Raw genomic sequence first — 144179 nt, 5'->3', positions numbered from 1 at the left:
CGCCGGGGCGCGCGGGGCTGCGAGCTGAGGCTCTGAGGCTCGGGCTTCGGTCGGAGCGCAGGGAGAGGACTGGGGTTGGCGGCTTGAACATAGCCTGAAGGGGTTAGTGCACCACGGCTAGCCGGGAGGGAGTCCGGGGAAAAGTCTGCACGTGCCAAAGAGGCAAGAGACTTTTTCTTCCCTCTTTGTTTCCTGGTGCGTGAGGAGAGGGGTTTAAGAACGCTGCTTGAGGGAACTCCAGAGACGGGAGCGAGACGCGGCTAAAAGTGCGGACCCCAGAGACGGGCGGGAGACGCTAAGGCTGCTGCTACCGCCACCGAGGGGCCTGTGTGCAAGCACAGGTCACTCTCCACACCCCTCTTCCAAGGAGCCTGTGCAGCCCGCCACTGCCAGGTTCCGGAATCCAGGGACAACTTCCCTGGGAGAACGCACAGCGCGCCTCAGGCTGGTGCAAAGTCACAGCGGCCTTTGCCGCCGCCAGGCCCACCCCGCACTCCGGGCCCCTCCCTCCCCGCAGGCCTGAGTGCGCCAGAGCCCCCGAATCAGCGGCTCTTTTAACCCCGTCCTGTCTGAGCAAAAAACAGACGCCCTCCAGCGACCTACACGCGGTGGCAGGGCCAAATCCAAAGCTGAACCCCTGGGAGCTGTGAGAACAAAGAAGAGAAAGGGAAATCTCTCCCAGCAGCCTCAGAAGCAGCGGATTAAAGCTCCACAATCAACTTGATATACCCTGCATCTGTGGAATACCTGAATAGACAACCAATCATCCCAAATTAAGGAAGTGGACTTTAGGAGCAAGATCTATGATTTTTTTTCCCTTTTCCTCTTTTTGTGAATGTATATGTGTACGCTTCTGTGTGAGATCTTGTCTGTATAGTCTTGCTTCCACCATTTGTCCTAGGGTTCTATCCGTCCATGGTTTTTTTAAAAAATTTTTTTCTTAATAATCAATTTTAATTTTAATAACGTTATTATACTTTACCTTCGTTCTTTCTTTCTTTCCTTCCTTCCTTCCTTCCCTCCTTTAGACAACGAATCATCCCAAATTGAGGAGGTGGTCTCTGACAGCAAGATTTATGATTTTTCCCCATTTACCTCTTTTAGTGAGGGTGTATGTGTATGCTTCTGTGTAAGATTTTGTCTGTATAGCTTTGCTTCCAAAATTTGTCCTAAGGTTCTATCTGTCCCTTTTTTTTTTCTAAATAAGAATTTTTTAATTCAATAACTTTATTATACTTTATTTTATTTTTACTGTATCTTCTTTCTTTCTGTCTTTTTTCCTTCTTTCCCTCCTTCCTTCCTTCCTCCCTCCCTCCCTCCTTTCTTTCCTTCTTGCCTTCTTTCCTTCTTTGATTCTTTCTTTCTTTCTTCCTTCCTTCCTTCCCTCCTTTCCTTCTTTCTTTCCTCATACTACTACTAATTCCCTCTACTTTTTCTCCCTTTTATTCTGAGCCATGTGGATGAAAAGCTCTTGGTGCTCCAGCCAGGAGTCAGGGCTCTGCCTCTGAGGTAGGAGAGCCAACTTCAGGACACTGGTCAGCAAGAGACCTCCCAGCTCCACATAATATCAAACGGCGAAAATCTCCCAGAGACCTCCATCTTAACACCAGCACCCAGCTTCACTCAACGACCAGCAAGCCACAGTGCTGGACAACCTATGCCAAACAACTAGCAAAACAGGAACACAACCCCACCCATTAGCAGAGAGGCTGCCTAAAATCATAATAAGGCCACAGACACCTCAAAACACACCACCAGACGTGAACCTACCCACTAGAGAGACAAGATCCAGCCTCATCCACCACAACACAGGCACTAGGCCCCTCCACCAGGAAGCCTACACAACCCACTGAACCAACCTTAGCCACTGGAGACAGACATCAAAAACAGCAGGAACTACGAACCTGCAGCCTGCAAAAAGGAGACCCCAAACACAGTAAGATAAGCAAAATGAGAAGACAGAAAAACACACAGCAGATAAAGGAGCAAGATAAAAATGCATCAGACCTAACAAATGAAGAGGAAATAGGCAGTCTACCTGAAAAAGAATTCAGAGTAATGATAGTAAGGATGATCCGAAATCTTGGAGATAGAATGAACAAAATGGTAGAATCAGTTAACAAGGACCTAGAAGAACTAAAGATGAAACAAGCAACGATGAACAACACAATAAATGAAATTAAAAGTACTCTAGATGGGATCAATAGCAGAATAACTGAGGCAGAAGAACGGATAAGTGACCTGGAAGATAAAATAGTGGATATAACTACTGCAGAGCAGAATAAAGAAAAAAGAATGAAAAGAACTGAGGACAGTCTCAGAGACCTCTGGGACAACATCAAACACACCAACATTCGAATTATAGGGGTTCCAGAAGAGGAAGAGAAAAAGAAAGGGACTGAGAAGATATTTGAAGAGATTATAGTTGAAAACTTCCCTAATATGGGAAAGGAGATAGTTAATCAAGTCCAGGAAGCACAGAGAGTCCCATACAGGATAAATACAAGGAGAAATACGCCAAGACACATATTAATCAAACTGTCAAAAATTAAATACAAAGAAAGCCCATTAAAAGCAGCAAGGGAAAAACAACAAATAACACATAAGGGAATCCCCATAAGGTTAACAGCTGATCTCTCAGCAGAAACCCTACAAGCCAGAAGGGAGTGGCAGGACATACTGAAAGTGATGAAGGAGAAAAACCTGCAGCCAAGACTACTCTACCCAGCAAGGATCTCATTCAGATTTGATGGAGAAATTAAAACCTTTACAGACAAGCAAAAGCTGAGAGAGTTCAGCACCACCAAACCAGCTTTACAACAAATGCTAAAGGATCTTCTCTAGGCAAGAAACACAAGAGAAGGAAAAGACCTATAATAACAAACCCAAAACAATTTAGAAAATGGGAATAGGAACATACCTATCGATAATTACCTTAAATGTAAATGGACTAAATGCTCCCACCAAAAGACACAGATTAGCTGAATGGATACAAAAACAAGACCCTTATATATGCTGTCTACAAGAGACCCACTTCAGACCTAGAGACACATACAGACTGAAAGTAAGGGGACAGAAAAAGATATTTCATGCAAATGGAAACCAAAAGAAAGCTGGAGTAGCAATGCTCATATCAGACAAAATAGACTTTAAAATAAGGACTATTAAAAGACACAAAGAAGGACACTACATAATGATCAAGGGATCGATCCAAGAAGAAGATATAACAATTGTAAATATTTATGCACCCAACATAGGAGCACCTCAATACATAAGGCAAATGCAAACAGCCATAAAAGGGGAAATCGACAGTAACACATTCATAGTAGGGGACTTAAACACTCCACTTTCACCCATGGACAGATCATCCAAAATGAAAATAAATAAGGAAACACAAGCTTTAAATGATACATTAAACAAGATGGACTTAATTGATATTTATAGGACACTCCATCCAAAAACAACAGAATACACATTTTTCTCAAGTGCTCATGGAACATTCTCCAGGATAGATCATATCTTGGGTCACAAATCAAGCCTTGGTAAATTTAAGAAAATTGAAATTGTATCAAGTATCTTTTCTGACCACAACGCCATGAGACTAGATCAATTACAGGAAAAGATCTGTAAAAAAACAAACACATGGAGGCTAAACAATACACTACTTAATAATGAAGTGATTACTGAAGAAATCAAAGAGGAAATCAAAAAATACCTAGAAACAAATGACAATGGAGACACAACGACCCAAAACTTGTGGGATGCAGCAAAAGCAGTTCTACGGGGGAAGTTTATAGCAATACAAGGCCACCTTAGAAGCAGAAAACATCTAGAATAAACAACCTAACCTTGCACCTCAAGCAATTAGAGAAAGAAGAACAAAAAAACCCCAAAGCTAGCAGAAGGAAAGAAATCATAAAAATCAGATCAGAAATAAATGAAAAAGAAATGAAGGAAACAATAGCAAAGATCAATAAAACTAAAAGCTGCTTCTTTGAGAAGATAAACAAAATAGATAAACCGCTAGCTAGACTCATCAAGAAAAAAAGGGAGAAGACTCAAATCAATAGAATTAGAAATGAAAAAGGAGAGGTAACAACTGACACTGCAGAAATAAAAGAGATCATGAGAGATTACTACAAGCAACTCTATGCCAATAAAATGGACAATCTGGAAGAAATGGACAAATTCTTAGAAATGCACCACCTGCCAAGACTGAATCAGGAAGAAATAGAAAATATGAACAGACCAATCACAAGCACTGAAATTGAGACTGTGATTAAAAATCTTCCAACAAAGAAAAGCCCAGGACCAGATGGCTTCACAGGCGAATTCTATCAAGCATTTAGAGAAGAGCTAACACCTATCCTTCTCAAACTCTTCCAAAATATAGCAGAGGGAGGAACACTCCCAAACTCCTTCTACGAGGCCACCATCACCTTGATACCAAAACCAGACAAGGATGTCACAAAGAAAGAAAACTACAGGCCAATATCACTGATGAACATAGATGCAAAAATCCTCAACAAAATACTAGCAAACAGAATCCAACAGCACATTAAAAGGATCATACACCATGATCAAGTGGGGTTTATTCCAGGAATGCAAGGATTCTTCAATATATGCAAATCTATCAATGTGATAAACCATATTAACAAATTGAAGGAGAAAAACCATATGATCATCTCAACAGATGCAGAGAAAGCTTTTGACAAAATTCAACACCAATTTATGATAAAAACCCTGCAGAAAGTAGGCATAGAGGGAACTTTCCTCAACATAATAAAGGCCATATATGACAAGCCCACAGCAAACATCATCCTCAATGGTGAAAAACTGAAAGCATTTCCACTAAGATCAGGAACAAGACAAGGCTGCCCACTCTCACCACTCTTATTCAACATACTTTTGGAAGTTTTAGCCACAGCAATCAGAGAAGAAAAGGAAATAAGAGGAATCCAAATTGGAAAAGAAGAAGTAAAGCTGTCACTGTTTGCAGATGACTTGATACTATACATAGAGAATCCTAAAGATGCTACCAGAAAACTACTAGAGCTAATCAATGAATTTGGTAAAGTGGCAGGATACAAAATTAATACACAGAAATCTCTGGCATTCCTATATACTAATGATGAAAAATCTGAAAGTGAAATCAAGAAAACACTCCCATTTACCACTGCAACAAAAAGAATAAAATATCTAGGAATAAACCTACCTAAGGAGACAAAAGACCTGTATGCAGAAAATTATAAGACACTAATGAAAGAAATGAAAGATGATACAAATAGATGGAGAGATATACCATGTTCTTGGATTGGAAGAATCAACATTGTGAAAATGACTCTACTACCCAAAGCAATCTATAGATTCAATGCAATCCCTATCAAACTACCACTGGCATTTTTCACAGAAGTAGAACAAAAAATTTTGCAATTTGTATGGAAACACAAAAGACCCCGAATAGCCAAAGCAATCTTGAGAACGAAAAAAGGAACTGGAGGAATCAGGCTCCCTGACTTCAGACTATACTACAAAGCTACAGTTATCAAGACGGTATGGTACTGGCACAAAAACAGAAAGATAGATCAATGGAACAGGATAGAAAGCCCAGAAATAAACCCATGCACATATGGACACCTTATCTTTGATAAAGGTGGCAGGAATGTACAGTGGAGAAAGGACAGCCTCTTCAATAAGTGGTGCTGGGAAAACTGGACAGGTACGTGTAAAAGTATGAGATTAGATCACTCCCTAACACCACACACAAAAATAAGCTCAAAATGGATTAAAGACCTAAATATAAGGCCAGACACTCTCAAACTCTTAGAGGAAAACATAGGCAGAACACTCTATGACATAAATCACAGCAAGATCCTTTCTGACCCACCTCCTAGAGTAATGGAAATAAAAACAAAAATAAACAAATGGGACCTAATGAAACTTCAAAGCTTTTGCACAGCAAAGGAAACCATAAACAAGACCAAAAGACAACCCTCAGAATGGGAGAAAATATTTGCAAATGAAGCAACCGACAAAGGATTAATCTCCAAAATTTACAAGCAGCTCATGCAGCTCAATGACAGAAAAACAAACAACCCAATCCAAAAATGGCCAGAAGACCTAAATAGACATTTCTCCAAAGAAGATATACAGACTGCCAACAAACACATGAAAGAATGCTCAACATCATTAATCATTAGAGAAATGCAAATCAAAACTACAATGAGATATCATCTCACACCAGTCAGAATGGCCATCATCAAAAAATCTAGAAACAATAAATGCTGGAGAGGGTGTGGAGAAAAGGGAACACTCTTGCACTGCTGGTGGGAATGTGAATTGGTTCAGCCACTATGGAGAACAGTATGGAGGTTCCTTAAAAAACTACAAATAGAACTACCATATGACCCAGCAATCCCACTACTGGACATATACCCTGAGAAAACTGAAATTCAAAAAGAGTCATGTACCAAAATGTTCATTGCAGCTCTATTTACAATAGCCCGGAGATGGAAACAACCTAAGTGCCCATCACCGGATGAATGGATAAAGAAGATGTGGCACATATATACAATGGAATATTACTCAGCCATAAAAAGAAACGAAATTGAGCTATTTGTAATGAGGTGGATAGACCTAGAGTCTGTCATACAGAGTGAAGTAAGTCAGAAAGAAAAAGACAAATACCGTATGCTAACACATATATATGGAATTTAAGAAAAAAAAATGTCATGAAGAACCTAGGGGTAAGGCAGGAATAAAGACGCAGACCTCCTAGAGAACGGACTTGAGGTTATGGGGAGGGGGAAGGGTGAGCTGTGACAGGGCAAGAGAGAGTCATGTACATATACACACTAACAAACGTAGTAAGGTAGATAGCTAGTGGGAAGCAGCCGCATGGCACAGGGATATTGGCTGTGTGCTTTGTGACAGCCTGGAGGGGTGGGATAGGGAGGGTGGGAGGGAGGGAGACGCAAGAGGGAAGAGATATGAGAACATATGTATATGTATAACTGTTTCGCTTTGTTGTGAAGCAGAAGCTAGCACACCATTGTAAAGCAAGTATACCCCAATAAAGATGTTAAAGAAAAAAAAAAAGATTGGTTTAAGAAAAAAACCACCACCTACACTATGAAGTCCATAAGAAACTCACTTCTTTTTTTTAAAAAATAAATTTATTTATTTATTAAAAAAAAAAAAAAAGGCAAAATAACTGCCATTAAACCATTCTGTTTTATTTGAGGTCTCAGACACTGTTTTTTCACCTCCATAGTGTGCTGTTAGTAATTTAAATAATTAAGCTTTGGAAGATTGGTATGTTAATTTAATTAAAACTTCTCTGCCAATTGTTCTTCTGTTTTTTTGCCATGTCTTATTGCCAGTAATTTCATAAACTGTGGAAGCCGTGAGGAAAGAGTTTGTAATCTGCAATGAATTTCTCTTTCTCTTGAAAATGAGAACGATTATAAAATTTTTTTAGCCATTTATCCAAGATGGCAATACACTACACCCAGGATTATAGGCCTGTAAGTTTGAAATCTTCCAGTGATTTAATGCTACTGTCCTCTTCCAGCTCCATGGTAACCTGATTATAGTGCCCTGAAGTAGTAAACATACTGCCTGGTATCTAAATACGTGCAGAACTTTTGCCAAAGTCACAGCATTTACTTACGAATTTCAGAGGTGTCGGTCAGGGGAGTGTCAGTGAAAGCCAAGGCTTTAACTTGAGTCTTGATACTGATCACCAAAAGAACTTGGTTGGAGACAATGTCTTTAAGCCACAGATTTTGCAAGTGAATTAGCAAATTAAAGGTGACAATATGAATTTTTTAAAAGTCTGAATAAATGCAAGTGTAGGCAGTAACCCAACCTAGGAATCAGAAGACCCAGAACTAGGCCGTGTTCTATACTTTGAAACTTTGGGGAGAAATATATTTACCTTCCAGAATTTATTTACAGAGATTTTGATTTAATATGAAATAAGAAAGCATAGGACCTACTATAAAATGCAAATATAGTTAGGTACTTTTTTTTTTTTTTTTGCGGTACACGGGCCTCTCACTGCTGTGGCCTCTCCAGTTGCGGAGCACAGGCTCTGGACTCGCAGGCTCAGCGGCCATGGCTCACGGGCCCAGCCGCTCCGCGGTATGTGGGATCCTCCCGGACCAGGGCACGAACCCGTGTCCCTTGCATCGGCAGGTGGACTCTCAACCACTGCGCCACCAGGGAAGCCCAGTTAGGTACTATTAACAGATGGGAAAAGCGGCTTAAAGAAATACAGTATTCAATACAAGTTAGTAATTGGGAGGATAAGGGTTTAATACCAGGCCATTGGATGTCATACATAAGCCACAAGCTTAACTTTTTAGACAACATTATATTTGCTCCAAACTGATAATTTGGGGGTCAAGTAGTAGAGGTAAAGAAAACTCAAAATGAATAAGTCATCTCAAATATTCCACTTTCTTCCTTTCCCAGAAGTGACCTAACTCTCTTTATCTCTTACTGGCCATTCACTCTGGTGCCCACTAGAGAGATCATGGGATCACTCCCTGCTCCATCCACAATAGTCAAAGCCATCTTAGCTATCTTTATTTACGCAAGGAAAAAAGAAGGTAACAGTGAATCTATGAAAAAAAAATCTTTGAAAACATGGGAAAAGAGGGTAAGCCCAAGCTAAGTGTTTTGTAATCATTTTAATTCTAAAGTTGGCTGATGAATTAAAATATTATGAATTATTTGACACGCTTACAGTGAAGAGACCTCTCCCTTGAATATGGGCAAACTGTGTGACTGCTTTCACCCATTGAATATGGAGGAAATGATGTAGTTCCATCTTCTGGGCCCAGACTGCTTTCACTTTCTGTCTCTTAACGACACACATCTTTAGAACCCAACTATCACGCAGTGGGAAGCCCAAGATACACTAAGAGCCATGCAGGAACAGTGCATTCTGCAACTCTAGCTGAGTTCACAACCAACAACCAGGAGTGGTTCTCAGCAATGTGAGTGAGACATCTTGGATATCCTGCCATGTTGGACTTAAAATGGCTCTGTTCCCAACTACTCTTCAACTGCATTCACAGTGAAAGGCATCAAGCAAGAACTGCCCAGCTGATCCTAGTCAACTCAGAGAAACATGATAGAAAATAATACACTTTTTGCTTTAAGCCATTACATTTTGTGCTGTCTCAAATAGCAAGAGACAACTGGAGCAGGTTATCATACACCCAGTTATCTATCCATCACAGCAAGTGTAATGCTTTATACCAGCTAAAATATACCTGCACCTGGCATGGCCCAACTCTGGCATCTGTTTAAAACTTGTTACCCAGGATCCTGTCATAACTTGACCCTCAATCAGTATCTTGATGTGCCTCAACTCTTTTGGATTTCTCTATGAAGAACTTCTGCAGGCAGTTCAAACTTAAGTAAATTTTACCTTCCTTCACCATGTCCATTTCTTCCTATATTACTCTCTCAGGTTAATGGAAATAGATCTTTAGAGGATATGTGACTCTGAAATTCTGTTACTTTTTGCTTGAAACGTTTTTGGAATCTGACCTCTTTCTATTCCCATATATTGATTAAAGCGTTTCATATCCAGAGTTTCTCTGTCCAATTTTCCACTTACCAATTTATCTTCTACATAGTTCCTTGGATTATTTTTCTGGAAGCAAAATGTAATAACGCCATTACTACACTTAGTTGATTCATTGTAGAAAACATTTTTTTCCCTCAGTCTGTAAGATGCCAGGTAAAAGATGCACTGGACAGATCTCTGAAGGTTCAGACTTCTGGATAGAGATTCAGAGAGCCAATACATGTTTTTACAGGAATAAAGCCACATTAAAAAAAATAGTAAGAAGAAGAAATCCTCAGGTAATATTAACAATGACAGATACTGTTCTAAACATCCTACATATTTTTACTCATTTAATCATCACAATATTTTTATTAGGTAGGTACTATTATTATCCCACAGAGGTTAAATAATTTGGACCTATTGCACACCTATATCCCTTTAGAATATGAATGGTTGATAAGCATTTGAAATCTCTAACAGTTTTCATAGATGTCATGAGATTTATGAAATACATGAAAAAAGCAAATCATATAGATTAGGAAATCTAGGTCTGCTTCAAAAACATCATAGTATATAGATGTCAAGTTGCTCCATCAAAGCATAAGAGTATACTGGACAGGACTTCAAAGTCATCTCCAGAGCTAGGAAAATTTTTGAAAGCATACATTTTCATAAAAGGAGGAATTTTATGGGAGCAGCTTCTGTAAAAATGAAATAAAAGGTATAGAAGGTGTGTCCTAGAATATAAACTCATGATACTGGTCAATTTTTATTAGCACTTCTCACCTTTTTTTCCCCTAAATGTGCATAGGTAAAAAGATACATATCAGAACCCAGAGTAAAGGATGTGGGTCACAATATCTCTTTATTCTGTTCCTCCTAATGTATGTTACATGTATTACACATGTATAGTAGAAGTCATAGAAATTTCATTTTTTTCTGAGATTTTTGACTCAACTCTGAAATTTGTGGACAATAGGAACTCTTGAAAAAGAGTAACCCAGAAGCTGACAGTGTCACTCACCCTCAAGCCTTGCTGAGAAATATACTAACTCCTTAACATCACTTCCTTCACCCCATCCTATCTATATAATCAGAAGAGACTGGATAATCCATATAATCAGAAGACTGGAATTCACTGATAAAGGGAAATCATTGGACTCTGTTGAATATGAATAATGAAAATAAGATTTTTCTTATACTTGAAAATTAAGATATAAGAAGGGTGATTTGATATAAAATGGCTGAAAAAATGATGAAGTGACATATAAAGACACTTCTATTTTAACAGAGTCCATATTTTTTAATATATTAGTATCAAATAGTATAGAGCAGTTTAGGAATAACAAACAATAGCACATGTGACAACCCAGTTCTCCACATATTTCTCAAGGTATATTTTCTTTTTAAATTTCTACTTTAGTTTGTTTGAGAATTAGCTCCGTAACTTTATATGATATAATACCACTACTTTTTTATTTTATAAGAGAGTATTGATCCCTACATGGAAGATGGAAATTCTAACTCACTTGGCATTTCTCCATTGCTGACCTCAAATATGTTTGAAAGTTATAATATTAATTTCCATTCTTGTATTTAATGGAAATATATCTTAAAATTAATGTTTTTTTGTCTAAGTTACCTTTGCATAGAGTTATTTAGTTCTAAAAAAAAATCAGCCTGACCCAGAATCAAATTACTTTCCATTGCCTACAAGCTATAGATTTCAACAATTTTAGCTGATCCTTTTGGCATGTTTCCCCCCATCTCTAAATTGCATGCTTATCTTGCTACTCTTTTTTGTATGTTTTAATCACTAATTACATTAATCTGTGAAATACATGAGTTTATTCTACCTTTTCCATTTCTCTGATTTTTCATCTTCCAAGCCTCTCAAAGCTGATATATTGTAAATTTTGTTAGGTCACTATTCAGTCATTATAATGTTATTACCACATGAATATGTCCAGCAATGCTTCATTCTTTCATTTAACAATATTCAGTAAGTGCCTGTTATGTGCTAGACAATCTTCTAAGCATTTAAGATACATTGGTGAGTGAAAATAGATTAAAATGCTTCACCTTATGGAGTTTACATTAAAGAGAAGAATATAAACAATAAACACAATAAGTAAATTTAAGAGAGTATTGGAAGGTGATAAATTCTATGGCCAAAGTAAAAAGTGGAGCAGAAAAAAGGGTATCTGGAATTGCCTGTAGGAAATGTAGGATACAAAGTAAATAGGGAGCCAGGCAGTGAAAGTGACACTTGAGCAAAGAAGTGAATGAAATAAAAGGATCAGCCATGCAAATACATTGGTCAAATCATTCTAGGCAGAGAAAATGGTGAGCGTTAAGGCCCCTTTGGCTGGAACACGTCTAGATTAAATCCAGGGATTTAGCTAACAGGTTAGTAGTGTATGTGGTCTGGGAGAAAATAAAAGGCTAGATCATGAAAGGCCTTGTGAACTATTGTCCAAACTTTGGTTTTATCTATGAGGGGAATGAGAAACCATTGCAATATTGTGAGCAGGTAAATGCTCATTCTTAAAAAAAAAAAAAAAATCAACGTGGCTGCTCTGTTGAAAATGGGATGCTGGGCAGCAGGTGAAGGAGTGGAAAGAACAGTGATAAGATCACAGCAAATAAAAAATGATGGTAGAACAGACTCAGAGATAGCAGCTGAGATGGTGAGAGGTGCTCAGATCTAGATGCATTTTAAATGTGAGCAAACGGGATTTTCTAAGTGATTGGACATTAAAAAAAAAATGAGGATTCAAGCATGACATCACAGTTTTTGTCATGAACACTTGGAAAGTTGGAGTTGTCATAAAATGAGAGGCATGGCCTCAGGAGGAGCAGACTGAGGTGAAAATGAAAAATAGGAATTCATCTTTACATATGTTGAGTTGAGATGCTGGACAGATAAACTTGCAAGCTGAGGCTGAGACAAAGGCCAGTATTACCAGTGTAATCATGGAACTTAGAATATAGATTAAATGCATGAGACTGGAAGAGAACACCAAGGAAATGAAAATAGAAAGAAAAGTTCTGAGTATTAAGCCCTGGGACACTTCAACATTAAAAACAAAATGGAGAAAGAAGGAAGAATCAGCATAGATTACAAACCTACAGCTAACATCATACTCAATGGTGAAAAGCTGAAAGCATTTCCTCTAAGACCAGGAACAAGACAAGGATGTCCATTCTCACCACTTTTATTCAACATAGTTTTGGAACTCCTAGCCACAATAATCAGAGAAGAAAAACAAATAAAAGGAGTTCAAATTTGAAAAAAACAAGTAAAACTGTCACTGTTTGCAGATGACATGATACTATACATAGAAAATCCTAAAGATGCTACCAGAAAACTGCTAGAGCTCATCAGTGAATTCAGTAAAGTTGCAGGATACAAAATTAGCACACAGAAATCTGTTGCACTTCTATACACTAACAACAAAAGATCAGAAAGAGAAATTAAAGAAACAATCCCATTTACCATTGCATCAAAAGGAATAAAATACCTAGAATAAACCTACCTAAGGAGACAAAAGACCTGTACTCCAAAAACTATAAGATGCTGATGAAAGAAATCGAAGATGAAACAAACAGATGGAAAGATATACCATGTTCTTGGATTGGAAAAATCAATAGTGTCAAAATGATTATCCTACCCAAGGCAATCTGCAGATTCAGTGCAATCCCTATCAAATTACCAATGGCATTTTTCACAGAACTAGAACAAAGAATATTAAAAATTTGTATGGAGACACAAAAGACCCTGAGTAGCCAAAGCAATCTTGAGAAAGAAAAACAGAGCTTGAGGAATCAGGCTCCCTGACTTTAGACAATATTACACAGTTACAGTCATGAAAACAGTATGGTACTGGCACAAAAAGAGAAATATAGATCAATGGAACAGGATAGAAAGTCCAGAAATAAACCCATGCACCTATGGTCAGTTAATCTATGACAAAAGAGGCAAGACTATACAATGGAGGAAAGACAGTCTCTTTAATAAATAGTGCTGGGAAAACTGGACAGCTACATGTAAAAAAATGAATTTAGAACATTCTTTAACACCATACACAAAAGTAAACTCGAAATGGATTAAAGATCCAAATGTAAGACCAGATACTATAAAACTCTTAGAGAGAAACATAGGCAGAACGCTCCTTGACATAAGTTGCAGCAATATCTTTTTCTATCTGTCTCCTACAGTAATAGAAATAAAAACAAAAATAAACAAATGGGGCCTAATTAGACTCAAAAGCTTTTGCACATCAAAGGAAACCATAAACAAAATGAAAAGACAACCCACAGAATGGGAGAAAATATTTGCAAATGATGTGACTGACAAGGGATTAATCTCCAAAATGTACAAGCAGCTCATGCTGCTCAATATCAAAAAAACAAACAACCAAGGCAAAAAATGGGCAGAAGACATAAATAGACATTTCTGCAAAGAAGACATACAGATGGCCAAGAGGCACATGAAAAGATGTTCAACATCGCTAAATATTAAAGAAACGCAAAACAAAACTACAAGATATCACCACACACCAGTCAGAATGGCCATCTTCAAAAAGTCTGTAAACAATAAATGCTGGAGATGGTGTAGAGAAAAGGGAGCCCTCCTACACTGTTGGTGTTAATGTAAATTAGTACAGCCACTATGGAGAACAGTATGTAGCTTCCTTAAGAAACTAAAAACAGCTACCATATGGTCCAGCAATCCCACTCCTGGTCATATATCCAGAGAATAACATGGTTTGAAAGGATACGTGCACCTCAATGTTTATTGCAGCACTGATTACAATAGCCAAGACATGGAAGCACCCTAAATGTTCATCAACAGAGGAATGGAAAAAGAAGATGTGGTACATATATACAATGGAATATTACTCAGCAATTAAAAACAATGTAATAATGCCATTTGCAGCAACATGGATGGACCTGGAGATTATCATACTAAAGTGAAGTAAATCAGACAGAGAAAGGCAAATATCATATGATATGGCTTATATGGGGAATCTAAAAAAAAAGATACAAATGAACTTATTTGCAAAGCAGAAACAGACTCACAGACTTGGAGAACGAACTTAAGGTTACCGGGGGGAAGGGTGAGGGGTACAAAGATTGGGAGTTTGGGATTAACATGTACACACTACTATAGTTAAAATAGATAACCAACAAGGACTTGTACAGCACAGGGAACTCTGGTCAATATTTTGTAATAACCTAAATGGGAAAAGAATTTGAAAAATAATAGATACAAGTATATGTATGACTGAATCATTTTGCTGTACACCTGAAACTAATACAACATTGTTAATCAACTATGCACCAATATAAAATAAAAATTTTAAAAAAAGAAAAGAAAAAGAGACTAAGAATGAGTTTCCAGAGAATAAGAAAAACTCAAGGAGTGTGAGCTGTCTTGGAAGCAGAAGAGGGACATGTATGGATGAAGAGAGTGATAAACTATCAAATTATGTTCCTAGTTTTCTGAAATTTTATGTTGATATGCTTTGCCGTAGGTCTTCATTGATTCATTTGTTGGCACTCTAGGCCTGTCAATCTTCCTTTCTTTGGCTCTGCGAACTCCTCTCAATGTTCTCTCTTCTAAAACTTCTTTTATTTCTGTGTATACTTTGCAGATGGATTGTTTGATTTTTTTTGTTTTTGTCACTTTCTAATAATTTCCATTTCATGTTTTCTTTCTATTTTATTAGAGATTTCTTGTTCTTTTATTTAATGTCTCAAATTATTTTTTGTCCTCTGAATATTGCTTTTAATGGCATCCACTTGATTAATTAATGCTGTAACTTTTTTTTAATGCCCAGAAGCTGGCCATTTTATCTTCCTGAACAGTTTCTGATCTTTACCAGCTGTTTTTTTTATATCCTTTTTTGTTTATTGCAGTCTCAATCTATTACAATAGAGGCTTTTTGGTTTCATTGTTTGTTTTTTAAAGCAAAGTTCTAGTGATCCTTGGTTGTTTTCTTATCTTTAAAAGCAGGGTTATAAAAACATTGTTTGAAAATTCTGCACTTACAGATGGGGCTTCTTTTCTGTGGTCATTATTGAGGTATCACCTAGCTGAGCCATTTCAGTAGGGAATTTCTATGTCAGAACTTTTAGTCATTCTTTGAGCTAGTAAGGTTTTCTAGCTTGGAAGAATATATGCCTGGCTAAGTGCTCTCAAAAGTTGTACAACTGTAGCAGGAAAAGACATTAGTGGGTCCCAACATTTATAATATTGGTATGTAAACTTTCCTTTAAACAACCATACCTGTTATCTGTCAGTCCAGGGCCTTTAATTACCCTCTTCAGAGAATAATGCTTAGTTTCTGCTATACAAAAGTGGAATCATCCCCAGGTTGCATGGAATGAGGCAAGTGAAACATGGGCATAATTTCCTTTTAGATATACTGTCAATCAATCTTCCTGTTTTCATATCAAGTTCACCCCCACTTACATGTTTGTTACAGCCAATTCCAGAAACTTATGGGAGTTCAAACCCACAAATCAGATTGCTCCTCGGCACACTATACAGTTTCCAGAACATTGTTCCTGATTTTTCCTCCCATTTCCTTTTTAATTTAGTCCTTAAAACTTACTCAATTGGTATATTAGGAAGGTTTTGTGAGTTTGTGTAGGTTAAGTGCTGTCTGACATGATGTCTCCTGTAACATTTGAAACTTTAAGATGATACGATATTTGTGTATTTCCTTTCATTTTTGCCTTATCATCCATGTTACTCAAATTAGCAACATTCTTAACTTTACACTAACACTTATATCCTGTACTGAAATTATAATACTTACCACTTTTCTAAGTTTCCTAAAAATACTAGAAAACCATAAACCTGATTTAATCAGATTTATAGTAACTTTGTCATGTCCTATTGTTTTCTTTCTTTCTTTCCCTATGAGTATTTTAAAATTAGCTCCAGAATATTCGAAGAGAACGTTTTTAGAATCACCAAAAAGTGGATTTACTTTTCTTACATTCAACTAATTTCTTAAAACCATTCTAAATTATAATGCAGTGATTTATGTTCATTTTTTATTTGGTTGATTGTTTTTGTTATTTATGGAGGTTTATTTGCCCTCTCTGCTAATGGAAATATGAATAGTATGCCTTTTACACATTCTCATGTTTATAACAGTTTCATCATTATACCTATTGCATAGAATCCTTTTTATTTCTGGAGATATCCACCTGTGAGACATGTCATGTGGAACCAAAATGCCTATCTTCCCCTTATCCTTTTCATAATTAAGTATGCATTTCTTTGAACAGAATTCCTTGGTCTGTTTATATTGTACAGACATTTTTGTTCTACTTTTGGAATTTCACATCATTTTTTCTAACCCTGGCGGTCTTTCTTCCCTGACTGTTAATCTAATATTTCTGTGATCCTATTAAGTACTGTAAGGTAAAAGAAAACCCGTAGAGTTTATTCAATTTTACTAACAGTAACTCATGTACCCTTAGCTTCTTCAAAAGGCTAAAGGGACAGAGATTAGACAATAGCTACTTTCCAGAAATAATCACGTGATCTGACATTTATTGCTAGGACAGCTAATATAGTCTAGTTCCTTATGTTGGGAATAATTCAGTATTTATGTGGCCTTCATATCTTCACAATGATCTTCAATCATTAATAAAACATTTCCCATGACATTCCTGTCAGAGAGGTCAGTATAACTATCAGTAACAAGAACCTCTTAATAACAAAATAGTAAAAGAGTTACCATATCCTCTTTGTTTCTTGGTGTTAATTTTTAAGCATGTAAAATTTGAGCATTTATTAAATCCATTGACAATATTGCATTAGATTCATAAATTTTCAGTAAGGATGAGTTACTTTAAGTGATATTGTCAAAAGCTTAAGAAGTTATAATTCCCCTTTCAAAAGCAGGCTGCATTCAATAAAGTCTGCTAATAAACATATAATAAATCTACTCTCAACTAAGGACTATTTGTTTAATTCAGAGAGGAGAGAATTCTAGAATATCTAGTGTTAGCAATGCCTTGCCCAGAATTGAATAATGTAACAGATTGATTAGCGGTTAAAATCATATTTGAGAAAGACTGTTGTTTTTCAAGTCAGTTTAATGAAAACCTAAGTCAGCATTTTGCAAATAGATATTGAAAAATAGTAGGCAGTATACCCAGATGTTGATGAACTAAGACATCTGGCAAACATTATGTTCTTGTGCTCAGTTACCACACAATAAAATTGCTACAAAATTTTATTTTTATCTTGGCTTCATAAGAAGACTTTGGAAGCACACCCTCTATTTTTATTCTCCAAAGCTATCTGGACCTGATTTTTTTGTTTGTTCTCTTTTTATTTAATGCAGGGTAATCAATAATAACATTTATTTCTAAGTAGAAATATAGATATTCAGAAATATTTTTTCTTTCTTGGCAGCTTTTTTTTGGTGACAAATTTGTTCATTTCATCCCATATGTCAATTGTCTTCCCAAAAAGTGATATTAACATATTATTTTCTAATATTTGTATTTTTACAGGTAACTCCACTTTTTCATTCCTAATATTTTTAATTTGTGTTTTCTATTTTGTCTGTGATCAGTCTTTCTTGGGTGTAGTTACTGTAGCAATTCTTTCAAGTAAACAAATTTTGGCTTTAAAATTTTTTCTATACCAAGAGTTGGCTTTTCTTTTCCTATAAATGGTTAGATAATGTTTGGGGCTTCGTTGACCATACAGTCTTTATTGCAACTACTCAAATCTGCCATTTTAGCATGAAAACCATCATAAAACACATAAATGAGTAAGCATGGCTGTGTTCCAATAAAACTTTGTTAAGAAAAAAAACTTCATTGTTGTCATGAGTTCAGTAAACATTTGATAACAGAAATACCAGTGCTTCTTTGAAACATCTCTGTGCACTGTGTCACATCATCTACCTGAATTTTAGAAGTAAAAACTGGCAGGACTTGGCTTAGAGGATGATTCCAAAGTTTCTGACAATGAAAATCAGAACCTATAACTTTCTTTCTTAAAAATCTCCAATCACTGCTTGCTTCTCATTTTTAATTAGAGTAAACCTACTGGCTCACTATGGTCTTTAAAACTCTACATGATCTAATTTCTTTGGACCTTGAGTCAGTCTCCCTCAATAACCACTTTCTAACCACACTGACATGCTCTTTATGCCTTGATACAGCCAGTTTATAGTTACTTGGCTCCTTTTGTCCTTCTGACTGACCCGCTCTTCCTTCATGTCTCTGTTTATCTGGCTTGGGTGTAATGTAAAGGCTAGGACCACTGGTCTACCACCAGACTATTCTCATATCTCACAAATTTGACACCTAGAGGTCATTTGTAACATTCCCCTTTCTCCACTTGGCATTTTTAATTTAACTTTATTTTTTTGGTAATAATCATGGGATGAAATAAATAATGATAGTGGCCAGAAAACAAATGTAGGCAGTGAATACTTTCTTTACTGAACTTCATATCTATAATCATGTACTAAATTAGAATTTAAAATAAATAATAATTTCAATATAAAAAAGAAAATAAGAAATGGATTAATGTTCTTTAGTTACAAATATGCAGTTCCTGAAAAAAGAAGAAGAAAAAAAATGAAGACAGCAGCCATGCTCATGGAACCCATGGAAGCCAGCATCATGACCAATTACCTGTTGACTGAAACACCAAGCCTGCCTGCTTGCCCACAGATCCCTTAGCAGCTGGTCCACCCATGGTCCCTGCCACCTGGCCCACCAGAATCTCTGGCCTGGGCTGACTGTGAAGGGCTTTCCCTTTCAAGGCCAATCTGCAAAGACCAGAATTGGTGACTATTTCTTCAAATGTGCAAGCATCAATAAAAGGATACAAAGATCGATAGAATTAGGAAAGCATGATTCTACCAAAAGAGCAAATTACATAAAGCACCAAAGAAATATTATTGAACTGCCTGAAAAACAAAAAACAAAAAACGAACAATTCTCTTAAAGAAGTTCAGTCATCCATTAGATAAAAAACTAAATGATATCAGGAAAATAATACATAAACAAATGAAAAGTTCAACAAAGATATAGAAACCATAAAAAAAAAAGAACCAAACAAATTCTGGAACTGAAGAATAAAGTGTCTGACATAAAAAATTCAACAGAAGGCTTCAAGAGCAGACTTGTCAACCAGAAGAAAGAATCAGTGAAGTTGATGCCAGATCATTTAAAATTATCCAGTTAGAGGAAGAAAAAGAAAAAAGAATTAAAAAAATAAGGAAGACAGTCTATGGAACTTATGGAACATGATCAAGTGAACCAATATATTCATCAGATGAATTCCAGGAGAAGAGAAAGAGAAAGGGGCAGAAGAGTTATTTAAAGTAATATTGGCTGAAATTTTCCCAAATCTGTGGTGAGCAACCAGCTTCATGAAGCCCAAAGAACAAAAACTGAGGGAACTGGTCACTAGACTTGACTTAAAAGAAATGCTAAAGGGACTTTTTCAAATTGAAACAAAAGAAAGATAAACAGCAACAAGAAAGCATTTGAAAGCTCCCTATTAAAGTAAATATATAGTCAAATTCAGAATACTCTAACATTGTAATGGTGGTGAGTAAATCCCTCTTATCCCTAGTATAAAAGTTAAAAGACAAAAGTATTAAGAATACCTATAATCCAAAAATTTGTTAATGAATATACAGTATAAAAAGAAGTAAATTTTGACATCAATAATAAAGTGGGGGAGGAGTAAAATTGTTGACTTTTTGCATGTGATTATAGTTGTTACCAGCTTTATTTTAACTATTTATATAACTATAAGAAGTTTTATTCAGACTTCATGGTAACCACAAAGAAAAAACCTACAGTAGATACAAAAAAAAAATCAAAATATATTATTACCAAAAAGAATCACAAAGGAAGACAGTAAGAGATGAACAACAGAACTACAAATCAGACAGAAAACAACAAAATGACAATAGTAAGTCCTTTCAATTATCTGTCAATAATTACTTCAAACATAAGAGGATTAAACTCAAACAAAAGATAAAGAGTGGCTTAAAGTACTAAAAATAAATAAGATCCAACTGTATACTGTTTATCAGAAACTCAATTTAGATTTAATGACACAAATGGGCAGAAAATAAATAGATGGAAAAAAGATATTCCATGTAAATGGTAATCAAAACAGAGTAGCAATGACTGTAATAATATAAGACAAAATAAACTTTAAATTTAAAACTCTCACCAAGAGACAAAGAAGGTCATCACATAATGATAAATGTCAAATCGACAAGAAGATAAAAAACATATATACATATATATATGTATATATATAGTTGACCCTTGAACAACATGAGTTTGAACTGTGTGGGTCCACTTATATGCATATTTTTTTCAATAAATATAGTACTTGCATTTTTATTTTTACATATCTTTAAGTGTGTGGGAACAGTTTGTGATTGATAAAAGATCACAATATGCAGAATCAAAAGAAATTAGAATTTGAGTCCTGATTATATCCAAACTGCTTCAACTTCCTGGCCTTGGGTCAGTCATTTATCAACCTTTGCTTTTGAGGCAGAGATAGCAGTATGCAGATTTTCAACTGTGTGGGGGGTTAGTGCCCTTAACCCCACATTGCTCAAAGGTCAATTGCACATCCAATATCAGAGCCCCTAAATATAGAAAGCAAATATTGAAAGATCTGAATTGAGAAATACACAGTAATACACCAATAGTAGACTTCAGTACCCCACTTTCAATAATAGATCATCCAGAGAGAAAAGTCAATAAGGAAACAGCAGGCTTGAACAATACTATAGACCAAATTTACCTAATAGATGTACACAGAATATTTCATTCAACAACAGCAGAATACGCATTCTTCTCAAGAGCACACAAAACATTCTCCAGGATAAATCACATACTAGGTCACAAAACAAGTCTTAACAAATTTAACAAGATTGAAAACATTTCACGTATCTTTTTCCAACCACAATGGAATGAAACTAGAAATCAAACTGGAGGAAACAGAAAAATACAAAAATACATGAAAATTAAACAGTATACTCATGAATAACCATTGGATCAAAGAAGAAATCAAAACAAATAAATCTTGAGACAAATGAAAATACAATGTATCAAAACTTATGGGATACAGCAAAAGCAGCGCTAAAAGGGATTGTTTATAGTAATAAACACATACATTTAAAAAAGACTAATTTCAAATAAACAATTTAACTGCACCTCAACATGTAAAGAAACTAGAAAAAGAAAAATCTAAGGTCAAAGTTGGCAAAAGGGAGGAAATATTTAAAAATAGAGAAGAAATAAAGGAAATAGAAAATAGAAAAACAATAGAAAAAAACTGCTAAAACTGAGTTGAACTTTTGAAAACATAAAAATAATTAATAGAAACTTAGCTAGACTAACCACATGAAAAAAAAAAGACTCAAATAAATAAAATCAGAAATGAGGGCTTCCCTGGTGGCACAGTGGTTGAGAGTCTGCCTGCCAATGCAGGGGACACGGGTTCGTGCCCCGGTCTGGGAAGATCCCACATGCCGCGGAGCGGCTAGGCCCGTGAGCCATGGCCACTGAGCCTGCACGTCTGGAGCCTGTGCTCCGCAACGGGAGAGGCCACAGAAGTGAGAGGCCCGTGTACCGCAAAAAAAAAAAAAAAAAAAAAAAAAAAATCAGAAATGAAAGAGGAGACATTACAACAGATGTCACAGAAATTTTAAAAAGATCAAGGCAAATTATTATAAATAATTATATGCCAACACATAGGATGACCTACCAAAGACTGAATCCAGCAGAAATAAAAAGTTTAAAAAGACCAACAGCAACATAGGAGATGGAATTAGTAATCAAAAACTTCCCAACAAAGAAAAGCCCAGGATAAGATGACTTCCCAGGTGAATTCTACCAAACATTGAAAGAAGAGTTAATACGAATTCTTCTTAAACTCTTCCAAAATATAGAAAAGCAAACACTTCCAAACTCATTCTGTGAGGCCAATATCACCCTGATACTAATGCATACCACAAGAAGACAAAACTATAGACCAATATCCCTGATATACATGTGGGCAAAAATTTTCAAATGAATACTAGCAAACGGAATTCAACACCACTAAACATACAGGATCATACACTATAACCAAGTGGGATTTATCCCTAGGGTGCAAAGATGATTCAATTTACACAAAACAGTCAATGTGATATGCCACGTTAACAGAATGAGGGGTAAAAATCAGATAATCATCTTGATAGATACAGAAAAGACATTTGAAAAAATTCAACACACTTTTATGATAAAAAAATTTCTCAGCAAATTAGGTATAGAAGGAACTTATCTCAACAAAATAAAGGTCATTTATAATAAGCTTACAGCTAAATTATACTCAATGGTGAGAAACCGAAGGCTTTTCCTTTAAGATCTAGAACCATAGAATTATACCCACTCTCACCACTTCTATTCAACATAGTACTAGAATAACTAACCAGAGCAATTAGATGAGAAAAAGAAATAAAAATATCCAAATTGGAAAGAAGTAAAATTATTTGTTTGCACGTGGCATGATCTTATATATAGAAAACCCTAAAGAATTCCACCAAAAAATACTGCTAGAATAAACAAATTCAGTAAAGTTGTATTATACAAAATCAATATAGAAAATCCAATTGCATTTCTATACACTAAGAGCAAAATATCTGATGAAAGAAATTCAAGTAGACACTAATAAATGGAAAGTTATTCTCTGTGCATGCATTGGAATTACCATCTAATATAGGAATCTTACTTTTTGTTATATATCCAAAGGAACTGAAACCAGGATTTTGAAGAGATATATGAACTCCCTTGATCATTTCATCATTATTCACAATAGCCAAGATATGGAAACAATCTAAGTGCCTATATGTGGATGAATGTATAAAGAAAAGAGAGTATGTACATATGATAGAATATTAATCAGCTTTAACAAAGAAGGAAATCCTGTCATTCACAACAATGTGGATAATCTTGGAGGACATTATGCTGAATGAAATAAGCCAGAAACAGAAGGACAAGTACTACTTTATACTACTTAGATTTGGAATCTAAAATAGTCAACTCAGAAGCAGAGAGTAGAATAATTGTTCCCAGGAGCTACAGGTGGGGGTGAATGGGGAAGCATTAGTTAAAGGATACAAAGTTTCAATTATATGAATAAGTACTAGAGATCCACTGCACACTATAGCGCCTATAGTTAACAATACATATTATACACTTCAAAATTTCTCAGAGGGTAAATCTTATGTTAAATGTTCTTACCAAAGAACAATGACAGTAATAATAAAGAGATCATGAGGAAACTTTTGGAGATAATGGTTTGTCTAGGTCACATATTGTGGTTATGGTTCTACAGATGAATATTTATCTCTAAACTCATCAAGTTGTATTCATGGAATATGAACAGCTTTCATATATATAAATGAAACCTTACTAATGTGGTTTAAACAAATATAAAGAAGTGTTTCCAAAAGAATAACCTCCACAAAGCTCAGAGAATGATTTGCACATATACTGACAGCTTTAGTGCAAATCAAGTTGTTTCTTCATCTTTATGAACACTGAGCTATTATCCTTTCATTGAAAACTACTGCTTAAGCACACTAAAATATCAGACTATAGGGTGTGGGGACAGGAACTGCAACTGACTGAAACCAAGTGGAACAGTTTCAAATTATTATGTACTGGCTCTGAAAACAAAGGTCTATGGCTGAAAGTGGTAATGTGTGGGAGAGGCTTATAACTGCGGATTCTCTAAATCAGTTTTCATGTAAATTATAATATTTATTAAGGAATAAGTAAAATGTATAAATATAACCTGCCTGTATATTACTAAAATCAACATTACTGACAACAATCATTTAGAAATTAGGACAGCAAAAGGTTTTTGCAGGTGATAGTATTTTATCACTGACAATAATCTGTTTAGATTTATCAGTAGTGCTGATAACAAAAAGTAGACTAGTGTTATTTGGTTTTATTATTGTTTTTACATGCAGACAATGCATCCCCTTCATTTCTGCACCCAGAGCAGTAGTACTCCCATTATAGGACCTTTGCCCCATTACCTTGCCTTTATTATGCCACTGAGTAGAAGGGTGACTCAAATCCAGGCCCTATCATTTACAACAGTATGACTGTAGGAGAGATATTACTTAACTTTCTGTAAGTGGGGAACTTTTTTCTCATATGATTAGTGTGAGAACTAAGTTAATACATACATACACATATATATGAATATAAATATTCATTTGAGTATTTATATACTTGAGAAGATATGTCTATTCACACATGAATATTTATATACAAATATGCCATCTGTTGTCTGTGGTATACACACACACACACACACACACACACACACACAGATAATTTGGATTATTTTACCAAACCATACATTGTAATTCTAATTCATAATCATTCTCATACTGATATCTTGTTTTATTTAATTATTTTTTTCTATATGAAATTATATAATTACAATATTATGTCTATACCATTATGATATATTAATCATTATATCACATATATAATTATTTTCTCTTGCTCTTTATAGCATATGCACATGAAATCAATCCTTAGCAGTCCTTATCTATCTTTTTACTGTTTAGAATGATGTTTGACAAATAGCACAAAAGTACAAACTCAAATATTTCTTGAATTAAACAGTGCACATATATATGTAGAGAGAGAGAGACAAAGAGATAGCAAGAGAGAGACAGAGAATGATACAATTATATAAACACCTGGGCCAATAGCTATGCCATTTGTTGGTTAGCATTAGAAGAGGGCCAGGTTTTAGGGAAGAGTGAGAGTTTTGTTTTGAACCTGGTTTAAGTATTACTAAGGACAGGATTAAGAAGATATCAGTGATAGAGGGATAAAACTAGACATGAGTGCTGACACATTATTTAAAGAGAAAGAAATTTTAAGGAAATAAGACATCAACTGTGCAACAAGATGATGAGAATTCTAGTTAGAAAACTTTCCATTTGGTTTAGCAACATGGAGATATTAGCAACAGTAGTGATGATGGATTTGTAAGGGTGGAAGCCAGTTGAGAAAGGGTAAAAGAGTAACTGATAGATTAGGAAGTAGAAGTTGTTTGTAGAAAACATTTTCGAGAATACTAATAGAGAGCCAATCAATATGGCCATGGCTGGAGAAAGATTTTTTATAATGATGCTTTTAATAAAAAAGAGCTACACTGGTCAGTAAGGTAGAAACTGTTCACAGTGCCTATTGAGAACTGGAAAAATTGAGATGTGCCATAAATGTAAAACACATACCAGATTTTGCAGACTTGGTAAGAAGAAAATAAAGTAGATTGTTTCTTACACATATCTTCAGTGCATATCAAGGTGATAATATTTTTAATATGTTGAATTAAATAAAATATATTATGAAAATTAGTTTTTCATGTTTGTTTTTACTTTTTAATTTAGTTATATATGTGGCTTGCATGATATCTCTATTGGACAGGGCTGATGTATAATATATTTGAACGCCTAACTCAGTTGAAGGAGAAAGAAGAAAGGAAGAGGAAAATATTCTCTCAAATTCTCAAGACAAAGAGAAGATGAGATTGTGAACAAGGTAGACTGGATTTGAACTTCTTTTTTTTTTTTTTTGCGGTACGCGGGCCTCTCACTGTTGTGGCCTCTCCCGTTGCGGAGCACAGGCTCCGGACGTGCAGGCTCAGCAGCCATGGCTCACGGGCCCAGCCACTCCGCGACATGTGGGATCTCCCCGGACCGGGGCACGAACCTGTGTCCCCTGCATCGGCAGGCGGACTCTCAACCACTGCACCACCAGGGAAGCCCTGGATTTGATCTTTGAGAGAAGGTAGGGAATGCATATAGATACAGGAAGGCTTCTTGAATTATTGGGGGAAATTCAAAGGTTTATGTATGCTTTCTGTGTGTGATATTTGTGCCAGTGTTTCAGTAGATTGCTTTAATGTGGTTTGGATCCAAGATGCAAGCTGTAGTGGACTTATACTAGGGTGGCCCCTCATGATTCCCATGCCTTAGTATTCACGCCTTTTATAATTTCCTTTAGGTGTGGGTGGGATCTGTGACTTGCTTCTAGCTAACAGAGTATGATGACAAAGTTGAGATTTTGCCAATGTAATTAAGATCGCCAATAAATTCTATTAGAATTAATCAGATGAACACCCTTAAAAGAAGCGCTGGGACCTCCTTGAGGTGAGATATTGCCCTTGCTGGCTTGATGAAGTAGGCTGTCATGCGGAGGATGCCCACTTGCCAAAGAACTGTGGATGGCCTCTAGGAACGTTAAGCATCTTCTAAGACTTAAGAGTGGCCTCCAGCCTAGGACTAGCAGAAAGCCAATGCCCTCAGTTACACAGTCACAAGAAAACGACTCTTACCAACGTGAATGATCTTGGAAGTGGATTCTTCCCTAGTTGAGCCTCCAGATGAGGATGTTATCTGGCTAATAACCTGATGGTAACCTTTTGAAACCCTGAACAGAGTAGCCAGGGAAGCCATGTTTGGACTCCTGACCCACAAATACTGAGAGATAATAAATGCAGATTGTTTAAAATCACCAGGTTGGTGCTCATGTGTAACACAGCAACAGAAAAATAATAAAAAGGCTTCTTCAATTAAACAGTTTGAATGGTGCGCATCAGAGTTCTATAGACCTGAGTTCTAGTCTGAGATGTAGTGTTTAAATATTTTTTAATCTATGCACTTCCCTGTTTTAGATCACTTTCTTCTTCTGCAAAACAAAAACAAAACATTCTGGCCTAAATTAAATCTTTATGATTATCTCCAAATCCAACATTCTATTATTGTTCAATTGGTAAATATTCAGAGAATAATTCTCAATGGTCATTTTCTACAACTTTCAGAGCCATATTAAAACTTCGCACTTAAACTTTTCTGCAACTTTATACCATCCCAAAACAGTGTGCACCAAAAGAATAAATATATAATTAATATGATAAAAATGTCATACAAATCCATTATTTAATTTGTATTTGGAAGTTTGCCAACAATGACTTCTGAAGATCTTTTTGGAAAGAAAAATCTACTGGTGTTTTATATTAATCTTAGATTTTTAAGTGCTTAAAAGCTTGAGTTTTCTTTAAAGTAAATAATACCTAACCATGAAAATGGAATATTATAGTAGGCATACAACAACATTTTCAATACAAGAAACAACTATTTGTGCCTCTCTAAAATTACCCAGCCAAACCTGTGTCACCTGGTAAAAATAAAAAACTGCTTCTCAGTCCTAGAAGTTGAGTCTGATTATGAAGAGACTCAGCTACTTTCTTCCCTTCTTATAAATGTGTCAAATTACAGATGAGCTTACATTTTAATAGCAAACTTATGGGAGGGTCTTAGAGTAAAATGTACACACACACTTCATAAAAGCAACTGGCAATTTTGAAAATGAATGATGGTAAATAATAAACTCAAGATAGCAAGTATCTTGTAGGGTGGTACCGAGCCCTATATTTATTCCTGTCAGAGTTAATATTTCCATTGATGATCTATAAAAATAAGTAAAGCATCCCACTAACCATATTTTCACGTGAAATTACATTGAAGGAACACGTGGAGGGAAGAGAAACAGTGCAAAACAAATAAACTGTGACAAGATCATAGCAAACCCCTCTAGTTGTTGACAGTGTAAAACTTCAATCTAAGAGTTCTTCACACAAATCAGAGTAGAAATGAATGCCAGTGGGGTCAGCGATGATTTCATTATTTGGAGCTGAAATACGGAAAGGCATGTGAGAAAGAAATATTGGAATGTGTCAAAAGATGATTCATTATTGTACAAAAATTTAACACAAATATATTCAGGAAGAAATAGAAAGGAAACACAACAGTATGTTTTCTAACTTGAAAATGAACTGTAAAATTTGAAACAGTAGATCTGCAGAAATTAAATGGCCTAACATATGAATTTGTTTGGGTGGGAAAAAGAACCATGAGGCCTGAATTAGTCACAAAATCACTCCTTATGTCATCTGTTATATATAAACTAAAATAACAACATCATTTTTACATTGTGAATGAGGAACTGTTTCTGATAAGTGTAAAGCACATTTGGCACAAAGTTGGGTTCTTCTGGAAATAGGGTCTTTCTTGTGTTTATTCCTATACTTGAAAGCAAACATTGTACTTTCTTTTTCTTTGGGAAGTTAATATTTGTGATACATAGTTTCTTCTATCCTTCCCAGATATTTATAAAATAAAATTATACAACAGCATTTGCCCTCTTTCCAACAACATTACTCTATGAAACAATAACTTTTCAGGTACCGTTCATGAATGAATGGTTGCCTTCAGGAATTAGAAAAAGAGATACTTGGAATGAGGTGAACTCCATATTTTCCCAGCTATGCTTCCTAGGGTAAGTAGCTAAATTTCTCTGAACTTCTGTTTCCACAACAAGAAAATGGAAACTCAAATAAGTTAATTTTATCTGCAAAAGTACTGAATGCATATAAATGATATGTATATAAAATGTTATGGCAACTACATTTCATCCTATCCAGGCAAAAAATACATAAAGTGCTAGCCATCAATGGCTGGGCTGACAATTACTATCTCTATATCCAATGCATTTCCTTTTTTCATAAGCTGCTTCCATCTGCCTTCTATTGATTGTGTGAGCAAGTTGATTGTTTCCTCATACTCTCCCCTGCTCTTCCTCCATGCATCTAAAAGTTGTAGAACAACATGAGAGCCAAGAAAGCAGTTATAGAATTTCCCCCTTGAGCAAAGGTTTTTAAAGTTAAAATCTTAAAAATTGAAAGCAAATTAAAATCATAAAGATGAAAACATAAAACACCAATGACATCACATTCTTTCTTTAGACTTACTGTAGAAACACACAATCCAAACTTTCCTGTTTTGCAATAATCATCAAAATTGGAATTCAAAACAGGACATGTGAAGCAAGTTTTGTGAAACTATTATGTATTATTTCTATCATATTATCATATCAAACTTCTGTCAAAGTTTCTGATCATAGGTACAAGAAGAGATGGGGGAAAGGGAGATAAATGTTCTACTTCTTTTCTTCTACCCTTTAAGATTTAAATCACTTTAAGGTAAAGAAATAAAAGTTGTCTAAAGTGGCTTATACACAGTGATGAAACCAGACTACTTCTAATATATCCATGCATTTGAATCTTTTGCAGAGGGTTCATTAATCTTATATCTCTCTCATCTTTCTTTCTTATAATAGTATTTTTGACTAATATCTGTTCATGATTTACTCACTAACTGAATGTAGACATTGACATCTTTGAGACAAACAATCCTAAGCTGGTTGATTTAGTTACTTATTTGGCAATTATTTAATATTCCTAAACAGTTGTTCGCTTGTTAACAAAATGAAGATATTAATAGCTTTCAGTTCTAGATAAACCCTAAGCCAATTAAAGGTACAGGGTCTGATGAGCGGCATTGGAAAAAAACATTTTCATAGCCTTTTCTATTTAACTACATCAAATAAACCGATATAGTTAGAAACTGATCAAATAAACCTATAAAATCTAACCTTCAAAACAATGACTTATTTATTAGGAAGCAGTAGATGATGGGAGAGTACTGAGCCCCAGTCTTAACACTGGGCAGAATGGCCTACTGGTTGAGTGATAGTGTGACACCTAACTTCATTCCTTGTCTTCCAACAAACAGGCATTAAAAATAAGTGGCCCCAAGGTAACCAAGCCATAGTCCAAGCAAAAGCACTGAACTTATCACCCGACACATAATTCATAAAGGAATACATCTACTCTAAGAGAATATGTCCACAGTTTGAGATTATCTAATAAGAGAAAAGTGGAAATTAGGAGATATTGGAAAATCATACATATTTTTTGCCTTGTCCACTGTTTTTCTTTCCTTGATAGAATCCAATGTTATTCTGAATATCTATTAAATAATTAGGTATTTTTATAAGGGTTGAACAACAACAACAAAAACTGCACTTGAAAATGAGAATAAAACTTTTGTTATCGTGTAAAGATAGCCATACTAGTAATATAAAGAGCAGGAACCAATAAGAAACTATTTATAAGGTAGTACAACCTTGAGCACTGGCACTTTGGCTTTTCATTATTTTCCTAAGGTGACCCACTTGGACCAACCTTAAGAATTGTACCCTCATAAAATAGATATTACCTTGATTACTATGCATGGAATGTCAATACTCACACTCCCACTTGCTATTTGTAAAGGGATAATAATCAAAACATATTTATTCTGAAGCTATAAAGAAGCATAAAGCTGGAATGCATGGTAAGGTCATTTTGTCTATTTTCTTTTTTTATGTGATTGCAATGAAAATAAATGACTAAAACTCTCCGTTTGAAAAACTTTAGAGCTTATTTTTCACCTTTTTAAAGCAATGTCAAAACAATACCACAGGAAAAAAATGTAAGCTTAAAAACATTTTTATGGTATGTGTGTTATAATTTGACTCATTTTTTTCCCATTGTTCTTAAAAAGAAGTTTTAATAATCTTCCAAAATTATTTTCCATTTTTAATACCCCCAAGTCCTACATATGCCATGTGAAAGAATTTCAATCTAAAATGGAACCAGAGAATATAAAATGGAAAATCTTCTACATGTGTCCTCAGGAAAACAAAACTTAAGAACTGAGGTACTGATTTCCCGTAAATGTCTGATTTACAGAAAACTGATAGTATTGGAATGTTCTTAAATGATAGGAAGTTGGTCAGGGAACCTTGGGAAATTTTGCTTATGGTTTCCAGAGGCATGAACAAGAAATGACTCTGGGTGAGTTGGTCTCGTAAATTAAGCTGAACTGAGCTTTGTTTGTGGACTGGGCTGGTTTTGTCTCCTCAGAAATGGTCTCCATTTGTTTTTTTATTTTAGCAGACTCTAACTGAACTCTCACTTCTTTATACTCCCTGTCCATAAATACAGCATATCCCAAATCCTCAACAGACTCATCTGCAGCTTGCTACAGTTTATGTGTTCTGAACTGCAATTCTTCTGCTATTCCTAAACGAAACTCAGCTTTTTGATAATTTTGAGCTTGCCTCATTTTATCTTTTTCTTTAGGTAGACATTCCTTGGCACTGGAAGTGGGATCCAAAGGAGATGACCCCCAAAGGACAATGACCCTCGGAATTGTGTGAAGTACCCACACAAAAGCCCTTGAGCTCATCACTTCTGTGAGTCATTGTCTACTTTTGGCTTGGTGATTCTCCTCTTAGATTCTGGTCTCCCTCCATTCGGTTGAGCTTTCTGACTTTGTTAGGGGTCTGTTTAAAGGTTTTATCCTTTTTGGTGAGTCATTGTTTGTTTTCTTGTAGGAAACATGCTAGAATTTCAGTGTAATTCCTTTGGAATGCTAGAGAGCAAAAATTAAAAATTCTGTCAGTGGGCACAGGTTGAGCAAGTAAATGCTGTTAGAGTGCTAGCCACCTCCCTTTAGAGACTTTGGTCTCTAAGGCAAAGACGTATGTGAGAGCACAAATTGGTCACAGACACTGGTCACAAATGTCAGGCCAGACTGACATTAGGTCATCTGCCAACTGCAAGACAATTTACATGTAACAAGGGACAACTGGTCACAGGTCGAACAACTAGGTCAAACGCTGTCGTCCAGGAGAAAAAAAGAGAAAGTATGTATCCCATGAAAGGCACACTGTAAAACAAAACATAACTCCCAATCCTGAGCACACCCATTAGGCTATTTAGGAATTCTGCTTTTGCTCTCAAGAAAACCTCTGAGATATGAGATTCCAGTCATCCCAGTGCTCTTCAGGGATCCTAACTGATTTTATGTTAAAAAATTATGGTCTCTCCTCATACGCATTTTTGACTAGATGGTCCAGTCTTACTAAAGATAACGTAGAACTCCAATGGCTGTTATGAAGAACTTTCAGTCTGCCCGAACATGATTTTCTCCAGACTAGAAAGACTGCGGCAATAGAATTAAACAATCTGAGTGGGATAACTATTTTAGTTGGTATCTAGAGGCTTCTAAATATATTCAGGATTTTAAAATTACCTCTTTGTAAAATATTATTTCTAAGTTAACTGAAAGAAATAAACAAAGGAGATAAACAGGCAGCTAAGGCCTCTTCCTTGGTGACATGAGCCAAGGTTCCCCTAAACCCATTATTCTCCCCTCTCTATATCCACCTTTGCCTTCTTCAAACCCCCTTTCTTTATCTAGACTCCCCTTCTTCTCTAGTGAGTAAACTTTACCAACTGAGCCAATTAAAACTTTCCCTTTTAAAATTAGGTCTTCTGGGGACTTCCCTGGTGGTCCAGTGGTAAAGAATCCACCTTACAATGCAGGGGATGTGGGTTCGATCCCCGGTCAGGGAACTAGATCCCACATGCCATGTGGCAACTAAGCCCGTGTGCCACAGCTACTGAGCTCTCGCACCTCAACTAGAGAGCCTGTGTGCTGCTAACTACAGAGCCTATGTGCTCTGGAGCCCATGCATCACAACTACAGAGCCCACGTGCCCTGGAGGCTGCATGCCGCAACTAGAGAGAGAAAACCCACGTGCCGCAACTAGAGAGAAGCCTGCATGCTACAACAAAAGATTCCGCATGACTCAACGAAGATCCTGCGTGCTGCAACTAAAGACCTGATGCAGCCAAAAATAAATAGAAATAAATAAATAATAAATAAATCTTAAAAAAAATTAAGTCTCCTGAGGATCCTGTTAAACCATTAATTAATTTTGTTCCACGGACCAAAGCGGAACTTGGAGCTATACTAAACTATTTTCCCAAGGTAACTGGGGATCCTCATAGATTTGCCAAATCAGTATTATAATTCAAACTTAACCTGATTTCTCCGATCTTTATCAGTTAATCCACATGCTTATTGGAGGAGGTCAAGCCCAGCATTGAATGAAAACTGCTTATTGGGAAAGCCCCAAACAATCTTTGAAATTCCAAGTCAGTCAGACAATAGCTCTTTTATATGACCAAGCTCCTGCCATACCCCAAGGCTACATCTTGCCATCCTGAGGGCTTTCCATAAGCCAGTACATGGGAACAAAATTAACACATGCACCCAAAATCCTGTTGAATCTATTCATGATTACTACAGCAGAATCCAAATGTTTTTAAAGAAAATATGGACTCCCTATATACATTGCATCTAGCAGGGTGGCCTTTATTTCAATGTTTTAGTTAAAACAGAGATCTATCTCTGTTAGTCAAGAGAACCCACACAAAATGAAAAATAATGTCCACCCTGAACTTGTCAATGTAGCTAACCAGTTAACCCACACCCCAGAAGATGATTCCAGAAAAAGGGCAACTAAAATTTTACATCTCCGACTTCAACAGATGGAATCTCCCAAGCAGACTCTTCCTAACTGATTTTGTCATTATGGTTTAAAAAAAAAAAAAAAAAAAAACATAAAACAAAACATGGCCATTGGAAGAGAGACTGCCACAAACTTTTTTAAAAGTCTAGACAATTACAGCTTTCCAAGACCCAAGGGTCAAACTCATCCCAGTGATGGGACTCCAAAGAAGCCCATAGACTGTTCCCATTCTACCATTAAATAGACTGGGGAAACTACTCTCCAGATCCGGTAAAAATCCCTTACATATCAATTGACACAGGAGCTACTCTATCAGTTCTCAACCCTACTACAAATAAACAGTCCCTTCAAATAGTGGGGAGTTCAAATTAACCACAATGTGTCTTTATTTCTCAATCTATACCCTTTTGTTTGGGACCTTTGAAAGATAAACACCTGTTTTTCCTCAGTGATTAGGCTCCTGTTCATTTATTAGGATGAGATTTCCGAGAAAAATATCATGCTGCCGTTTCTTTCTCTTGAAAGAGAGAAATAAATCTTGTTAAAATCTCTTGAATTTAAGTCCCTTGAATCTAAGCCCCAAGAAAATCCAAACCTTTTCTCTCTCACATATACTTTACAAGCCATAGAAGAACAAATTTCAGGTACATCTCTGTTATTAAATTTAGTGTCTCCTAGTCTATGAGCAAAATCTTCCACAGACATAGACAGAATTCATATTGCTTTTCACTATGTTAAGATCCAAGTCAATCCCTCAAAACCTCTCTCCAAAATTAATCAATACCGTATAAACAAAGAAGCTTTACAGGGCATAAGACTTATCATAGATGACTATAAAGCACAGGAACTTATTATCCTTTGCAGTAGTCCTTGTAAAACCCGTTTTACCTATAAGAAAACGTAATGGTCAAGAATAAAGATTTGTTCAAGATCTCCATGCAATACACAACATTGTTATTCCTCACCATCCTGTTGCTCCTTATCCCCATACATTATTAGCATTATTCCCTACTGAAAGCAAATTTTTCATCGTGATCAATTTATGCAAGGCATTGTTCAGTATTCTAGTTGATGAGGCTGGCCAATATATTCTTGCTTTTACCTTGGAAGGACAATATATCTGGACAGAAATGGCCCACCGTTTTTCTAAAGGTCCTTCTTACTTCTCACAAAATTTAAATGCTGACCTCGATGATACAAAATTTTCTGGAGGCTCTACCATACTACAGTATGTAGATGATTTACTTCTCTACTCACCCTCTCAAGCCTCCTCACAAGAAGACAGATTTCACCGTTACAGCTCTATCCAATATTTAGGATATTTAATATCAGAACAAGGATAACACCTAGATGCTGATAGGTTTCATGGCATCTTGAGCTTCCCAAAATCTAAAACCAAATGTCAATTATGAGGTTTTCTTGGGCTAGCTGGTTATTGTCACAATTGGATTCCAAACTTCTCTTTAATGGCCCAGGCTTGTATATCTTACTAAAAACTATTAAACCTGACCCTGTTATCTGGCAAAACCAAGATGATCTAGCCTTTAAAATCTTAAAGGAAAGCTTAATAAATCCTCTTGCCCTTGGATATACAAACTATAAACTACCCTTTTTTCCTTTTTGTTTATGAAAAAGAGGGTAATACCCTCAGAATACTTACTCAAAACATGGGGGCTACCACAACATCTAGGTTATTACAACCAACAATTAGATCCCACGACCCAACGTTATGCTTATGCCTTAGGGCTACACCTGCTACTGCCTTTCTGGTAAAGGCCACTAAGGAAATAGTCTTAAGGTCCTCTTTGACCATCTTTGTACCTCATGCTGTCAAAGCTCTCTTGAACTCATATCATTCCCAACATTTTTCAGCTAGCTGTCTTACTTCTCATGAAATTCTCTTGCAGGACCGGCAAGATGACAGAGGAGTAAGATGTGGAAATTACCTTCCTCCCCACAAATACATTAAGAATACATCTACATGTGGAACAGCACCTACAGAACAACTACTGAATGGTGATAGGGGACCTCAGACTTCCAAAAAGGCAAGAAAATCCCCACGTAACTGGTAGGGCAGAAGAAAAAAAGAAAGAGGAAAGGAATTGGGATGGGACCTGCCCCTCTGGGAGGGAGCTGTGAAGGAGCAAAAGTTTCCACACACTAGGAAGACCATTCACTGGCGGGGACTGCGGGGTAGCTCTGGAACCTCAGAGGAGAGCGCAGCAACAGAGGTGCAGAGGCAGAGCAGAGAGATTCCCACACGGAGGATTGATGCAGACTGGCACTCACCAGCCTGAGATGCTTGTCTGCTCACTTGCTGGGGTGGGTGGGGGCTGGGTGCTGAGGCTTGATCTTCAGAGGTCAGAACCCAGGGAGAGGACTGGGGTTTACTGCATGAGGACAGCCGGGGGCCGGCTAGTGTGCCAGAGGTAGTTGGCAGGGAGTCTGGGAAAAAGCCCGGGCCTGCCAGAGAGGCAAGAGACCTTTGTTGCGGGGTGCTTGAGGAGTGGCCCGCCATAGGACCTTCCTGCTTCACACACTCACAGACAGCAGGGCAACACCCACATGAGCACAAGCACAAGCCATGGCTGTTATATCTGACCCCAGAGGCTGCTGTCCACCGCTGCTACCAAGAGTCCTGTGTGCAAGGCAGGTCACTGCCCACACCTTCCCAGCAGCCTGTGGAGCCCACCACTGCCAAGGGTCCTGCGATTGGGGCCAACTTCCCCAGGAGAATGCACAGCACACCTCGGGCTCCTGCAGCTTCACGCTGGCCTCTGCCACGGAAGGCACTCCCTGCACATTCCGATTGTGACTGCCATATCCCTCCCTCTTCCCAGCCTGAGTGAGCAAGTGAGCCCTAATCAGTTGCTGCTTTCACACCCTTTTGCCTGTGCAGGGAACAGATGTCTGAGGGCGGCCCACTCCCAGAGGTGGGGCTAAAACCAAAGCTAAACCCCAGGGGCTGTGCAACCAAAGAAGAGAAAGGGAAATCTCCCCGTGCAGCTGCAGAAGCAGTGGATTAAATCCCTGCAATGGCTTGGCAAGCCCTGCATCTGTAGAATACCTGAATAGACAACAAGTTTTCCCACAATTGAGGCTGTGGGCTTTGGGGGCAAGTACATGTGGGAGTAAGGTCAGATCAGTCTGAGCTGGCCCCACAGTGGCCACAGCAGGTCCAGAGACCTACCTAGAAGTATTGGAGGACTTCCTGTGTAGGCAGGGATTGGCTGTGGCTCACTATGGGGGCAAGGACACTGACAGCTAAGGCCACAGGAAAATATCACTACTTTTTTTGTTGTTGTTCTTTTTGTATTATTCTTTTAATTTTAATTTTTTTATTTACTTTTTCTTTTTTATGCTTTTACTTTTAGTATATTTTTATTCTATTTATTTTTTTCCTATTTCTATTGTAATTTTTCATTACACTGTTTTTTCCTTGTTTTTTCCTTTGTTTTGCTTTGTTTTCATTTTATTTTTAACTATATTTTACATTTTTCTATTTTTACTTTATTACTTTGTTATATATTTTTTCCTTTTGTTTTCATCTTTCATCTTTGCATTTTTTTGAGTTTTGTGGGTTAGTTTTATGCTTTTATTGCCTTTTTTTATTTTGCTTTCTGCATTTGATGTGTTTCTGGTTTTATGTTTTTTGTAGATTTTAGTGTTTGTTTTCATTTTTGGGTTTATTGATTTGGTTGCTCTCTTCTTTGTTTTTGCTTTTTCTTTTCTTTTTGTGAGTGCGTGTGTGTATGTTTCTTTGTGTAATTTGTCTGTTTAGTTTTGCTTTTACCACTTGTCTTGGGGTTTTGTCTGTTCATTTGTTTTTTTGTTGTTTGTTTGTTTTCTCTGGTTTCTGGGGTTTTTTGTTTGTTTGTTTTCTTCTTCCTTTTCTTCCACACCGTGTGGCTTGTAGGGTCTTGGTGCTCCAGCTGGGGGTCAGGCCTGAGCCTCCAAGGAGGGAGAGCTGAGTCCAGGATTTTGGACCACCAGAGAACTCCCAGCCCCATGGAATATTAATCGGTGAGAGCTTGCCCAGAGGTCTCCATCTTAACACAAAGACCTGGCTCCACCCAATGGCCAGCAAGCTCCAGTGCTGGATGCCTCATGACAAACAGCTAGCAAGTCAGGAACACAACCCCACCCATTAGCAGACAGGCTGCCTAAAGTAATACTAAGCTCACAGACACCATAAAACACACCACCGGAAGCTGCCCTGCCCATCAGAAGAACAAGATCTACCTCCACCCACAGAATGCAGGCACCAGTCCCCCCAACCAGGAAGCCTACACAAGCCAGAGGGGACAGACAACAGAAGTAAAAGGAACTACGACCCTGCAGCCTGCAGAAAGGAGACCCCAAACACAGTAAATTAAACAAAATGAGAAGACAGAGAAATATGCAGCAGATGAAAGAGCAAGGTAAAAACCCACCAGACCAAAAAAATGAAGAGGAGATCTACCTGAAAAAGAGTCTACCTGAAAAAGAATCCAGAGTAATGATAATAAAGATGATCCAAAATCTCGGAAAGAGAATGGAGAAAATACAAGAGACATTTAACAAGGACCTAGAAAATCTAAAGAACAAACAAACACTGTTGAACAACACAATAAATGAAATTAAAGATTTTCTAGAAGGAATCAATAGGAGACTAACTGAGGCAGAAGAACAGATAAGTGAGCTGAAGGATAGAATGGTGGAAATAACTGCTGTGAAGCTGAACAAAGAAAAAAGAATGAAAAGAACTGAGGACATCTATCATTGGACATTTAGGTTGTTTCTATGTCCTGGCTATTGTAAATAGTGCTGCAATTAACACTGTGGTACATGTGTCCTTTTGAATTATGGTTTTCTCAGGGTGTATGCCCAGTAATGGGATTACTGGGTACAGATGAACCTATTTGTAGGGCAGGAATAGAGATGTAGAGGAAGAGAACTGACATGTAGACACAGTAGGGGAAGGAGAGGATGGGATGAACTGGGAGATTAGGTTTGACATAGATACACGACCATGTGTAAAATAGCTAGCTAGTGGAAACCTGCTGTATAGCACAGCGAGCTCAGATCAGTGCTCTGTGATGACCTAGATGGGTGGGGGGAGGGGAGAATGGTGGTCCAAGAGGGAGTGGATATAGGTATACATATAGCTGATTCACTTCATTGTACAGAAGAAACTAACACAAAACTGTAAAGCAATTTTACTCCAATTAAAAAAAAAAAAGAATTGAGGATGGTCTCAGAGACCTCTGAGATAACATTAAATGCACCCACATTTGAATTATAGGGGTCCCAGAAGAAGAGAAAAAGCAGGGGTCTGAGAAAATATTTGAAGAGGTTATAGTCGAAAACTTCCCTAACATGAAAAGGAAATAGTCACCCAAGTCCAGGAAGCACACATTCCCGTACACAGTAAACACAAGGAGAAGCACACCAAGACACATATTAATCAAACTATCAAAAATTAAATGCAAAGAAAAAACATGAGCACAGATTCCTGTACACGTTAAACACAAGAAGCACACCAAGACACATATTAATCAAACTGTCAAAAATTAAATGCAAAGAAAAAACATTAAAAGCAGCAAGGGAAAAGCAACAAATAACATACAAAGGAATCCCCATAAGGTTATCAGCTGATTTTGCAGCAGAAACTCTGCAGGCCAGACGAGAGTGGCAGGATATATTTTAAATGATGAAAGAGAAAAACGTACAACCAAGATTACTCTAACCAGCAAGGATATCATTCAGATTCAATGGAGAAGTTAAAACCTTTACAGAGAAACAGAAGCTAAGAGAATTCAGCCCCATCAAACCAGTTCTACAACAAACACTAAAGGAACTTCTCTAAGTGGGAAACATGAGAGAAGAAAAGGACCTACAAAAACAAACCCAAAACAATTAAGAAAATGGTAATAGGAACATACATATAGATTATTACCTTAAATGTGAATGGATTAAATGCTCCAACCAAAAGCCATAGACTAGCTGAATGGATACAAAAACAAGACCTGTATATATTCTGTCTACAAGAGACCCACTTCCGACCTAAGGACACATAAAGACTGAAAGTGAGGGGATGGAAAAAGATATTCCATGCAAATGAACTTCAAAAGAAAGCTGGAGTAGCAATACACAAATCAGACAAAATAGACTTTAAAATAAAGACTATTACAAGAGATAAGGAAGGATACTACATGTTGATCAAGTGATCAATCCAAGAAGAAGAAATAACAATTGTAAATATTTATGCACCCAATATAGAAGCACCTGAATACATAAGGCAAATGCTAACAGCCATAAAAGGAGAAGTTGACAGTAACATGATAATAGTATGGAACTTTAACACCCCACTCACACCAATGGACATATCATCCAAACAGAAAATAAATAAGGAAACACAAGCTTTAAGTGACACATTAGACCAGACGGACTTAACTGATACTTATAGGGCATTCCATCCAAAAACAACAGAATACACTTTCTTCTCAAGTGCACACGGAACATTCACCAGGATAGTTCACATCTTGGGTCACAAGTTAAGCCTATGTAAATTAAAAAAATTTTAAATCATATCAAGCATCTTTTCGGACCACAATGCTATAAGACTAGATATAAATTACAGAAAAAACTCTGTAAAAAACACAAACACATGGAGGCTAAACAACACACTACTCAATAACCAAGAGATCACTTAAGAAATCAAAGATGAAATCAAAAAATACCTAGAAAAAAATGACAATGGAAACAGGATGACCCAAAATCTGTGGGATGCAGCAAAAGCAGTTCTGAGAGGGAAGTTTCTAGCAATACAATCCTACCTCAAGAAGCAAGAAAAATCTCGAATAAACAACCTAACCTTACACCTAAAGCAATTAGAGAAAGAAGGAAAAAAAATACCCCAAAGTTAGCAGAAGGAAAAAAATCATAAAGATCAGATCAGAAATAAATGTAAAAGAAATGAAGGAAACAACAGCAATGATCAATAAAACTATAAACTAATTTGAAAAGATAAACAAAATTGATAAACTATTATCCAGACTCATCAGGAATAAAAGGGAAAGACACAAATCAACAGAACTAGAAACAAAAAAGGAGAAGTAACAACTAACACTGCAGAAATACAAAGGATCATGAGAGACTACTACAAGCAACTATATGCCAATAAAATGGACAACTGGAAGAAATGGACGAATTCTAAGAAAAGTACAACCTTCCAAGACTGAGCCAGGAAGAAATAGAAAATATGAACAGACCAGTCACAAGCAGTGAAATTGAAACTGTGATTAAAAATCTTCCAACAAAAGAATGCCCAGGAACAGAAGTCTTCACAGGCTAATTCTATCAAACATTTAGAGAAGAACTAACACCTACCCTTCTCAAACTTTTGCAAAATATAACAGAAGGATGAACACTCCCAAACTCATTCTAGAGGCCACCATCACCCTGATACCAAAACCAGACAAAGATGTCAAAAAAAAAAGAAAATAACAGGCCAGTATAACTGATGAACATAGATGAAAAAGTCCTCAACAAAATACTAGCAAACAGAATCTGACAACACATTAAAATGATCATTCACCATGATCAAGTGGGGTGTATCCCAGGGAGACAAGTATTCTTCAATATAGGCAAATCAATCAATGTGATACACCAAGTTAAGAAACTAAAGGATAAAAACCATATGATCACCTCAATAGATGCAGAAAAAGCTTTTGATAAAATTCAACACCCAATTATGATAAAAACTCTCCAGAAAGTGGGCATAGAGGGAACCTACCTCAACATAATAAAGGCCATATAAGACAAACCCACATCCAACATCACTTTCAATGGTGAAAAACTAAAAGCATTTCCTCTAAGATCAGGAACAAGAAAAGGCTGCCCACTCTCACCACTATTATTCAACGTAGTTTTGGAAATTTAAGCCACAGCAATCAGAAAAGAAAAAGAAATAAAAGGAATCCAAACTGGAAAAGAAGACATAAAAGTGTCACTGTTTGCAGATGACATGATACTATACATAGAGAATCCTAAAGATGCCACCAGAACACTACTAGAGCTCATCAATGAATTTGGTAAAGTAGCAGGATACAAAATTAATGCACAGAAATCTCTTGCATTCCTATGTACTAACAATGAAAAATCAGGAAGAGAAATTAAGGAAACACTCCCATTTACCACTGCAACAAAAAGAATAAAATACCTAGGAATAAACCTACCTAAGGAGCAAAAAACTGTATGCAGAACACAATAAGACACTAATGACAGAAATCAAAGATGATACAAACACATGGAGAGATATACCATGTTCTTGGATTGTAAGAATCAACATTGTGAAAATGACTATACTACCCAAAGCAATCTACAGATTCAATGCAATCCCAATCAAATTACCACTGGCATTTTTCACAGAACTAGAGCAAAAAATTTTACAATTTGTATGGAAACACAAAAGACCCCGAATAACGAAAGCAATCTTGAGAAAGAAAAATGGATCTGGAGGAATCAGGCTCCTTGACTTAAGACTATACTACAAAGCTACAGTAATGAAGACAGTATGGTACTGGCACAAAAACAGAAATATAGATCAATGGAACAGGATAGAAAACCCAGAGATAAACCCATGCACTCATGGTCACCTTATCTTTGACAAAGGAGGCAAGAATATACAATGGAGAAAAGACAGCCTCTTCAATAATTGGTGCTGGGAAAACCGGACAGCTACATGTTAAAGAATGAAATTAGAACACTCTCTAACACCATACACAAAAGTAAACTCAAAATGGATTAAAGACCTAACTGTAAGGCCAGACACTATAAAACTTAGAGGAAAACATAGGCAGAACACTCTTATGACATGAATCACAACAAGATCCTTTTGACCCACCTCCTAGAGAAATGGAAATAAAAACAAAAATAAACAAATGGGACCTAGTGAAACTTAAAAGCTTTTGCACAGCAAGGAAAACATAAACAAGACAAAAAGGCAACCCTAGAATGGGAGAAAATATTTGCAAATGAAGCAACTGACAAAGGATTAATCTCCAAAATACACAAGCAGCTCAATACCAAAAAGACAAACAACCCAGTCCAAAAATGGGCAGAAGACCTATATAGACATTTCTCCAAAGAAGACATACAGATGGCCAAAAAACACATGAAAAGATGATCAATGTCACTAATCATTAGAGAAATGCAAATCAAAACTATAATGAGGTATCATCTCACACTGGTCAGAATGGCCATCATCAAAAAATCTACAAACAACCTACAAACAATGCTGGAGAGGGTGCGGAGAAATGGGAACCCTCCTGCACTGTTGGTGGGAATATAAATTGATATAGCCACTATGGAGAACAGTATGGAGGTTCCTTACAAAAACTAAAAATAGTACTACCATATGACCCAGCAATCCCACTACTGGGCATATACCATGAGAAAACCATAATTCAAAAAGATACATGTAGCACAGTGTTCATTGCAGCACTATTTACAATAGCCAGGACATAGAAACAACCTAAATGTCCATTGACAGATGAATGGATAAAGAAAATATGGCACATATAGACAATGGAATATTACTCAGCCATAAAAAAGCAAAATTGAGTTATTTGTAGTGAGGTGGATAGACCTAGCATCTGTCATACAGAGTGAAGTAAGTCAGAAAGAGGAAAACAAATACTGTATGCTAACACATATATGTGGAATCTAGAAAAATGGTACTGATGAACCTAGTTGTAGGGCAGGAACAAAGATGCAGACATTGAGAATGGACTTGAGGACACAGTGGGGGAAGGGGAGGCTGGGACATAGTGAGAAAGTAACATTGACATATATACACTACCAAATGTAAAATAGATAGCTAGTGGGAAGCTGCTGCATAGCACAGGGAGATCAGCTCAGTGCTTTGTGAAAACCTAGAGGTGTGAGATAGGGAGGGTAGAGGGAAGGCTCAAGAGGGAGGGGATATGTGGATATATGTATGCATATAGCTGATTCACTTTGTTGTACAGCAAAAACTAACGCAATATTGTAAAGGATTTATACTTCAATAAAAATGTATAAAAAATATTCTCTTGCTAACCAACCTTCATGTCACTCTCATTCATCATAACAACCTCAATCCAGTTACTCCTTTTCCTCCTTCCATGGACAAAACCTCCCATATCTATTTGAGTTTGATCAATCACCTATCAACCCCTTGTAATGAGTTATAAGAAACCCACTTGACAAATGTTGATTGTTCATGGTTTACTGATGGCTCTTACTTGAAAAATGAAAACGGCAAATATTGTGCTACATATGCAATATCAACTCCTTTTGAGGTCCTTGTGGCTGCACCCCTACCTTTGTCCACTTCAGCCCAACAAGCTGAATGATACGCTTTTATTCAAGCATGTATTCTAGCAGAAGGTAAAATTGCAAACGTCTATACTGGTATTTGTCATGCCTTGGAGTAGCCCATGATTTTGGAATGTTATAGAAACATGATTTCTTTACTTCCAATGGAGACAAATTTTGTCCAAAAGTTGAGATGCCATACTCGGCATGCAGCTTTGGCTATTATTAAAGTCCCTGGGCATTCTCTCTGGAATCCAAAGTAAAGCACCTCACTGATATCTCTGCAAAAATGCTGCTCTTATAGGATCCACAGACCAAACCTCTCTCATGATCCAGAAAACTACTTCCCCTAGTGACAACCTAAGAGAATTCACCAGGGAAATACAACAACTGGCCCATGAAGAAGAAAAAGAAAATTGGAGATCTAAGGTCTGCTGGTATCATGAAGAAAAGAAACTCTGGTTCAGACCCAGTAACAAACTGGTCCTTCTAGAAAATTTAACATTTCTATTACTATCATACCTAAATTAAATCTTTGGCCTACTGATAAAATGATAATGTTCATGAATCAATATTGGTGGGGAAACATTGATAAGGCTGCAGAAAGCGCTTATCTTGCTTGTTCCATGTGTTCTAAATTTAACCCAGGGAAACCTATCCAAACTATTCCTGGATATTTTCAGTTACCCAATGAACCATCTGAGATTTGGGAAACGGATTTCATGCAATCACCGCCACTCATGAATGTTCTGCTAATGGTTTGTATATTTTCACATTGGACTGAAGTTTTTCATGAAGATATGTGACAGCTTCTTCTGTAGCTAAATCCCATTAGAAAAGGTTACTTCCAGTTGGGGAACCCCCCTTGAACTTCATAGTGATTGGAGAATCCACTTATCAAATATTTTGACAAGTCTGTGTTGTCTGGCCAGTTCTGTAGCACCTTCATTGTGCTTATCATGCTTAGTCTTCAGGACTGGCCAAGCATACAGATCTAATTATTAAGATTCAGTTAGCTGAATTAGTTGAAACCCTCCAAATACCCTGGCCAAGAGTATTACTGTTGGTTCTTCTAAATCTTAGATCTACTTCCTTCAGGATGCAAAAACTTATGTCTTTTGAAATAATTACAAGACAGCTGATGCACTTAGCCTCCCCCTTCTTTTGACCCACAGCTAATAAAGAAGGATATCTTTCAATTTTGCAAAGGCCTAATCAAGCCCATAGAAAATAACCATGCTCTGATAGAGCAATCTTTCCACAGTGCACTTCCAGGAGACAAAGATGTCAAACATCACACCTTACAGCCCAGAGGTTTCATCTGTCAGAAAAGACATTTCCAAAAAGACTCTTCTTTAACCTTGCTGGAAGGGACCCTGCCTTAGGTGATATTAACTAATTCTGGTGCAGCCAAACTTTAAGAATTCATGTGTCACAACTAAAGAAGCCCCCAAATCTGAAGAGACATGTATACTAACTTGTGACCTAAAGCTGAAAATTTCTAGGGACTGAAGTAGATGGCATATGAAGTAGACAGCTTACCTAAGATATATGGACCAGGCCTGCATAACTTACTTTTTTTTTTTTTTTTTGCTTCTCACTCTATATCTGGTTAAATCATGTCATTCAGGCCTTCAATTGTTCTTTCCCTTGTTTTCCTATGCCCTTTACTTTAGCTTTAGCACATCCTTGTATCCACACCTTACAAAAATTCTCTGATTCTACTAAACTTACTGATGGTTATATTTGTGCCAGAGCAAACAATACTCGTGATGAACATGGACTGGTGGCCTAGCTTCTGTCTTTAGAAGGACAATAAAACATGTGGTAAAGATGTAGGATTTTCCTTTGGTAGCTTTGAAACCGCACATGTCCTCCCTTCTAGAAGATTGGCACCAGATATGGCTTTCCATTGGGTACCCCCAACTCGTAAAGGAATGCCCCTCACTCAGGTCTGGACTCTTATCCCAAATTTTTCTCTATGTTTCAAAAACAATGATGAGCATGGCAAAACTCTAGGGTATCTGTCACTGAAAAATTGTAACTGTAATATTTTATATATCTTTGGGAACATGAATTCACTCCCCATTGGAATATACAAGCTTATATCATCTCCTCCCTTAATGTAACTCCATAATGGAAATGAAAACAGTAATAATACTGGGAAAAGAGAAGCTGATGTTCTCCCACTCAATGGTATGTTACTGGGAATTGACCAAAAATCTGGTGAATGGTGGAAACTTAAACTTGTTTCTCCCCTAAAGATCTTCCAAACCTCCATCAAAATCTTACTTATACTAGATCAGTTCACTTGTTCAGATCTATAGAAATTTAAGGTGCTCAAATAAACATTCTCATAATGTGAATGGACCAGATTATCATGTGCTCTGTATAATAAGTATATTTATGATCATGAGACACCTTCTTTCATTCCAGGAAAAGGAATCTAAGCAAAGGGACCCAATTATGCCTTATCCTTACAAGACATTGGGCATTTTTTTTTCATGTGGAAAAAATGTATACTCTATCCTTCCTCTTAATTGGAAGGTACACTGTGTGATTGTTGCCCTCACGCATGATTCCAAAATTAGAAAAACTCTTCCTTCTACTTCTTATATACCTAATCTAGGATTTTTCTCTTATTAACTTAAAAAGATACATCAGAGCTGGGAAGGTTATAGTTTGGGTGAATGACTACAAATAACAATACAGTAGATAGAAAGAGCTTGGGCATGCATTCACCAAAAACTTTTTCCTTAGGTTGGAACAGCAGAATTTGAAAAACGAATTCACAATCCTTTTATAGTTATGCCTACCACTTTCAATGCTTCTGTCCAAGCTTTTAAATATCAACAAACCCAAATAAATAGCCTTTCAAAAGCAGTACTAAAAAAACCTCAGAGACTGAATATCTCCTCATTGCTCAGCAAGGGGGAACTTGTGCCCTACTTCACCAAGAATGTTATTTGTCAATAGCTCAGGAAAATAACACAAGAACTAAAAATAACAAAGGACAATACCAAGCAGAAGTTGGCCAAGCTCCTGAACCTTGGGACATTTTTGATCTATTAAACATAAACAGGGAAACTGGTTGAGAAGCATATTTCAGTCAATAGCTATCATTGGGCTTCTGGTCATCAGTTTATTTCCACTATTTTGTAATAGTAAACAAATACCTTCCTCACAAATGTATGTACAAATTTAAATTCTTTTCCTTTCAAAGGCTTTTCCTGAAACTCGACTGACCATGGAAACTAAACCATCCACCATAGAAAGACATAACTGAGATTCTTCTTTTTTCAATCCTTTCAAATGAAGCCAATGAAACTCCCCATCATTTTCCTCCTCTGTGGGACAAGACACCTGAGCATGATCCTCCTCAGCTTCATGAGAAAAATACCTGAGGACAGCTCTCCTCAGATCCATGGGACATATAATGCAATCCACCTATAAAAAACTATACCTTTGACAAAAATTAACAGCTGAATGATACTTGATCAGAGATGCTTTTCGCAAAAGATCTTGAACAAAAGGGGAAAATGTGAAGGAATGAAACCAGAGAATATAAAATGGAAAGTCTCACACATGTACCCTCAGGAAAACAAAACTTAAGGACAGAGAGATTGACTTCCTGTAAATGCTTGATTTACAGAAAACTGATAATATTGGAACTCTCTTAAATGACAGGGAGTTGGTCAGGGATTACCTGATTACCTAACTTTGTTAAATGACAGGGAGTCAGTCAGTTGGTCAGGGATTACCTCATATCAACCTTGAGAAACTTTGCTTATGCTTACCAGAGGCATGAGATGACCCAATCAGGTTGGTCTCAGAAAATAAGCTGAATTGAGCTTTGTTTGTGTGACTGGACTGGTTTTGTCTGCTCGGGGAATTTTCAAAGCAGTTCTCCATTTGTTTTTTATTTCAACCAACTCTCAATTAACTCTCCCCTCTTTACGTTCTCTGCGCATATTTACAGCCTACCCCAAACCCTCAGCTGACTCACCTGTATCTTGCTATTTGCATGTCCTGAATTACAATTCCTCCGCTATTCCCAAATAAACACATTTTTGTTTTGACAATTTTGAACTTGCCTCATTTTACCTTTTTGTTTAGGTCAACAGCCAGAACTGCTAGCAATCATATATTGGAATTAATACACTTTATCTTAATTAAAGCTCTTTCCTATTTTTTAAATTTACTTCAGCCAAAACTTTAGAATTAGAATTTCTAACAAATATTTTAGAAATGGAATGGAATACTTAAAATTTTAACTTTGGTCTTATTAGTTATTAGAGTGATCATAGTGATTTCAATCTTAATGAAAAAACACTCTGCACCATTTAAATTCTGGGTCACTTCAGAATTATTGTCTGTTTATTTGAAAAAACACAATTTGGGGGCATCACAATTTATTGTTTTCCATGTTCTCACTTATATATTGAATCCCAAACTTTATATTAAAATGTAATCTTTTTGATAAAGCAGGGAAATTAAAGTGGCCAGATTTTAGATTAAAAATTATTCTTATTAAAACACATATATAAAGTATAACTGAAAATCCTGAAAACAATGAAATACTGAAAAAAATCATTGTGTCTAGAAGGACAATTAAAAAATAAAATTTAATTTTTTGTATGGAATGTTACACAGATGGCCTTTTTTGTAGAAAGGGTTGGTTTTCATTAATATTATGACAGTTTTACATAGTGTCATATTTTTATTAATTTTTTACCTCATATTTCAGATCAGCCAAATTTTCTAGTATGAAAATATTCATCCTGTAGAGAATAAATTTAATCTTACCTTAAATGTTGAAAATTCTGAAAATAAAAATTATGTAAAACTCTTCAAATATATTGAATGTAAACTCAAAAAGATATTAACAATTATATCTTTTATTGTAAATTATGGTTTTGTGGAATTGAATGTTACATTGCTTCAGCCATTTCAGAAATTAGTTTTATTATACAGTATATTTAAAATAACAAGTGACTTTCTGTATATAAAAGCACGTGTTTTTGACACTAACAGTGAAAAGTGGCATCTCATGTTTTTATTTGCTTTTCCTCAAGAGTAGTGATGTTATAATCTTTCATTTGTTTTCATTATTAAAGCTTATGTTATGATAATAGACTTGTAAAACTTATATGTAATGCATTTATTTTAAAGTTATTTATTTTGGGGCAGAAAATATTTAATTTTTAAAAATAAATTTCAACAAAGTATAATTTATGTTCAGTAATTCTTTTAGTTTTACAAATGTCCACTGAAATCTCTGACACAATCACATATAGAATGTTACATTTTGTAGACCATCCCTACCACCTTCCATGCCTGGAACAACAACTGCTCTGCTTTTGACTAGAGGTTAATTTGTACTTACTAGAATTTTATATAAATGGAAGTATACAATAATGTATTTATTTATGTCTTTCACTAATATAACTTATCAGTGTCTTCAAGTATATAAGTAATTCATTTCTTTTTATTGGTCAGTATTATCCCATTGCCAGATATACATTTTGTTCATTCATTCATCTTTTGGTAGGTATTTCAGTGGTTTTAAATTTTGGTTGTTGCAGCCAAAGCTGCTATAGAAATGCATGTACAAGTCTTTGTTAAAACATACCTTGTCAGTTCATTTGTTTATATACTTAAGAGTGGAATGGTTGTGTCACAAGATAACTGTGTTTTACTCTTTTCAAAAATTGCCAAACAATTCTTCCAAGTGGTTTTACCCTTTTACATCCCTGGTAAGACTGTATGAGAGTTCTAGTTGCTCTAAATCCTTGTAAATTCTGGGCATTGTTTGTTTTGTTATTATAAAAGATATGTACTAATACCTTAGTGTGGATTTAAATTGTGTTACTGAAGAATAATGTTGAGAATCCAATTATGTGGTTTTTTGTTAATTTGTTTATCATTCTTATGAATGATATCTTATGAAAGATTGTCTCTTCAAATCTTTTGCTCGTTTTTTTAAAAATTTGGTACTTTTTTTTAAATATTTAGTTGAAGTTTATATATATATATATATTTGACACATGTCAAATAATAAACTTTTATATCTAGGAACTTTCTTACCTGGAAAGAAGACAGAAAGCACAGGTAAGTTTGTATGTGTGAAATCATCTCCTTAAAGATAGAAACATACAAAGGAATTTGTCCTTTAGGTCATTATTCAATACCAGTCTTTTTAAAACTCTAACAGTGCATTATTTATAAGTTGACAAGGTGGCAATAAAATTTTTATTAAAATAAATTATCAAGAATAATTAAATAACATAAAATGATAAGTAGGATTCTTAAAGCTAGAATAGTAAAACTGTCATGGTGTGCAGTGATACCCATGGAAAAGAATGTGTAGCTCAAAAACAGACGTACACTGCAGATGGTATGTGTGATATACAGCATATTGGGCATTGCAAATCAGTAGGAAAAAAGATGGTTTTGATAAACCATAATAGGATAATTGGTTATCCACATGGCAAATAAATATAATTAAATATCCTTCTCATGTTAAATATATTTTTCTTTAAATACTTGACTATGAATAGCAAAATAATTTAGACAGAATGAAGAAAAATGTGTTATTAAGAGAGTTAAGAATTTTTTAAACTGACCAAAAAAAAACCTTCTCTTGAAAGACTAGCAACAAATAGAAAGAAGTGCAAACAGCTCATAATGTGACAACAAATTACTATCCAGCAATATGAAGAATTTACAGAAGTTCATAGATGACAATTCAAAATCCAACAGAAGAACAAGTGAAGAATATCTTGTAAATGCAAATTGTATAATAGGAAAACTTAATGGCTAACTAAACATACAAAAACAAAATTTGTTAAATGCAAGATAAAAAATAACCATGTCACACCCATTAATAGATGTATGTGTGTGTGTATATATATATATGTATATACAGTACCACAATATGCCAACAGTCTCACCAATACAAAGTATTGACACAGAGAAAGAAACAGGGGCACTCATAGATCACTTAATATGTTGGAGAATAACTTGGTAAAAGAGTTTACTTGAAAATTCACAGGACTTATGGCAGAACAGTTGCAATTATAAGTACATAGTGAAATGTGCATATGAGTCCGAAGAACAATATATGATGAAATTATTGAGACACGTATTTAAAATAATGGCCAAAACTTCAATATCCCTTTGCAGAAAGATAAATAAGTAAATCAAAACATGCTCATGTATATGAGTCTCACAGATGGAGACAAGTTGACAGAGTAGAAGGATGTGAGCTTATCTTTTCTTACAAAAATATCAAAATCACAATTAACTGCTGAACAGCCATTGACAAAAAAGCACTGGAATCTACCAAAAAAAGATATCCTACATCCAAAGACAAAGAAGCCACAATGAGATGGTAGGAGGGACGCAACTGTGAAAATATCAAATCCCATACCTGCTGGTGGGCAACCCACAAACTGGAAAATAATTATACCACAGAAGTTCTCCCATAGGGGTGAAAATTCTGAGATCCACATAAGGCTCCTCAGCCTGGGCATCTGGAAATGGGAGGAGGAGCCCCCAGAGAATTTGGCTTTGAAGGCCAGCGGGAATTCCACAGGACTGGGGGAAACAGAAACTCCACTCTTGGAGGGTGCACACAAGGTCTCATGCACACCAGCACCTAGGGAAAAAAACAGTGACCTCATAAGAGACTGCACCAGACTGACATGCTAGTATTGGAGGGTCTCCTGCAGAGGTGAGGGGCAGCTGTGGCTCACTGCAGAGATGAAGACACAGGTAGTGGCAGTCCTAGGGAGTACTCATTGGCATGAGCCCTCCAGAGGCCACCAATGTCTCCCCAAGACCTGGTCCCACCCAACAGGCTATAGGCTCCAGTGCTAAGATGCCTCAAGTCAAACAACAAACAAGGTAGGAACACATATCCCCTCATCAGACAGGCTGCTTAAAGTCTTCCTGAGCATAATGTTGCCCACCAGAGGGACAATATGCAGCTCCACCCACCAGTGGGCAGGTACCAGACACTCCCACCAGGAAGCCTGCACAAGCCTCTTAGACAGCCTTATCCACCAGGGGGCAGACAGCAGAAGCAAGAATAACTACAATTCTGCAGCCTGTGGAACAGAAACTGCAATCATAGCAAGTTAGATCAAATGAGATAGCAGAGAAATATGTTCCTGATGAAGGAGCAAGGTAAAACCCCAGAATAACAACTAAGTGAAGTGGAGATAGAAAACCTGTCCCCCAAAGAATTCAGAGTAATGATAGTAAAGATGATCTGAGGTCTTGGAAAAAGAATGGAGGCAGAGATCAAGAATATACAAGAAATGTTTAACAAAGACCTAGAACAGCTAAAGAACAAACAGATGAGCGATACAGTAACTGAAATGAACAAATACACTAGAAGGAATCAATAGCAGAATAACTGAACCAAAAGAACAGATAAGTGACCTGGAAGACAGAATGGTGGAAATCACTACTGCAGAACAGAATAAAAAAAAAAAAAAGCATGAAAAGAATACAGTTTCAGAGATCTCTGGGACAACACTAAACACACCAACATCTGCATTATAGAGGTTCCAGAGGGGAAGACAGAGAGAAATGACCTGAGAAAATACTGAAAGAGATAATAGCTGAAGATTTCCCTGACATGGAAAAGGAAACAGTCACCCAAGTCCAGGAAGTGCAGAGAGTCCCAGGCAGGATAAACCCAGGGAAGAACACACTGAGACACATAGTAATCAAACTGATAAAAATTAATGACAAAGAAAAAATATTAAAAGCAACAGGGAAAAGCAACAAATAACATACAAGGGATTTCACATAAGGTTATCAGCTGATTTCTCAGCAGAAACTCTGCAGGCCAGAAGGGAGTGACACAATATTTTTAAAATGATGAAAGGAAATAACCTACAACCGAGAATATTCTACCCAGCAAGGCTCTCATTCAGATTCAATGGAGAAATCAAAAGGTTTACAGATGAGCAAAAGCTAAGAGAATTCAGCACCACCAGACCAACTTTGCAACAAATGCTAAAGGAACTTCTCTAAGTGGAAAGTAAAAGGCCACAACTAGAAACAAGAAAATTATTAATGGAAAAGCTCACCAGTAAAGGCAAACATACAGTAAAGGTAGGAAATCATCCACACATAAATATGATATCAAAACCAGCAATTGTGACAAGAGGAGAGCACAAATAAAAAATATTGCAAATGCATTCGAAATTAAAAGACCAGCAACATAAAACAATCTTGTTTATACATAGACTGCTATATCAAAACTTCATGGTAACTGCAAACTGAAATTCTACAATAGATACACACACAAAAGGAAAAGGAATCCAAACACAACACTAAAGTTAGTCATCAAATCACAAGAGAACAAAAGAGGAAGGGGAAAAAAAGACCTCCAAAAACAAATCCAAAACAACAAAATGGCAATAAGGATATACATATTGATAATTACCTTAAATGTAAATGTTCCAACCAAAAGACATAGACTGGCTGAATGGATACAGAAACAAGACCCATGTATATGCTGTCTACAACAGACCACTTCAGATCTAGGGACACATACAGACTGAAAGTGAGGGAATGGAAAAATGTATTCCATGCAAATGGAAATCAAAATAAAGCTGGAGTAGCAATACTCATATCAGACAAACTAGGCTTTAAAATAAAGTCTTTTACAAGAGACAAAGAAGGACAGTACATAATGATCAAATGATCAATCCAAGAAGATATAACAATTGTAAATATATGCTCACCCAATATAGGAACACCTCAATATATAAGGCAAATACTAACAGCCATAAAGAGAAATCGATGCTAACACAATAATAGTGGGGCACTTTAATAACCCACTTTCATCAATGGACACATCATACAGACAGAAGACAACCAAGGAAACACAGGCCTTAAATAACACATTAGACCAGGTAGACTTCATTGATATTTATAGAGCATTCCATCCAAAAGCAGCAGAATACACATTATTCTCAAGTGCCCATGGAACATCTTCCAGGTTTGATAACATGCTGGGCCACAAAGCAAGCCTCAGTAAATTTAAGAAAATTGAAATCATACCAAGCTTATCTTTTCCAGCCACAATGCTATGAGATTAGAAATAAACTTCTAGAAAGAATCTGTAAAAACACAAACACGAGGAGGCTAAACAATATGCTACTAAACAACCAGTGGATCACTGAAGAAATCAAAGAGATAATTAAAATAATACCTAGAGACAAATGACAGTGAAATCACAATGATCTCAAATCCTATGGGATGCAGCAAAAGTAGTCCTAAGAGGGAAGTTTATAGCAATACAATCTTACCTCAGGAAATAAGAAAAATCTCAAACAACCTAAATTTAACACCTAAAGCAACTAGAGAAAGAAGAACAAACAAAACCCAAAATTAGTAGAAGAAATCATAAAGACCAGAGCAGAAATAAATTAGATAGAGATGAAGAAAACAACAGAAAAGATCAATGAAACTAAAAGCTAGTTCTTTGAAAAGATAAACAAAATTGATAAACCTTGAGCCAGATTCATCAAGAAAAAAAGGGAGAGGGCTCAAGTCAATAAAATTAGAAATGAAAAAGAAGTTACAATGGACACCACAGAAATACAAAGGATCATAAGAGACCACTACAAGGAGCTATATGGCAATAAAATGGACAACCTAGAAGAAATGGACAAATTCTTAGAAACATACAACCTTCTAAGACTGAACAGGAAGAAATGGAAAATATGAACAGACCAATCAGAAGTACTGAAATTGAAACTGATTTTAAAACTCCCAACAAACAAAAGTCCAGTATCAAATAGCCTCACTGGAAAATTCTATCAAACATTTAGAGAAGAGCTAACATCTATCCTTCTCAAACTATTCCCAAAAATTGCAGATGGAGGAACACTCCTAAACTCATTCTGTGAGGGCACAATCACCCTGATACCAAAACCAGACAAAAGTACCACAAAAGATAAAATTATAAGCCAATATCACTGATGAAAAGAGATGCAAAAATCCTCAACAAAATACTAGCAAACCGAATCTAACAACACATTAAAAGGATCATACACTATGAGCAAGTGGGATTTATCCCAGGGATGCAATGATTTTTCAATATCTGCAAATCAATCAGTGTGATACATCACATCAATAAATTGAAGAATAAAAATCACATTATCATCTCAATAGATGTAGAAAAAGCTTTTGACAAAATTCAACAATTTATAATAAAAACTCTCCAGAAAGTGGGCATAGAGGGAACACACCTCAACATAATAAAGGCCATATATGACAAACCTAGAGCTAAAATCATAATCAATGGTGAAAAGTTGAAATCATTTCCTCTAAGATCAGGAACAAGACAAGGATGTCCACTCTTGCCATTTTTATGAAACATAGTTTTGGAAGTCCTAGCCACAGCAATCAGAAAAGAAAAAACAAATAAATGGACCCAAATTATAAAAGAAGAAGTAAAACTGTCACTGTTTGCAGATGACATACTATACATAGAAAATCCTAAAGATGCTACCAGAAAACTACTAGAGCTCATCAATGAATCAGTAAAGTTGCAGGATACCCAGAAGTCTGTTGCATTTCTATATACTAACAATGAAAGATTGAAAAGAGAAATTAAAGAAACAATCCCATTTACCATCACCTCAAAAAGAATAAAATACCTAGGAATAAACCTACCTAAGGAGAAAAAAGACCTGTAGTCCAAAAACTATAAGACACTGATGAAAGAAATCAAAGGTGACACAAACGGATGGAAAGATATTCCATGTTCTTGGATTGGAAGAATATTATCAAAATGACTATATTACCCAAGGCAATCTGCAGATTCAATGTAATCCCTATCAAATTACCAATGGCACTTTTCACAGAGCTAAAACAAAAAAGTCTTAAAATCTTTATGGAGACACAAAAGATCCTGAATAACCCAAGCAATCTTGAGAAAGAGAAACAGAGATGGAGCAATCAGGCTCCCTGATTTCTAACTATACTACAAAGCCACAGTCATCAAAACAGTATGGTAGTGGCACAAAAACAGAAATATAGATAAATGGAACAGGAAAGAAAGTCCAGAGAAAAACCCACACACCTGTGGTCATCTAATCTATGACAAAGAAGGCAAGACTATACAATGGAGAAAAGAAAGTCTCTTCAATAAATGATGCTGGGAAAACTGGACAGCTTCATGTAAATTAAAAAAAAAAATTCAACATGGATAAAAGACCTAAATGTAGGACCAGATACTATAAAACTCTTAGGGGAAAACATAGGCAGAATGCTTTGTGACATAAATTTCAGTAATATTTTTCCTTATCTCCTAGAGTAATGGAAATAAAAACAAAAATAAACAAATGGGGCCTAATTAGACTCAAAAGCTTTTGCACATCAATGGAAACCATAAACAAAATGAAAAGACAAACCCATAGAATGGGAGAAAATATTTGCAAACAATGTGACCGACAAGGGATTAATCTCCAGAATTTACAAGCAGCTCATGTGGCTCAATATCAAAAAGCAAACAACCCAATCAAAAAATGGGCAGAAGACCTAAATTGACATTTCTGCAAAGAAGACATGCAGATGGCCAAGAGTCACATGAACGTTGCTCAACACTGCTAAGTATTAGAAAAAGGCAAAGCAAACTACAATGAGATATCACCTCACACCAGTCAGAATGGCCATCATCAAAAAATCTGCAAACAATAAATGCTGGAGAGGGTGTGAAGAAAAGGGAACCCTCTACACTGTTGGTGGGAATGTAAATTGGTACAGCCACTATGGAGAACAGTATGGAGGTCCTTAAGAAACTAAAAATAGAGCTACCATATGATCCAGCAATCCCACTCCTGGGTGTATGTCTGGAGAAAAACATGGTTCGAAATGATACATGCACCCAATGTTCATGGCAGCACTGTCCACAATATCCAAGACATGGAAGCAACCTAAATGTCCACCAAAAGAGAATGGATAAAGATGAAGTGGTACATATATACAATGGTATATTACCCAGCCATAAAAAAAGAATGAAATAATGCCATTTGCAGCAACATAGATGGACCTGTATATTATCATACTAAATGAAGTAAGTCAGACAAAGTCAAATATAATATGATATCGCTTATATGTGGAATCTTAAAATAATGATACAAATGAACTTATTTACAAAACAGAAACAGACTGACAGACTTAGAGCATGAACTTTTGGTTACTGGGGAGGGAGGGGTGGGGGAAGGGATAGATAGGGAGTTTGAGATTGACACGTACACACTGCTATATTTAAAATAGATAACTAACAAGGACCTACTGTATAGCACAGGGAACTCTGCTCAAGATTCCGTAATAACCTAAATGGGAAAGGAATTTGAAAAAGAACTGATACATGTATATGTATAACTGAATCAATTTGCTGTACACCTGAAACTAACACAACATTGTTAATCAATGATACTCCAATATAAATAAAAATTAAAAAAATAGAGATTCCTTTAAAACAATAAAAAAATAAAACATATGCATCTTGACATGAAAATACTGAAAAAAACCCATGTTCCAGAAGGATATCAACAATATATTATTCATATGAAGTTTATAAATTAATAGATGCCTACAATGTATTTTAATTAACATTATTTATATAAGAGTTTATTAAGTTACTCTTTATTAACACATTTATATATATTTATAGTAATAACAATATATAAATGGTCTGGGTCAATTCCTAAGAAGATGAAAAACATGGAAATTTATAGAAATGAGGGGAATTGTAGAGGAGTAGGAGTAGTTATCTAAAATCTATGAGAGTGAAAGGAACTGTAATTGCTAACTCTAATTTTTCTTCCTTTTTTTTTTTTTACAGGCATATAAATGCCAATAATTTTTAAAATCTCATAGTTGGTATGTGCCTGAAAGTTACCAGCCATACCTTTTATTTATTTGAATATTATTTTATAAGATTGGAATTAACATCAAAATGGAAACAAAAAAATGTGTAGACATAGATTTTTATAGAGCGAGTTCCATGGAGGCCAATGCAAGGAGGGGAGACATTTTGAGAAAGAATTACTTTGAACTTGACTTGCAAGTTGATAACTGTTGGGGAAGGGAGTTTAATGCAACATAAACTAAGAAATATTATTTTATTTCCTTCTAGCCTTTCAAATGTTTCAACTGAATTTAGTAGTCTAAAACTTGGCACTGAAGAGCTAGTAAATAAAGGTATGCATTAAATTCAGCAAATAAGTGGAACCCTTTTTCCACTTGATGACAAGGTAGATAATCTTCATGCTTCCCGAATTCTCCCTTAGGATTGATATTACTGGAGATGTGTGTATGTTGGTGTTATGGCCCCACTGGGTCATTACTTTTCTAGTTTCATTACTTCATTTGTTAGATCTGCTGTCAAAGGGTCAGTTTACTGGTTGAATTTTGTCTCAATGCGATGCCAGCTTTAGTATGTCAGAGCTGTTACAATCCCTGAGATTGGTTTTAACCCCAGCTCTGACTTTGTCTGTCTCTGTGCCAGTTTTTTCTATCTGCAAAATGGGGACAACTACAGTAGAAGGTTAATGCATGCAAAGGTGTTAATACAATATCCTTATAAGAGTGAGTGACATGCTCAATAAAAGTAAAAAGAGAACAATCATGTTCGTGGGGGTTTTCTCAGTCATTCTGTATTTCTGTCTGCAACTTCTTTTTCTAATGACTGGAGCAAAGCCAGGTTTTCAATACAATATCCTCTTTATCATATTACTATTATAAATAGAGAGCTTATCCTTTTTGGTTCAAATCCTTCAGTGTTTCTTAGAAATATTTATGACAATGATAAAACTCACAACATTTCACTTGGCAAGCTGCCTCTGATATATTGTGTTTTCTAGACTTAAACCTACTGCAAGTTTGAATCCTCTTTGGTATGAGCTGTGCTTTTCTTTCTCAAAGGGCAAGAATACATCACTGTATTAATTCTAAGAATGTCTTTTATATTAAATCTGACACCAGCCTTTCCTTTACACATACAGAATGATGTCACTTCAGAAAGCATTTGAAGACTTGCATAAGAAACATTTCAGGGAGGAAAATACATAGTAAAATTGTGGAGGTAAAAATGGATTTAGGTATTTTCTGCTGGAATAGCAGTTTGTAACAGATTAATTCAACTGCTGGAAAAAAAATAGGTAAGTTCGTTAAATTAAAAGAATATTATTTGTGGGCATCAGAGAGATACAAAGCTAGAGTAGACTTGATGGACTAAGTCCTAAAAGAAGAAAATGCATCATTGTGAGTCTGATACTCTGCACCACTTTTTCACTTAGGTAATTGCCAATTCATAAGCCAAATTATCAAAACACAGTAATATAGATCTATCTCACCACCATAGCCAATTAAATGTTGGCCAAAGAAGCTAGAGAAAAAAGAACACATAAGGCATGAGTACACTTATATAAATTTAAAGGAGTTTTTGTTGGTAGGAGTAATTATTTTAGAGAGAATGAGGTTTAGTTCACAGGAGGGTTCATATGAGAAGAATCTGGTATGCTAGTTATGACCAATTTCTCCATCTACTGATAGCTAGATGGATGTCCTTCCTTGTGAAAATACACAATTTGTGAACTCTGTATGTCTGACTTTAGTAAATATGCCACTAATAGTTAAAATTTTCCATTTGTCAATGTTAGGAAACAAAATCTTGTGTCCTAACTAGTGCTTGGTTCAATGCAATGACAATATGCACATTCAGTCACAGTAGTTAATAGAAAAAGAGACTTACTTTTCCTTAAAAGAAAAGGAAATAAACTTTATCTTTTGATAGGAAAATTAGGAAATTAGCTTCATTAATTCTTCCTCTCCTTCACCTGTCTGCCTGCCTGCCTTCCTTTTTTTTCTTTTACTCTTTCAACAAATCTTTCTCATCTACACTCTGCCAGATGCTGTACATAATATCTGGGCATTCTGTCATCATCGAACTATTTTTGGTGAGATGAGAATCTCAATTTACAAAATAAGACCATGGAGAAGAAATCTATCAGATAGAAAGTTCAGACTAAACATTTGTAGAAGTGAGAGACTCTAGTGCTATATAAGTCAAGGGAGGAAAGGACTGAAAGAGGGAGCAATTATTTGAAGGAAGGGATGTAGATATTTTAATTGGAGAGATGGGGAAAAATGGAGAGGAGGGTGGAACTACTAAATGGGAGGTTAGGCAGTCAGCAGTCAGAACCCTAAATGGAAACAATGCTTTCAGCAAGTTAGATTTGAGCTAAAGATGTATATGTGGTTCTGTGGTTTAGAGTTTGTGATTGCTTGTCTTTAGATCAAAGAGAATGGAACATGTACAGGCATACCTCGGAGGTATTGTGGTTTGGTTCCAGACCACTGCAATAAAGAAAATATCACAATAAAGTGAGTCCCAAATTTTAAAAAATTTCCCAGTTCATATAAAAGTTATTTTTACACTATAATCTAAGTTGCAGTAGCACTATGTCTAAAAAGACAATGTACATACCTTAATTGAAAAATACTTTATTGCTAAGAAATATTAAACATAATCTGAACCTTCAACAAGTTGTAATCTTTTTGCTAGTGGAGGGTCTTGCCTTGATGTTGATGGCTACCAACTGACCAGGGTGGTGGTTGTTGAAGGTTGGGATGGCTGTGGCATTCCTTAAAATAAGACAACAATGAAGTTTCCCACATCAACTGACTCTTCCTTTCATGAACATTTCTCAATAGCATGCAATGCTGTTTGACAGCATTTTACCAACAGTAGACTTCTTTCAAAATTGGAGTCAATCCTCTCAAACCCTGCCACTGCTTTATCAACTAAATTTATCTAATATTCTAAATCCTTTGTTGTCATTTTAACAATCTTCAGAGCATCTTCACCAGGAGGAGATTCCACCTCAATAAAACACTATCATTGCTCATCCATAAGAAGCAACTCCTTATCTGTTAAAGATTTATCCTGAGATTACAGCAATTCAGTCACGTCTTCAGGCTCCACTTCTACTTCCAGTTCTCCTGCTACTTTCAAAGTCACCCATTAGGGTTGGGATCAACTTCTTTCAAACCCCTGTTGATATTTTGACCTTTTCTCATAAATCACAAATGTTCTTAATGGCATCTAGAATGTGGTGAATTTTTTCCAGAAGGTTTTCAATTTATTTTGCCCAGGTCCATAAAAGGAATCACTATCTATGTCAGCTATAGCTTTATGAAGTGTATTTCTTAAATAGTACTTGAAAGTCAAAACTTCTCTTTGATCCATTGGCTACAGAATAGTGTTAGCAGGCATGAAAACATGAATCTCATTGTATATCTCCATCAGAGCTCTTTGGTGACCAGATGCATTGTCAATGAACAGTAGTATTTTGAAAAGAATCTTTTTCTGAGCAATAGGTTTCAAAGGTGGGCTTAAAATATTCAGCAAACCATGCTATAAACAGATGTGCTGTCATCCAAGCTTGGGTATTCTATTTATAGAGCACAGGCAGAGTAGATTGAGCATAATTCTTAAGGACCATAGGATTTTCAGAATGGTAAATTATTGGCTTCAACTTCAAGTCACCAGCTGCCTTAGACCCTAACTATATAGTCAGCTTGTCCTTTGAAACCAGGCATTGACTTCTCCTCTTTAGCTATGAAAGTCCTAGATGGCACCTTCTTCCAGTATAAGGTTGTTTCGTCTACGTTGAAAATCTGTTGTTTAGGGTAGCCACCTTCATTAAGGACCTCAGCTAGATCTTCTTGATAACTTGCTGCAGCTTCTAAATCAGCACTTGCTGCTTCATCTTGCATGCACTTAACATTAATGGAGACAACTTATTTCCTTAAACCTCATGAACCAGTCTCTGCTAGCTTCAAACTTTCCTTCTGCAGCTTCCTCACCTCTCTCAACCTTCAGGGAATCGAAGAGATTTAGGGCCTTCCTCTGGATTAGTCTTTAGCTTAAGGGAATGTTGTGACTGGTTTGATTTTTTGATGCAGACCACTAAAACATTTTCCATATCAGCAATAAGGCTGCTTTGCTTTCTATCATTCTTGTGTTCACTGGAGTAGTATTTGTAGTTTCTTCCAAGATCTTTCCCTTTGCATTCACAAGTTGGTTAACTGGCAGCACAAGAGGCCTTGTTTTCAATCTGCTTTTAACGTGCCTTCCTCACCCAGCTGCATCATTTCTAGAGTTTGATTTAAAGTAAGAGACATGTAACTCTTCCTTTCACTTGAAAACCTAGAGGCCATTGAAGGGTTATTTACTGACCTAATTTCAGTATTGTTGTGTCTCAAGGAATAGGGAGGCCCAAGGAGAGGGAGAGATGGAGAATGGCCCATCGGTAGAGCAGTCAGAACACACACATTTATTGATTAAATTTGCTGTCATATAGGTGTGGTTTGTGGCACCTCAAAACAATTACAATAGTAACATCAAAGATCACTATTCGCAGATCACCATAACAAATAATAAAACATTTTGAAATATTGCAAGAATTACCAAAATGTGATGCAGAGGCTCAAAGTGAGCAAATACTGTTGAAAAATGGTGCCAATAGACTTGCTTGATGGAGGCTTGCCACAAACCTTCGATTTGTAAAAAATGCAATACCTGCAAAGGGCAATAAACCAAAGCACAAGAAAACAAGGTATGCCTGTATACATGCTAATAGAAATGGTAGAGAAGGAAAAGGTAGCAATACCAAAGAAAAGAAAGAAAAAATAATGGCATAACTTTGTTGAGATGTCAGGTACAATGGGATCCAGAGCCAGGGAGTGGAAGTGGAGGGGAAGACAGGAAAGTATTTGGTGAGAAGACAGACGTCCCCTCCTGTTCAATAAGTAATAAAGAAAAAACAAGAGCATGTGCTGTGGGGATTGAGGTTAGGAAATTGAGGTAGTTTTGTCTTTTGGGCCTTTTAAGTTTTTGTGATATATCTGAAACATTAGTAAGAGAAAAGTATCTACATGTTCATAGAAATGTACATCTTTAAAGGATGAAATTTACTTTACATATATTAAGTCACAATAATCCTGCCTTTAAAATGAGAAAAAATGAGTTACATTGACCTACCCCCCCTTTTTTTTTTTGCTTCATCATGTAACGATACAATGATAATAAAAGTTATTTAGTCTCGGGAAAAGAAGAATGCAAAAATTATAAAATTATTTGTACAAATTAAGAAAAAATTATAATTTAGATGGTGAACAACTTGTTACTGTTTTTGATGATAATCAATGTATTTATATCACACTTCATGATTTCTAGCTCCTTAGAAATTGGGTAGACTGGCACATTTTTCTCTATTAAAATGATAAATGAACTTAAGTGATAGTAATGGATATATTTATCAAATAATAAAAGCAATAAATAAGCTAAGAGTAGTAGCTTCAGTACATACTTATTAAATGCAGGATATATTGTATTTTTATTACTAGTGATGTGGCTGTTTAAGAGAAGTAATTGTCATGTATGATTCTTTTTACAGTTAGTTATAAATTATTTCCTTATCATGCTTTAAAGATGTCTAAAATATTATGGTTTCAGAATTAGGAAAAATAAATGATTTTTTTTACAATTAATTCATATATTTCTAAATTATCTTTATGAATCATAGGTAACCAAAAACTTCAAAATTCTGGGCCCAATAAATATTACTGACAGAATAATCATCTTAATTTAGTAATAAATGTACTATTTTTTTTTTTTTTTCCTATACGTGGGCCTCTCACTGCTGTGGCCTCTCTCATTGTGGAGCAGAGGCTCCGGACGCACAGGCTCAGCGGCCATGGCTCACGGGCCCAGCTGCTCCGCGGCATATGGGATCTTCCTGGACCGGGGCACGAACTCGTGTCCCCTGCATCGGCAGGCGGACTCTCAACCACTGCACCACCAGGGAAGCCCTAAAAGTACATGTTTAGTACTATATAGCACACTAACTAATACATACCTTTTTAAGAATATCAATCACAAATTTGCAGTATTTTTCCTGTTTGTGAAGAAGCTGCTTGTAACACTTTTTTTTCCAGAGAAAGCCTTAGGCTGTGCTAAAGGATGAGGACATGTTTCATATAGTGATAAATAACAACAAAAAAAGAAACATCAAAAGTAGTGTGAACTACAACATACATGGAAATTTATTGAGATACTGTTTCTAAGGTTTTAAAAATCATTATTCATTTAAAAAATTATTTTTAAGCAGTATCCCATATATAACAAACTCTTTTGTTAAGCCCTTTGTAATGTAGGAGTTTGAGAGGCTAATGTTCCTTTTCTAGAAGGATTATATCTGTAGTGTCAGGAAGCAGCATAATCTACTTTTGATACCATTCAAGTACCACAGGGGTATAAGCTTACATTGTAAAATTTTTACTGGAACATTTGACCACTTGATTGTTGTAAAAAGTTCAAACAAAAATGAATGTTTTTTGACATTCTATTACATTAAATATTACTTTCCTCTATGTCTGATATATTTTGCTGTATTTCCTACCAAGTATATATGAAGAACTCTGAATTTATTTTCTACCATAATTATTTCTCCTATATTGTGTGTTTATTTGTTTCTGTGGTATGTTAGAGAAATAAGTCTTGACTACCTTCTGGCTTTCTAATTCTTTTTCTGGATTGTGCATTCTGTTATTCACACTACATATAGATTTTTTTTTTCATTTTTGTCTTTATTAGGACTTCCCTGGCAGTCCAGTGATTAAGACTTTGCCTTCCAATGCAGGGGGTGTGGGCTCAATCCCCTGTCAGGGAGCTAAGATACCACATGCCTTGTGGCCAAAAACAAACAAACAAAAAAACCATAAAACAGAAGCAATGTTGTAACAAATTCAATAAAAGACTTTAAGAATGGTCCACATCAAAAAAAAATTTGTCTTTACCATCTGAAACCTCTACTTGCCCCTTTCCAAAATAAATGCTTATTCATCTATTTTTGCTTTTCTGTTTATAATACAATATAGATAATAGTACTGTATGTACTTTTCAAAAATTATTTTCTCTAAAAGATATTTTGAGTATTGCTCATGTCTTTAAGTATGATACTTTGTTTCTTTGATAGTTATGCTACCTCAGATATATGTTTTTCTTATTGTAATCCAGACCTTTGCTTGATCAGCACAGATATCTAGAGGGATATCACTCTAGTTAGTTTCCTTAGTTAAAGGAGGGATGTTTTCCTGAGTATGGAGACAATTCTGATAAGAAATAAAATGTCTTTGCTCCATGATTCTACATGAGAGTTGAGAGGACTCACATTTGAACAGGTTCTTCCACTGAATTCTCTCTCCCTTTTGTTTAAAGAGGGGGAACTACTTTTTAATCCTACTCTCACATTCATTATATCAGAGTGGTTTCATTGTTCTTTAGTCAATTGTTTGGGAATGAAAATCCAAGGCTCATTCCATCGCCCAGCTCTCAACTCTCCCACATATATTTTGCTAATAATGAGGAATTATACTAAGAGTATTTTTTTTGGTGGACTTATTCTTATTGGTGTTGAGTGGTAGATTTTATAGGTCTTTGGATTTGAACACCTTCTGATCCAATTTGCTGTAGAACTTAACAAAAATGAAATACTGCTAAAAGCAAGAACTAATGGGTTCTGATTTTTAATTCTAGAACTATTGTGGGTTTAATTTTTTTATATTTGTTCTGCCATTTGAAATGGATTCTGATAGGGAGAGATAAATTCCTGTATATAATAAAATTCCTTGGGTAAAGCTCACTGGTTTCTTTAATAAAGTCTTTTGCTTTGCTCCTTCCAACATCTGTCAATAAAAATGTAATTACTATTTTTGTCAAGAGAAAAGGAAAATACTTGTTTTGTTTTTCAAGTGTCAGAAACAAAACCTTTACTTCACTAAAGAATAAGACAAAGATTTCACTATGACTAGTACAGTTTTACTCAGCATTCGAGGTATTAACTAATGCAATTAGGTAAGAAAATTCAGTTCTAATCTAAATAATTAGAAAGGAAATAAAACCATATTCGTCATCAGAGTATATGACTGAATATTAGGATAAAACCAATATCAACACAATAACTACCAGAAATGTGACAATAAAAGTAAAACAGTTAATATGGGATATAATGAGAGAGAAGATTCAATTTGAGTTAACAACAAAAAACAGTTACAGAAAAGTGCCTCAGTACAAACCTAAACAGTAATGTGCAGAACTGGAACACACAGAGTATATATCATTAAACAGAAAGAAATGTCTGTGCTCTTGAATAGGAAGTTGTAACTTCATAAACTGTCAATTTTCCATAACCTAATTTATAGATTTAATTAAATTCATATAAAATAAAATTTCCAACAATTGCTTTTCATGGAGCCAGCTAACTTGATTATGATGTTCATTTGGAAAACATGAGTGAGCAAAATAAATAGACAAAGAAAAAGTAGAAAAGCAATATTAAGGGTTGTTCTTCCAGCTATTTAAACATATAGCCTCTATAATTAATTGTGTGTGGTATTAATGCACAAATATAAGAGCAACATATCAAAATTTAAAATACCAGGAATATACACAGAAGATAGTAAAATTTGCTAGCTGATAAACTTGGCATCACATTACAATGAAAGAAGATTAACTTTTTAAATAAATTATTTAATAGATATTCAGATGAGTATAGAATTGAACCTGTATGGTATTGTATGAAGGATAAATTCCAGATGGATGAGTGATTTAAATAGTAAACAGTGAAATAATACAGATGTTAAAAATTATTAAATTCCTTTGTAATCTTGGAATGAGTAATGCCATTGTAAAATTCCAAAGCAATAGTAATAGTGATTGATAAATACAACTAATTTAAAAAGCAAACAAACAAACCAAATCAGACTTTACATGAATTAAAAATAAAAATCAAAAAGGAAATCACAAATAGGAAACAAAGGAAAAGTATTTATAATTTATGTCACACACATAATCTGTAATATCAATAAAGAAAATGAGATTATGTAAATTAAGTATATATTTAGAACTGAATATAGAATTTAAAAATATTAAACTCATATAAATATTAAATTTACTTACCTATCTGACTGGCAAAATCCAAGTTTGAGAATATACTGTAATGACAAGACTATGGGAAAGTAGACATTTTTCCACAATAAAATGAAAAATGTTATATTCCTTTGATGATATCAACAATATATACATTTACCCTTTCACCTAGCAATTTCAATTCTAAGAATCTAACCATGCTGCTTTTTATAATGAGATATATATTTGTGCAACAGTTTCTTCATCTTTTCTTGAAAACTTCCTTTTATAAAATCAAGAATTCACTAAATACAATCTTGTAAGTGATTTAGTGCATAGGGAATTTCTGTACTCAACAACATGACCTCATTCTTCTTATGTTAGGGCATTTAATGCTTACTTTTGGAGTGTCTTTGGCAATTGAACACTGTATAACTTCTATCTTTGGACTAGTTATTCTATGGTACTTGTACTCAGTATATGAATATTATATGGGTACTTCTACTCAATATATCAATACTATAGTGTAACAATGGAGACACAAGTCTAATGCAAGAAAAGCATTATCACAGTGTCCACCTAAATATTGGACCTCCAACTTAACCTAGGCTACAAGAGATAAAATCAGCCTGTTAACCATTTTTGTCTGTACAGACTGACCTCAAATATATAAATTTTCTTTTCTCTTCTCAAACCTAAAATAAATTAAAAATTTTAAGCTGTAAAAGATAATACTGATCTCTTCTCCAAGAATGACTTATACACAAATGTGTTCATTTTGGTGTTATTTATGACATTAAAATTTTAAAAAACCCCAAATTAATGGAAGGGCTTGAATGAATAAATTTTGGTATACCTGCCCGATGGAATATAAAGAATCCATAAAAATGAATGGGGAAAATTTTTATACATTGGTATGGAGTCATACCTTCATGCAAATATTCTTAAGAAGACAAGGAAAAGGTGCAAGAGAGTTTGTATGTGTATGTACACATATTAGCTGCATTTTATGAAAGAAATGAAGGAAAATATGCAAATATATATTTGAAAAAGGAAACACTGAAATAACCACAATTATAATACAAATTGTTTCTTTTAAAGAGTGAAAGGCATAAATTGGAGAGAATAGGAAGAGAAATATGGTGTTTTTTTCCCTAAATATTTATCATTTTATAGTTTTGCCTTTGGAATGGTATAATTTTACATATTTAAAAACTAAATTATGTATCACACTTTCTGATTTCAAACTATACTACAAAGCTATAGTGATTATAACAGTATGAAGCTGACATAAAAATAGACATAGACAAATAAACAGAACAGAAAGCCCAGAATTAAACCCCCATATATACAGTCAACTCATATATGACAAGAGAACCAAGAACACCCATTGTGGAATGGATAGTCTCTTCCTCAAATGGTGCTGGGGAAACTGGATAAACACATGCAGAAAAATAAAATTGGACCTCTGTATTACACCACTCACCCAAATTAACTTGAAATTTCAAAAACTTAAACATAAGACCTGATACCACAAAACTCCTAGAAGAAAATAATTGATCTTGGCAATGAGTTTTTGGATATGACACCAAAAACACAAACAAAAGCAAAATTCAACAAATGGGACTATATAAAACCAAAATCTTCTGCACAGCAAAAGAAACAATTAATAAAATGAAAAGGCAACATACAGAATGGAAGAAAATGTTTGTAAACTGTGTATCGAATAAGGAATTAATATCCAAAATATAAAAAGAACTCATACATCTCTACAACAACAAAAAAATTTTTAATGCCCTGAAGAACTAAATAGACATTTTCCAAAGAAGACATCCAAATGACCAACAGGTACATGAAAGTATGCTCAGCATCACTAATCATCAGGGAAATGCAAATCAAAACCCAATAAGATATCACCTCACACCTGTTAGAATGGTTATCATCAAAATGACAAGAGATAACAAATGTTGGCAAGGATATAGAGAAAAGGAAACCCTTCTGCACTGTTGGTGGGAATATAAAGTGGTTCAACCACTATGGAAAACAATATGGAGGTTTATCCAAAAATTAAATAGATCTACCATATGATCCAGCAATTCCACTCCTGGGTAAATACCCAAATAAAAACATGACATTGAAGAGATATATGCATTCCCATGTTATTGCAGCAGTATTCACAATAGCCAAGATACAGAAACTACCTATGTGTCCATCGATGGAAGAATGAATAAAGAAGATGTGGGGTGTGTGTGTGTGTGTGTGTGTGTGTGTGTGTGTGTGTGTGTGTGTATAAAAAATATTATTCAGCCATGAGAAATAAGAATATTCTGCCATGTGTGACATGGATAGACTTTGAGAATGCTATGCTAAGTGAAACAAGTCAGACAAAGATAAATACCATATGATACCACTTATATGTGGAATCTACAAAAGCCGAACTTGTAAAAACAGAGAGTGAAATGGTGGTTACCAGGGGATGGGGCTAAGAATGGAAGTGGGAGGGATAGGATAGACGTTGTTGAAAGGTACAAACTTGCAACCGGTAGTAGATAAGCCCTAGAGATCTAATGCACAGTATAGTCAATATAGACAACAATACTGTATTATAATCATCAAACTTATCTTAATTATTCCAACTAAAGAAATACTTATGTGATGTGAAAGAGCTACTAATTATCACTACAATGTCAGTCATATTACAATACATATTTAACATGTAGTACATCTTAAACAATGTATGTCAAATGTATTTCAATTAAAAAAATAAAAACCAAATTAATTACAAAAGCAATTTCCTCTAATTGAAAACTAACTAAATTAATCCAACCACATATCATATTGGGGACCTAAACATACATGCACAAAAGATAATTATTTCAAATGACTTTAGAATACAACATTTTAACTCTGTGTCTTTAGTGTAATATATACTAAAACCAAATAGAGCTTCTAAGAAATCCCAAATATTATTCAGGTGGCTAATACTGAATAGTAAACCAATAAGTATTACTGTACAGCTGTGTTTAAGTACATGGAGCCCTGCTGCCTTTCTATAACATAGATTTGGGAAATGGGAATAGATATTCTGTTACTAAGACAAGTTGAAGCATTGATTTTGAATAGGATATTAAAGACAATGTTCTGTAAAGCATTTGATAACTTTTAATTCTCTTCCAAGTTACATAGGTAATATGAGCAGATGGGGGTCACTATTTTACTGTTTGCTTAACCTCTGCCTTCTTCCCACAATTTATCAGGATATATCCATGTCCCTCACCATGCGGTAAGATTTTATTTTGCATCAGTCTTTTACTGAACTCCTTAGGCATATGAGTATCTCTTCCACAATATGGGAAAAATTAAACCTGTCTGATTTGAACTAGTCAGGTTTGGCTCTAGATAGTGGAGCTGGAAGTAGGAATTTAGGATTACAGATGATAAAAATTCATTGTTTTATGTCACATGATTTTTGATTAAATGCCTTTTCCAACTCTTAAATCATTGTTCATTTGATATTATTTTCAGATCCTGAGGCATCCAGGTTACCCTTATTTGGGAAAATTGACCTGTCAAATTTTAACACAAATAACAAATAGGTGGATTACTTGAAATATCTTACAGACACAAATTAGAAGATAAAATGTATTTAATTTCTTCCCTGTATCATTTATGGAAATAATTAGAAATGGAATAATCAATCAATAGAAATTAATGCCACTCAAAGCAGGGTACAAGAGACAGAAATGTATTTCCTTGGACACAGGAAAGCCAAAGTGAGATATAATTGGAAGTCATGCTTGGGCATTAATTCTGCCTCCTTTCTTAAGGAGGTAGCCTTGACATTGTAGAGCTTGGTGAGGTCACAGGAAAATCTGTTTTTTGCGAATATTCAGTTAAATAAAAGAGTTCAGATTGTTATTTTAACACCATACTGAATGGTGGCGTGACTGTATTATAAAAAATAGTGTTTCAGGAAGCTTAGTCCTTTTTCTTTTTGGATCAGATAGGACTTTACCTTCTTTCAACAGTCATTCATAACTTCTTTCCTTTGCAAATAAAGGTCAGAGAAATCAGACCAAGATACTCTACAACTATTATTTTTCTTATGAAATCACTTGTTTTTCCAGAAATTTCTGAAATCATTCCTAAATTGAGATTTTGTATTAATTGTGTGTTCGGTCTCCTTCTGCCTATATTAGAGCCAATTATAAAGATGTTTTTATGTTAAACATTCTTTATTTCAAGATTTAGGAGCCAGAAAATGAAATTTCTTTAGCCAGGGATAGTTTCACATTGGTCAAATAGTCATAAAACGTTCAGTTCATGTTCTCCACACACCTTTCTATACTTAAAAAGTTCATTATTGATCACATATATTGTTAAATTCACTTAGTATAAATAATAAATATTTAAAAGATAAAGATTAAATTCATGGATAACAGTAAAGCATATTTTCTTCTATAAGATTCCCTTTCTTAACTCTGTAGAATTTAAAGTTTTCCCTTTCTTTAAAGTGCTTAACAAACCAGAACCAACTCACAGCAACATATACTGGTGAACAAAGGTAAAAGATCTCTGACATGCCCAAGAATATCCATGGAGAACTTTAAAATCATAAAAGCTTAGATTAGTTCAAACGGAAGCAAAGTGGACATATTCCAGGCTCACATTTTTTCTAGGAAAATAATTGTATCCATTTGAGTCTGGCAGAGATAGGTTTTTGGATGAAATTTGATGGCAGACATAGTATGAAGCTCAATTTAAAAAAAATCATAGTAGAAACATCAAGTAAAAAACATACAGTTAAATTACTATGGAAATGAAAAATACTGTAGTTTAATAGTACTGACATGGGATGAAAAGCATACCTCTTTTCACATTCAATGGCCAGATTATACCTTTAGATACGTCAATGACATCCAATAATGGATATGGGCTCACGTTTTGTGCAAAAAGCTAAAACTGACCTAATAATATCACTGAAATTAACTTGAAGGCTAGATAGTAATAAATATCCACTCAATGAAGTGGAAATTGTGTTTTATTGTAATAAATCAATAAATACTACTGTATGGGATATAGTATTTTAAAAGCCTGGGAATTGTGTATTTTTCCACGGCATGCAAAGGGACTTTCATTTTCTTACATAAAGAGAAAAGTAGGGGCTTCCCTGGTGGCGCAGTGGTTGAGAGTCCGCCTGTCTATGCAGGGGAAACGGGTTCGTGCCCCGGTCCGAGAAGATCCCACATGCCGCGGAGCGGCTGGGCCTGTGAGCCATGGCCGCTGAGCCTGCGCGTCCGGAGCCTGTGCTCCGCAATGGGAGAGGCCACAGCAGTGAGAGGCCCGCGTACCGCAAAAAAAAAAAAAAAGAGAGAGAGAAAAGTATATCCAAATCTTCCAAGTCTCAGATTTAGAAGCTGGTCAAATTTAATCTCAGAAATATGTGTGCGTGTGTGTGTGTGTGTGTGTGTGTGTGTATACACACACACAGTATTTAGCAGCCTCAAAAATGTATATTGTAGAAAATATTAGAATAAATATATTAAGACAAATGGGTTATCATTTTCTAAGTTTATTAAAGGTTGTCAAAGTTGGGATTCTTGATCTATGGAGTCCATTTATGTTTTTTGGGAAGTCCAATTTTTTTTGTATGGGTATGTAGCTTTTTAATTTTTTCAATAAGAATTAGAGTCACTAAAATGAGTAATGGTAATATGAAAATCCAAAACAAGGACCAGTGGAATGGGACTTCCCTGGTGGCACAGTGGTTAAGAATCTGCCTGCCAATGCAGGGCACATGGGTTTGAGCCCTGGTCCGGGAAGATCCCCCATGCCACGGAGCAACTAAGCCCGTGTGCCACAACTACTGAGCCCACATGTCACAATTACTGAAGCCCGCATGCCTAGAGCCCATGCTCTGCAACAAGAGAAGCCACCGCAATGAGAAGCCTGCGGACCACAACAAAGAGTAGCCACCGCTCGCTGCAACTAGAGAAAGCCCACGCGCAACAACAAAGACCCAACGCAGCCAAAAATAAAGATTAAAAAAAAAGAGAGAGAGAACCAGTGGAGCATCGTTTGGAAGATAGGAAAAACAAGAATGTTCAAGAAAATATACAAAAATAATTAGAAACATAGTCCTAAATTTGAGAAGTGCAGGTTACTTCAAAAATATTTTGTACCTATTCTTGTGAGAGTAATTGTACCATTTACATTTAATTAGTATCATTTAAAACTTAAATTCAGATACAGTTTTCCAAGAGGGTAGTTATATGTTCATGCCCCTAAAGTCATATGACAAAGGGGGCTTCATGTGACCACTGAGGTACAGCCAGTCTGCTTAGAGAGAGCTTGGGAGCCTCATATAAAGGTGTTAGGTTTCTGCAGGTTTTTACTCTTTTTCTAAATACTTCTAAATGAATAGCATAATGCCAATTATTATCACATTAACTCATCAAATGCTAGTGGGTTTATCTTTCCTTTTTTAATGTTTCAGTGTTGTTGATACCACTTTCCAGAGGAGATTGAGAAAAGATCAGTGATCACAGTATAACTTTATGTAGGATGACTATGAGGGTCATGATTTAACACCATTTATCCTAAAGTAGAAAGTTTAAATATTTCCATTGTGCCCTTTTTAGGAATTTTCATAATCTTATAATGAACCTTCATTTTAGTTTACAGATTTATCAGAATTGGTTAAAGTTCTCTATTAACAGTGACCTTTCCCTCCTCCAATGCCTAAATAAACAAAAAACATATTTAAAAGCATTTCAAGGTAAGGCTTATTTTTCTTACAGATTAAATCACTTGACTGGGGTTTTATTGCTGAATATGTTCTATATTCTTCCTAACACCAAAACAAAAGTAAAAGTGCAAATGATGAACATGGGTTTTTTAACCAATCAGAGCCTATGTCAAAACTCACTAAAATAATGAATCTTACTGCTGGAAGGAAGCTAAAACGACCTGCTTCACTAAATGTAAAGTGGCAGAAGCATTTACATATTGAAAGCAGTCTTCTTTCTATGGAATCGCAAAACTCACAAAAGAAAATGAAGCCCTAGGGTAAGAGAATCAGAACAGGACACTTTAAACACACACAAACACATGCATGCATACATACACACATGCACACACCATAAGAATAAAAAAGAATTCTCAGGCACAATGTGAGGCAGAAAAAAAATTAAGCTAAAACAACACAACTGTTCTCATTAGTGAATTTATATAGAACCTCACTAACAAATATTATATTTGAATCTTGTTAGAATGACACTTGGAAATGAAAAACTGGAACCATATTGCCATATCGGATACTGTGTTTAATTCTGGTGAATATAATAAAAGGTTTTTTTGTTTGTCTCTTAAAAAGTTTATATATTGCTAAGTAAAATGCACAATGGTCAAAAGCCTGACCATCAAAAAACAAGTAGCTTGATCTGGAACCCAAGATTGCTTTGAAAGTAATTCTGACGTATGTGTTCTGACATAATTTTATCTGATTAAACCTAATACTATTAATTTAATATAAAAATAAAGGTAATAATTATTATATGCCCACCATGTACTTCTTATGATCTCTGACTTTAAGTCAAGCTTCAAAGTAAATATTAATAATGAAGGTTTACACATAAGGAAACAGGTTTGAATAGTTTAAGTAATCTGCCCAAAATAATAAAACTATGACACAGCAAAGCTAGGTTGTAAACTAAGGAATGTCTTTGTTCCAAATTTTGCAATCTCTTCTATTAAATCATAATAACAGATTAAATTATTAATATTTGGTTTTCTGAGGTATAAGTATAAATTAGATAATCATTAGGTATAAAAGGCTATTAATAAATGGCACTGTTTCAAAACATTTTTACTTACCAGTGTCGGGAAAAGAAAATCACACGCTCTATTCAGTAAATATGGTTTGTACTCTAGGGGATTAGGGGCCATTTCTGTCTGGTTCAAAATTGTATCTGCAATGTAAAACACAGTACTTAGTACCTAAGAGGTGCTGAGTATTTTTTTGAATAAATGAATGAATATTGGTGGGTTTTATTTAACACTAAAGTTAATTTTGCTATATTAGAAATTAATTCCTCTGTGACCTGCCTTATATTATTGTGATATTTTAAGAACTTAGTAAACAAAGCAGAAAACAAATTGTTCAATAAGGAAACAAACTCTTTTATGTGGAGGGCAGTAGGGTTTTTGTTTGCTTTGAAAGTATTAAAACTCTATCTATATATATCTATAGGGAGAGAGAGAATTTTTAAAATATATATATATATTTTACTGATTAATACAATCAAATTGTAAAATGTAAATTCAGGACATACAAAAGGAATAAACTAGTGATATCATTAGTCATGTTGGACATCTACATTTTCATAATATTTAACTGGAGGAAACTCAAGAACATGATCAAATGTGCACCATGCCAGTAATATTGAATTACTATGATTCTTGGGCAAAACAACCCATCTTACTATTTCCTAAGAAGAGAAATGTGCTATGTGATTGAAAATCTACTTTTCACATGAGCATTGACTCATAAAATGCATAAAGTATTAGTCAACATTCCAAAATGTTAAAGTTAATGCTTACTATTTGTATTAGTTTGCAAGGGCTGCCATAATAACATACCACCGACTAGGTGGCTTAAAGAAGACTAATTTATTTTTTCACTATCCTGGAGGCCAGAAGTCCATGATCAATATATGGTCAGGTCTTATTTCTTCTGAGGTCTCTTTCCTTGGCTTGCAAATAGCCACCTTCTGTGTCTTCACCTGGTCTTCCCTTTGTGCACATGTGCCCCTGGTGTCTCTCTGTATATTATAATCTCCTCTTTTTATAAAGACACAAGTCAGAATAGATTAGGGCCCACCAAACCAGCCTCATTTTTAACTTAACTACCTCTTTAAAGACCCTACCTCCATATATAGTCATTTTCTGAGGTACTGGAGGTTAGGACTTGAACATATGAATTTGGAGGAACACAGTTCAGCTTATAACACTAATACAAATATTACAATTAATTAAGTATAACTTGTTTAGGTAATCAAGATTGGTTCATCTAGGAGATGACAATTGAATCCAAGGTAAAAAGAAAAAGTCAAAAGTAGGCGAGACATAAAGCAGTGAAGACACTAAAACCCAAAATTTTTTTAAAAAGCAGAAAATAAAACTGTTTTAATTCTAATCAATGTGTTATTTTCTAAGCAATTCTAAAATTTTGCTTTCCTGCATTGCCTGGATCATGAAACAATATTTTCAACCATCATTACTATTCTCTTTTAGAGAAAATTATTTAAGAAAATTGTCTGACAGCATTCAAATATGTTGTTTATATATTTTTTTACTTCAATCATATTTTAATCTTAGATTTATTTTTAGAGCCCATAATTATACATTTTAGGCAAAATGTAATATAAGATATGATGATCCTAAGACTACTGAATACTGGATTGTTACCAGATAAGACAACACTCCTTCTCCTGAGATTCTCAACAGAGAAAAACATCAAATATGAACAAAAACAAAAAGCAAAAGCATTGATTGTTAATTGGCCTTACACTCTTACTTCTCAATTCAGTAGGCTCTGTTAATAGGGTGCAACTAGTGGCTTAAAAGGGATACCTGAATTGTCTCTGTGTGGTCCTAAGTATAGAGCCAACTGAAGACTAAGAGTGATAACAGAGTGGGTAAAAAAATGGGGAGGAAGGGCTTCCCTGGTGGCGCAGTGGTTAAGAATCTGCCTGCCAATGCAGGGGACATGGGTTCAAGCCCTGGTCCGGGAAGATCCCACATGCCACGGAGCAACTAAGCCCGTGCACCACAACTGCTGAGCCTGCGCCCTAGAGCCCGCGAGACACAACTACTGAGCCCATGTGCCACAACTACTGAAGCCTGTGCACCTACAGCCTGTGCTCCACAACAAGAGAAGCCACCGCAATGAGAAGTCCGTGCACCACAACGAACAGTAGCCCCCCCTTGCCGCAAGTAGAGAAAGCCTGCGTGCAGCAATGAAGACCCAACACAGCCAAAAATAAATATTAAAAAAAAATGGGGAGGGAGGTTCATATCTCCTACTATAAAGCATGGAATCCTCCATTGCTGACATCCAGCATCATGAAAGTACAGAGCCAACTACTTTTACTCTCCACGATAGTGACTGTTAGAAAACAAGGGCCACAAATTTTATGGTATTTGACATCCCAATAAACACATTGAAAATCACTTTGGGAATAGAATAATTCTCAGTGGCATATTTGAAAAATGGCTAGAAAATAAATATGAAAGAAGTTTTGATATAATTATAGTCAATATTAAGAAAACTAACACAGTACTGGACAAATAATTTCCCTGTTCCACAAATAATATTATTCCATCCTCAACCTATTCTCGCCATGACTTTTCTTTCCTTTCTGTTCAGGAAATGCTTTGCACACATACATTTGATGTTGGATATTACTGTTAAGTTTGTCCCTTAAATTTTCAGACTTTTGTAAAAAGAATTGACTTACTATTCTTGTTAGTTTTCCTTCAGGATGCTACATGTAACTTAAAAATCAATGGAATTATGGGTATGGGTATGGGTGTGTGTGTGTGTGTGTGTGTGTGTGTGTGTACAGAATGTCTTATTTTAGAGTCATTTTCTAATTACTATATTTGTCAACTTACAGTTATTAGGGACACTTAGTCCACTATCATACATGTTTTTATTTCTTTACAAAATAGTTTTTTTCACGTTTAATCAAAATTGCCAATTATCTGCATTTGCCTAATGATCTCCTGATGTGTGATGTGTTACCAGGAGGACAATGTAGAAGGTTAAGAAGGATGAAATGCTATGAAACATTCTGTGCTTTTTAGGATATCCTTCTTTTGGCCCTGAAACTTGAAATTATGGCTAATATAATAATATAATAACCACAGTAAGAAAAACTTTTAAACATTTTACTTGCCATTCAATGTAATATCATATATTAAGTTAAATATTATGCCCCCAATATTTTTCATTATTCAAAGAAAGAAAGAAGCTTGTAAAAATAAAAAGTGAAATATATAAATTAAAAAAATAAACATATGCTGGGCTTCCCTGGTGGTGCAGTGGTTGAGAGTCCGCCTGCTGATGCAGGGGACATGGGTTCGTGCCCCGGTCCGGGAAGATCCCACATGCCACGGAGCGGCTGGGCCCGTGAGCCATGGCCACTGAGCCTGCGTGTCCAGAGCCTGTGCTCCACAACGGGAGAGGCCACAACAGTCAGAGGCCCGTGTACCGCAAAAAATAAATACATAAATAAATATAATAAACATATGCTTATCTCATCAGCAAAGCACACTGCCAAAAATAAGAACACATTTTGATAGTTTAGTATTTAACTATATAAACTCTTATGAGAAATGTTTCAACATATAAGGACCATAATAGAAATATTCTTTGCTAAAACATTTTCCTTTACTATCAGTGCCATTTTCATGTGACTCAGGAAGATTATATTCCATATATTTACAATTAAATTCTATTCAATAAGAGAAAAATAATACTTAATGCATTTCATACAGACTATTGTTGCTAGAGTTTCTCAAGATCTAGACCTATGGGGTCATAATCCATGGATTCTAAAGTAAAATTACATCTTTATATGCTATATCGCCATCTAGCTCACTGCCTAGGTATTTACTCATTTATACATATTTGGAGAGGGGCGTACATGAGATTTTATATATCTCTGTGTGTTAAATGCATGATGTTATATATGCACAAAAACATATCGTGAGTATGCACCATGTATTTAAAAAATCAAGACATATACATATATTCAAATAGTACTTCATTTACTGCTGATGCTCTTAAATTTCTTTTTAAATAATTATCACTTGATATCAGCAAAATACATTTCAATATTCACAAACAGAGAGAGCCCCTAATATATGAGCCCATGCCAACATTCATAGTTCACTGGATTACACCATTTTACAAATGGCATGACCATGAAATTGGACTGGGTCTGCTTCACAAAATCTTGAATAAAAAAACCACGTAACTATGATGAACTAAAATTATTTCCTAAATAAAAGACTATAATCAAAGTATGTCAGTTACATATGGTTTTACTGATTTATTGAATACTAGTTAAAATAATATTATACACTTAGCTGACATTTTCCCAGTAGAACAAGTTTTTTTAGAAATTTGACTTGTGCTCATACTGAACACACACACACACAATTAATAGGGATGCACATACATTACAGCAAAGAGCAACGGTCATCTCCTTGAAGATTTGTGTTACACACTAAATTATTCTGCTACTGTTGCAATAAACTAACAGACCACCAGAAAATTCAGTGGCCTATCTAGCAAGCATTTATTCTTCTACTCATGGTCTGTTCAACAACTGGGTGACATTGCTTCATATTTCAGTGAGCTTGACTTGGCTCTGGGATTTGGGTAGGGTTCAGATATATTCCACATGTGTTCACATTCTCCGTGGGCAAGCACTACCCAGGGATATTACTTTCATGGTCGACCCAGGAGTAAAAGAGTTCAAGCCAAACCACACAAGAACCAAAACCACTCACAGATCATTGAACAAACCAAGTCAAAGGCAAATCCATAATCTGTGCAGAAGAAAAGCATACTATACCCCAAGGGATATGGAATAGTGAGTGAAAGCAAAAAATATTATGAACTAATACAAATACATATACACAAAAATATGCTTTAAGGACTGATATAAATATAATTTTTCTGGTAAATTGAGTTATTTGTATTAATAAACTTAGAACAATTTTAGATTTACAGAATTATGGTGAAGATAAAGAGTTCCCATATACCCCATGCCCAGTCCCCCATATTATTAAAATCTTATATTAGTATGATACATTTGTCACAATTAATATTGATATATTTTATTAACTGAAGTTCATGCTTTATTATGATGTCCTCAGTTTTTTCTTAATGCCCCATTTCAGTTTCAGGATTTCATCCAGGATACCATCTTGCATCTAATAGTGTTGTTTCTTTAGACTCCTCTTGTCTATGACAGTTTCTCAGACATTCCTTGGTTTTGATGATCTTAACAGTTTTGATTACTGTTCACCCTTTTGTAGAATGTCTCTCAATTGGGATTTGTCTGATTTTTGTCCCATGGTTAGACTGGGGTTGTGTATTTTTTGGAGGAAGATCTCAGAAGTAAAATGCCATTCTTAGCACATTGCATCATGAGTATATACTGCCAGTATGATACCATTTTTGATGCTAACCTTGATCATGTAACTTGAGGTAGTGTTTATTAGGTTTCGCCACTGTCAAGTAACTTTCTTCCCTTCCATACTGTATTCCTGAAAAAAGTCATTATGCACAGCTCACACTTAAGGTGTGGGGAGTTAATCTGTACCTTCTGAAGGGTAGCATATCTACATAAATGGTTTTAAATTCTTCTGTGCAGGAAATTTGTCTATTATTCCTCATTTATTCAATCATTTCTTTATATCAACATGAATGCATGGATATTTTATATCTTATAATCTAAAAGTATTCTATTTTGTTTCTCAAATTGTGCCAGGTCTTTTGGCTGGCCCCTGTATCACTTTTGTATTTCTTCATCATGTGTGTGTGTGTGTGTGTGTGTGTGTGTGTGTGTGTCACTTCCTTACTTTCTGGCACTACAAAATACTCTACAATCATCATACACATTTTCTGTCCCAGTCCTAGAAACAGCCATTTCTCCAAAGAGTACTGGTTGCATTTTGGAGAATGGTATTATGAAACAAGATCTGGCCATCAACTGTAGTTTTTGCTACTGGGTTTTGTTGACTTGAACTATTTTTGAGTATACAAATGTAAGTATCCATAGGAAGGTAGACATTTAAAGATAAAAATTACTTATTAATGCAATATCTTCTCTTCCAACAGATTACATACTTCTAAGAGTCAAAGAAAACTAACTTGGGGTACTATACACTTAGGAAAAGCACAGGGATAGAAATTTTGGGATATATTTCTAGAAAATGTGCATCTTTGCATATATGTGTGTGTATATAAACACACATATGGATATATTTTATATATGTATGTATATAAACATATACACATTAAAATAAAGATATACATATGTGTATATTACTATATAGGAGAGTGCAAAAGATAAAAGTTAAAATGGCTTCCAGATTCAACCCTGATCATTCCTTTATATAACAAAAATTTTTGGTCATTTTAATATGTAAATAACTTATAGGAAAGGGGATAAATATAAATTAATATATATATATATCTGATTTCAATCTTTGTTAATAATTTCTCAGCAACCAATATAGACAATTTTGATAAAGATAATATGTGACCTTGAAAACCACATAAATTCAAGTTTCCAATTTCATCAGCTTTGCCCTGTATTTCAGCTAACTACTTTCTAGTTTCTCTTTCTGTTTTCCTTGGCCATGCTCTGATTCTCAGCCAAATCTATATACCTTAGATTGAAGATGCTCAGTCAGATTTGTTTGTTCTGAGTATTTGTATGTGGTTATGACAAATACAGGACCGTATATAAAGACATTATGTCTGAAGTCGGGCTTAGCCTCCGTTGGTGAGTCAATTTGGGTATAACAAGAGGAGTGGTCAAATGAAAACTACAATGAGGTATCACCCCACACTGGTCAGAATGGCCATCATCAAAAGTTCTACAAACAAAAAATAAATGCTGGAGAGGGTGTGGAGAAAAGGTAATCCTCCTACACTTTGGTGGGAATGTAAATTGGTACAACCACTATGGAGAACAGTATGGAAGTTCCTTAAAAGACTAAAAATAGAACTAACGTGTGAGCCAGCAATCCCACTCCTGGACATATATCTGGAGAAAAACATAATTCGAAAAGATACATGCACCCCAGTGTTCACTGCAGCACTATTTACAATAATCAAGACATGGACGCAACTTAAATGTCCACTGACAGAGGAATGGATAAAGAAGATGTGGTATATATATACAATGGAATATTACTCAGCCATAGAATAGAACAAAATTATGCCATTTGCAGCAACCATGGATGGACCTAGAGATTATCATATTAAGTGAAGTCAGTCAGATAAAGACAAATATCATATGATATCACTTATATGTGGAATCTTAAAAAAATGATACTAATTAACTTATTTACAAAACAGAAACAGACTCACCAGCTTTGAAAACAAACTTATGGTTACCAAAGGGGAAACATGGTGGGGTAGGGATAAATTAGGAGTTTGGGATTAACATATACACACTACTATATATAAAATAGATAACCAACAAGGACCTCCTGTATAGCACAGGGAACTCTACTCAATATTCTGTAATAATCTATATGGGAAAAGAATCTGAAAAAGAATGGATATATGCATTTGTATAACTGAATAGGTATATACCTGAGACTAATGCAACATTGTAAATCAACTATACTCCAGTATAAAAAATTAATTTTAAAAAAGAAGGGTAGTGAGGAATAGTTCGGGCTAGTGTTTAGCAAGGGTCAGTGGGAAATGTTCAGTTCTTCAGCATCTATTATATTACACAGTAGTTATGTTTGGGGTAAGTGGAGAAAAATATGAGCTTATTTTAGGGACTTAGATGTTTATTCCTCAATAACATGGTCATTGCTTTATCAAATAACAAAAGCATAACCCCAGGTTGTGGGCAGCATTGAATTCAAGAAACAAGAGTGTGAGCCATCACTAGGAATGACTGAGGCCAGTGAAAGTAGCACCAGTGAAATTTAATTTACCTACCAAGTCTCAGACTATTTGGAAAAACAGTGTGTTAGAACACTATGTTTCATATATAATAAATAATATGTACCTAGAGATTGTAAATTAAGGAAAACATGATCTTTCCACAGATAATTCATGTCTAATTCCACTTACATAGCATTTAAATATGTTCCACACCTTTTATATGCATTATGGTTCCCTACGTGTTACATTTGGTGTTATGCTATAAATTGTTAGTGAGAATTTTTCCTAAGTGCCTGGACAATTTAGGAAAAAAAACTACTGATTTTTGACTTGTCATTCAGATATTATTTAGTAAACCCTATATCTTAGTAAATAAATAGTTATTTACAAAGCAATCTGTGAGGGATACAAAAAAAAAAAGATATGGTTCCTGTTCTGTGAATTTGAAGTCTAGAATTTCAATACCCAAGATACATTTTTGGGGGACTCTTAAAGCACAAATGTCTAAAATCATAACATATCAAGAAGTGTGAAATCTTGCTGATATACAAAAATATGAGAAAACCTAGATATGATGTTGCTAACCTAAAAATCCTTAAAATCTAAAATCAAAACTTGTAAAGAAAGGAAAGATCAACACAAATAGCAACTGTTTGCCAATAATTCTTTACTACATTGCCTTTAACTTTACATTCTTTTTATAATATTAAATATCTTCTCTTTCCTATATGTTGATTGGTTTCTGCTAGAGACAAAGGATTTTTTATGATATAATATAAGAACTTGTCAACTTTATGGGAAAAGGAATTAAAACTTAATATCTTACATAGCACATGATGTGGCCAAGACAGCCTACATTTTTTTATTTAACAGACTTGCAATCAAGGAGTGGGGAGTGACATCTATCAAACTGTTAGCCTTGCTCCTTGATACCAATGCCGATCTGTGTGGATACTCATCACTCTACTCTCAGGAAAGCCTAAGTGTCCCCACCTAGTGTCACTATACTTAGGCTCTCCATTTATTTAGTGTTTTGTAGCCAAGCTGCCCACAATATGAAACCTATAGTTGTCATACATTTGAAAGTACTTGTCACAAGATTAGTATTCAGAATTCAGTGGATTTGTACTTTCTTAATAGCACCAGGCAAACTGGAGAAAAAAAAAAAAAAGACTGCAATTCTTTCTGGAGATGACATCTAATATACACACCAAAATCTCCACCCTGATGTGTTCTGTCTTCATAATTCTGTGGGTAATGAGGTACTACAGACTGCAGCCCTCTTCCGTACTCAAGTTGTAGAACTCCATCATCTACTATGGTATCTAGTTACTTCCTTCACCATAGTAATTGTGCCTCATTTATCTTTATTTTGCCAGCATCTGGCATGGAGTATGACAAGAAGTGATTTTTCACAAATATTTATAGAATACAGTTGAATCAATAAACTTGAAAACAATGACCCAAATGCCCACAAAAGGAATTGCTTTAATTGGCCTGAGTTAACAGAAACAAGAAAAATCATAAAATCTTAAAACAACAGTAAGAGCACAAAAAGTATGGATACAGTATATATGAAACTCTCTTAGCCAACATTGGCAGTTTTTACATTTTCTTATTTACAGGAGACATTAGTCCAGATAAGAAAAAATTAGAATTTACATATTTAATATTGGCAGATTTTACTTTTGTGTTTATTCTTGTGATACCCACAAGATACCCCTCAACTTCACTATACAGAGTAACTTGTTGAATAACTAAGGCACAGATCTGAATCACGATTATTCATCTACATGTTCCACTCAGTGAGTGGATAGAGCCAGCCGTCTCTCACCTGCCTGTCAGCCAAGCTTTGTTACCTATATAAGCAGGATGAATGGTGACTTCAGTAAGATCTACTGGATTCCTGTTACCTGACTTCATCCTGTCATACACTGTATTTTATTGTCATTCTTATTTACCCACTACCTGAAGTTGGACCAGTGAAACACTGTGTATATCACTTTAGCTTTTATTTATTTATTTTTATTTTTAACATCTTTATCGGAGTATGATTGCTTTACAATGGTGTGTTAGTTTCTGCTGTATAACAAAGTGAATCAGCTATACATATACATATATCCCCATATTTTCTCCCTCTTGCATCTCCCTCCCACCCTCCCTATCCCACCCCAGAGGCAAATATAGTTTTGGTCATTGTTGATAAGATGATAAGCATTGGTTTTATAGAATCATAAAAGTCATTTTTTTGGATCGATTTCATTTTGTGGTGAAAATAAATGTGTTTGTATTATTTGGGAAACTGGGGCTTCTCAGGAATCTTAAAACTTGTCTATAAATGCGAATGTATAAATAAATTAATTTTGAATTAAATTTAAAGTTTCTTCTTTAAAATGTTTCTGAAAATTCTTCCAAAAAAATAACCATGAAATATGAATGTCTCCATTTTTAAAAAGCACATCTAAAAGCAACAAAAAGAAAAAAAATCCAAAGTTAAACTTTAAAAGATATAAATTTTATTGAACATATTTTTGGAATAGTGCTTTAAACTCAGTAGATGACAGCTTGCTTATTTTATTTCAAAGGGAGTGAAACTAGTTTGGTTGGCTTTTAGAGCTTTTCAAATCCAGAACAAGAATTTGAAAACCTTTGTGTGTGTCTGCACATGTATATGTGACAGAAAGGGAAAAGGAGGCATTCTATCACAAAGAAAAATAAAATCATTAGGAAGGCAAGGATTCACACAATTTAAAATGACAGAATTAGTTTACTGAGAGATTACAATTTAACATGCAATTGTAATGTGCTCACAAGTTTTCTGGGACCAAGCTTAGCTAGCCCTTTTTAAAAATCCTTAGCCTGTTCTTACTAGTGTTATACAAAATACTTAAAGGCTTTTGATTCATTTTCCTGATTAGTAAGTTAACTTTTCTTAAACGAAGCAGTAAATTCTGCAATGTACATAATCAAAATTAAAATTTCCCATGGATCTAAGAATTTGAAAAGTAAGCAGCTTTATAATACAGTGCTTTTAGAAATAATGCTGTAAAAGTTAAAATTGAATGGTCTTTGCTTCAGTTGAGGCTTCACCTGATCTCTAAAATATGGGATATATCAAATTTTGGACATGGCTTAAGTATTGAAAGAATAGACTGAAGATGTATTTTAAAAGAGTAGTATCTGAAACAAGATGCAAAATGTATACGATTGATAAGTGAGGTAGGGCAAATAATGTGAGGAACAGTGGTGGAAAGAGTAAAAAATCATGAGAGTAAAGGCCTACATTGTTCAAGTTTAAAGTCGTTTGCAACATTTCCTTGCCTTCAACTCACTTCAAGAATCATAAACTTGAAAGTGTCCTAAAGGCTTCTGATTTTTGTGGCATTCAAGAACAATAACCAAAAAAAAAAAAAAGTAGTGTATGATAAACCCCCTCAGAGTTTATCACAACTGAACCAGCAAAAGATTCAAACAGCTCCAGTCAGCAGCCCCTCGAGGTGCTGGAAGAGGAGTTAATGTTATGAACAAGATCAGTGCCTTGTGGTTGCACTTGAAGTATAGCTTCTGCCTTTCATTTGGGTTAAGCAAGTGACCCTAAGTTCTGAAAAAAAAAAAAAAACTACAGTTAGAATTAGAGACAGAGACAAAGAAGAAATATATACCAAGGCAGAGGAGAAAGAGTGAGAAAATGAGAAAGAATAAGGGGTATAAAGCTGCACTGACCTATATGGTAACCATTAGCCATGTGAAGTTATTCAAATTTCAATGAATTAAAATTTAATAAAATTAAAAATTCACTTCCTCAGACTTGCTAGCCTCATTTCAAGTGCTCAGTATTTACACATGGCTACTCATTACCATATTGAACAGTGCAGATGGAGGGCATTTCCATTTTCTCAGAAAGTTATGGTTCAAAGGGCTAATATGGACAAAGATGGAGAAATAAAAAGACAGCAGGGGCATAATTAGAGGCTAAAATTGAGTGATAATAGAGAGAGCATGGGTTACAGTTAGAGGTAGATGTGGGAGAGAGAATACAAAAAGATGATACAAAGAATTCCTTTTATAACTTAAAAAAAAATTAAGACAGGGTAGAATATAGGAATAATAGGTGCAAAAAAAGTATAGAAGCCCACAATCACCTGAGTGGTTTACGATTTTTAAAAAATCCATAACTATCAACTCAGCATACATGATATTCAGACTTTAAGAAACTAACCACCAAAAAGACCAAAATAGGGTCACTGAATTTATAGTCTAAGCACCAAGATCATTTAACGGTTTTTGTTTGACTTTTTAAGCATATACAATTAAAATTTCAGATTTGCTCATCCTTCCTCTCTTCATTTGTATATGAAATAGAATAGCTGCCTTACTAGGTCAGGAAGTGAGTGGGTACATGTAAAGAAAAAAACAATAGATTATGAAAAAAATCATAGCAAAGATAAACATTTTAAAATGTATATGTAAATTTTTACAATTTGAAGTCCTAATACTCAATTTTTTCTTTATTCTGAAAAATTGAATATGAATTTTATACAGAATATAGGTTATTAATTTTTAAATGAAAAAATTTTCAAAAATTAAGAAATTTAATGCAGAAATGAATGATAATGACCTGAATTTTTTATAGGAAAAATGCACAATTTGGAAGAAAAATTCCATTAAAATCCAACTAGAGAATTTATCAAATAGGAGAGTTTGAGCAAAGAACTTAAAAGGAATATCTTCATTTCTCAGAAAATATCTAGATTTAATAACAATTTTTTAAAATTTACATTTACATATTATACATTTTCATATTTAGAAACATTAAATAGAAAAAATATAGAAACAGGCTTTTAAATTGCATGTGGTCAATATTTAATGATAATATTGACTGATAATCCAAATGAAAAAATTTACCTATATTTTCTCTTTTTATCTTGTGTTTTGAGAGAGTAGTTTACATTTACTCTACTGAAATAATCTATAAAATAATCTTACTGAAATAATCTACTGAAATTTTCTAATTTTAAAGTCTCTGGAGAGAGGATAAAAAGAAAGAAAAACAGGATGATAATTGTCAGGTCCTTTACTTGGCAATAATAAACCATCCTTCTATGCATATAATTAGATCAGTTTTTGTGAATGACACATCTTAAACTTTCCTCCACTGTTTTGTATTTTCCACTACACAGGCCATTCACAGTCTCTACACTTCTTTGTCCAAAGAGATTTGATGCTTTTATATTCATCATTATGGAATTTCTCCAAAGAAGACATATAGATGGCCAAAAAGTACACGAAAAGATGATCAACATCACTAATTATCAGAGAAATGTAAAATCAGTGGCCATCACCAAAAAGTCTACAAACAATAAATGCTGGAGAGGGTGTGGAGAAAAGGGAATCCTCCTACATTGTTGGTGGGAATGTAAGTTGGTGCAACTACTATGGAGAACAGTATGGAAGTTCCTTAAAAAACTAAAAATAGAACTAATGTGTGAGCCACCAATCCCACTCTTGGGCATATATCTGGAGAAAACCATAATTCTAAAAGATACATGCACCTCAGTGTTCGTTGCAGCACTATTTACACTAGTCAAGACATGGAAGCAACTTAAATGTCCATTGACAGAGGAATGGAGAAAGAAGATGTGGTACATGTATGCAATGGAATATTGCTCAGCTATAAAAAGGAACAAAATAATGCCATTTGCAGCAACATGGATGGACCTAGAGATTATCATACTAAGTGAAATATGTCAGACAAAGATGAATATCATGTGATATCACTTACATAAGGTATCTAATTTTTTAAAAATGACACAAAATAACTTATTTACAAAACAGAAACAGACTTACAGATATTGAAAACAGACTTATGTTTACCAAAGGGGAAAAATGGTGGGGGGGAATAAATCAGGAGCTTGGAATTATCATACACACACTACTAAATATAAAATAGATAACTAACAAGGACCTCCTGTATAGCACAGGGAACTCTACTCAATATTTTGTGATAACCTATATGAGAAAAGAATTTGAAAAAGAATGAACATACGTATAACTGAATCACTTTGCTGTATACCTGAAACCAACACAACATTGTAAATCAACTATACTCCAATAAAATTTTTTAAAATTACTACTAAAATAAAAATGGTCTCTGGGGATCTTCTAATTCTAAATCTGAAAAGGTTTTCAATCCTTATATACATCGACTGACCTTTTTGCAAAAGTTTTTGCTCCTCAGTTCTTATGCATTTGAAAACTTTATACCCATCATGTAGTTTTTTTTTTTTTGCAGTACGCAGGCCTCTCACTGTTGTGGCCTCTCCCATTGCGGAGCACAGGCTCCGGACACGCAGGCTCAGCGGCCATGGCTCACGCGCCCAGCCGCTCCGCAGCATGTGGGATCTTCCCGGACCGGGGCACAAACCCGTGTTCCCTGCATCGGCAGGCGGACTCTCAACCACTGCACCACCAGTGAAGCCCCATCATGTAGTTTTGAGACAGCTCTGGCTGCCTCCTCTCACTCTTCAAGAGTTCCTCTCCATGCTCCTTAAAGGCTAGGGTTCCCTAGCATTCCCTTCGCTAGCCACTAACTGGCTGTTTCACTCTACTTGCCCTCCTCCCCTGATGCTGTTATTCACTCTAGATGTTGATTACATCTCCAAGCATACTTCATGCTTAGAATAATTCTCTAGATTCTGACATGTATCTCAACTGCTTTCTAGATTTCCCTATTTACATCAGTGATTTTAGTGGTCACCACATTTTCATCCTACATACCTGCTTTTCTTGTTCTTTCCTACCAATCCCAATTCCTCTCCTTCCTTTCCCTCTAGTTCTCTAACTGGGATCAATGCCCCTTCTTTGTGTGCCCATACACATGGAATGGCATACTTTGGGACTGCAGATAATTCCACTTCTGACATTCAACATATTGTATTGTATCATCATCTTAAATGCCTATGATACCCAGGGAGCACCATGAAGTAGAGAATGTTTTATTATTATACATACATATATATATATATATATATTTAATTTCCAACCATTATACAGTTCTTGGCATGAAAAGTTATCCAAAAAGATTTCATGAATGAATGAATGAAATCAGGATATGAAAATAAAACTAGATTTAATAAATACTTAACTATATGTTAGGCAATACCTCACACATTTAGTTGTTTAATATTATGACTCATTTTCCATAACTTTTTGAGGCAAGTATTATTATCTCTACATTAGTGGTGGTAGTAGGGAATAAGCCATTACAATGTTAAGTAAAAGGCCTAAAATTATATGATTGAGAAATGGAAAGTCTTTCAACACACCAACGGGAATCAACTAGAAAACTTTAAAAAGAAAGAAAACACAAGGTACCACAGAAAGTACACAAACTCTAAGTAAATTCAAACACATAATTTGGCTCGTAGTTTGTAGCACCCTATTGCTATAGAACGTAAAATGACAAAGCATAGAAAAATTAACGCATTTTTTAAAATGTATTTTTATAAATAAATTAGCAAATGTTCACATATATACAAGTGATATTAAAGGTAGTAAAAACTGAACTTATCTATTCAGAGATGATATAATGAATTATTTCCTTTGGTAAGTACATATATTTTTTAAATAATGATTTTTGTGATGAGTTGAATCACACAAGTATACTGAGGTTTTTAGGAGACAACTCTATAATATTTCAATGAATCACTTAGCTCCCTTCTCAGAGGTAAATTCAGTTCTGACAAAAACTATAAGATCGACCAGGATGATTTCTGATTCCTGCACTTCAAATAGGTTTGATCATGCAGAAGATTTTTTTAAACTAAATTTATGATTGAATTGAAATAGTCAAAGACTAGGTGTTTTATACAGAGTGGAAACAAAATACAGAAAGAAAAAGTAGATAAGGACAGCAGAGTAGCCCTATTTAATGTGGGATAAAAAAAAAAGTGGTAAGTAAAAGCACAAATGACTCTACTTAACAAAGTCTAATTAAACTGTATGGAGAAAGATTTATGTTGCACCATCTTGACAAGCTGGGTTCACAGGTTTAGACTTAAAAAAATTAAATGAACTGACATTTGTATCATTTTGAAACTAGTAAATATTGTCTATTTCAGCCTCAGATGCCAGGAAACTCAACTAATTTGAAATAAGATTTAGTCTTTCAGGATCATATGAAGCTGTTTAAGAGCTTTGGAACAATTATAATCTCCATGGCAACAAAATATTTTGCTAGTTTTTTGTTTAATGCTGCTTTCACTGTATCTAGATCATGCCCAGTACATAGCAGATGTTCAATAAAATTTGATAATGTGTTCATCCTGTCATTTATTATTCAACCATAGTTTATTGAGTAGGAATTCTTACCTAAGGATGTACTTGGGCTGCAAAGCATAAATAAGGTCAAGGAGCTTAGTGTGATGAAGCCAAAAAACAGGAAATACAACACACCTTGATGCAACCTAGAGGAAACTGCTGAGTTTTATAGGAGTATCAAGGAATTCCTTTTCAATCTGCTTATAAGACAAGTTGGGGAGAAGTAGATTTGGGAGTTGGACATGGAAATGTGGATGAGTGTGAAGGTAGAGGAGCAGGGGCCAGACTGCCTAGGTTTTGATCCTAACCTTGTCCTTACTAGCTGGATGACCTTGGGCAAATTATTTGCTTTCCTCCCAATGACTCCTCATCTCTAGAGGATGGATACCAATCAATAATACCTTTCTAATTTATTTTGCTCTTTCTTTTTTAGAATTAAATGATCTAATGTATGTAAAAGACATAGAAATATTCTGACACATAGTAGCACTCAGTAAAACATTGCCGTTGCTACTTTTCCATAACATTATTCTCATGATAGAAACCAGTATATATTATATTGGCATCATGTTTTATATATTGTTTGCTGATGATGCACATTATATTAGGGTTAAGTACTGAGATGATGGACTATTTCTCTTTGATTAAATAAGATCATACTCTGGAAGGAAGGAATCCTGGGGGAAATAATCTAAACATAAGAATACACAAAAAGTCTCCCATATATTCAAACTGTAGCCTACTAAAAGCAAATTAAATGACAGTATCAATAGATGCAATTAGAAGTATAGATTTTAAAAACTGGATCTATATTTTATCCAAATATTTTTCAAAAAAAAAGCAGTTGTTCTCATTTTATTCTTAAGACAGAGAGGCAGGAGTAGATGTTTCAGAAAAGCCCAAATGAACTTTTTGGCCAACCCAATAGAAATGACAACAATCTCTGCAATCCTGTGTTCTTTCTTTCACCAGAGCAAGCTATTAAAACCTCACAAGTCTCTAGTTTCTTTATGTTTAAAATGTGGCTAGTAACACTTAGTTTATCTCAGAGCATTAAGAGTCAAATGAGATAAAAGACATATTTTAAATACACTTGAAAAATGATAAATTAAGGCACACAAAGGCACAGATATAATGAAAAGTGTTAAACATTTTTTCAAGGTTTCACAGATAAATACATTTTATAGGCAATAAGTAAAGGATACAATTGACTAATTAATCTATACAGAAATTTTGCTGCTTGAAAATAAAAAAGCTTTTCTACTGCCTTCAAGCTGGTTACAAACCCAAATAGCCATACCTCTCTTGCAATTGCTGCTGTATGGCAGCCACACTTTTCTTCAAAAATGGATTTTGTACCTATCCTTTATTAGTAGATCTTTTATTTTATGTCCCTGTGTGGTGACACTTTAAGAAACAAGACAGGATGTGAGTGAGAGGGGCCAATAATGTAACATTGCATTCTGGGAGGTTGATCCACCTGAGAAATACTGAATGTAGAGATAAATGCAGTTAAAACTCTAGTATCATAAGAATGATGATGATTTTAGATTGTCAAGTAGATCAGCTGGTAGTTATGGAGAGTGCAATTAAGTAAGGGTGGGCAATACTAGTGTCACATTTCAACAGAAACCAATAAATGGACACTAATGGACTTAAGAAAACAAACTTGAAATTTTGAGACCCATCTTTCTTCTTGGATATGAGTAAATCAGAAGGTACTAAACCAGACATATTTTGAAGAAAATTTTCAGAAACTATGATAGTTTTGCTTTTATTTTGCTGTTGTGCTTCCCTTCCCCTTCTTTATTATAAACTATTTACAATGCACTTTAATTAAACACACAACCAAAAAAATAAGATTGGTTTCAACCTGCTTCACTTTTCATTAACTTTCCCTGGAACAAAATACTGGCAGCCTGGACATTGCTGCTCAACATTTCACTTCCCTGAAAACGAATGGTCCCTTTCAATTCACATAATCTCATCACTTTTTAAAGTTGGGGTAGTTAAAAATATAAAGTGGTAGAATAATTGTTTCTATTCCCTTTATACAGCTATCTTCTTTGCATATTAGTTCTCTGTTAATTTATCTTTGTCTACTTTAAATTCATTTTATCAACCCATTCATCTACTTGGCACATTAATTTAAAAATTTCAAATTTGTCTATCCTGACATTCAATTCCTTGTCAAGTACACTTTTTTCCCCTTAATCCCTATATCTGACTGGGATCATTTTTCCTTCACTCTACAGAATTGTGCTGTAGTATAGGAATGCTGGTGAAGCATTACTTTTGTTTGTTTTAAAGTATTATAAAATATCAATTTTTGAAGATTACTACTTGTAGAATTTTATATTTATTGTACTGCTTTGGTGATATAATTCCACTGTCTTCTGGATTCCATTGATTTTGCTGAGAAGTCAGATGTCAATTTTACTGGTTCTTAATTTAAAATATTGTCTTTTAAAAATTGTTTTCTTTAATATTTTCCCTGTTTTTCCCAAATATTTTACTATGATGTTTATAGATGTCATTTTATTTTCATTTATACTACTTGGTGTTCACAATGCTTTATGAATCTGTGTTTTGGTATCTTTCTTCAATTTTAGAAAATTCATGGTGAATATATCTTCAGATATTACTTCTACTCCATTTTCTTCTCTCCTTTTCCCCTATAAATCAAATTGTATGCAGGCTCAACTTTTTCACTGCTTTGCACTTGTCTATAATGCTCCTTCTGTGCTGACTTATTCTTTATTCTCTGTGTTTCATTTTGAATATTTTCCACTAGATAGCCTTAACTTCAGACTGGATTCGAAATAGGAAGGCCAGAAAACTTGAAGACAGGTTGAAAATACTAGTCAAAGTGGAACAGAAAGAGAAAAAAGAGTGAGAAACAAAGAAGAATAGAGCGTGGCTGATATGTCTTACATTAGCAAATGAAAAACTTGTATGTAACTAGTATCCAAGAAGGAGAGGAAAGATAGGATAAATCAGAAGAACTTTTTGAAGAAATAAAGAGTTGGGAATTTCCAGATTGATGAAAGATATTATTGTATATATGCAAGAAATTCAGCAAAACTCCAAGCAAATAATATACAAATAAAACCAACCCAGCATGTTATAAATTAATTATTTAAAACCAAAAAAGGATAAATCTTAAGGGACAAGGCTAAAAATACTCATTACATATAGAACAACAAAATGAGTGACTAATGATGTCGACATCCCATCAGGGAAAACATAATATCAAAGAAAGAAAATAAATACTAATTTTTAGCTACAATTTTATATTCAGTAAAAATATTGCTTAAATTTTAATGGATTTCAAAGGACATTTCCAGACAAAGCCTGAAAGTATTTGCATCTAGTAAATGCACTATAATAAATGGTTAAACTAAATTCTTCAAGTGGAATGGAAAAACTAACAGATAAAAAGCCAGATTTATATATGTGATGAAGACCCAGAAAAAGAATATCTCTAGGGAAATAACAGAACATCATTGTTTTAGTATTTGTATTTTTATATTTAGATTTTTTAAATTGTTAAAAACCTAGTGATTCTTTAGAGTAAAATGTGTTAGAGGGTTTATAATACAGAAGGAAGTAAAATATAAGATGTCCACAAATATTTGAAGGGAAGTAAATATATTTTACTGTGATATGGTTTGATGTTTTGTAAAATGATTATGAAATATCATATTATTATGTATTAATATCTCTAGCATAGCAAACTCAAAAATATATAGATAATAAGTCAATAAAGGGTACACTCACCACAAATAGGCAGAGGACAAAAACCAAAGAAATAAAAACAAAAACACTAATTTGAAAAGATACATGTACCCCAATGTTCATAGCAGCATTATTTACAATTGCCAAGATATGGTAGCAGCCTAAGTGTCCATCAACAGATGAATGGATAAAGAAGATATGGTATATATATACAACAATGGAATACTACTGAGTCATAAAAATGATCAGAATTTTGTCATTTGCAGCAACATGGATGGACTTGGAGAGCATTATGCTAAGTAAAACAAGTGAGACAGAGAGACAAATACAGTATGAGATGACTTATATGTGGAATCTAAAAGATACAACAAACTGGTGAATATTAAAAAAATAAGCAGAATCGCAGATAAAGAGAATAAACTAGTGGTTACCAGTGGGGGAGGTGGAGGTTAATGTAGGGGTAGGGGAGTGGGAGGTACAAACTATTGGGTGTAAGATAGGATCAAAGAGGTATTGTACAACACAGGGAATATAGCCAATATTTTGTAATAACTGTAAATGGAAAGTAACTTTTAAAAATTGTATAAAAAATTAAATTTTTTTTTAAAATGAAGGTATTGCCAGGAAAATAAGAGACAAGATTGTTAATGAAGAAGAATAAAATATTTAACCAGGAAACTTGTATAAAATTGTCAAGAGGATGAACAAAAAAAAAAAATCAAAAACAAAAACAAATGGGATAAATTAAAACCAAATACCACGACAGGAGTCTTAACCCAGACAAATCCATTATTAATTTTATATGTTTGAATTAAGATTCTTCATGAAAAGGCAAAGATTGTCAGACCAGATGATGAAGTAAGACCGCATTATATGTTGCTTATAAGAAACACATTAAAAAAAAAAAAACATAGTGGCTGAAACTAAAATGTTGAAAATTACATACTATGAAAGCACTAAGCTAAAGTAGGCTGTAGTGGCTATAATAATACCTGACAAGGTAGATTTCAAGTCAAATGTATTACCAGAGTTAAAAAGGGTATTTTATAATTAAAAGAGGATCAATTATTCAAGAAGATCTAACAATCCTAAGTGTTTACCCACTAACAGAGCTATAAGATACTTGAAGAAAAATTGACAAAGCTAAAAATAGTAGACAAATCCATAATAAATGTTAAATATTTCAATAATACTCTCTTAGTAATTGATAGAGAAAGTGTAAAAATGAGTAAAGACACAGATATTTGATCAGTACTATCAACCAACTTAAGTTCTGTGGATCTAATTGACCTAACTGACATCTAAAGGACAAATACAACTTACCACTGAAGCTTAAATATTCCTCTCAAGTGTACATAGTATATTAACTAAGGCAATTAATAAGATGGACCATAAAGACAATTCTAAATGAGAATAATTTAAGCAGGGTCTATTTTCTGACCTATGTTTATTCCAAGTACTCTTTATTCTTTTGTGTAGATCCCTATTTCCATTTGGTTGTTACTTTCTTTTTGTCTGAAGAACAACGTTTAACATTTTTTAGTATGGATCTCCTGGAGATAATTCTCTCATATTTCATGTTATAAAAATATTTATTTTGTTTCCATTTTAAATGACATTTAACTAGGTATAGAATTCTACACTGGGGAACATAGAGAAAAATGGAGCAGTAGTGGAAAAATGGAGCATAGAGAAAAATGCACCCTCAAACCTAAATGCAGGGAGAGAAGAAAAGGAGGGATAGAAAGAGCTTCAGCCTGTAATGCAGCTCTGACAAAGTATTGGCCAGGATGATCAGAGCCTCAGGACAAAGATGTCCCATTAAAGGAATCACATATTAGGCAGGAATATGTATCATAGCCCAAGTACCTGAACCCTGTTCAAGCACTGGCTGGGAGTAGTCTGGGAAGAGTGTGGTTTGATAAAATGTTCTGGAAGATCCTTAAGTTATGGCAATTGGAGGCCCTCAACTAACTTTACTCTTTCCAACACAGATTCTCTCTTGAAGAGATTTCTGAGTGGAGCACTCCCCTGGCTGCCACAGAGACATCCTTATCCTGATATAGAGCATCTTTGATAAGGCTACAACAAATATCTTCCTTACGATGGAAGATCGAATACTTTCCCCTTGAGCTCAGGAACAAGACTGTCTGCTTTCTATTCAGCATTGTATCAGAAGTATATATATATATACACACACACACATACACATATATATATTACATATATATTATTATATATGTAATATAAAGGTATATTACGTCTGACTTTTGAAGGATGCAGTATTCTCTCCTATCTTTAAGGATAATAGTAGTATTTCTTCCCCACAAATAAACTGATTCTCTCAAGTTGCTTTGGTTTGTTTTCATATTATTTTCTTTCCTGGTGATCTTGATCAATCATCTTATGTATAAGATAGGGATACTAAAAAGCAAGGTCAGCTAACAGGTGTGTGGGAATACTTGGCCTCTCTATCCTTACTGTAGATTGATCTTGCTGGCACTTATTGTAGAAATCACTGGTGATAATATTTTTTATTTATTTATTTTTTCATTTGCTTGGACTTCCCATATATTGTAGAGAAGATAATGTCCATCTCCTGCCTTAAATGTGAACACCTTTGTCCCAGTTAGAATACCAAATAGCAGAAAAAGCCCTTGGGTGTTCCTTAATCCTCATGTGATTGTCTCCCAAGCTTCAACTTTTCCTCCAAGAAAGATAATTTATATTTTACACTCTAGAGTATAATTCTGAGTCTTCTCTTAAGTAGGGAAGTTACAATCTCCTGCCTGCTTGGAATGGGGGGAGGATACTTGGGTATAATTTCTTCTCAATTAGACTTTCAACCAGTCCACCTGCTGTAAAGGTCACCTTCCTTTACCTTTCAGAGTTTACTGCCACCAATTGGTATGGCTTCTGGAAGCTCTATGGGGATAGGTTTACTTCATTCTTAAATTTCCCCACTGCTAAATTAAGATTCTGTCTTCCCAAGCTTACTGCATGTAAGCAGAAGGCACTGCTATCTCTTTAATCATTTTAGACACTTAGGCTATATGTATGTATACATGTGTGTGCAGTGTTCCTGTCATCCCATGATCTCATGCTCTTGGGTTTTACTTTGAGGTTTTAAATCCAATAGCTTGGGTTCTCCTGGTGCTTGTGACTGATAACTTTCACTTACTATGAACTTTGTAATTTCTAATTTTGAGCTTGTGAGCTCATCTTAATCTGGCCTCTTTTGATTTTCCCCTTTATAAATTCTACATGGACCAATGTGTCCCTCCAGAGCAATTTTGCATTTGATTTCTAGACTCCCTAGAATTTTCATGACACCAGGATCATTTTTTAATTGCTACTTTCTCAGCTTAGGATATCCCCATATTATGAGCATAGTGTAAATTCATGTTCAAACACATCAAAGTTGCAGGGCTACTCTTTTGATTTGTGAGAATTGTTGTTCCCACACAGAGTCATGACAAAGGCAAGCTTAATTTTCTCTGGTGGCAGATTTAGTTAGTTCCCTTACCACTAATACTAAAGGCCTTTGACAGAATCTACTCTATAGAAATTTTGTAGGCCTGAAAGCACAGTACTCAAACCATCACTATTTCAATAACTTCACAGAGCTGTTGCTGTATCATCTCATTTACCCCTGTCTACTGCTCAGTGCATTCTTCACTTCTGGCATTTAGAATCCTCCCCCCCCCTTTTTTTGCAAACTATTGCATAAATTTTTAAATCATTTTATCTAAAATCTAGTTTTTCAGGATAAAAATAAATAATTGCAATTCTATTACTGAAGTCCACCACACAATTTAAGTAATGTTATAAAGAAACCATAATTTATATTCCTTAATAGTGATACGTGTTCATCAAGATAAAGAACTTACTAAATAGGACTGGGCTGTATTTCCTTTTTCAGTATCCTTTATGAAAATCTCTAAGCTTTTAGTGCTACTATATTTGTTCATGTCTCAATCAATCCTTTAGACCTATATTTACATTGGTTATTGGTTTGCTGCACTAGGCAAAGATTTTCTCAGTCCTCAAAATAAACTTTGTTTTTTTCTATCTTCTCATCTACCAGGTGAAAATATTCTAATGTGTCTTAAGTTATATCTTTTTGCTTGACATTGTGCTCCCAGCTTATCCTTTAGCAGATTCTCTGTAATAAACCGAGAAACAATTTCTAGCTTTACCTACTTTCATGCACCTCCTTAGAAATTCAGCATTAGAGGTCTGGTTGATTTGTGAGGCTGTCTTTTTCAGTTGATGGTGAGGATGGCTCATAGTGACACTTTGAAGCTACTCAAGAAGCTGAATGTGACATCCATGGCAAGTCTGTGTTCACAGCAGGAGAGATCTTGTGCTCAGCTCTGCTCTATTGACCCTTCACTCAATTTGTCCTTTCATGCTATAAGCCATGATTCAGAAATAGATAGTGGCTTTCTCTGTTTTTCAAGTATCTACCACTTGCCAAATAATATACACAAGACAAGTTTGCCCAGGAAGAAACTTGTATAATTTAATGACTGATTCATAACAGAAGTCACTATATTGTCACTATATTGTTAAGTCACTATATTGTTTTCTTCCAGGTGTATATTATAAAACACATCAGTTCATCAATTATGTTCAAGAAAGTGTGTGTGTATATATCTCCTTAGGAAATTACATATATATATATATATATATATATATATATATATATATATATATATATATATATATATACATATAGCATGTGTGTGCATGTCGATTTACTCCGTGAATTCATCTAGTTTCATGGGTTAAATATCATCAATATTCTGACATTTAAGAATTTATATTTCAAGCCTTATTCCCTCTCCACTCATACAATCCAACTGTCTATTCAATATTTACATCCAACTGCCCAATCAGTGTGTGATAGAAAGCTCAAATTTTCTACTTTCAAAATTTACTGGCTTTATATCTCATTTTTTGTTCTATACCACTCTTCTCCATTTCAGGTGGTCCCATCTTTTCTGTTGCTCAGGGGAAAAATACTTAAGTTTTCCTTGACTCTTGTTTATCATAGTCCCATATCCAATCAGTCATTAACTCCTATTTACATTTCGTCAACATATGTCTAAAATCTAAAACTTCTCAATACCCCCACTATCAGCACAAGATATTCAATTGTCTCTCACATGAATTATTGTAATAGCTTGCTAAGTGTTCTTAGTTTTACTTTTTCATGCTTCCCTCCTACTGCATATTATCAATAGTTGAACCAGAGTAAATTTTTAATATGTCAGATTATATTGCTGCTCTGCTAAAAAGTCTACGGCTCCCTATGTCTCTAGTATAAAATAATAGCTAAGAACAATCTTATTATGTTGGCAGCATTATCACAATTTTACAAATGGAGTAACTAAAGCACAAAAGTGACATTTTCTTGACCCATACTCTCTGGCTAATAATGGTAGTATATGATTTGAGGCCAGGAAGTCTTTTTGCAGAGTCTACGCTTCCAACCATGATAATATATTATCTCTCAGTAGTAGGTACCTAAGAAGCCCTAAATGTTTGCACCCATTCTCTCCCTACTTCCCACTGACTTCTCTTACTTCATTCTCCTTTTAGTTTCCCATTTGTTCAAACTGAACTTGATATTCTCCAAAGATTCCAGGCATAATTCTGCATCAGGCCCTCCTCCTGCACTGGCTCTTCCCTCCTACTAGAGCTTTCCTGTACCAGAAATTCATTTGGATCACACTCTTATCACATAACTGCACTCAAATGTTGCCTTCTCACTCAGACCTATCTTGCCTTTATTGAAAATTTCAACATCCCCCTCCCCTGGCCTTACACCACTATAGATCCACACAAAACCTATCACCATAGGTTTTGTCCATAAACCTATCACTCTCTAATTAGTTGCACTTAGTTTATTTTGGTGTCATGTAGAAAAAAACAGAGAGGAAAATAAAATTACTAATTTAGGAAATAATAAAGTTAAATTTTATGTATCTTAATCACTCTTTAATTTATGGGTAGCCTTTTCCTCGAGTTTATTGTGAAATATTTACTAAGAATTCTAAAGTGTGATAAGTGAAAACACTTGAGTTTGTAGTGCAAAACTAAGGATAGACTGAGGTAGAAATTTCCAATTTTTTAAGGCTGACTTTAGCGACAAAATAAACTAAATATAAGGAACATTAACAATTGACATTTTTATTACCATTATCAGGCTTACTGTTATTTCTCCTCCAAACAGTTTCTACCATATATAATTCCTTTCATAAAAGATGAAAGCATTTTGAAAATAGGCTATTAACAAATATTTATTGAACACTTCCTAAATCTTAATATGTTAAATAAGATCTTAGTCATCACAAATGTTTGAGGTTTTTTTATCCCATATTTTTATAAATAAGTAATTCAATTTACAGAGTTTGAATGTCTCACTGAAGTTTGTCCAGTTAGTGACTTATCCAGAATATAAATTCAATATTTTCTTCCACTAGAGAATGAGCTCATTGCCAACTGACATCCCCAAATTTCTCCCACCCATTCTCATTACTGAGAAATGAAAACTCATGTGTACATATCAGTTAACCTAAGAATATTTATTACTGTGGCTAGTGTCATTTCACAATGTCCATTTTCCTAAATGTTTTAAAATATTAGCCTAAGTCTAATATAATTATTACCTTTTCTATTGATTTAATTGCTTCCTGGGAAATCAAATGTGTTTTTATGTACACTGACATAATTTATAAAGAAGAGATCAAATGCGGGGCAGTCTGTGCTGGCAGTCACACACACAATTACAGAAATGTAATTAAATTCCTGCTCATTTTTATATACTTCTTATGCTCTGAAATTCTTTTGAGGTTGGCTTCTCCGCAGGTATATAGTTTATGGTCTCTGATATTCAAGGATGTTCTTTGTCAAAGTATATCATCTCAAGTAAGTTTACTTATGTGGATTGAAGCTTGTAAAGCAGAATGACTTTCAGCTTCCACATCATTTCTTGAATGCTACCATAAATTAGTTTGTAATAGAGTTAAATATTTCTTGAACGGACTAATATCTAGACATTCATTTTTGGCATTAAAGAGACTCTCCATCCCTCCCTTGTATATTCTTTACTGATAGTTTGCATTTGAATTTATAACATCTGTGTAAATAAGATTTTTTAAATAAAATTTGAAGAAAACATAGAGAATTGAGATTTAAGATTAACATGTTTCAACTACTTTTTAAAGTAGTTGAATAAGAAAGAAGCTGTAATATCTTCTTAAAAAATAATATTGAGAAACAGGCTAAAACATGTTGGATAACATTACAGGGAATGATATTCAGAACCAAATCAATATAAGACAGTTGTGATGCCTCAAAAATATGTTTTTGTTAATTTTTTAAAAAATTGTGAAAAAAGAAATAGTAAAACTCGAATATTAAATTAGCCATACAACTGGCTAACTTCAACTGACCTGTAATTTGCAACATAGAAATAATGCCTGCCTGTCCTTCCTTACAAAAATTTTACATCAAAGCTGTTGACAAATATGAAAATATAAACTACTATGGAGAAATCAAACCTCCTTAATCTATCTGTGCTGCCCTTTTTGATTTGGCCTACCCCTATATTACCATCCTCACCTCCAAACACATTCTATTCAACAAAGTAGGCTATTGTAATTTTATTATATTATGTACTGTTACCACAACCAGTTGGAAACTTTCACACCTTCTAGCCTGTACTCCTATTTCCCCATTGAAGATGTTTCTTCATCTGAATTTATCTCTGTTCTACTCATTTCTGTAGCCTATTCTGTATCAGTCAGTGTACAGACAGGAAAACTAAAACATCTTCTGGATGTTTCAAGCACATAAACATTTAGTCACAAATTATTTTAGATGGACTAAAATTGCAAAAAGGAAAAACGAAGATTTCATAGAAATGTGAAAGATGCTACCATCCTAGCTGGAGCCCACTAGTCTACCTTTTCATCTGGAGCCTCCCCTGTTGTACTGCCAATGGTGTTGCAGCCCATAGTTTCCTGGAGGTACCCAAATCTGCTGATTCTTCTACTGCAGAGTGAGAAATGACCCTTTCTCTTTTATATTCTCTTCTTATTTCCTATCAGGGAATCTCAATAACAGCAACTGAGTAGAAAACAGTTGTTGAGGGAGTCTAGGCAGTATGGTTTTTAGGTCCCCTGTGAAACTGTGGAGAGCTAAGGAGGATGGGAATAGAACTTGGAACCAATATTCCAGAGTGCCTGTACTAATTGTCTAGGGCTGTTGTTACAAAGTATTACAGACTGTGTGGCCTTAAACAACAGAAATTTATATTCTCAGCATTCTGAAGACCAAAATTTCAAAACCAAAGTGTCGGCAGGGTTAGTTCTTTCTGAGAGCTGAGGGAAGTTTCTGTTCTAGAGCTTTCTCCTTGACCTGTAGATGGCTGTCTTCTTCCTATGTCTCTTCACATTATCTTCCCTCTGTGTGTGTATGTCCAACTTTTCCCTTCTATATTGCATTAGGGCCCATCCTAACGATCTCATTTTAATTTTATTAAGTCTATAAAGATCCTATCTCCAGATCAAGTCACATTCTGAGATACTGGGGTTTAGGACTTCAACATATGAATTTTAGGGAAACATAATTCAACCCATAAGAGTTTCCTAATATGGCAACTACATAAATGATTCATAGCCCATATGGGAATTTATTGAACTTTTCTATTTGTATGTTTTTTTCCCACTACTCTAGGAGGAACCTTGTTTTCTCTTTTAACTTTGTCTAGTAGCTAGCTTCTTGGCACATCAGAGTCTCAATATATGTCAGCTGGTCAATTGTTATAGATTAATGGAGCTAAACTTTTTTTTTTTCAGTATGCAGGCCTCTCACTGCTGTGGCCTCTCCCGTTGCGGAGCACAGGCTCCGGATGCGCAGGCTCAGCGGCCATGGCTCACGGGCCCAGCTGCTCCATAGCATGTGGGATCTTCCCGCACCGGGGCACGAACCCGTGTCCCCTGCATCGGCAGGCGGACCCTCAACCACTGCACCACCAGGGAAGCCCTGGAGCTAAACATTTAATGTTACATTAAAGGCTTCCAAAACTAGAAGTCAGTTTGCATTTCAAAATTATTCAACATTGCTTTCCTATGTTGATTCTTCCATTAATTTGCTCACTATCAATCTACTGATATTCTATACATCAGGCACGGATTTTACAAGACACTGAAATGTTACACACTGAAGACAGAAATTCAGATAAATGTGTTACTCCTTCGGAAAGCTGATATTCGACAGGAAGGCAGAACTAAATCAACAATATTCTCAAAGCTTAATAACTGCTCTTAGATAAATCCCATGCTCTGGGAGTAAAGGTGTGCTGATTAGAGAGCTGATCTTTCTACAGTACTCATTTCAACTCCCAAATATTGATCATGATGCTCATCCCACCACTAACACCCTCCACATTACTCTCTACCTATCTAATATATATCCATCAATATTTAAGTTATTTGTCCCTCCATCTCTATAAACTAATACATGCTAAGTTCCCTACCACAGTGCCTGGAACTTTCTTTCTACATTTCCCTCCATTCCTCTCTCCTGTCTTCCATTCTGCTTCATCCTCTCTTCCTCTATTTCTTTCATTTAGCACTTCATTTCAGCAAATTTATAACAATTACCTCCAGCTTTGCTAAAACCTGACATACATGTTGATTAAAATTAATTTGCTATCCAAAATAATGCCATCAAAACCACAAGCCTTTGGGGAAAATGGAATTTAGATTTATATCTGAATACTTATAATCAGAATTTTATAGTGTATTTTCTTTTATGCCTTGTATAGTAAGACTTGCATATATACATTTAGTTTTAATGTCAGTAATTAACTCATTGAGTCCTTTTCTTGCATTATTTTTTTTTATTTTTTTGGTATGCGGGCCTCTCACTGCTGCGGCCTCTCCCGTTGCGGAGCACAGGCTCCGGACGCACAGGCCCAGCCGCCACGGCCCACGGGCCCAGCCACTGCGCAGCAGGTGGGACCCTCCCAGACCGGGGCACGAACCCGCATTCCATGCATCGGCAGGAGGGCTCTCAACCACTGCGCAACCAGGGAAGTCCTTCTTGCATTATTTAATCAATCTTTTTTTAATACGAATACTAATTTTAAAATTCTATAACCATATATGTCCATTACATTACATTAAATTGTATTGTTCTGAAATGCTCTTTTTGTACAGATTTGAGAAAACTCATTTCTGGTCACAATTCTTTCCTCCCAGAATGCACAGTGCTCATATTATTTTGTCCATGTGCTATTATCTTTCGTATATGCATATTGGATAAATCTGAAAGCAAAGTATGAATAAATTGAGAAAAAGTAAATTATGTTTGTTAAGAGGATTGGCATTCATAACTGCTGTCATCACCATCACTGTTATATAGTTATCCAGACAGACAGAATCCACCTAAAATTTGTAAGGATGCAAGACACAGAGAAGATATCATAGATTCCAATACCTTTGTGAAACACTGAAAAGGGTAGCCAAATATCATAAAGCATGCCCTTTACTTTATGCCAATGGGGACAGAGATATTCTAATATACATGATTTACTTGTGGAAAAGTTCCACACTACATATAAAAACAAATGATTAATTTATTAAAAAAAATCTGAGACGTTGGACATGAAATCATGAATAAAATCACAAAAATATCCATTAAAACATAAACATAGTAACATGTTGTCTTTCAGATAGAGATGGAGATAGATGACCAATATCAAGGCTAAATGTAAACACATATGATCTTTTGAATTAATATAATGTGATACTGAATTAATCATAATATTTAAATAGTATAACATTGAACTCCATTATGAAGAAATATTTCACTAAATTATTGAGAAATCTGGAATGCCAATTGTTGAATTGTTTTCTTCTGCCATGTGTTTATGCTACATATGAGAGGGCTTTGCATTTAGGTATGAAAAAATGACTTGAAAAATGCCCACTAAGATTTTACAAAAAAAGATATTGTAGTTAGGTCCCTGTGCATGAATCTGTGTGTAGGTCTGTGTGTGTGCATGTGCCCATACACTTACACGCTTGTCTGGTGTTTCCTATTATGTCAGAATTCAGAGTAACCCAAACATCTAATAGAACAATTTGTTACCTTGGTAGAATATAAAAGCATTAATGCTCATTCTTAGCTTTTTTTTGACTTGTATTACTGCTTATTCTAAATATTTATATTAAACTTTTATAGCATTTTTCTACTCTTTAAACGGCTAAAATATAGGCAATTAATACTTTACATGGAATGAAAAATTTATAATATTTAACATAGTCTAGTATTTGTACCCTGTGTTTTATTTTATAGGCATCTGTTATTTTCTTATTTTGTTCAAATATTATTTTAATTCATATTTATTCTTTAAAATTTGAAAGCAATACCCAATTACATTTGTTGAAATATATACTTCTCATAATTTTTAATAATTTTGATTAATTTTGAGTTACTTCAGAGCTAAGTAAGATTTTTTATATACAGTCCTGTTACCCTCTTAAGTTTCCATTCAATAATTAGATTTCTCCAGTTTTGAAATCAATTCAATGTATAACAAAGATACACCGCTGGTAAAATAAATTTTTGTTTGTTTCCAACTGACCATTCCTCTCTTTGACATCCTGAGGAGTTATACTTCTATATCCTCTGGCTATTTCTCCTCAAAGATTTTACCCACACCTGGGTGCCAATAGCATAAAATTTACCATAAATCTACATCATGTTAGGATTTTCTAAATTTCAGTACTCAAATACATTTAGAATAATAAATCACTGTTAGGTTTGTGATATATATGAGACATAAGCTAACTTATCCTTCTTTTCTTAAAAGGAGTGCTTGCAAAAACAAATATAGATTAATGGAACAGGATAGAAAGCCCAGAGATAAACCCACATACATATGGTCACCTTATCTTTGATAAAGGAGGCAAGAATATACAGTGGAGAAAAGACAGCCTCTTCAATAAGTGGTGCTGGGAAAACTGGACAGCTCCATGTAAAAGAATGAAAGTAGAACACTCCCTAACACCATACACAAAAATAAACTCAAAATGGATTAAAGACCTAAATGTAAGGCCAGACACTATCAAACTCTTAGAGGAAAACATAGGCAGAACACTCTATGACATAAATCACAGCAAGATCCTTTTTGATCCACCTCCTAGAGAAATGGAAATAAAAACAAAAATAAACAAATGAGACCTAATGAAACTTAAAAGCTTTTGCACAGCAAAGGAAATGATAAACAAGACCAAAAGACAACCCTCAGAATGGGAGAAAATATTTGCAAATGAAGCAACTGACAAAGGATTAATCTCCAAAATTTACAAGCAGCCCATGCAGCTCAATATAAGAAAAACAAACAACCCAATCCAAAAATGGGCAGAAGACCTAAATAGACATTTCTCCAAAGAAGATATACAGATTGCCAACAAATACATGCAAGAATGCTCAACATCATTAATCATTAGAGAAATGCAAGTCAAAACTACAATGCGATATCATCTCACACTGGTCAGGATGGCCAACATCAAAAAATCTACAAACAATAAATGCTGGAGAGGGTGTGGAGAAAAGGGAACCCTCATACACTGTTGGTGGGAATGTAAATTGATACAGCCACTATGGAGAACAGTATGGAGGTTCCTTAAAAAACCACAAATAGGGCTTCCCTGGTGGCGCAGTGGTTGAGAGTCCGCCTGCCTACGCAGGGGACACGGGTTTGTGCCCCAGTCCGGGAAGATCCCACATGCCGTGGAGCGGCTAGGCCCGTGAGCCACGGCCGCTGAGCCTGTGCGTCCAGAGCCTGTGCTCCACAATGGGAGAGGCCACAACAGTGAGAGCCCCGCGTACTGAAAAAAAAAAAAAAAAAAAACTACAAATAGAACGACCCAGCAATCCCACTACTGCACCTATACCTGGAGAAAACCATAATTCAAAAAGAGTCATGTACCACAATGTTCATCGCAGCTCTATTTACAACAGCCAGGACATGGAAGCAACCTAAGTGTTCATCAACAGATGAATGGATAAAGAAGATATGGCACATATATACAATGGAATATTACTCAGCCATAAAAAGAAACGAAATTGAGTTATTTGTAGTGAGGTGGATGGACCTAGAGTCTGTCATATAGAGTGAAGTAAGTCAGAAAGAGAAAAACAAATTCCGTATGCTAACACATATATATAAAACGTCATGAAGAACCTAGGGGCAAGACGGGAATAAAGACACAAACCTACTAGAGAATGGACTTGAGGACACGGGGAGGGGGAAGGGTAAGCTGGGACAAAGTGAGAGAGTGGTAGCGTATATATGGACATATACACTACCAAATGTAAAATAGATAGCTAGTGGGAAGCAGTCACATAGCACAGGGAGATTAGCTCTGTGCTTTGTGACCAGCTAGAAGGGTGGGATAGGGAGGGTGGGAGGGAGGGAGACAGAAGAGGGAAGAGACATGGGGATATATGTATATGTATAACTGATTCACTTTGTTATAAAGCAGAAACTAACACACTATTGTAAAGCAATTATACTCCAATAAAAATGTTAAAAAAAAAGGAAAAACAAAAAAGGAGTGCTTGTAATATCTAATTATGCTCTTTAAAGAAAGATGAATCAATCTGCCACAAGTAGTATAGTTGCAAGGCTTAGCTTCTTAAAAACATTGATGTGAAATAACATAATTCTTTCAAACTGAGCTTTTCTTACTCTTACCAGCATGCTACACAAAATGATTTCTTACTTTTACCAGCGTGTTAGACAAATTTAACAAATAAATGACATTTTAATGCAAAAAGAAGAAATGTATTGGTTTAAATATTTTAAATTATCATATTTATAAAACCATCAGAACAAATAAATACACTCACTTAAAATTATTTGAGGGATTAAGTAAGAACCTTAAATATGTTATTAAGGAGGAAACCAATATTTTAACAATAAAGAATAATGTAGTTTGCCTACTGTGTTCTGTTCTGGGTTATTCTGACATTTCAAATATACATACATATATTTATGTATATATATATGTTTCTGTTTGACTGCAGTGTAAAATCTATGAATTAACATGAAGATTTTTGAAAAGAATTACTTTTTAATCAATGTTATGCTTATTTTTTCTTGACTTTATTAAAATATAATACATAATGGGAAATGATATAGTTTCTCTTCACATGAAGATCACATAAAACAGTGATGTTTCATTAAAAAAGATTTTTTTCCACCAAGTTACTCACAGGTTTGTCATTAGTTACAATAAAAACCATAAAAAATTAATATGCCTCAGGTATTATTTATTTACTTAGATGACATGCCAATTGCCAAAATTCTGCCATGCTAACTTTTAGGAGAATTAATAATATTTAAGTTGAGAATAATGACTGCATTGCACTTGTATTTATAAAATATAAAATACTGTGAAACCATACTTTTAATTCTCATTTTATTTGTCTACATTTAAGGTAATTTATCCAATTACATCATGATTTAGTAACAAGAACAAGACATACTTATGCCCTAAAAATAACTATAGTAAAAACAAACAAAAAAAACTTGACAAGAGACAAACAAATGTTTCAGACACTAGACACTAAAGTATGATTTTGATTACAGACACGAAGAAAACAAATGTTATCTTTGATATTAACTCAGATTTTCTGCCTATTACATTTTTTTAAATTATTATTCTAAGATCAGGTATGGGAAACCAAGCAGAGTCCAAAGCCTTACAGAGATGAGAAGGTAGAGACTAGAAATCTGGAGAGGCTGAGATGGCTGAAACTTACAAAGCTAGGTTCTAGAAAAAGGGAACTACGAAGAATAATAAATCCAGAAATATGCTTAGTGTCCCCATTGATACTTGCCGAGTATGAAATTATGCAAGTGTGGAGAATAATTCTAAAAGCCCAGGAAAAGAAAAAGTGAAAAACTGTAAACTTAAAGCTATTTTCACTAATCACGCAGGGCAAGTAGCTATTGGAGGTATTTACAGGCCAAATGAATAGTTTTCGGTGACCACCTGGGCCATTTAGTGGAGATACCAGAAGGCTCATGTCTTAGTAATAGGGCTGAACTATCCCTGGAGTAAATCTTACAGTTTATATTCTCTAGAACAGCTAGTATCACATTGACTTGCAAATAATTTAACAGCCAGACAAAACAAACTACAGCACTCTTTAAGAAAGAAAACAAAATCCAGTCACTCAACAAGAAAATACCATGACCAGTATCCTACCAAAATATGACAAGAGGCAGAAAATTTCCAAAAAGTGTATCAGTAAACATAAAGGCATAGCAAGATAATAAAATAGAAGTATTTTTAAAAAATACTCTGTAATCCATGAGGAAATTTCAATTTGTCCAACATATGTGTGATTGCAGACCAAGAAACAGAGGACAGTGTGGGGATGAGAAGAAAAATTAAAGTAATAATAACCCTTTTTTCCAAATGTGTGTGTGTACATATACACACATATATAACATAACATACATTTATACATTATACATATATATAAAACATTACATATATATTTCTTCCACTTTTATTCTTTGCCCTTTTTATTATTTTTTTCTGTATGCCTTTGGATGCACCAAAATTCTTAAAATTTTTAATGGAATTCATTTATCTTTTTTTACAGCAAGAAATTTGAGTCCTTTTAAAGAAATACTTGCCCATCTGAACTTGAGGAAGCTATACTATTGCTTTCTGGAATCTTTGATACACCATTCACTGTTTCCATATGGAAATCGAATGTATCAGTACCATTCCTTTCACAATGTATTGTATACCTTATGTGTACTGATCTCTATATTTGGTGTCTTTGATCTCATTAGCTATTCCTGTGACAATAACCACACTATCTTAAATAGATATTAACAGTTTTCAAAAAGCCACCCTAAGTCCTCAAATTTGTTCTTTCAAACATGTTTAGGTTATCATGGGATGCTCACAATTTGGTATGTAATTTGGACTGTGAATTTACACACACCTGCTAAGACTTTTACTGGGACTAATTATTCATGGTTGAAGAAAATTAAAGTTGTTTCCATTTAAAAGCTTCAGCTTTATGAACTTCATATATTCCATTTACTTAACTATTCCTAATGTCTTATTTAGGTTCCTGAGGTTCTTTTAGGTTCCATAAGTTCTTGGAAACTAGAGTTGCCATGGCATAGTGTCCTATGTATCAATAAGTTTGATGTTAATATTTTGTTTAAGATTTTTATATCATGTTCATGACAGAAATTGAGCTATTAATCAAAATGGTCTAACTTTTGCAGGTTTGTCTTTTGTTTACTTGTTTAGTTTTAGCAAAGTTATTGGGTTTTCATAAAATTTGTTGGAAAATGCTTCATTTTCTATATTTCATTGTTTTGTGTTATTGCTTATTAAATATTTGACATAATTCACCCTTAAATCATTTAAACAATTTTGGTCTGGAATTATATACATGTGTGTGTTAAATTTATTATTTTGTTGGTTTTAAGTTCTCTTTTTTTCTGGATTTGTAATTTTATTTAATTTTTAAATTGATTTACTTACACACGTTTATTATTATTTTTTATCTTTTTAGTATCAGTAGAATCTGGAGGAATAAAACCTGCATTCCTGAGGTTGGCATTTTGACAATCCTTTTTAGTTTAATTTTTAATTCCTATTTCAAATTTATTGGTATTTTTAAAGAATTTCTAATGTTTTTGATTGTTTTTTCTATTAATTCTTCTTTTCAAATTCTTTAATTTTTAGTCGTATAATTATTTTCTATTTTCTACTTCCTTGGGATTTGCTTATCATTTGCTTATCATCATCCAAATTCATAAAATTAAAATTAACAATTGATTTCAAATTTTACTTTATGAATGTTTTTAATACTAAGCCTGTGGAAAAAATATAGGAACAGGTCTTAAAGGAGTTGTATCAGGATCTAAGGAATGTAGTGTTGGATCAGCTTGAAATGTGCTGATTTATGCAGAACAAGGAGAAATTCTGGGTTCCATGTGTTGACTCAAGTGCCTGGGAATGATTAGCATTTTGCTTTGTTGGTTGACGTAATCATAAACCCAAAGGTGATTTAACAAAATATAGTTTGAAACTCCTGAACTTCTTTGTTATTCTGTAGAAAAAGATGTCAAGAGAAAAAGAGGGAGTGAGAGAAATCAGAAATTTAAAGTGGATCTATCATACAAAACTTGTTTAATCATTCTCTACCCATGTTCTCTAGAAGGAAAAAAGAGTTCTTTATAAAGACTGTGATTGAGATTTCTCAGCATTTTCAAACAATATGGGACTACTATCTGCAGGCAGAGAATGCCAGTAGAAGTGATGCCATGAAACTGAGCTCACTGAAATGAATGGAGATGACAGAATCTGTGGTGGCTGTGGCCAAATGGCATGGTTACCATAATGGGCAGCAGAGTCAAAGAATTAGAATTGTTTGGGTCACAGAGATTTTTGATGTGGCTGGTTGACCAAGATCCCAACAATGGAAACAGATGGGCAGCCTACAAAAGTTATTTTTGTTTTGCATATGCAGGAAATATCCATATCTGTTAAACAGAATTGATTAGAATTACCATAATGGTTACAATTATAGTACTTAATAAATTCCCAGACTTAAGCCAGCTAACAGAGTCAAAGAACTTTAAATAAAGGTGAGGTTATATCCTCTTACAGAAGTATCCTGCTACTTAACCATGTGTTACCCTGTAATTTTCCCTTTAGTAGACCTTAAAAGAAAATCCAGCCATAGATAGCAACACAGATTAACCCTGAGGACATTATGCTAAGAGAAATTAGCCAGTCACAGAGGGAAAAATACTGCATAATTCATTTATACAAGGTATCTAAAGTAATCAAAATAATAGAAACAGAGTGTAGAATGGTTGTTGTTAGGGGCCAAGGGGAGTAAAAATACAGAGTTGCTATTCAACACATATAAAATTCCTATGCAAGGTGAATGTTTTAGAGATCTGCTGTGCAACATTGTGCCTATAGTTAACAATACTGTATCATACACTTAAATTTTTTTTTTAATAGGATAGATTTCATACCCAATGTTCTTACCACAATAACAAAAGAGGCACCTGAGGACAATTTACCAGGGCAATTGTACATTAGCAAAGGGGAAATAAACAGTTTACGAAATGCTGGCTTTAAACTGAAACTAGTATCTGGAAACCAAAACTGTCATTGTATTCAACCAGTCAGAGAATAGCTTTACGAATATCTGGTAATCAATAGAGTTTCAACTGGGGTTCATTTTATGGTTGGCCCAGGTCTTCCTCAAACCTCTCTGTGGTGATTTCCCCAGTTCCAGAATGTATAGTTTCAACAGACATACTAAACAACTGGCAGCAATTTTTCTTTGTTTTTTATGATCCATGGAATGATGATTTATACTGTAGGGAAGGCCAAATGCCTTTATCTACACAAGTAGTAAGTTAAAGGCAAATATAGAGGGACTCCAAAGAGTATTGCTGCCTTCAAGGACTTGAAAGCTGCAAGAGTAGTGATTTCTACCACAGCCATATTCAATTTGACTATTATCCTATACACAAAATATGTGTCTTGAAAAATGATGACTTTTTATTAACTTAAAAAAAAACCTTCATTATCTAATGCTACATAATAAACCACCCCAAAACTCTGGTATAAAACAATTTTAATATTCTAACAGATGTGGATCTTCGAATTTTTTTGTTCAGTGGTCACTTTTAAGCATCTAAACATCTAAGAATGTTTATCATTGAGTATGTATTCAATATATATTTTGAATGGTTATAAATTATCTACCAATATTGAACTAGTTTAAAATTTTTAAACTGGGCAAACATTTTCACACATCTCTGTTCTTAGACTCTTGGCAATATTTTTCTCCTTGAATGCTTGCATTTATTTAATAAAATATTAAGCATTTATTAAAACATAAAATATTGTAACTATCAGAGCCCAGAGTATCTGAAAACGAAAGCACTTTTTGTAAGTGGGTCATTAGATGTAATCTTAAGAGATTTTCCCCCTATTTATGTTTCTTTGTTCCATACCTAAATATTCTGATAATGGAAGAAAAGAAATCTTGTGTGTTGGGTCAGAGCATAGCATATATTTTTATATCTCAACTTCACAAAATACTGTCTCCAAGATACCAATTAATGGAGTTTTTTAATTGGACACTGTACATATCTTTGGTCAGGGAAACGTTATATAGGAAAATATATTTTGTATTAGTGATATTTAGTATGCTCACAGATGGTAGAATTAATGCACAGATGGAAAGCACACCTTAGTTCAGAGTAACTGTCTCTTTCAATAAGAGCAAATAATATCCCATTTCACAATGGGAGGAGTTTGGTATTGTCAATTTGCTGGTAGGTAAATGGCTGGCATTTCCAAGGTATGATTAAATATAGAAACCAATGAATTGTCCTTCTGCCAGCAAATGAAACATTTAGCAGTAAAATTAAGTACAAGTTAAATGTACTTAATCCATGCATAGTATTGAGTTTTCATTTTTACCATCATGACAATTTGATCATGAGCTCATTGGACAAGACTATCTAGAACTGGGATAAAAGCTTACTAACATTCAGGGAGTAAGTCATTTTGCTAACCTTTCTATTCAAGGTATCTTCACTATAGAAGGCCTAAGGGGCAAACCCTTATCTTATTCTGAGATGTCCCCAAACTCCACCTTCCTATGAATTCATTTGTTCTTTATATACAGAAGCTCACACTCTAAGCAGAGTAGAGATGTACTGTTTAAAGATAAATCTTTGTATTTGACAGCTTTGTGGTGCTTCAGAGATTCTAATGAGCTGAGATATAAATTTGTAGCAGGTCACTTTGGCTGATGGGAATAAATTAAATAACTCTCCATTTACCAAACTTCAATTGTTTTTTACCCTCAGCAGGCAACTAGTTAAAAATAACCCCCATTGCAGCACACGTATAGGATATTTCAGCAGGAAAAGTCACTGTGGGAAGGTGAAGAATCTGCTTACGCAGTATACATATGGCTTCAGGACATGCTTGGGCCCAATCTCTTTTGTACACTTTAATTGGCATTGTTAATTAGATTTACCTAATTTAATGGCTAGGTGAGTTAGACTAAGTTTGGAAGAGGCACCTTGGATTTCATGTTCACTTGGGCTTCATGTTATATTAGGGCCAGTGGAAAACCACTGGCCCTAATATAAAGGAGAAGATTTAAAAATAAGGTTTAAAAATAAATGAGAAGATTTATTGACCAAAAACAGTAAAGCACAGTTGTATGATTGCTATGGGTCCCATGCTGCAACAGAATTTGCCTTAGACACTGAATTAATCATGTCTCCACAACTAGTCCATATAGTCCACGTAGTCAAATGCTTCTACCACTGTGTGAAAAGCTGGAAATCCTTCTGAATGCATTCAGAGCTGGAAACTTCTTTAGTTACTTACTAAATAGGTAAAAATAGCATATCTAAATAGAATATATTTTTTCTCAAAGGCAGTCCAACTAAAACTTAGTCCTCTTAGTGCTGGAAGGGATAGAGTATAACTTTTTCCTTCAATTATAAGGTAATATTTTACCCTGTCTACACCACTGGTTGGACAAGAAACTTTAAAGAAGTGTCAGACCACTGAATTATCCCTAGAGCATCTCTCTCTTTTGTGACAATTGACTTAATCATAGCTCTCTTAGAAGGTCCAGATACTTGCCCTTCAGGTTGTGAGGGATGATGTCATCAACATGTTGAACAGAATATCTGTGATGATGAGCAATTATCCTGCTTGAGACTCAATTTTGGTACAAAACTAGAGGGGTAATTCATTCCCTACGAGTAGAATAAAATATGTACTTTTGTCACTGTCTTTTGAGAACATTTCCTCCTCTTATTAATTCTTATCACAAGGGTGGGAAAAAAACTAATCTCATCAATAGATATATAATACAAGATAAAAGTAGCTTTATTAATTTGCTCAAGTAGGGAGACTACATCTGGACAGCATCTGTAAGCAGATTCATCACCCAATTAAACTGATGATTATCTGTCATTCTCTAATTCCCATCTGTCTATTGAGCCAATTGAAGTGGATAATTTAATGAGAATGTGTTAGCAATCATATTTTCATGTATTTCAAGGTTTTAATGTGGACAGATCTCTGCAGTTCCACCAAGAACGATCCATTTGTAGAGGGTTGTATGTGTGTTGTTTGTTTTGATTTGTTGTTTTTTTAAATGAACTGTAAACTCTAGGGATTTCCATCTGACTCTTCTTCCAAAATACAGATTCCAAAATAAGCTATATATATTTATATATGTTTACAATTACAAAGTCCCAGAAATTACAGTGAGAAATATGTGGTGATCTATTTGGACATACTGAGGCATTTCTTCTTCTTCTTTTTTTTTTTTTAAAGCATCAAAAATTAGCTCTTGGGGCTTCCCTGGTGGTGCAGTGGTTGAGAGTCTGCCTGCCGATGCAGGGGACGCGGGTTCGTGCGCCGGTCCGGGAAGATCCCACATGCCGCAGAGCGGCTAGGCCCATGAGCCATGCCCGCTGGGCCTGTGCGTCCAGAGCCTGTGCTCCACAATGGGAGAGGCCACAACAGTGAAAGGCCCCCATACCGCAAAAAAAAAAAAAAAAAAAAAAAAAAAAAATTAGCTCTTAACTTTCAGTACACAATTGAGTGTATATAGAAAAACCTAAAGAGTTGATAGTTTCCACTTAAATCAGATGAAATACTATCATAAAAATGGAAAATCTGAATAGTTGTGTATGGGTATGGCTACAGTTTTTCTTGTTTTTGAATTTTTATTAGAGTATAGTTGATTTACAACATACTGAGGCATTTCTCTCAAAATTGTAATTATTGTCTAAGTCCCATATGCTCTCAAACTTAGTTATAAACTAAAAATTTTCTTTAGTTCACAAGAATTTATAATAGCTCAGATTCAGGTCTAATATTTCCTCAAAGTTCTGAATTTTTTTTCCATATCCAATGACTTTGACAGTTGTCTAGAGTCCCTTGGTAATAATTAAGAGAAATAAACTTAGTATATATTTATAGTGTTACTGTGTGGTCTCCTTCAGGTGTGTCTAAACTTCCATTTCTCAATTGATTTTAGGTCTATTAACTTATCTAGAGCTAGAAATTGGCTTAGGGGTCAAGGGTCTGTTGTGGTGGCTTAGGATATACCTTACAAACATGGAAATTTGAGGTTATATAAGCTAAGTTGAAACTTAATTGGCCATTCATAACTTTTGATTCTGGAAACTCCACAATTAATTAAGACCAACAAAATATTTCTGGTTCAGACTACTGTGACTCTACTGGCTCTTTGGTATCTACATTCACTTTATCACTAGGAGTTAGTTCTTACTAACAGATGTCTGTCACTATGAAATTCTTCTATCTTCTGAAATATGGAGACATTTTAACTTTACTATTTCAAACTTGTATCACCAACTGTAGCACTCAGAATGGGCTAGCGTATGCTGAAGCATAATAAACACCCCAAAATCTCAGTGGCAACACAAAAAAGTTACAATTTACTTATGCTATATAAGGTCAGCAATGGTTGGAGGACCCAGAGACCCAGAATGAACTGTGATCTACCTGCACACATACTCCATAATGTCTGAGTGAACTATGCATTGTCCTCTAAAACTTTTACTCAGAAGCAGCTGTTCAAGATAGGGGTGTAGGAAGATCCTGAACTCCTCCCATGGACACACCAAATCTAGTTACATATGGAAAAATTCCCTTTGAAAAGACCTGAAAACTAGCTGAATAGTTTTTCCAGAACAAAGGAAAAAAGAGCCACATTGAGACAGGTAAGAGAGGTAGATTGCCAAAACCCCACCCCCAGCACAGTGACCTACAACCAGGAGGAATCTCACAAGTAGAGAGCTTTTCCCTGAGGAGTGAGGGTTTTTTTCCCCATGTCAGGCACTCCAAACCTTGGGACCTGCACTGGAAAGATAAGCCCCCATATTGTCTGGCTTTGAAAACCAGTGGGGCTTATGTCCAGGAGACCCAAAGAGCTATATGGAATTGAGATTCTGCTCTCTTAAAGGGCTTGTGTGCAGGCTTACTCACCCCAGGACCCAGCACAAAAACAACAATTTGTAAAGCACCTAGACTATATGCAAAGGAGATTCATTTGCTAATCTTAAAGTGTGTGCTGAAGGGGCAATGGCCTGTTGGGGTTCTCTCTAGGGATGGAGGTGGTGGTGGGTGCCAGTTTTGCACTCTCCTTCTACCTTGTTAACAGCAGCAGGCACACCCTGCCTCCATACTCTCCAGCAGCCCTGTTAAGCCAGGGGGCATGCCCTCCCCCCATACTCTTTTGCAGCCTTGCCAAAACCAGCAGGCAGGCTGTACCTCCACATTCTCCTGTGTCACTGCTAAAGCTGGCAGGAACACACAGTCCACACAGGGAATGTCCCTTGAACATCTGGCACTAGTAGCCAGCAGAGTTAGTGTTTCTGAGCCCTACAGGACTGAAACAATTGGAGAGAGAGCCCTTGGCAGGCTACCACCCCACAGGGCATACCACAGAAAGCAAACTGAGACATAATCCCAGTCTTCCTATGAAAATGGAATTTATTTACTTGTCCTGGAGCTTCAACCTGAGGGGCAGGCTTCAGGTTTACCACACATCTAGAAGCTACAGAAGAGGTCTCAGGAAACATAGCCCAGGGAACATGATCTTTGCACTCTCCCTTGGCCTTGCTACAGCTCACTGGTACCTCCCAGAAATGAGCTTTTACACTTGTCTAAAACCCTGATTTTTGTAACCACTGTCAAGGAAACACTTCTGGATCACCTGGTCTGGAGGTCAGCAGGGTTTAAAATTGAGGTCCGAGGGGACTGTATATATTTGCATAATTTAGAAGCTGCTGCCTGAGAATCTGGCTCCCAAACAGACTGAAATTAAGTACAGACTAAAAAAAAATTTTTTTTAAAAATACTGACAGGTCTTGCATATCCTTAACTACTGGAATCTATGAAGAATAAATCAGGAAGCTTGGACAATCACATAATTTCAGAGACAACCAAGAGTAAGAACAAGGTTGAATGACAAGTTTCATCTCCTACACAAAGCCACTCCTTCAAGTCTGGGAAAGGTAGCTCTTCCACCTAATACACAGAAACAAACACAGAAAGTAAAGCAAAATGAAGAAACAAAGCAATATGCTCCAGATCAAAGAATAAGAAAAAACTTAATGAAACAGAGATAAGTAATTCATTTGATAAAGAATTCAAAGTTATAGTCATAAAGATGCTCACTGAATGGAGAGAATAGATGAACATAGTAAGAACATCAACAAGGAGATGGAAAATATAAGAAAGTACCAAACAGAAGTCACAGAGCTGAAAAATGTAATAACTAAACTGAAAAACACACTAAAAGGGTTCAAGAGCAGACTAGATGAAACTGGAGAAAGCACCAGTCATCTCAAAGACAAGGCAGTAGAACTCACCCTGTCAGAGCAGAAAAAGAGAAAAGAATTAAAAAAAAAAAAAGTAAAGATAGCTCAAAGGACATATTGTGCCACTTAAAACAGGCTACCATTCACATCATAGGGCTCCCAGAAGGAGAAGAGAGAGGGAAAGGGGTAGAAATATTACTTGGAGAAATAATGACTGAAAACTACCCTAACCTGGGAAAGAAGACAAACATTCATATCCAGGAACCGGAAAGTTCCAAATAAGATAAACCCAAAGAGACACAAGCCAAGACATATTATAATTAAAGTGTCAAAAGTTAAAGACGAGAGAATATTAAAAACAGCAGAAGAAAAACTTCTTGTTATGTACAAGGAAACTCCCATAAGCCTATGAGCAGATTTTTTCAGCAGAACTTTGTATATCAGAGGAAGTGGCACAATATATTCAAAATGCTGAAAGAAAAACCTTCCAACCAAGAATACTCAACTCAGAGTATTCTTATTCAGAATTGGAGAATTCTTATTCAGAATTGGAGAGAAAAGAGTTTTCCATAAAGGAAAAGCTAAAGGAGTTCATCAGCACTAAACAAGACTTTAATAAGAAATGTTAAAGTGACTTCTTTAAGCTGGAAAAAAGGAGCACTAATTAGTAAGAACAATAAGAAAAGTAAAAATCTCACTGGTAAAGGTAAATTTATAGTAAAGATAGTGGATTAACTATTTATAAAGCTAGTAGGAAGGTTCAAAGACAAAAGTGAAAAAAAAACAACTAACTAAATAATTAGTTAAGGGATACACAAAATAAAAAGATATAAAAATGACATCAAAAACATAAAACACAGGGATAGGGAGTAAAAACGTAAAGTTTTAGAATGTGTTCATACTTAACTTGCTATCAATTTAAAATAGATTGTTAAATGAAAGCTGTTATGTGAGCCTCAGGGTATCCACAAAGCAAAAACCTACAGTAGAAACAAAAAAGATAATGAGAAAGAAATCTAAGAACGACACTAAAAAAAGGCATCAAACAAAAAGGAAGAGAGCAAGAGAAGAAACAAACAAGAATTATGAAACAGCCAGGAAATAATTAACAAAATGGCAATAAGTACATAACTAACAGTAACTACTTTAAATAAAAATTTGAATCAAAAGATACAGTGGCTAAATGAATTTTTAAAAGAGCCATCTGTAGCTGCCTACAAGGGACTTACTTCAGATATAAGGACACACAGACTTAAAGTGAAAAGATGGAAAAAGATGTTTCATGCAAATTGAAACTAAAAGAAATCTGGGCTAGCTGTATTTATATCAGAGACAAAATTCACTTTAAAACAAAGACTGTAATTAAAAACAAAGATTTGCATTACATAATAATAAAGGTGTCAATCCAACAAGAAATATAACATTTGTAAATTTTCATGCACTCAGTATTGATGTACATATATATATAGCTAATATTAACAGACAAAGGGAGAAATTGACAGCAAATCTTTAAAACCCAATTTGGGTTTATCAATGGATAGGACACCCAGACTGAAAAGTCAACAAGGAAACACAGGCCTTAAATGACAAATTAGACTAGAGAGACTTAATAGATATATACAGAATATTCCATCCCAAAGCAGAATACACATTCTTTTCATGTACACATGGAACATTCTTTAGGATAGATCACATGTTAGACCACAAAAAAAGTCTCAGCAAATTTAAGATGACTGAAATCATATCAAGCATTTTTCCATCCATAAAGGTAATAAACTAGAAATCAATAACAAGAAAAAAATTGAAAATAAATAATAAATATGTGGTTAAACAACATGCTACTGAAAAAGCAATGAGTCAAAGAAATCAAAGAGAAGTCAAACTATAACTTGAGAGAAATAAAAATGAAAATACAATATACCAAAATCTACGTGATGCAGCAAAAGCAATTCTAAGAGGGACAGTCATAGTGATACAGACTACCTCAAATGACCAAAAAAGTCTCAAAAAAACAATTGAACATTACAACTCAAGAAACTAGAAAAGAAAAAATGAAGCCAGAGTTAGTAGAAGAAAGGAAATAATAAAGGTAAGAAGATAATAAAAAGAGAAAATAAATGAAATAGAGTCTTAAAGACAATAGAAAAAAATTTAAAAATTAAGAGCTGATTCTCTGAAAGATAAAATTGACAAACCTTTAACTAGACTCACTAAAACAAACAAAAAAGAGGATAAAATTAGAAATGAAAAAGGAAAAATTATAACTGATAACCAAAATATTCAGAGACTCATAGGAGACTAATATGAATAATTACACACCAACAGATTGGACAATGCAGAAGAAATAGATAAATTCCCCAAACATACAATCTTCCAAGACTGAATTTTGAAGAAACAGAAAATCTAAATAGACCAGTTACTAGTAAGGAGATTGAATCAGTAAGAAAAAGACCCCCATCAAACAAAGTTCAGGATCAAACAGTTTCACAGGTGAATTCTACCAAACATTCAAAGAAGATTTAATACCTATCCTTCACAAACAATCCCAAAAAATTGTAGTGGGAATGCTCCCAAACTCATTTTATGAGTCCAGCATTACCATGATACCAAAACTGGACAAGGACACCACACACACACAAATATTATAGGAAAATACTGCTGATAAATATAGATGTAAAAATCCTCAATAAAATTATTAGCAACCAAAACAATACATTAAAAAGATCATACACCAAAATCAAGTGGGATTTATTCCAGGGATACAAGGATGGTTCAACACCCACAAATCAAGATGATAGTCCACATTAACAAAATGAAAGGTAAAAATAATATGACCATCTCAATAGATGAAGAAAAAAACTTTGACATTCATTTATGATAAAAAACCTCTAAACAAAGTGGGTATAAAAGAAACATAACTCAACAATAATAAAGGCCATATATGCCAAGTACACAGTTAACATCATACTCAACAAAGAAATGCTGAAAGCTTTTCCTCTAAGATCAGAAACCGACAAAAATGTCCACTCTTGCCACTTTTATTCAACTTAGTATCGGAAGTCCTAAGACAGAGCAATTAGAAAAGAAAAAGAAATAAAAGTCATCCAAATCAGAAAGAAGGGAGTAATACTGTCACTATCTGCAGACAATATAATTTTATATACAGCAAGATAATAAAGACTTCACCAAAAAAACTATTAGAATAAACAAATTCACTAACGCCACAGGGAACAAAATCAATATCCAAAAATCTGTTGTATTTTTATACACTAAAAACAAACTATCAAAGAGAAATGAAGAAAATGACCCCATTTACAACTGCATCAAAAAGAATGAAATACCTAGGAATAAATTTAACCAAGGAGATAATAGACTTGCATATTGAAAACAAGTCCTTAATGAAATAAATTGAAAAAGATACAAATAAATGGAAAGATATTCTGTGCTCTTGGATTGAAAGAATCAATATTGATAAAATATGTGTACTCCAAAGCAATCTACAGTTTCAATGCAATTTCTATCAAAACTCAAATGGCATTTTTCAGAGAAACAGAACATATATTCCTAAAACTTGTAAGAAACCACAAAAGACCTCAAAGAGATAAAGAAATCTTGAGAAAAAGGAGCAAAGATGAAGGCATCTTGCTCCCTGATTTCAAACTATATTACAAAGCTATAGTAATTAAAACAGTATGGTATTGGCATAAAAACAGACACATAGATAGATGGAACAGAATGGACAGCCCAGAAATAAACCCATGCATGTGATCAATTAATTTATGACAAAGGAGCCAAGATTATACAATGTGCAAAGGCCAATCTCTTCAATAAATGGTGTTGAGAAAATTGATACACAACATGAAAAAGAATGAAACTTGACCACTACTTTACACTATACATGGAAATTAACTCAAAATGGATTAAAGATTTGAATGTAAGACCTGAAACCATAGAACTTGTAGAAGAAAACATAGATGGTAAGCTACTTGACATAAGCCTTGGTAAAGATTTTTCAATCTGACAACCAAAAGGAAAAACAAACAAATGGACTATATCATATTAAAAATCTTTTGCAAGGCAAAAGGAACCATGAACAAAATGAAAAGCCAACATACTAAAAGGAAGAAAATATTTGCTAATCCTATATCTGGTAAGGGGCTAATATCTACAATATATAAACAACTCATACAACTCAATAGCAAAAATCCCAAACAATTTGATTAAAAACTGAGCAGAAGATCTAAACAGACTTTTCAAAGATGACACACAGATGTGCCAACATATACAAGAAAAGATGCTCAAAATATTAATCTTCATGGAAAGACAAATCAAAACTATGAGATGTCACCTCACACCTGTTAGAATGGCTATTATCAAAATGACAAGAAATAAGTGTTGGCCACGATGTGGAAAAAGGGAACCCTCATACACTGTTGGTGGGAACATAAATTGGTACAGCCAGTATGGAAAACAGTTCCTTGAAAAACTGAAAATAGAGTCAGCAATTCTACTTCTGGCTATCTATCCAGTGAACATGAAAACATTAACTCAGAAAGATATACAAGCCCAGTATTCATTGCAGCATTATTTACAATAGCCAAGGTATGGAAACAACCTAGATGTCCATCAATGGATGAATGGTTAAAGAAGAAGTGGTGTATATATATATATAGATATATATATACACACACATACACACACACACACACACACACACACACACACGAGAGATACTACTCAGCCATTAAAAAGAATGAAATCTTGGCATCTGCAACAACACACATGGTCTTTGAGGGTATTATGATAAATGACAGAGAAAGACCAATGCCAAGTGACCTCAGTTATATCTGGAATTTAAAACAAATGAATGAATAAACAACAACTAAAACAAGCTCATAGATACAGAGAACAGACTGGTGGTTGCCAGAGACAGTGGGTGGGAGATATGTGAAATGAGTGAAGGGGATCAAAGGTACAAACTTCCAGTTATAAAATAAATAAGTCATGGGCATGTACAGCATGGTGACTGTAGTTAATAATACTGCATTGCATATTGGAAAGTTGCTAAAAGCATACAGTAAGTCCCCTACATGTGAACAAGTTCCATTCTGAGAGCACGTTCATAAGTCCATTTTGTTCATAAGTCCACCAAGTTAGCCTAGGTACACAACTAACACAATCGGCTATACGGTACTGTACCGTAATAGGTTTATAATACTTTTCACACAAATAATACATAAAAAACAAACACAAAATATAAACACTTTTAATCTTACAGTACAGTACCTTGAAAAGTACAGTAGTACAGTACAACAGCTGGCATACAGGGGCTGGCATTGAGTGAACAGGCAAGAAGAGTTACTGACTGGAGGAAGGAGAGGAGGTAGGAGATGGTAGAGCTGAAGGATCATCAGCAATAGGAGACAGAGGGCAAGCTGCAATGTCACTCACGCCTGACGTTGATGGCACAGGTTCTGGTTCGTTGCTGGATTCAATTCCATCTACCCTCTTGAAAAAACAATCCAGTGATGTCTGAATACTAGGCTCTTTTTTTCCCATCATAGATGACATGGTAGCACTGGATTACATTCCAAACAGTGGCTTCAGCCTTCGTGTACCATTCTACATTTAGGTCCTGTGCCTCAAAAACTAACAGTGCCTCCACAAATAGAACTCACATGATTGGACATGTGAACACACGTCTGCATCTTTGAAGGTTTGCAATTTGAAGGTTTGTATGTAGGGGACTTACTGTAAATCTTAAATGTCCTCATCTCAAGAAAAATACTTTTGTAACTATGTATGGTGATGGATATAAACTAGACTTATTGTGATAATCCTTCACACAATATATCAAATATTGAATCATTATGTTGTACACCAGGAAGATGTATGTTATATGTCAATTATATATATATTATTACATACATTATTATATTATTATAAATATATATATATATTATTACATTCTACAACATTCATGGCTACTTCAACTTCCAACATACCAAATAATAACAGTCAACTAAAACTGTACCTCTGCATGCAATCCAGATTTATTTTTTAGAACCATTTTCACTAATCAAATTTTAGTTCAATAAATAGTAACACAATATAAAATATACCCCATTAGTTAAGTGATTCCTTATTATTATTTACAAACTAACATTTGCTTAAGTTAAACTTTCAAATAATAATTCCACATTATATATAAATATTTGGACAAGTAATAAAAAGTTTCCTGTCTATTCTCTCGTATTTTATGGTACATAATTACATTTACTCTCTGCCACTTTCTTTCAGGCTGCCCATTTCTAACTTTAGTACATCTGACATAAAATGATGCCCACAGAAATTCCCTGGAAGGGCCATTCATGATGGGAGAGAAATTTAATTCCTTACTGCCAAAATGATGTCAAATCCTATAGATCAAATGAGAGCTATAAATAACCTGAAACTTTATATTTTGAAATAATATGAGAGGTGTTATATTGAATTTTCCTTTTTATTCACCAAACTTATAATTCTCCATGTGATCATACAGTGTTAACATAGGAAAGTCAAGTGTTTAGGAAAATAGCAATGTAGAGGAGGTAATAGCCTTTACCTCTTTTAGGCTTAGAATTCTTTAAAATATCTAATTAGTACTGATGTGTCTATTTTTTTAAGTCAACAAAATTAGTCGATATAATTAGTGTAACTCCAAAGAGCTAATGAAGATAACGTAATTATTCTTCAATATATGCTATTCTTTTCTCCAATATATGCTATTCTTTTCTCCAATATATTATCTGCATTTGCTACTCCTAGAAAAAAACTTTTTTTTTTAAGCCTGCTCTTTTGTTAACAATGTAATTAATGGGCTTTTAGATTACATTTTCTAAACAAATGCTGAAAGCACAACATCAATGCCAAATAATGTTATCTTTATATCTTTGTCATCTTGTTATAGACTGCAATGTTGATGTTATGTTTTAACATGGCTTGTGACTTATCACTTACCATAAATTAGGAAGTGTCAAGCAATAAAAATGAGTACACAGTGTTTTATTTTATAAATTATCAGCTTTGAGTAAAGAAAGCCTTTTAGCAATACATGCCTAGAAAATTTAAAATACCATGAACTATTACTTTATATTTACATTTTTAAGGCTAAGTTGACTATCAATAATTTCTATTTAATGTTATTTTATTTATCAATTTACTATATTTGAAAACAGAAAAGGATACAAAACTAAAATTATGAGTGATTAATTTAAACTATAGAGAAATTTTATGATATTAGAGAAAGGCTATTTGAACACTTTTTATTGGTTATATTTTTATAACAATATGATTTTCCAACCCATAAATTAATACTGACTAGTTATCAATTTATAGATTGTTATATTCTCTATTTTTAAATCTATCTTTTTAACCAATTTAAATTCACTATAATTATGTAACACAAAGTTATGATTATATAAGTCATATACATATATGTATGTGTGTACAAATTAAATATATTTTAAAATTAAAATGTGATAGTGAAAATAATGGCCTCCTGAAATAGCCTATATATTAATTCTTATAATTGTGAATACTTTAGGCTACATTACAAAATAAATCAGGCTTCAAATGAAATTAAGGTTGATAATCAATTGACCTTGAAATAGGGAGATTTTTTTCAGATTATGCAGATAAACATAGTATAATTACAAGGTTGTTTAAAAGTGGAAGAGGGAAACAGAAGAGTGACTATGGAAGAAAGGCAGAGAATGATGCAATATTTCTGGTTTCAAAAATGGAAGAAGGGTGTTCTAGGAGCTAGAAAAGACAGGGAAACAGATTTTTCCCCAGAAACTCTAGGAAGGAACGCAGCCCTGCAGACACCTTGTTTATAGCCCAATGAGACTCATATCAGACTTATTATCTGTGGAACAGTAAGATAATAAATTTGTGTTTTTTAAGACACGAAGTTTGTGAAAATTTATTAAGACAGCAGATAAACTAATACACCAAATGGATTTACTTTTTAAAACATATTCTGGAAAAACAGATTAAATGTGCAGTCAAAACACCATTTTTCTGCCAATTACCTTTATGGATGTAATACCATAAATAAGGGGACAGTGGCAGAAAATTGAGTGGGCTTTTAAGGCATCAAGAATCAACATATCCAGGAACTCAAGGGTAAGAAAGCTGATACAGGACCAAAATTTTGGTGACATGATAGGTAATAGAATGCATGGTGGTTTAAGAAACCTTTTTCTAATCAAGTGTACAGGATTTGTTGGGGGTGGGGAAAGGGAAAGCACTCAATCTGCCTAACATGGATAAACCAAAACTTGCATTGGTAATGTAAATTCTTCACAAACGTTTAATTTTTGAATGAACTGTCTTTTGCATCTGGATGAACCTGAGAAAAGAGAACATGCCAGAGGAATACAATACACTGGTTAATTTTTTCCCAGCCTATAAGAGCAGAAGCTTCTATTCCTCTTACTCCTGCTGCTTGGCTATTGCTCCATAATGTCGACAAATTGAGTTCTACAGGTATTAAGAAACCATGTCATCCTGAGTAAGTAGAGAAAAATCTTATCTATTGTAACCTAATGGAGAAAGGCCAAAATGAAATAATTAAAGAGATAGAAAAATGAAATAAAGAATTATCAAGAAAATACAATTAGAGCAAAAGCAAACACCCAGAACTTAAAAAAACATGTATTTCCAAATTTCAAATAAAATCATAACTGAGGGCTTCCCTGGTGGCGCAGTTGTTGAGAGTCCACCTGCCGATGCAGGGGACACGGGTTCGTGCCCTGGTCCTGGGAGATCCCACGTGCCGTGGAATGGCTAGGCCCATGAGCCATGGCCGCTGAGCCTGCATGTCCGGAGCCTGTGCTCCGCAACGGGAGAGGCCACAACAGTGAGAGGCCCACGTACCGCCAAAAAAACATAACTGAGAAAAAGGAATGGCTATTTCTGAAAAACAAATTTATTTTCAAGTATATAAACTGAAAAAAAAATTTAGAATTATGTCACAAAGAATGACAAATCATTAGTTAAAAATCAAAGAAACATGGGATGTGGCAAAATCAGTACTTAATTGGGAATTTAAAGCATTGAATACACATATTGGAAAAGAAGAAAGAAATGAAATTAATAATCTAAACTTCTACCTAAGGCAACTGAAAAATGAAGAGCAATTAACTCCAAAGTAAGCAGAAGAATTAATAAAATTAGAGCAGAAATGAATAAAATTAAAAACAGGAAACCAGTTGAGAAAGATCAATGAAACCAAAAGCTTGTTCTCTGAAAAGATGAATAAAATCAATAAGCCTCCAGCCAAGTAACTAAAAAAAGGGAGAGGACACAACTTATTAATATCAGAAATGAAAGGGGACATCACTACAGATTCCATGGACATTAAGATAATAAAGTAATATTATGAACAATTCAGTGACAAAAAATTTAATAACCTTGATAAAGTGGATTAATTTCTTGAAAGACAATCTGACAAACTCACATAAAATTAGACAATATGAATAGGCCTATAACATTAAAGAAATTGAGTCAATAATTAATAAACTTCCAAAACAGAAAGCACCAGGTCCAGATGGATTCACTGATGAATTCCACCAAACACTTAAGGAAGAAATTATACCAGCTCTCTTACCGCTTTAAAAAGATAGAAGCAGAAAAAATACTGACTCATTTGATGAGGTCAGCATTACACTAATACCTAAACTAGACAAAGATATTATAATGAAATTAACATAGATGCAAAAAATCCTCAACAAAATTTTAGCAAATTAAATCCAACAATATGTAAAAAGAATTATACACTACAAACAAGTGGGGTTTATTCCAGGTATGCAAGACTGGTTTAATGTTTGAAAATGAATTAATGTAATCCATCATATCAACACACTAAAGAAGAAAAATCACATGATCATATCAACAGATGGAGAAACAGAATTTGACAAAATCCAACACTCATTCATAAAAACTCTTAGTAAACATCCTTAACTTGACAAAACATCTGCCAAAATTTACAGCTAAAATCCTACTTAGTGATGAAAAATTTCAAGCTTTCCCACTAATATCAGGAACAAGACAAGGATATTCCCTCTCATTACTGTCCTTCAACATCGTACTGGAATAACTAGCTAACGCAGAAAGACAAGAAAAGGAAATAAAAGTTATACATATTGGGATGAAATGAAGTTGTCTTTGTTCACAAATGACTTGATTATCTATGTAGAAAATTTGAAAGAATCAACAAACAACTTCTGGAATTAATAAGCAATTATAGCAAGGTTGCAAGACACAAGGTTAATTTACAAAACTCAATGACCTACCTATATATGAGACATAAACAAGTGAAGTTTGAAGTTAAAAACATGATACCAGTTGTATTAGCAGCCCTCTCAAATGAAATACTTATATAAAAATCTAACAATATAGATACAAGATCTATTTGAGGAAAACTGCAAAACTACTGAAATAAATGAAAAGAACTAAATAAATGGAGAGATACTCTATGAATACGATGACTAAATACTGCCAAGATGTCAGTTCTTCTGAAGTTGACCTATAGCTTCAATGTGTCTCAATCAAAATGCCATTAAGTTATTTTGTTAATATTCATAAATTGATACTAAAGTTTATATGGAAAAGCAAGAGACCCAGAATAGACTAAGAAAAACAACAAAGTTAGAAGGCCGATAGTACCCATCTTCAAGACTCACCAAGACAAGTGTGGTGTTGGCAAAAGAATATACAAACAGATCAACTGAACAAAATAGAGAGCCCAGAAATAAACCCATATTAATATAGTTAACTTATCTTTGACAAAGGAAAAAAGGCAACACGATGGTTCAAAGATAATTTTTCAACAATGGTGCTGAAACAACATGACATCGACATCCAAAAAATGGATCTAGATACAGAACTTAAGGCTGTCCCAAAAATTAACTCAAAATGGGTCATGGACCTCAAAGTAAAATGCACAACTATAAAACTCCTAGAAGGTAACTTAGAAAATCTAGAGAACCTTGGGTATGGAGATGACTTTTTAGATATGACACCAGAAGCATAATCTATGAAAGAAAGGATAAACTAAACTTCATTATGATTAAAAGCTTCTGTTCTATAAAATACAATGTAAAGAAAATGTCAAGACAAGCCACAGACTGGGCAAAAATATGTGCAGCATATCTTATGGACTCTTATTCAAAATATACAAAGAACTCTTAAAACCAATGATAGGAAAACAAACTACTGCATTTAAAAATGGGCCCAATACTTTAACAGGCACCTCACCAAAGAAGATATACAGATGGAAAATAAGCACATTGAAAGATACTCCACATCATATGTCATTACAGAAATGCAAATTAAAACAATGAGATACCACTACACACATTAGATGGCCCAATTCCAGAACACTGACATCAAATGCTGGCAAGGATTTGGAGCAACAGGAATTCTCTCTCATTCACTGCTAGTGGAAATGCAAAATGACACAGCCACTTTTGAAGATAGTTGGGCAGTTTCTACAAAAATAAATATTTGCAAACTGTCTTAGCTTGGATTCCTATTCATCATCTTCTTGGACTTCAACTATATGCTAGATTATTTGATATTGTTCCACAGCTCTTGGATGCTCTTTATTTATTTGTCTTTTCCCTCTCTTTTGCTTTGTGTTTGTAATTTCTGTTGTCCTGTTTTCAAGTATACAGATTTTCTCTGAGGTATCCAAAATAGTCCATGGTAGGAATTCACTTCTGAAATAGTGCTTTTAAAAAATTGTATTTTCATTTTATTTTTTATCTACAATTTCCATTTGTCTTAAAATTCCTCATCTCTTTTTTCTCCTATCTTTCTCACTGGGCACTTTAACGTATTTCAGAGTTATTTTAATTTTCTTGTCTGTTACTTCCAAAATCTTTGTATTCTATGGCGCTGGAGCTGTTAATGGCTTTATGTCTTAATAAGTCAGTTTTGATGTTGTTTTCTTTTTCAGTGTTTCAATTTTTGAGTAAATGCCAAAAATGTGTATAAAAATTAGAGAGGCTGAGAAAAATATTGTTTATACTTGGTAATGTGCACACACATCTCTCCTTTGATGGAACTTTTTCGTGAAGGGCAAGGTCAATATAGTCAATTAAGCTTCTTATTTGGGGGAAGATGGCATGAGCTACAATTGCTTTGAGATTACTGCTATTTAAAAATTCTGCTTTAATTGCGTTTTGTGGCGTTTTAGAGATCCAGAGGATTTTTCTCACTTTTCCTTTCCTACCCTCAGCTTTCAGCAGGTCTAACACACATGCACCACAGAGTGATTCTTTTGCATTCTTCTACCTGAGCCAACAGTAGATAATGGTTTCTTATTAATTGAAGGCTCATGGTGAGACAGGAGTAGTTTCTTGGTTTTCTTTCTCCAGCCTCAGGCAGGCTCATTATCTACCAAAGTGAAAATGCTTATGTGCCTTATCTTTGAGGAGACTCAACACCCTCTGGAATTTATTTTACTTGTTTGCCTTGAAATATCAGTTCTCTACAGGTTCAAGGAAACATGATTCTGTAGATTAACTGACTTTTTCTCACTGTTAGAATGTGAACAATTTTTCTTCTGGGTTCTTTCACCTTCAAAAGGATGAGATTCTCATTGTTCTCACAAGTCTTCTTAATAACTAGTAAGTTCAAAGCATACATCACTAAAATCATGGCTGAATGTTGGCAAATTCAAATAATTTTGTGGCAAAATAGTAAATGTATACTGATTTCCATTTTATGGCGATATGTACTCTGCCTTGCTGAACTCTAAAACTGAGATCACGAAGAAGGTATTAGCCAGGCTATAAAGAGATTACCAGTTCCTCTCGGTTTGTTGCATTTCCTGAAAAAGCTTTTTACATAAAAGGTAAAACTGAAGCAATCGAATAGTCTATATTAACTTTTCAGATCATCTTGCTTATGTACTGGCCATAGTGTTCTTTAAATGTCAGTTATTGGAAATCAAAACTTCTTTTTCCAATATTTATTTAGAGAAATAATGTGGGTTGCCCCTGGGATTCTTTATCATTCAGTGTTTTTAAAGAAGAAGTGTATGGTTGTAGTGTAAGCCTTGGCGGGTTGTTTTTGGGGGTTTTTTGGGGTAATGCAAGTGCCTGACTTATGCTTTGATTGCTAAGGCATCCACTTCAAAGAGGCATCCACTTCAAGAATGGCTATCTCAAATAAACCCATGACTAGATAAAGGTTAGGATGCAATAACTTAAAGGCTGTATAGTAGGAAAAGACGTATTTATAAAGCATTTAAAGAGTATAAAAGAAGGGAGATGAATTCAAATGGGTCACAGAATACATGTCAAGATTGACAGTCCATTCTAGTTTGCAGAAGATGTGCTGGAGGATGTGATACCTGAGCTATGTCTTGAAAGATAAGTAAGATTTCATAAAGTATAAGGTAGGGTCAGCTTGGAAAAAACAGGAGTTTGTAAAGGGCTTTGTATGTTCTGGTAGTAAAATTTAAACAGTAGACATGGCAATTTATATGGATTCAAAGAATTTGAACACCTTTAAACAGAATTACAGAATGCATAAATCCATATTCACTTAAGTGTTTATGTAAATATTTTCTCTCCAGTGATGCTGTAACAGAAATACCCTAATATAAACTTTCTTGTACACTATGGTCCAATAGTTCTGACACTCAAACTAGTGGATCAAGCATCCATTATCTTTTTGAAGTGTGTTTTATTTGTTTTTTGTTTTTGTTTTCGGTATGTGGGCCTCTCACTGTTGTGGCCTCTCTCGTTGCAGAGCACAGGCTCCGGACGCACAGGCTCAGCGGCCATGGCTCACGGGCCCAGCCGCTCCGCGGCACATGGGGTCTTCCCGGACCAGGGCACGAACCTGTGTTCCCTGCATCGGCAGGCGGACTCTCAACCACTGCGCCACCAGGGAAGCCCTGAAGTGTGTTTTTATACGGTGATTTCTAAGATAGTCTTTTAGTAAAATTAGGTATTTCTTTTTAGTGACTTGACCTACTCATTCACTGAATTGAAATGAATGGCCAACCTGGGAACCTGGAACAAAACAAATGCATGTTGCTTTCATTTTGTTTACATGATTCATTAGCAGAGAAAGGTACAAAGTGGAAAATAAAAGACAGGGAAGCGAAGAAATAATAGCAGATGTGGGATATACAATCACTGCCTGAATCTTCCAACAGAGGAATTTGAATTGACATTGAAAAATTAGCTTCTGGAAAGCTTTTACTTACTGGTTTCCTATACTATATTACCTACCTAACTTTAAGAATGGTCAACCCCTAGGAAACGTAGGAAAAAACAATCAGGTGAATCAAGTCAATTTGACAAATACCTGGCTTTACTTTCTTCCTCACCAGGACTGGGAATACACATGTTGCAAACAAAAGATAAATCACTAGGTGTGTGGTCTCCTAAAATTTAGTCCTATCCAATCCCTGCATACTCTAAAAGAAAGAAAGAAAAGCTCTGAAGTTGTTGAAGAAATGAAATGGAGCAGGACCGTATGGGGCCCTCCTGGGTACAAATCCTTTCCATGTCCCCCATTTTCTTGTCTGTAGGGAAAAGGCTTCACCCTCCTTGACCTTCCTTGAGTTCCAAAGGGAATATTCAAATAGTTGCTTATCAGGGAAGGGAAGGAATGCAGAAACAAAGTAGCAGAAACAAAGTAGTATATAAAATGTTGTCCATTTCAAACTTCACAACTTTTAACTTTAGTTAAAAACTGGAAACATTTTAGTGCAGGATAATAGTTTTCTGACTTCTCTTGCAGACAGGGATTGTTGCCTGCCATTCCAGTAAAGAAAGAATGTTGCCTACCATGCTCTTTCTTCTACAAGGATCAAGCCATCAGCCACTACGGCTGCTCCCTTCCGCCCATGGTGTGCCCTGAAAGGAATTCAGGATGGAGACAAACAGGAAGCGTTCTGTACTTTGGATACTGGCCCTAGATAGTTAAGCTTCATATTTAAGGAATAGTTCCAATGAGTCCAGAATCTTGCATCTTCCTCTACATAGAAAAGCACTAAAATTATTAACTTGAGATGTCTGTTCTTTGTGATTAGCAGTAATCTTTTGATCTTCAACTACATGTTTTTTTCCCCCCAGCAAAAAACTCCTGGCTCCTTCCTTAACTCTAAGGAACTGCTCCAAAGAGATACCTGAGAGGCCGTCTCCCAGGCTATAGTATTCAGTAAGACATCCAAATAAAACTTAACATGCAACTTTTAGGTTGTGTTTTTGCTTCAGTTGACACTCTTCTTCTTGCTTTTTGACTACTATATTTGTACTTACGAGTTTAAAACACCCTTTTGTCCTGAGTGAAAAATTCTAAGTTGTTAGACACGTTTTATCAAATCTTAGATACCATCATTTTAAAACACACAATTATTTTATGTAGGGCTAAGATTATTGAAAAAAGGGACAAAAATGACAATTATCTATAACATGGTGTTTTCTTATGACTTATTTACAAAAGAACTCATTTATATTTAGACATAGATTTCTATAATATCATCAACTCATATTTTTTCACTTATAGAATCCAACTCTTCCAAATAATTTTTCTCCTAAAGTTATTAACGTCTGTTTTCCATTCCATATCCTCCTCTGTGCTGTCAGTACTGTTAGCGGTATGGCATTAAAAAAAATGTTTTATAGTAGCTGAGATTTTTTCTCCCCAATACATTTATATCTGTCTTCCAATTTTTGAGATCCTGATTTTTGACCTCCTCTAAATGTGACAATGAAACGTTTGCAGGACAGTAGGCAAGACTCATGTTTTCTCTTCAAATAATCCTTAAATTATCATTGATTGAAATTTCAAATGGCTGAGGGTGTCTAGTCACACTAACAAAAATAGTAAGATTTCACCCATGTGCAGGCTGTGACACCGGTGTCATTGTGACTACCACCTGCCAATGACAATTTTAATATGCCATTGAACTTGAGATGTGTCCTACCTACAGATACATAAAGATATGGGAAAATGTGCATCTTACAATTGAGGAAATATATAATTAATATTGCAGAAGGATACAATATTTAATAATATTTTATTATGAATTACTGAAAAGATTTTTCCATTTGTCTTTTCCTTAAGATCCCTCATTATGTTTATAAAATTAATATATTTATGACATTTTCAATGTATACTATGTATATATATATATATTCATATTTGTGTATGTACACAGGTATGTATGTAAAATAATTCTTTATTCTCCATAGGAAATAATGTGTATTTGCCCCATGTTTTCCAGTTTCATTATGAGGATTTGGGTAAGAGTATAGAAATATATCTGTAGGTGTACAAATTTATTTCTTGCAACTTTTCAATTTTTATCACCATCAGTAAACTGTTATTTTGATTCCAGTCTACGTCTCTGCTCTCATGAAACAGTTTGTTTCAAAAGGCTATAGCTCTGTTCAACAGGAAATTCCAACATAGTATAGCACTTAAGAACATGACATTGAAAAACCAATAAGTGCACCATTAAGGAAACACGATTACCTAGATTTGTGTTTGGTGTTACCAGAAGATAGATGGTAAGGTGTTATTAGCATTCAGTGGTGAATTTATTCCATGGTTTATGAAGGACAACTGAAAACAGACACCAATGATAATGACATTTTTCAAGTCCTATCACTTCACTTTCAACCTTGGTATTCCACCCCATGAACCATATCTTTTTGGTTTTTTTTTTAAATGCTTACCTGCCTAGGTTTAGGACTGACCCCTCTTCTATTTCTTCTGAAAACTATTTCCCTCATTTCTTTATTTTTTTATTTCTATTCTATCTTCCAGTAAATACAAATATTCTTTACTAGACCTGTATTCCACCATTTCTTTCTTCTATCTATGGATTCTATCTAATAAATAAAAGAGTGGCTCCAAGAGTCCAAATAGTACAACACTTTATGTGATTGACAGCCAGCTCTCCTTTCACTTTTCTGACCTCTACTTTCATAGGTCAAACTGATTGCAGACATATGCATATGGATAGTGTTGTTTTTTTGTTTTTGGTTTTTTTTTACGAAAAATTTACTTGTGTTTTATATCAAGTCTGAATAATATTGCAAATAATATTTCAACTAAGTTCCTGAAAATAGTAGATATTTTTCAGTGACTAAAGTGACCACACTCATAGCTACATAAAAGGTCACTCAAGATGAACTGACTTAGGAAACTGGAAGATTAGACAATGTAGTCTTTGCATAATTGTGGTAATGTGGCTACACACAAAGCCATATTGCCTAATGCTATCACCAAGACCTCTGATCATATCATTGATGGGAAGTTATAAAATCAATATAATATTCATGAAATTAAGGATTGACCTCCAAAGGGAGGATTTTAATGCTGTAAAATAGCTTTGACATGTAATTCTCCTTTCCCATAATCTGGCTAGTGATACCTACATTCATTGGCAAAATTAAAAATATTTTGTTACTCAATTCCTAATTACAAAACATTTTATAATGAGTGAATGCATTACAATTATAGATATTCTGCCTTCTGTTAAAAAAAGCATTTTATACACAGAAAAAATTTTTACTCCTGTCATCTCATGATGAAGAAATTTCCACCGCCCACACCACTGTCTCTACCGTGCTCAATTCAGACTCAGCAATTGGAGAATCTACCCTGAAGAAGATTTTGTCGGCTAGGGAGATGGAAAATACATTGGTGTGGGCCTGTGCACATGTGTGTGGTGGCCGTGGCAAAGGAAGACACAACTGGAAAGCGCCCCCTCTGTGCAGCCTGCAATTCATTTTATAGGCAATGAATTTTGCAAGGGGATGCAAACCAAGTAGCAAATTGTTGGCATTTAGTTTTAAAATCAAATATGAGTAATTCTGGTGGAAAAGAATCCATTGTTCCATAGTTGAAAAGTACCATTTCTGTTAAAGCACAACATGTAGACATATGTAATCATATATGTACACACATATTTACTTTTTCTGTTCTGATTACGACATTCATTCTACCAAGGGGGTCAGAGCTTTTAGGTAAGATGCTTTACGGCTATCACCAGTGGCTTCTCAAACCTCACACCTCTGCTTCCATATCAACCCTGTGCAAAATGTCATCAGTATTATCTGGGGGTGTTTAAGAACTTATTCTCTTTATTCATAGATTTGCTAGAACAACTTTTCATTCTCAATACAATATTGTATTTATAAAGTTCTTAGAAGGTCACACGAGGTCAGATTTAATGGTTTGCTCGATTATACAGGAGAGAACTAGGTGAGGACATTTGGACACGATTGGCTTCTAAGTTTAATTTTCTCTCTTAAAATTCCATGAAATCTGTGCTCATTACTCAACACTTTCATTGCTCAAAAGAAGACATCATTTGAAGGGGAAACCTGTTATACAAAGATGTCCTAACATTTCCACATAATTCATCTCTGTACCCGAAGCGATATATCACTTTTCTTGATTAATGCCCACCAGAACAAAATAACCTGGGATGGTTTCTTGTAGTTTGCATTAATATTATCTGGCCTACATACCTAGAGGTTACTGGTCTATTGAGTAGTAGTTAATAGCTAGCTGTAGAATGCTTATTTAATTTTTCAATTTAAATGCCTAGATAATGCTGGGGGCAGTGCAGATATATAAACAACTTGTTCTTGGCCTTAAGAGGTGCGATTATTGCTTAGGATGAGCAATTATTCAAGATATCCTCAGGGGATGTGAGATGTGACAGATGACACACTGACACTATTTAGAAGGAACCTGCCAGATGGTCAGAACCTGCATTTGTGGAATGAGGACAGTATGAAGGGACCTGGGGCAAAACAGTTTTTCTGTAGCAATCTGGTAGCAGCAACATTTGGAAACCTGAGAGACCGGGTCCAAGGGTACGGGAGAAAAACTTCACAAAAGTACATGAGTTAAATAAGAACTGAAAGTAGACTCATTTCACAATTCAGTCTTTTCCTGATTAAATCATCTTCTATGGCCTGAGGGGTTGGCTGTTTCTACTTCATCTTGATATAACATACAAGTTACAGTAAAATTTAAAATTTTACTTTAAAAAGTGAATTGTTTTCCCCCTCGGGCTACAGAGAAAAGAGTTGGTTATTGCTCTGGCCACAGGTTCAGCACGTTCTTTAAGTCGCCCTGTTATCAAAATATTTTGCTCTCTTCACAGTCTCCATATGCTGTTTACAGCTTGTAGTGCTGAGGATCATTAATTCTTTGTCCAACCGGTATATCATTGGTGGATAAGTATACAAGGAAGTATGAACTACAAATGAATGTTTGGAGAACAGGAAGGCAAGAGTCTCTGTCAGCCTCATTTTTTAGTGTTATATTAGAGAAGCACAATACAATGGTGGGAAAATAGTTATTAAAGGTAAACATCAAAATTTACCCATCCCAGCAAGAATATGCCTTTCAGTTGAAACATAATATTTCTGACATGTTTTAAATGTAAGGAATGATAATTTGCTAGATTATAGGAGAGAGAAGCTGTCACTGTAATTACACATCACTATTCTTTAGATTTTTTATTTTATTTATTTATTTTTTGCAGTACGCAGGCCTCTCACTGTTGTGGCCTCTCCTGTTGTGGAGCACAGGCTCCGGACGCGCAGGCTCAGTGGCCATGGCTCATGGGCCCACTTGCTCTGCGGCATGTGGGATCTTCCCGGACCGGGGCATGAACCCGTGTCCCCTGCATCAGCAGGCGGACTCTCAGCCACTGCGCCACCAGGGAAGCCCATATTCTTTAGATTTTTAATTAAATATTTTAATGTAAGTCAAATACAATAAAATGCTCTCATGCCAATGCCATGATTACTACAGTTTTATAGTAAGTCTTGAAAGTGAAAAGGTAAGTGTCTGACCACCTTTAAATTATTTTTCAAAATACTTCTGGCTATTCTAGGTAAATGGCATTTCCAATAAATTGTAAAGTTTGTCAAGTTTACAAAATTTCTTGCTGAGATTATGATTGGGATTGAAACAAAGCTATAAAGTCTCCCAAGCTATGTATGTAGTTCAATAATCTGCTTATTTAAATTTTAATCTTTCAAGGTTACTGGTCTATTGAGTAGTAAGTAGTTAATAGCTAGCTGTAATTTATAGTTTAGTTATTTTGTCAAATTCATTCCTAAGTATTTTGATTTTGATACTACTGTAAATGATGTCATTATGTTAATTTTATATTGAAATACTTTGTCCATGGTGCCTAAAACTGCAATTAAAAAAATATCTATTACTCTTTTATTTTGAATCTTGCCATGATCACTTTACTTTATTGTATATATTTAGATTTCTTTCAGTTTGTTTTTGGTTTTTTGGTTTTTTTTTTTACAAAGATTATCATATGGTTTGAAGACAGTTTTAGCATGGGGCATCTTTGTCCTGTTGCAAAACTTAGAATGAAATTGTTCAGTCCTTCAACATTAAATATATACTAGTTCTAGGTTTTTCATAAATGACTTATCAAATTGAAAGGTAGTGCTCCACTCGAGACAGTGGAGTCGTAGGACGTGGAACTCACCTCCTCCCACAGATACATCAAATATATACCTACAAATGGAACAATTCTCACAGAACACCTACTGAACACCAGCAGAAGACCTCAAAACACCTGAAAGGACAAGGAAGATCTCTACATAACCAGGTAGGACGACAGGAAAAAAAAGAGGAAGCAGGACGGGACCTGCACACTTGGGAGGGAGCTGAAAAAAAGGGAAGGTTACTGGACTCTGGGAAGCCCCCTCACTGGCAGGGAGATCAGCCAGGACAGAAAAGGAGCTTCAGAGGCTCATAGGAAAATGCAGCACACGATTTGTGGCAGGCAGAACAGAGAGAGACCTACATGGATGCACGTGTCACTGCCCTGTGCACCCCAGCTGCCTCCTAGGAGGGTTCCTGTGCCAACCACCACCTCAGTGGGCCCTGGGAGCAGGCATCAGTGGGTTGCCCACTCACAGAGGTGGGGTTGAAACCACAGCTGAGCCCCAGGGGCTGTGTGACTCAGGAAGCAGGGCTGAAATCTCTCAACGTGGCTGCATGCACCATGGATTTACACCTCTGCCTCTGGCTTTGTAAATTCATCACCTGTGGGACAACCAAATAGACAATGGGTGCTCCTGCAGCTGGAACAGTTCTGGCCTTAGCAGCTGTGGGCTTTGTGGGTGCGTGCACACAGGGGGCTGGCCTGGGCCTGGGTCTGAGTTGCCTCCATAGCTCCCAGAGTGGGTCCAGGTTCTTAACTACTGCAGTCCATGGACCTGACTTCAGTGGACTGCACTGGTGGCCTTGTGAAAACAGTGCCTGAGAGACATGAGGCATTGTGTGATCCAATCCTGCCTACCTCACACTGCAGCTCACAAACACAGCTCAGAAACAGATCTGGGGGTTTCTACTCCAACACCTCGGGAGCAGATCCTGCCCCTGACAAGGCAGTGACAACCACAGAGCTAAGGGGAGGACCTGCTCAACATCCAGTGCAGGACCTGGTCACCACAACACCGGTCACACCTCCTATCAAGGGGATAATGGCCAGCATATACTGAGGAAAGAGGTGGCAGGCATCCATACTAAAAACAGCCCTCACACCAAAAATATTAAACCCATGCAGGTGACACAGGGATGTTCCCACATAAAAATAGTCTCCCAAGACCACAGTAGATAACTTTCTCCTAAACTCATAGAGCAAGAGAAAAAGGGTAAAATGAAGAATCAGAGGACCGATTCTCAATTAAAACATCAAGAGAATTCTCTTTAAAAAATAAACAATGAAACAGACCTCTTCAGTCTAATAGACACTGACTTCAAAAAGGAAATAATAAAAATACTGAAGGAATTAAGAAAGGCTATCAACAGAAATGCAAATTACTGTAAAAAGGAACTAGAGACTATAAGGTCAAGATTATACTATAAAGTCAAGAAAAGTTACAAAATTTATTTCCAGAGATGAAAGCTGAACTAAAGGCAATGAATGCAGAATGAATAATGCAGAAGAAGGAATAAGTGACCTGGAAGAGAGAATAATGGAAATCACCCAATCAGAACAGCAGACAGAAAGCCAAATGATAAAAAATGAAAGCAATATAAGAGACCTTTGGGATAATATAAAGCAGGACAATCTACGGATAACAGGGATCCCAGAAGGAGGAGAAAGAGGAAAGGGGATTGAAAATGTATTTGAAGAAATTATGGCTGAAAACTTCCCAAACTTAAAGAAGGAAACAGCTATCCAAGTACAGGAAGCACAGAGGGTCCCATACAAGGTAAACACAAACAGACTTACACCAAGACATATTATAATAAAAATGGCAAAAGTTAAAGAGGATTCTAAGGCAGCAAGAGAAAAAGAGTTAATTACAAGGGAACCATAAAGCTATCAGCTGATTTCTCTACAGAAATGTTGCAGGCCAGAAGGGAGTGGCAAGATATATTCAAAGTCCTGAAAGGGAAAAATCTGCAACCTAGGATGCTCTACCCAGCAAGATTATCATTTAGAATAGAAGGAGAGATAAAGAATTTTTCAGACAAGTAAAAAGTAAAAGAATACAGCAATATTAAACCTATCCTAAAGGAAATATTGAAAGGTCTTCTCTAAATAGAAAAGAAGTAGGAATCTATAGGAAAGAGAAAATCACAATTGGAAAGTAAGTAACTTAAGCCAGTACACAGACTAAAAAATATCAAAAAATTTCTGTGAAAGCAATGATAACCACAATGAACAGCAAAAGGATATACAAGAAGATGTAAAAGAAGACATCAAAATTATAAAATGTGGGGGAGAAGAGTAACAAAATATAGATTTTTTTTTTCTAGAATATGTTTGAGTCTATGTGACTACCGGTCTAAGGCAAGTAGATATAGGAAGGGAATACTATACTTGAAAAATAGGGTAAGCACAAATCAAAAACATACAATAGATTTACAGAAACCAAAAAGAAGGGAACATAATTATAATACAAATTGAAGCACAAAAGGAAAAACAAGAAGGGACAAAGAAGAAATATAAAATCAATGGAAAAACAAGATTAAAGGGGAAATAAATATATATCTATCAATAATTACCTTAAATGCCAATAGAATCAATGCTCCAATCAAAAGACACAGAGTGGCAGAGTGGATAAAAAATGAAGAGCCTAGAATATACTGCCTACAAGAGACCCACTTTAGGGCAAAGGACACACAGACTGAAAGTGAGGGGATAGAGAAAGATATTTCATGCAAACAGAAATGAAAAGAAAGTGGGAGTCATAATACTCATATCAAATAAAACAGACTTTAAAACAAAGGCTATAAAGAAAGATAAAGAAGGACACTATAATGCCCAAAGGATCAATACAAGGAGAGGATATCAACATATATACACCCAATATAGGAGCACCAAAATACATAAAACAAATACTAACAGACATAAAGGGAGAAATTGACAGGAATACAATAATAGTAGGATACTTTAACGCCCCACTCAAATGAATGGACAGATCTTTGAGATAGAAAATCAGTAAGGCAACAGAGAACCTAAATGATACAATAGAACAGTAATGTAATTGAAATTTCAGGACATTACATCCAAAAAAAGAATACACATTCTTTTCAAGTGCACATGGAACACTGTCTAGGATTGACCACATACTAGGGTACAGAAACAAGCCTCAACATATTTAAGAGTATAGAAATCATTTCAACCATCTTTTCTGACCAAAATGGCATAAAACTAGAAGTCAACCACAGAAAAAGAAATGAGAAAAAAAACAATTATATGGAGACTAAACGACATGCTACTAAAAAAACACAGTGGGTCAACAATGAAATCAAAGTAAAAAGTAAAAAAAAAAAAGCACCTTGAGGCAAATGACAATGAAAACACAATCATGTAAAATCTATAGGATGCAGCAAAAGCACTGCATAGAGGGAAGTTCATAGCAATACAGGTCTTCTTTAAGAAACAAGAAAAATCTCAAACAATCTAACCTACCACTTAAAAGAATTAGAAAAAGTAGAACAAACAAAACCTAAAGTCAGCAGAAGGAAAGAGATAATAAGAGAGGAAAACAATAAAATAGAGATTAGAGAAATAGAAAAAAAAAATCAATGAAAGCAAGAGCTGGTTCTTTGAAAGGGTAACCAAAATTGACAAACCTCTGGCCAGTCTCACCAAGAAGAGAGAAGTCCCAAATAAACAAAATAAGAAATGAAAGAGGAGAAATCACAACTGATATCACAGAAATACCAAAAGCCATAAGAGAACACTATGAACAATTATATGCCAATATATGTGACAACCTAGAAGAAATGGACAACTTTTGAGAAATATAGAGCCCACCAAAACTGAATCAAGAAGAAATAGATAATTTGAACAGACAGATCACTAGAAGTGAAATAGAATCTGTGATTAAAAAAACAAAATCCCTACAAATAAAAGTCCAGGGCCAGATGGAGTCATAGGTAAATTCTACCAAACATACAAAGAAGAACTTATGCTGATCCTTCTGAAACTCTTCCAAAAGATTAAAGAGGAAGGAACACTTCCAAAGACATTCTTTGAAGCCATCACCACCCTGATACCAAAACCAAA

This window comes from Grampus griseus, assembly GCF_964374135.1.
Source record: "Grampus griseus genome assembly, chromosome: 3".
NCBI classification, from domain to species: domain Eukaryota; kingdom Metazoa; phylum Chordata; class Mammalia; order Artiodactyla; family Delphinidae; genus Grampus; species Grampus griseus.
This window is presented reverse-complemented; position numbering follows the sequence as displayed.